General features: G+C 39.8%; 2 protein-coding genes across 3 annotated transcripts; one reads left to right on the top strand and one right to left on the bottom strand.

Moving 5' to 3' along the window:
- The first annotated feature begins 8,775 nt into the window (after window positions 1–8,775).
- On the top strand, window positions 8,776–97,384 carry AKAP7 (A-kinase anchoring protein 7). Of its 2 annotated transcripts, none has more exons than XM_035321433.1 (8): window positions 8,776–8,941; window positions 11,245–11,400; window positions 12,356–12,501; window positions 16,971–17,107; window positions 22,314–22,474; window positions 37,275–37,387; window positions 48,034–48,178; window positions 96,079–97,384. In XM_035321433.1, exons 1-8 carry the CDS (start codon window positions 8,815–8,817, stop codon window positions 96,276–96,278), a joined length of 1,185 nt encoding a protein of 394 aa, XP_035177324.1. In that variant the 5' UTR covers window positions 8,776–8,814; the 3' UTR covers window positions 96,279–97,384. The 2 variants fall into 2 exon arrangements, with proteins under 2 accessions (XP_035177324.1, XP_035177323.1); XM_035321432.1 differs by lacking the exon at window positions 96,079–97,384 and adding an exon at window positions 95,122–95,837 and having other exon boundaries at window positions 8,784–8,941.
- Window positions 41,125–44,252, bottom strand: MSH5 (mutS homolog 5). Its single transcript, XM_035321431.1, has one exon. The coding sequence runs from the start codon at window positions 44,248–44,250 to the stop codon at window positions 41,815–41,817; it is 2,436 nt and encodes an 811-aa protein (XP_035177322.1). The 5' UTR covers window positions 44,251–44,252; the 3' UTR covers window positions 41,125–41,814.
- Window positions 97,385–118,746: the final 21,362 nt, after the last annotated feature.

The raw sequence follows: 118,746 nt of genomic DNA, 5'->3' as shown, positions 1-118,746 counted from the left end.
AAAATTTTGCCCCCCCCCCCCCCCCCCCCCCCCATTCTTCTCTATTCCTGCTCCTCTTCAAATGCAGGAATGGGTCCTAGTGATATTATACTGCAGGAAAACATGAGTTCTTTCAATGAATGCCCCTCAAGTGAGGGATCCCACCATTGCCTTCCTAACTATCTCAAAAGAATGAAGCAACGTTTTTCCATGTCAGATTTCATTCTTTTTGGAAAGTCTCCATGGAGCTGACCTGCCTCAGCCAGCTACACGGTGAGGAATACTATTCTTAGGATTGTAGGTAACGTTTGCAGTGGTTTTGGCTGATAGATTTAATTTTTTCATAGTAGCTTGTATGGTACTATGTATTGGATTTGTGATGACAAACAGTGTTGATAACACACGGATGTTTTATTTGTTGCTTACACAGACCCAAGGCCTCTGCTGCTTCTCACTGCCCCACGAGCTGTGGGTGCACAGGAGGTGGGAAGGGGACACAGCCATGACAGTCACCCCTGACTGACCAAAGGGACACAGGACATCATGCCCAGCAAGAAAAGCTGGGGGAAAGAAGGAGGAGTGGGGGGACTTTCAGAGTGATGGCTGTTATCTTCCCAAATAACTAACTGTTAGGCCCGATGAGCCTGGCTGTCCTCGGAATGGCCTGCTGATGGGAAGTTGTGCCAAGACACAGCAGAAAGACAATTGCACCTCCCATAGTATTATTTGTTTGCTATTTTCAATCTTCCTGTTTCCAATTTTCCTATTTGCAATTTTGGTGCTTGATTGTTTGGCTCAAAATAATGACGAGGTTTTGAGGAACCAGTGCAAATTAGAAAGAGAGAGAGCAGTCACACTGTAATGCTGTGTCACATGGGAAGTCGTCATACCATTTGGTCAAAAACGAATGCAAGTGTATCTGACGAGGAAATCTGTTGCACTGAGTATGAATTATGTGTCATATGTCATTGTTTCTCTGGCTCTCCACCAAAGGTAAAGTTCTTGAGAGACTGCATTTCAGTGTACTCCTGCCTTTCCATATGCAAAACAGATGTATAAGCTATTTTTCATGATTTTTAAGGTGTAGGTTGATTTTTTTTTTCTTGTATAGAAGTGAAATCAGACTTTTTTTCTGTCCTTCGTGGGTACATGTTCTTGTGATAAGACCAAATAGCTGTTGAGATCAGACTACATGAATGACAGTTCTTCTGGAGCCCTGGGGAGACACTTTTCTTCACCTTCTCCTCACTTCATGTTGTTTTAAACAGCTGTTAACCCCCTTTCACAGATACACGCTGAAGGGCACAGCACTGGCTTATGGGGTGAGACTGTATGCCTGACAAAATGGCCTAAATCTGATCTTGGCCATAGGCCTGCTGAAAACACTGCTCTAATACGGACCAAACGTCAGATTTAACAGGAGAAATGTGATGGTTTCTTCCCTCAAAGAATATTTAGTGCTACTGTATAGCAAATGGGATTTCAAAGTTGCTCAGCAAAGGTTGCAGGATGGAACAAGAACTCTAAGAGGCATAGGAATGTGCAAGCCTGAAGAGTTAAAACCAATTTATTTTCCTATTAACCAGAATGCATTTGGGTGTTTTTGTTTAATTGTACTTGTTTTCTTAAATGTTTTTTCAGACTTTTGCATAATGCTAGACAAGTCTCTCAAGTAACGTAAGTTACAATAATGATTGTAAACAAGGCAGCTTTAAATCGCTTCACCTTTGTGGCTTGATACATTAAAACCTTGAGCCTCCAGAAGAGGATCAGGAAACTCCACTGTCAGCAAAGAGATGGTGATCACCCTCGGAGCAATACGTCCAGTAACTGCAAGGGAGGTCAGTGACAGAAACTGCATACCAGATCACATTGCTCCAAGTGTGAGTGGCAGCTAAAACAACATGAGAGCTGAGTCCTCCCATTTCTTCGTAGGTCAGGGACCCTCTTCTCTTTCCGACAGCAAGTTACTCTTTCCCTGAATAGCTCACAGGAAAGGTATTTTGAACATTACTGTTTTTGTTTTGTTTCGTGTTGTTTTTGTTTTATACTTCTGGTTAAATACAAACAGACATCTTAAGAGACTGCTGATGTGAAAGCAGTGGGTGACATTTTTTTGTGCAGCTAGGCCCAGCCGCACCAGGGGTAAATCAATTTCAAAATTCACATGAAACATAAAACAACACTACTCAATTATTTCTTCCTAGGTAGGCTCTGACTTGGCTGAGCCCCAAAGCCTACACTGTGTGAAGTTTTCTGAGCACTTCGGCTTCACAACATTAGCAATAGTTCTCATCAGGTTCTTCCAGATGGATGAGGGTTAGTGTCACATCTAAGAAACGTTGTTTTGACATGAGTGTTTCCAGTTAGAGAGTTGATGTTGAATTTAATTGTCTGGGCTCCAAGAGCTCTGGCTTTGCCAGAGGCTGAAATACTGGGCCAAAGCACAGAGCATTTTGCTTGTTCTAAAAGAGCCTATCGCAAAATTGGGGCCTGGATTCACTTCACCCAAACTGTGCCTTCCAACAGATGTGCCTCAGCAGGACGCAAGCCTAGATGTCCTGGCCATCTCTGCTATCCACAGAGAGAGAAGAGCATTTCTAGAAAAACTCTCACTTATTAAGTGAATTAAAATTTTCCTCTGGAGGAGCTTCTGTCTTTATTAGCCACTGTAGAGTCCTAGGGCAAGTACGTTCATATCTTAGACTAAGTGATGAACTGGCTGAAACGCTGGTAGTGCTCATGTATTAATGGCTCGGGCTGCTCCTAGGAAGACAGAAAGGCACACACCAGAAATGCCTGTGGGGTAAGAGTGATGATCTTCACGTCAGGAAGGACTGCACTATGTTCTGGCAATAAGAAGCTTAGATTTATTTATTTTTTACTGGGCTGTGTGTTCTGTGAACATATATGAAATATACTGCCCCTATTCCACAGAGATCCTAACCTTACAAAAAGCCCATAGATAAAGAGAGGAAAAAAATCCATCACCACACGCAAAGCCTGCACAGTGGTGACAAACACATGGGATGTTTGTGTAATGTCTGGAGCTTGGGAAGGCAAGGAAGACAGGGCTGCAAGAAAAATTTGTGGCTGAAGGGAGAGACAGACAGAAAAGCAAGAGGGAAGAAGAGAGCAAGAAACACAACAAATAGGCAGCTGAGAATCAAGATTTTTTTCAGTTTAGTCAGTAAATACGTATTTCCCCCACCCACATCTGGAATAATATGCATTTTGGATTCAGAACTGCATTCTTTACTTGCTTAAGGCTCCCAGTAAAGTATCTTTTGCCCAAGGAATGCAGGATCCAGTGTCTCAGCTGCATGACTTCCGCATGTAGTTGGCAATATTCACTGCATTTATTTTATTTTATTTTTTTAATTGCAGGCAGTGACTTGTTTTTTAAATAAACCACTTTCCCTCCACATACTTTTTAAACTTTCTATTTCAGTCAGAAAATAAGAGCAACTACATGAACCCGGAGATCTCAGATCAAACTTAACTTGACCTCTGGAGCTAAAAAGTCTAGTGGGTTTATTAAAGACTCTAAAAGAGAAATGTGTTTTTATTTCAATGTACAGTCTTTCATGTTGCATATCTCTGGAGGTTTCCTGTCACATTGAATGGTGTCTTCGTTTTGCAGACTGTCTTTGTTAATGGTCTCCAGAATACATTTTTTTTTTTTCTTAAATGTGAATGATACATGTCAAGAATAAGAGAAACAAGACTGTGTTTATCAAAATCATTTAAAGTTATTTTCTGTTTTATGGCTGTGTTTCTGAAAGTATATTTAATAAAAAGACAGCTATCTACTCACGGCATAAAATATGAACGAACAGAACATAATATTATTTGTGTTCTGGTTACCCCATATTTTGGAAGCTAAAGTTATGTATATCTAATTGTGTGATGGAATTTGTGCTTCTGAGACAAAGGTAAAGAAACTAATAACTTTTTTAACCTGATGCTGGAGCAATACAGGGAAGATTTGTTTTGTTAGCACTAGAAGGATGATAACTCAGCTGCAGAATGAAATTTTACTTATGATAATGACTTTTGGTGATTTTTTTTGTGAAGAGGAGTGAAAGAGTGATTAGATTAGGAAAGCATGTTCTGCTCCTGCTGCTTCAAGTATTTAAGGAAACATTAAAACTAGCCAACTAGATACAAATTGCAGGGCAAATGGATAAAGGAAATAGTTATAGTAATTCCTTTTTTTTTTTTTTTTTTTTTTTTTTTTTCCTTTTTCCAAGGAGCTATAGAAATCACAAGGACGACCAGGATTTCTTTTCCTTCTGTCTCACCAACTGGTAGCCCCTTAATGGGTGCTATTTGCTTTCCCTGCAAATCTCCACCTTTCTCCCCTATCCTTGAAAGAACACAACCTATAAATGAATAAAGAACAAAGTGGTAGAATCACACAGAAAGAGATCTGCAAGATATCTGTGTGCATGTGAGGTTAGGCATGTCCTGAGCCAGTCTCCCTGCACTCAGTATGACTAATATTGTAGTTAAATCTTAGCTCTTTCAAAGGTACATCTCCTCATCCATTTGCCTTCAGGGGTACATGTTTCACTGCAAATACGGCCCTGCATCATTTCAGTCTGCTTCAATGAAGCAAAATTTTAAAAAGTATTTTAGTCAGCTCCTAAAATGGCACATCTTATACAAATTTATTTTTGCTACTTGGAGATATTCTTCCTGCTGCTTTTGTTATTGCAAAGCCCTGAAGGATTTCAGAAGGATTTCCTCTTTTGGCTCTTTGGCGCTGTGCTGAAAGAAAGCTGGGAAGATGTGAAGGTGAGTCCAACACCTTAACTTTTATATTGAAAAAGAGTATGGTGGGAGTTGTAAAGCAATTTTGTTTAAAACTAAAGCCATAAAGCACGGCTACTTTCAGAAATTTACTACAGCAAGGCAATCTGGCTGAAAGAGTTCAAGCTAGAGATTACACCCAAATAGTAACACCCGTCATGGGGTCAAAGTTAGCAGAAAATGTCCTGGGCTGTAAGTTAGTGCAGAAGTGCACCCAGATGCTTTTGCCAAAATCATCTGTCCTTGATGCAGGATTTTACGCTTGTCCTTGTTTGCTTCAGGAAGCACCTGCTGTCCCACTTCTCCCGCCGGCTGAGGTCCCCCCAGTTGTTGGTCTGTCTGTGTGCCAGCACTCCAAGCACGCTGCTCTCCCAGGCAGGGGGGACAGCCACCGCTGCCGTGCTGTCCTACATGCGTTCTCCTACCATCCAACAATACCTCTCTGCCAGTGCATCTGGGACACCGTCTTCTAGCTGAGATCTCCATCCTTCACTAACCTAGTTTAAAGTCCTCCTTACAAGGCTAGCAAGCCTGTTGGCAAAGATATCCATGCCCCAGTTTGATAGGTGAATCCTCTCTCTGCCCAACAGTATCCTCAAAGAGAGTCCTGTCATAAAAGCCTAGAGGATCCTGGAAGGGTCTTAAATGATATTAATAGCACATGAGTGTCTAGACTGATCTTTAGCCATTGTCTCTCATAACTGGTCAAAATCCAAAGGGTAGCAACTGAGGAATTGCTGCTGTGCACAATCAGTTCATTTTTCAGCTGATTCCCTGTTGTGTTCCCTCCTGCTGCAATGTACATGAACTACCATGTCACCAGATCATGCCAGTATCCCTATATGTTAATATTCTCCACATTAATTTTCATATTGACATTAGATGTCAATCAAATGTAGTTTCTGTTCGTTAAGTAAAACTGATGGCATCTTTGTACTCTTCTTCCTTTTATACCACTTCTTGTAGCAACCAGAGCCTATTTGCTTCTTGATCTTTGTATTAGATTACTTTAACCCTGGCACTTTTTGTCTACCTCTCATTTCTCAGTATCTGTAGTTTTGTAACACATGCTTTTCATTGTTCCTGTAGCAAGTCTCTTATTACTATCAGATCATGGTCTATTTTTCTTTACTTGTGAGAAAACAAGTTGCTCTATCAGAAGTGGCTGTAATGAAGACTTGTTTCATATCAGTTACATCCTCCCTTCTTATCACAATAACCCAAGCTTCCCCTATAGTCTCCATGCCCTCCCATTACAATACCTTCAACTCCCTCCCACATCCTACACAATATCCCAATATCCTCTTTCAATATTTAGGCCTGCCTGTAGTATGTCCCGTTTCTGCTCCTCTATTTCCTAACCTCCCACAAGTGAGTCATGTTCTGAATTCTCATAGCTCCCCCATATCTCTTGCTTGACTAAGATAAGAGATAATATGTGTCGATAATACGTGCTGTAACCTATCATTTAATGAGCTGACCAGTATTCATGGCCAGCTGCCACCATTTCATGGAAAAGTATACACACAACACTATTTCTTCATTCCCTCCTTTGGGAGCTACATGAATCTCTCTTTTCCCCAAAACCACTAATTTTCAGGAAAGGCGTAGGAATATTGTACCTCTGAATCCTCCTACTTTGTACTAAATTTGACTGAAATTAGGTGGTGGACAAGAGGCAGTCAGGTGAGAGGCTAACAGGCATGGGCAGTGTGGTTGTACAGGCAAATCCATTTGTAGAGCTGCCTGTTCTTCCTCTTTCTGTTAATGTCACTCGGCTGCCATCACGTGAGAGCTCTGATTTTTTTCTCCTCAAAGGGGTAACTGTACCACTGAGAGGTTAATCAGAAACTCTACAGAAGACAAGGCCACAGGAAATTGATAATGCTTTGGCTTTAGCCCAAACCTAAGCATTTGCAAAGAAAAACCACATTGGCTTGCTTGAGACAGGCACCAGGTCAGTGACCACTACATAACTTGCACAGTATTTGGGCAAGCAGGAAACTCAGAACTTCTCAGCCTTCTAGTCCTCAGCTGAACCACTTTTTTTTTGCTTCCAACCACTTTTAGGACTTAAAAGTACAATTTGTCGTATCAGCTAATCTTATCAGATCTAGCTAATGTGCTTTTAATTTCTCACTTCCCTTTATCCTGTATATTCAGGCACCTCATGAACGCCAAGAATATATCCATATACCAGTATTAGGCTAGTGGCATTGGTTACATATAATTTTAGGTCCACCAAAAATGTGTTGGGTTTTCAAATGTTATAGAGACCATTAAATGCTCACTTATCTAGGATTACATTAGACTCCCCTGTCCACTGTACAAATAGAAATATTCTTTCTAGAGTTTGGTTGCTGAAGATTTCCACAAAACACCTCATGAATTGACTGGGAGCAGTTTCAGATTCAAAACTGTGTTTTACATTAAATTTTTACAGACTCTTAATAACAATAGATTTCCTCCCAGTATTTCATCGGTAATTCCATAGAATCAAACTTTTTGTATTTTTTTTATTTCTTTAAATGATGCTAACCAGCTAGGAAGAGTTGACCAGTTATGTATTTAGCCTCCTAACGACAGCTGATAGTTAGCTGAAACACATACAGTAAGAAAAACTGCCAACAGCCTTATCTGAAAGCTCCTCTGAGATTCCCCAAAACTTGGATTGCTGTGTCACATCCACTCTTTGGTTTCCACAGGTCTATACAGACTCCATGAAAACAATGTGAAAGACATTGAGGGCAAACACAGCATGAAATGGGTCAAAAAGGTTGTAAAGTATTTCCAAACAAACTTTATCTCCCAGAAAGTGCAGAAAGTGAAGGCACAGACAAGCCAAACACAGAAACTCAATTTTCAGTAGTCTCTCAGCCTTTAACATCCAGAATGCATGCAGCTTTGCAGCTTCCTCCCTACTACAGCATTTTTTTTTTTTTCCTCCTTCCCCTCCCCCGCCCCCCCCCCCTTTCAAAATGAAAGTAAGAATTTGTATATATGGATAAACAATCATCTCCTTCAGATCTGGTCTATATGCACAGGCTGATCTGCAAAAACAGAAGGCGAGATTTGGCTTGGCTTCGCCCACAGAACGTAGTGACAGCGTTTGGCTTCCAAAGGGCACAAAGTCTTTATTTAAGCAGGAAAACAGTGTCTTGCATTCCTGGCCTCAGAGAAACAGCCTCTCGTGTACACCCAAGAGGTTGATTCCCAAAAGGAATTGTACAGCCACAGTAGAAGCATTATTGCCAATGGTAAGGGTGGGCCAGAGCTATGTTAGGAGACCAGGTGACTGCATGAAGAATGGATGTTTCAAGGAAGATGATGTTTTTCCCTGGACTGCAGATAAAAGGATGAAAATTAGTGCTTTGGATGGTATAAAGTTCCAAGACAAAAACAGTTGTTTTGAGGAGTCTGAGGAGTAGTCAGGTCAAACATTCCTGTGGACTTATAGGCGTTCTGTTTAGCTGAGAAACGTTGGTAAAATGGAGTGAGAACAACAAATGGACCTAACATATATGAGATGTACATGACATATATGAGATGTACATGACATAGATGGGATGTACATGACATAGATGGGATGTACGAGACATATAACATATATGAGATGTATGTGACATGGATGAGATGTATGTGGTATATATGAGATGTAATACATACAAGATGTACACAGTAAATGTACACCTCGTGTCAGGACACGCTATCTGGGTGCCTTCACTGCGTACAGGGCAGCTGCACAACATCACAACGCAGCCTAGAAGCTGCAGGAAGACTACAGAGCAGGACACAGACACGAGTCCCGGCCGTGGAACCCTCCGGCCCCCCAGCGCCGCCATGAGGGCCGCCCCCTGGGCGGGACAGCGTTGAGGCGGGAGCACCGACATGGCGGCCCGCCCCCGCCGCTCCCGCCGTGCCGCACGCGGGGCTCCGTGCGCGGAGCACGCCGGGGGCTGTAGTCCCGGGGCAGCTCCGGGCCCCGTCCCGCAGCGGGGCGCCCCGCCGGCCCCGCCGGGCATGCAGCGGCTGCTGCGGCGCCTGCTCCCCGCGCTGCGCCCCCGCGCCCTCCTCGCCCCGCCGCGGCCCATGGCGCTGCGCCCGGCGGCGGCAGCGGGGGGCGGCGGGTCCCCCCCCCGGGAGCACGGTGAGGAGGCGGCCGGAGGGAGGCGGGGAGGGAGGGGAGGCGGCCGGGCTGGGCTCGGCACCCCCGCGCCGTCCCGGGGCTGTGGGCCGTGTAACGGGACCGAGTGGGCTCCAGGGGACCCCCGGGCCTGATCCCACCCGGCCTCGGGCGGGCAGGTGGAAAGTAAGGGGAGCTTTGCGGCTCCCCGCTTGGTGTGCTTCCCTTTGCGAGCTAGGTGTATCGTCCGTGTCGTTGTTTTCTGTTTCCTGCTGGAACAGATGGCTCGTGGAGATCAGGAACCACCTAAAGACAAATACGGGGATAACGTAGGTTCCTGCTCGTATATAAAATTCAGGCAATATAATGAAACGTGCAGTTAAAAAGAGTTTATCCTACGCTAGCTTGGTAATCAAGGAGCTCCTGTTTTTTGGGTTACCTAGCTCTCAGATTACCAGCATTATGTCAGGAATCTCGAAAAGTTTTGTTTTCAGGTTGTTGTAGTGACTGGAACACAATTCGTGGACTCTGTTGCTGCTTTCTTCGGTATTTTATGCCGGGAAAGGGGTGGGATGGGGCTTTCTGCCCGGGTCTCGGCACGTGTTCCGGAGCAGCGCCCGTTCAGATGAGCTGACCTCCCTGCGAAGGGGCACTGCTCGCGGCCGGCTGTGTCCCTGCCGTCCCTGTCAGCGGCAGAAGCGGGCGGGGTGGCTCCTCGTGCAGACGGGCATCATCTGCAATGTGCACCCCTCGGGGTGATGCGAGTCCTGGTCTGCCGCTGATGCTACCGTGACAGACCCCTCTTGCTCTCAGCTGGGCACGATCCCGCATTTCGGGGTCTCGTCGATAACCTCTCTGCCCCAGGCTGACCTACCTGGTTGTCAGCTTCATGGATTTTTGCCTTGTCCTTCAGTCTGCGATCTCTTTGAAGGAGAAAATGCTGTTTTCAACGTGCTGGTGGCTCACCAGCAACAATCTCTGTTGTGTACGCTTTATATGTTAAGTAATAAATGTATTATTGCTTTAACATCTCTTTGTTGCACATAGTTTTTAGTGTCTACCGGGGGAACAAGCAACCAGTCTAAATAGTTTGCTTCTTTTTACTTAGCCTCTGGCACAAAGTTAGGTGTCAGATCACAACCACGGGGTGATTTATGCCTCCCTACTCGAGGCTGGAGTGAATTAGCATTGAACCAGCTTGTTCTTTTATTTATCGTCCCTAGCATTAAGTGATAAACACACAAAAAAACACTTTATAGGGTGCTAATAGCCCAGACTGGGTCTGTACCATTGACTTTACACAGATAGTGCAGCTTTGCATGCCACAAGAAAATAATACGCACTTTTGCTGCCCAGTTTCCCCCTTGGGTCAGATTTGGACTATCTGCACTGGTCACAAGAGGAGCTTTGAAAGTGTGTTGTCTGTAGTAATGAGCTGTCCTGGGATAAACGGCAATTCTGACATAAAGCTTCTTCCACTACAGTAATCCCATTGTGGGCTTGTCCCAGAAGAATATTGCTGGATGTTTGGTTACATGCACATTTTCTGTTGCTAGAGGAGATTTTGATTTGTTATTTTTTAAGGTATAGCTTAGTACACAGCTATTAGCATTTACTGATGCAGAAATATGAAGCAAATACGGGGAAATGACTCTGCATAATTAGTACTCTTGGAGAACAAAAGGCCTTTCTGAAAACTTGTTAGTGGAGTTCATTCTGTCATTGTGGTCTTTTTCTGAGATTCATGTTTATACACGCAAGATGAATTTTGATTTGTATTGATTCCTTCTTAAATGCTATTAGTTTCTAGAACAGGTTGAAATTGTTGCTGTCCATAACATGTTAATACTGTGTGGGAGATGCGGGAATAGAATAATCATCTCATTCTTGCATGATGTAGTCAGCTGAGAATCCTTTGTTTTATGTGGAACTGTAGGATTCCCTTTGTGCTCCCCCATGCCTCATTTTCGGTGTGTTTACACTGCAAGTCATTTGCCAGTGTTTATCTGCATTGAATTTCATATGCCACTGCTGTTATCTAGAGTGAACTTTACGTGATATGGAAAGGCTTACTGTTTTATACTTGGTCGTAACTGTCCTCTTTGCACGTAATTGCATTTACTTCGAACTGAACAAGTTACTAAACACAGAAAGCTGAATGCGCTTTTTATGCTGTTCCACATCAAGTGTTGAAGTCCTTTTGCTGATATGTTGAGAAGGAAACGCTGGTAAATAAAGAAATTTATAAATTGTATATTGCTTGTGTATAATGCCACTTGGCTGTTTATATTGAAAACTCACACCCAGTGTCTTAAAATATATTACAGATGGGCTGGAAAATGTACAGCAAAAGAAAAAAATATTTGCTGAGATTAAAAAAATGACACAACAGAGAAAAAAGCCATGTCCATCTGCTGAATCAGTAGACTCTCTGATGGCAGAAATGCCGTTTGCCAACACAGATATTGAAGATGAATTTGCTAGTAAGTAAATTTAAATGGAAAGAGTGTTTGTGGTTCTGCCTGTTGGAGTGCACAGGTGGGCTGTGTGCGTGGGGTGGTGGAGCTCCTGCAAACAGTATCGAGTCTGGTGTATCCGTTGCTAGTAGGCAGTCCTGCAGGTACATGAGTGTATTAAAAAATTACTATTTTATAATACGTTGCAAGAAGGAGTTGCAGAATAAAGACATCTTGTATATCTATTCGCATTACTACATGCGGACTTTTCAATTGTTGGCTTCCAGCTGATGGCTGGAAGAGCTGTCTTCCAACACGTGTGTTACCAGCACGTAGCTATAAATTAGCACACCTGACATTGGACAGTGGATGGCTGCATTCTTGTCAGTTTATGGATGTGTATCACTCCATGTGGTGAGAGAGGGTCTGCAAAGTCTTGAGGAAATAAGCTGGGAGGAAAGTAATTTATGGTACAGAGAACTGAGGGCATGCACTCTTCTTCCTGTTGGAAAGAGTCTTTGGGAAAGGAGCCAGACAGTAGGTCTTGTTTGGATTAAATTTTTTTCAGGGCTGGGTTTGTTCCGTGAACTATAGGTTGGCCAGTCCTAGTCTACTGTAACTTTTTCCTTTAATGATCCTGCATATTTTGTTTTGAAGTCATGCCATTTTCATGTGTGGGCAGTTGCAGGCCAAGTTCACCGCAGTGAGTTGACAAAATGAAACATGGGAGTAGTTTGGAAGCTGTGTTAGCAGTTTATGAGCCCTGCTTGGAGATGCACGCTTTTATTTCAAGTGTGGTACTCCACCTGGGTGACTGTTAATTCAGGTTGGAGTAGGATCCCAGTCAGACAGTTCAGTGCATGGGCAGATCAGATGCTTCAGTCAGTTGACTGAAGGCAGCTCCTGTAGGCATGATATTACTTGTATCTTTGTTCTGATTTGTCTGTATGCTGATTTTTTTTTATTCACTTTTTCTTTTCAGTGCATGCAACCTCTGAAGTAAATAGAGAAAAGAAAAGAAAGAGGACTACAGGAAGGGAAATTCCAGAAGGCAGTGAGAGAAAGAAGACAAAGAAAAAACAGTATCAGCCAAATTATTTCATTTCTATTCCAATTACTAATCCAGAGGTGATGTTCTTTATGATTTGAATTTGGTATAACCAGAATTACTTCAACAGCTATATGTGTTTGTAAGAAGAGAGGTTTATATTTATCTTTTTATTCAGTTTTATGGATTTCATACTGTTTTGATTGAGGCTGGCTTAGATTTCCCCTCTGCACTTCTCCAGTATTGTATATTTTGTCCTTCATTTAGAATAAGGAAGAGAGACATTTCATTTAATAGGAAAAACTCTGCATTATTTTTAGCTCTCCTTATAGGTAGGAATCTAAATTAGGATCTGTTGTTGTTTTAACTAGGCATTTTGTAGTTTAAAAGGTTTCCAGTAAAATAGATCATCTTATTTAAAATTCAAACAAGCTGTTGTTTTAGTGACAAGCTGTTCACATGGATTCAAGAAGTGCAGTGGACTTTTAAAGAATATGTATTTTCCTATAGTTGGCATATGTTGTCTCATTTAACCTAACAGTGAACAAAGATGATGTTTTTATGTGCTGTGGGATGTGTCTGATACAGTTTTGGTATCTTTTGTGTCTTCAGCAAGGAAAATAGGAATATTATGTTTAAAAAGTTAAAAACAACAGTTTACCACCATTTCCAAGGTTAGATTTATATTTTAATGTCAGAAGCTATATCTTTCAGGTGATTTCTAACTCATTCTACATCTGTACTGTTTTCATAGAAAGGCAAAGATTGAGAGAATCTGAAATGAAAATGATGTAGTCTAGATTTGAAAGTTACGATGCAGTCCTTGATGCTTCAAAAAACTTGAAGAAGAGATTGCAGAGGCTCTCTTCTTTCTCTTCAGAATAGATCTGGGATAGCTTGACACAAATACCGTTTATGCCATCTTGATCTGAAATGGCTTTTCTTCCTGTCTCTTCCATGATTTAACAGCAAGAACTAATTGTAAGGGTTATGTAATCTGATCATTGAGAATTGCTGCTCATAACGATAACGTTGAATTGCTGTCTGAGTAGAAAAAATCTTAAAATTTTTATATGCCACGTACCTGTATTGTTTACAAAGGTAAAGGAACAACTCTAAATCTCAGAGCATTTGGGAATTCCAAGACTTTGCTAAAAAGTTTTGTTTATACTTGCCTCAGATGTAGAGTTGTTACGAAAGTAGAAAATACACGTTGGAATTTGTATAGGCAACATTAGCCAAAATGTAGACTTAAGACACCTGGCTTCTTGATAGCCAGAGGGGAATCTGGTAATTACTAGGAGCATTTCAGTTAGTAAGGAGAGGTCTTTCCTTTGTGAGGATCTAATTTTATTCCAGTGAAGTGTTTTAGGCATTACTACTCTTCCTTCCTATTTTATATAGGCTTTTAAACTTTACACAATCATTTTGTAGTAAGGAATATTCCTGGAACATTTAATGAACTGTTCCTGTTGGAAATGAAACGTTTTCCTTGCTTTCATTTTAATTATGTTTCAAATCTTCAAAAGTAAAATGAGGTATTCCATTAATTTGGGATTTATATTTAACATTTTATTGGTTCTGTAAGAATAATTAAATGGTATCACTTGGTAGGTTAGTCTTTCAGGTTCTTCCAGTCTTGATTATAATTTCAATTAATCTGTTAAATCTGTAAAGCTCACAGTATTCACTTCCCAGTAGTGTTCTTGTGCAGTAAGCAGAACCATTATTTTACTACTCTTCAGAATTAACATATCCCAGGGAATGGGAAAGGTTACCTTGAAGTCATTGTTTCAGTCCTTATTTGGGGGGAAATTTTAAAAATAATCTGAGAGGAGAATGGTTGAGTATGGACTGCCCTCAGACGTTTCTTTTTCGAAATGGAAGTTAGGAAATCACAGGTTAAATTAAGTTGTCAGCATGGCAGGAGATGAAATTCAACAGAAAATTTCATAAGGTAATGTAAATAGCAAGTTAAAGCAATTTAAAGTTTTCATTCGTGCATGGGCTATAACTGGGTATTGCGAAGGTTCAGGAAGAGTCCTGGTTAGCTTGATTAAAATTCAGTGCTCTCAGCTGTTAAATGCAACTTGGATTTATCAAAGAGAACAGAATCAGTCTGAAGATGTGACAGCACAGCTAAGCTCTAGCTGTTGTATTACATTTTGATCACGTAAATTCTGGGAAAACACACTAAGTAGAAATTCCTGAATTCACAAAAATGGATTTGAAAAGTTATTTTCTCCCTTCTCTCTGTACAATCTCGGTGTAGATCGTATAGGATGTTGTTGCTCCAGCCAGAGAACACGATCAGTCGTCTTTCTGTTTTGCTGTTATCAAGAAGACAGCTCATTTCTCCGCTGGGTTCAACAACAGCTTGTCTCTGGACCTGCTAACTGTCCATCTTTGGAATTAACCTTGTTCCAAAGGTGCGTTATTCATTAGGTTTTAGCTTGTCAGAGCTAATTTTACGGTGTTTTGTGGAATTTGTGGTGGTGAAAAGAGAGCCTTGAAAGAACGTGCTTGTGTTACAGGCTGCAGTGTGAGTATGGCAATTACCTGTTCTTTGCGATCTGACAGATGATGAATAAAAATATGCATATTTTTTAGGCAGTCAACCCCTGATAACTGAAAATCAGCCACAGCATGTGTTCTTTCTTGCCCGAGCTAGAACTGAGCTATCGGAGGGACCTGGGGGTAGTGCAGGGAGTTTAGGAAATGAGTAGGAAGAGATTTGGAAGTACTCCTGAAGGAAACTGTATGGGTGAGGGAAAGTGGAGTGTTGGCTGAATAACTGATTGCTGAGTAATACTGATCTTTTTCTGAGCTAGGATATGGTTTTATCACTGTGATAACACAGTCTCAGACCTGTTTAATGTATTCTGAAAGGTGTGTATCCTTACACACATTTTTTGTTTCCTTTGCCAGCTCTCAGGTTACAAATTAAATTTAGAAACAGTAGTCAAAAATAGTTGAAAATGGAATGAAACTGTAAATGTTATGATAGAGCATTTCATTTTTTCTTTTTCCCCAGGTTAACTGCATTTGCTTTAGTTTATAAACTTAAATAATTATGCAGTCAATACACTGTAGCTATAAGGGATTGTGTTTACCAGTTTCTTGTGTAAACATGGGTTAAATTTCTCCTGCATCTTAGACTACAGTAGAAGCATCACGTATTTGTGATAAGTTCTGACTATGAAGGAAATGGTCTTATTGCAACAGGAGTTATAATCAGAGCGTTGCTGCAGCTTTCTTTGTGTGTCTCACACTACCAAAGACATTTCTGATTTTGTAGATGCCATATTATATTTTTTTCTGGCAAGTGACTTTTCTTTCTTCCTCCCCTCCCTTCTTGGAGCTGGACCTCTTCAGCTGTAACTTGTTTTTATTTATGTGGTGCTTTACCTTAAATAAATAAATAAATAAAGTGCTACTAGATATATTAGGTAAAACTCCTGCATGGCAAAACTCATCATAAGAACGTGGGTCACAAAAGTACTGACCACTCTCATTATAGTGCACTTTTTCAGGAAATATGTGCGCTAATTATCATTAGCAGAGTAACTAAATTGTAGCTTTTTTTTAGCCTAACAGCTACTTGTGCTTGTTATAAAAATTAATATATACAGTATATTCATTAAGCATTCACCGATGAGTTTCAAATAAAAATCAGATTCAAGTTTTCTGCGTGTTTCTTTTAGATTATGTACCCCAAAGCTGTTTTGTCTGTAATATCTTTGCCTACCATTGTTTAGAAATAACTCATTGTGTCATGTGGTCCGGGTTACTGGACTGGATTTGATTTAATTTCTACTAACATATTCAAGCATTCTTGAAGTTTTTTTTTTTTTTTTTTTTTTTTTTCATTACTATAGTACAAGTATTATAAGTGCAAGCACAGTAAGCAATTTGGATACAATTTATAAAGCATGCATAACTATACAAATAATTTTAACTGAAGAAAAGTGTGAACCAAACACTTAAAGAAAAAGACAGGTGGTATTAGAACTGGATAGGAGTTGCAGAGATTCATTAAAACGTTCGAAGAGGGTATATAAATTATACTCTCTTTTGGACAGTATAATCAGAATTCTAAATCTCCACAAATAATTTACTGACTGTTTGCCTGTTTCATATGTGCCTGATACTGCAAAGACCTCTTTATCTTTTCGGACGCTTGTCTGCACATAGCAGTATACATGCTTAGCAGACAGTAGAGAAGCTCCCTAAAGAAGCCTCTGATCTGGACTACTGGCAGTGTAAAATTGGATGATTTTAATCTGTTCCGGGAATTTGTCATTTTATGGAACCTAACTCCTGTTAAGATGTGATGGGAAATGTCCTGCTACTTGTTAATCACTGCATTTGTACCCACTGTGAGTTTACTCAGGCCAATTAGCACAGCTTTATCAGAGGATAACACTTCCTTCTGCTAGGATGGTTTCTACATAAACGTTTGACTTCAGTTTGTGTGCTTTCTTGTTTGCTATCATTATGGGATGCAGTAATTGCTAACTGCTGTTTCTGTGCCTGTCTGTCTTTCCAGATTACTGACGGTATTCGGGCTGTCCAAGATGCAATAATACAAAAGGATCACAGGCTTTCCAAAGCAATGGTTCGCTGCGGCTCACTGCACGTCACCATGTTGGTGATGCATTTATCTGGTGAAGAAGAAATTGGCATGTAGGTATTTTGGTGTTAAATATATAAAGGTAGTTTTGTTGGAGGAGTTTGTAAAAAGACTAGAACGGGTAACTGATGCTTCTTTTTTTTGTCATCCCTAAATTACTAGGGCTACTGAACATTTAATTCATGTTGTTCTTAAGCTGCTAATCTTAATATCAGCCATTTTCCTAACTTAGGGTATGTCATAAGCTCTGCACAAAGTACTCTTTTTGTTTCCTTACATTTTTCATAACTGTGTGCTGAACTCGCATGCACAAATCTCATGTTTGCTAAAGTAGTTACTGCAAAACAAGGTTTTGTTGTAGGGGACGTTGAACAGATCAACAGAGGAGCTTTCCGAATTTCATAGCTCAGTGGATATTGTAGGCCAAATTAGTAACTGTCACTGAAAGACTTCCATGAAATAAGCCTTAGCTGCAAAGTAATGCCTCATGCAGTTAGTTTTTAATGCCTCTAAATGAATTTGTTATACTCAAAATTAAAGTACATTAAAGGACAGGTGTTCATTAGGCCTTATCAAAAGTACAATTTTTATATTGCTTCAGTGAAATAGCCAGGTGTTTGCTCATATTGAAGTTCTAACAGTCGTGGAAAGGGATATGTGTTATGTGATGATATCATGTATAAGTGTCAAATGTAAATACTTACTTTATAAAAAATGCAGTTCTTGTATGGCTTTTACTGTTTATCACATGCTGTATAGCGCTCTGACAAGCCTACTTTAAAGTACAAATTCCATGGTTAATAATAAAAAAATCATACTTTTAAGTCTATACAGCTCTAATTTATGAATCTTTAGAATAATAGGTTGTATGTCTAGCTGTACGTTTGACCTAAAAACATCCTCTGTGTTTCGTAGTCCTGCTTCACTCAGACTTTTCTGGCAGTTCCTATTGAGATGTGGTGCCCAGGAGCCTACATTTGTCATGTCTCTGTATGTGTGCGTTGTAATTGCAGGACTGAGATAACAAACACTTGGGTACCTGTAACGGTGTTAATTAAAATGCAGATAAGTGGCCTGCTGGCATTACACAAACATCTGGGAATCCTCTTAGGTATCAATTTTATAGAGAATTGGTAATGAATCAAAAGTCCTTATATTGTAGTTTTGTGAAAGAAAAACGTTACTTTTTCATCTCCCAAGATGAGTTATTTCAGGGGGCTTCCGTCATCTATATATCGTAGTGGTTTTCTCTACAGTATTAGAAGACGTGCAGTCCATATACTGAATTACCTAGATCAAATAATCAGCAAGTACAGTGAGACATTGGTTGGGTTTTGGTCACACAGCTACAAAATAATGTATATAATAAGTGTGTGCATTGAATCATTTTTATCCCCAAAGGTTTTGCTGTTAATGTACAGATTGCTCATAGGAAAGCCAGAATCCAAGGCAGAATGTGAAAACAATTAGTAGAAGGTATTTTGGCTGAAAATATTTGTTGCACCTAAAAATAATGAGGTATCAATGTATCCAAATCAGTTGCCCTACTTGTTTTTCACACTTTTCCTTTAATGTTGTAATATCGAATCATTGAGGCAGCTATTCTGTCACCTCTTTTGTGAGGTTACAAATCTGTCAGCTTCTTCCTCTGACACTCTGCTCTGAAGGGAGAGACACAGACAGCCAGGAGCAGGGAATTGAAAGGAGAGCAAAGGATTCTAGGTTTGCTGGGCTCCCTCTCCTCTCCACGTTCCTTTTGTCTCCTGGAGTTGGCACACAAGCTTCCTCCGTCTCTGGTTGATGAGTGAACTTTGGTAGTACCTGAAAATTGGAGAGAACAATCACCAACTGTGTGAGCACATTTTTAAGGGGTTTTAAGCATGAACTTTTGAAAAAGGCAGTGTGAGAGGATACCTCAAAGGCAAGTATGCCTCCACGTGATTGGAGTCCTGAATTGTGTATCAAAATGAATATTGCCAAGTTCAGTATCCTCGGCTACATCTTGAACTCCTTTGCAGCTCTCACTGTCCAGCTGCCACCTGGGCACTAACTTATGGAGTTCTTCTCTGCCTCTCCCAGCAGAACTCCACAGTCCAGGCACGCAGGAGCTGTCCTCTAGTCAGCAGCAGCTTCCCCAGGGATTCACCCCATTCCTGGCCAGATGCCTGCTACAGGTATCTAGCTCAGCTATCCTAAGGTATTCTAGGTTGCATTTCTATTATATGGAATTCTTATTTTTCTCATAACTGATGTTTTCTGCTTAATATTCTGTGATAACTTGAAGAGTTAAAAATTGGTTTTTCCTTGCCTTGCATCACCAATTTTTGATGCCACATTCATGGAATTAAATCAAGATCCAGACCAGCAAAAGAACCTGTGTGCAATGTCGGGTGACAGTGATCCCCAAAGAAAGGACAACTAGTCAACTAGACATCTGAGAGTTCACGGATCCAAAAGTTTGGATGTGTTAAGCTACTTAGATATCTACAGTTTTTCTACTGTATATGCAAAACAGTGCTTCTGTCTATATAGAAAGGAAATGTGTTGAACACTATTTGAAGTCCAAACGCATGATGAAAATGTTCTAAACATAATATTCAATTCAGCACAAAGCTCTTTGTATGATGTTTTAGTGCATACGGCTTTTGCCTTGGAAATAGAAGATCCGTACTTTAGGTTTCTCCTTCTAAGGGAATCCAAACCTGCAATTTGCTAGGCAATTTTCTAACTCATGGGCTGTAGTCTAGCTTTCATGGGTGCACGTTACATCTGTTTTTATAACATTGTATGAAATCAAGAATGTGAGGTTTAAAATAACATAAAACAAGCAAAAAAGAGTCATGACAGCACTCCCTTCAAGCAAAGCGGTTGTAGTCCATGTTAACAGCATGTGTCTTTTATCCATTTACTTTAATGTCAAATGCATTTGTAGCATAGTTGGGATCAGGTATTAGAAATTAAGATACCAGCCTTCCCAGTAGGTGCCTTCATTAACAGACTATAGCGTTAAGTTCCTTTTGCTTGTTACTTGTCAAAGACTGTGAATCTAACCTTTTTATTATAAATAGGAAAGGTATTGCATTCTAAAGTAACACTTCAGAAATTCCTGAAAAGAAGCTACACCAAACAAATGCTATAATGCTTACATTAGAACAACACAGAAAACAAGAAGCACTGCTTCTGTAACCCTTGTTTGTATACGCTTAGGATATACTGCCTTTTTTTTTTTTTTTTTTTTTTTTAAATTTTTCCTTTTCCAGTTTGGAGCAAAATGCATGTAAGCTCTTTTGTCATGTTTGTGGGGTAGTTGCACTGAGTGTAATTACTGTTTGGCATTGTAAGTACTATTTGGTATGGAATAAGAAGAAAATACTGCTGTTGTGTTCGTTGCTGTTGAATTCAGTGGAAACGTTTGTCCTTTGTGCTTTATTCTTAAAAAACAATTGTTGGTTGTTATAAAACGATTGATGGAAAAAGAAAAATACAAAATATTCTCAATAGAGATGACAGCAATTTTTAAAAAATAATATATTTAAAGATGATATTTTTAAAAAAGTAGAGCTTAATCTTCAGTGACAACAGTGCTAAACAACAGTGCTAAACTGAGAACACACTGCTCTGTTTGAGTTGACCTTTCAGAAACCTCATCAACTGGAGTTGTGCTGGTCAGTGAGTTCCGCAGCACACCCTGTAGTATGGAAATACAAATCTGTATTCAGCTGGGGACCAGAGCTTTCTGTGGTTGTCTGTGTACCAGTTCTCAGATGTAAAAAATCCAGAGAGGGGTATGAGGGCATGATTCAGTACTTAAAGGCCCACTGAAGTCTTTGATACTGTTTATTTGTAATATCTGTACTTGTTTTGGAATGATTTTTGGGTTCATGTCAGTAAATAAATACAGAAATAGTAATCTGTGAAATAATCTGACAGGTGTAATCAGTATTAGATGATGTTTTTGAAAAGTCTTGAAGTATAGCAGGCATGGAAGGCTCTCAGAACAATCTTGTCTTAAGGTGATAAAGGTGGCAGAGATAATGCTCAAAAAGAAATACCTTTGCCAAGGAACAAGTGATAGCATTGTTGCTTAAAGTGATCATACAGAGCTAAAATACTTCCAGTTTGTAGATAAAAGTAATAAAAAAACAACACAGGAGAACTGTATCAGTCAAAGATTTTTTTGTCATGTACTCAACATGCTTTCTGAACCTGGTCTTGATTTCAGTTACCTGCATGGTTCTCATAAAAGACTCTGTCTTGTTAAACATAACGGAAATGTGAGTAGAGTTGTTTGTATATGTACAGGCTTAAAAAATAGATATACTTCAGAAATCATGGTGATGGCTTTCATCCAGTTAGAGAGAGTAAAATAGAGAGAGTTTTTAACCTGTTACTGCCATCTAGTGTTTATAAAGTCAACATTGGTTTAGTGAACAGTTTTAAATTTGGTTTCACTGAGTAGAACTAAAAACTAGGAGCATGCAAGAGATTTGTAGAAGACATTAAGAATATATATATCTTTTTCCTCATGAATCATTTCAAAACAAGTACATGCACTTAATAGGGCTAATTAAAATGATTATTAAAAGATCGCCAGGCTTGCTACAGTTTCTTAAGTTACATGTAGATTATGTATGCATGCTACTTCTCTCTTAAAGAAAGTAAGCATCAATTTAGACGGTACCTCTTTTCCTGATAGCTCTCAATGGGCTTAATAGTAATTTCCCTATCTAATTCCATCTAATTTTATCATTATACATATATTACATATAAAATGTCACTAACCTCTGTTTACAGTATTAAGTAACGTTCTGTAGCAGGTTTGAATGAAGTAGAATCTTAAAGTGTCCCACTGAGATGTCAGAAGATGAACAAAAGTAGGCTACTTTCAGAATGGAAAACCAAATGCTTCTGAATTAGCATTTGCCTTAAATGGAATGCACAGAGCAATAGAAATACTGTCATCTTATTATCTAGTCACCTTGAGAATTGAGATAAATTCTGTCAAGGAGTTGTATCTGCTGCTAAGTCTGTCTTGTAGTTTCCATGGTTTTACAACAGGACGTATGAACCAGTTTGCCATTATAAAATGATGAGAATAGTACTGACTGCATTGATAGGAAGTAGTGCAAAAGTACCTGAGTAGCTAATAAACTGATACTAATAAAGCTTTCTGGGACTATTGTGTAGAGGGATTAATAGAAATGTGAGCATTATTAATAGATTTGACTTTCACACAGATATTTTATTTCTTCTTGACAGAGCAGTTGATGCTCTTTCAGACAGCAAGGATTTTGTAGAAGATCTCCTAAAAGGAAAAACTGTGGACTTGTCTTTTCAAGGAATTGATCACTTCAAAAATGAAGTTGGATTTGTGAAGTTGACAGAAAATGATGATACAGCTGTACTTACAGAAATAGCAGGTAAAAAAAGTTCTTTCTTACACCTTGTGAAGACAAGCTGAGAGAGTTGGGGTTGCTCAGCCTAGAGAAGACAAGACCCAGGGGAGACATTACAGTGGGCTTGCAGTGCCTAAAGGGGGCCTACAGGAAAGATCATGAGGGACTCTTTGTCAGGAAGTGTAATGATAGGACAAGGAGTAATGTCTTTAAACTAAAAAAGGGTAGATTTAGATTAGATATTAGGAAGAAATCCTTTACTCTGAGGGTGGTACAAAGTGTGAGAACAGGTTGTCCAGAGAAGCTGTGGCTGCCCCATCCCTGGAGGTGTTCAAGGTGCAACCTGGTCTGGTGGGTGGTGTACCTGCCCATGGCAGGGGAGATTGAACTGGGTAGTCTTTAAGGTCCCTTCCAACTCAAACCATTCTGTGTTTCTGTGATCCTGTGATTCTGTGATATATGTGCACCTGCATGTGCACTAACTCTCAGTTCTGTCTTAGCAGTGGAGCTAAGGCTGCTTCATTTGCCAGTCAGGTAAAATGCATCCAAAATACAGTTCTCAAGTCAGTAGGAATATGTAAGTTAAAAGGCATATAAATAACAGCTGAGTAACAGTAGACAGTATGTCTATCAAACCAAGGTACAGTAGTTTTTTTTATCTATTTACAAGACTGTACTTAAATTTTGTTGTTTACAGATATTAAAGAAAAATAATCAGTAAACAGTACTGTCTGTAATTCACCAGTGTCCTTTAAAACTATCCCAGCAATTCCAGCTATTCTTTGAAAAGATTCTTTTAAAGAGTTTTTCAGTATTGATGAATCATCTTTTGTGTTCTGTGGAATGTGAGGTCACACCATTTTTTAATAGTGCAATAAGCCATATCAGGCATTTTGCCGAACAGCAAAGGCTACTGTTGTCACGCTACATCTTGTGCAGTCCAGTACAGAGAAAAAATGGAGAAAGTCTTCATTAACACAGTGCTTTATCTAGCAGTTCATTTGGTTAATTTCTGAAGTGCATTTCCAAAATGTTTAGTATTTTTTAACTTATATTTTGAAGACAGGTTGAAGAGAAGAGTGTGAGAGAGCTTTCCAACTTACTAAATTGCTTATGCTGTTATTGGGCGATGCCTTTTTATTTTAAGCAATGTTTAATAGAGAAGTATTTTTAATATTCATTATGGTAGGAATTGAGCAGTACTTACAGTTCTAGAGAGGCTTTGGTTGTCAAATAATACCATAATTATTTTAGGGATTTAATGTACCAAGTATTTTTTCATTCATTTGGAAGATACGCTTCCTCATCCTTGTCTTTGAGTTTGTCTTTAGATTTCTTTTAAAGATGACAGAATACTGTGTGTACGCTGTTTATGAACAGTGAGAGTTTATGCGTAAGCTGAGTTCCCTTTCAGTACCTCTTAAGGAAGGAGATGAATGATTTCTGACTTTTTGATTTTAAGGAATTTATAGTAAATTATTAAGAACTCTAAAATAACTGAAGTTGCTAGACTCAGACAGCCAAACATCTTTTGGCTACAGGAAATAAGATGATGTTATAAGTGATTTACTATACATTTTAGTCTAGTTAAACAGATTTTTATCAGAACATTAGGTAAAAGCTGAGGTCAGATTTCAACTTTTGTTTTATGTTTGAAGGTCCTTCCCAGTGGATGAACTCATGGTACAGTCAAATTCAGCAAACAAGCAAACCTATGCTTTCTTAGAAAAGTATAACTACAGGTAGTCATTGGTGAACTTTCTTTGCTTATATTAGAACTACAGCTGTATATTACTGTTTTCATTTAACATTGCTCTTTAGTGAAAACGTTTCTTATTTCAGTGCTTACTTTTGCCAACTGAACGGAGTGTTTCTTGCCATAGGACTGTCTTTTAGTTTGTAGATTTATACAATGACGTTTGTTTCATCCAGATTTAATTCTGAAACAGGGTAGGGAGCTGAACATTACCAGAAGAAAATGGTAAAATGGCTGAAAGTGTTAAATGGATATGACTTAGGATATTCTTTCCTAACATCTCTTTACTGGCTGTCAGAACTGCAACTTCTCAATTGATGCTGATTTCAGAATATCTTTTGTTGCTTTTTTGGAAGTGCTGGTATTATTTCATAACAGGTAGCCTATATTTTGTGAAAGCAAATTCAGCTTTATGTTGATACTGAGCCAGGAAAAAGTTTTCAGGTTTTGAATCAGTGGATATCAAAGGTTAGACAAGTTTTTCAAAAGCTAGCTTAGTTGCATGTTAAATTAGTGGAAAGACCAGTGGGAGGAAAATGTTTTCACTAAATGTTTTCAGTTTTTGTCTTCATTAAGATTGAATTGCAAATACTTTAATATAAGTAACCTGATTAAATAGATAAATTGTTAATACACATATATCCTTCAAGGTAGTGCGATTTAGAACAGTAAATAATATTAAACAAAAGAATCTCTGTGAACTCTTCAAAACTGATGAGGCAAATGGGAGTCATTAGGGTCCCCTCATCTCCCAAATGTATCACATATATAGTTCCTTTAGCATAATGATGCACTTACAGGGCTAATTACAGCACATTTACTTTGCAAGCAGCTTTTACAAAGCATTAGCAGACAGTCCTCTAGTGGCCAAAACTCCTACTATGGGTAGTATATTTTGGAAAAGATGGAATTACAGCAGTGTTGATCTGAATGTTTTTAAAATCCTGCAAAATTTAAGTAATGATGTATACATTTTTTTCTATCATATCCACAAATTAGGAAAAAAGTGAAAATGTCATTGGAAATTAGGATCTTGTGGTAAGTGGAGGGTAGATGTATAATAGAAATGGTATTTTTCAATTTTGCAATTCAGTAGTAACCACCTCCTTTGTGTATAAATGAGAACTAGGTATGATAAGAAGGGAAATGCATTGTAATCATCCTTCCTCTGCCTTTATGAATGAAATGAAATCAGGGTCTATGGGTAGACTGCAGGGAATTTTAGGCTGGAAGACTGTGATTGTCTAAAATATTATCCCTGTTACTATGGAGAATCAGAGAACAAGATAGAAAGATGTAGTAGAAGCTGAATGAGAAGTCTGTGTCTTGTTACATGTAGAATTTTCCTGAACTGGAGAAAAGGCGATCCTGGTTTGCAGGTTCTTTGTTATATTTCATGGTTGAGTTCTATAACACACAATATAGTAGAACTACTTACTGTCAGAAAATAACTTCTTGAACTTTTCCTAACATTTACAGTGAACAGCAATTTGTATTGACGTTGTTGTAACAAAACAATAGGCTTGGATATGAGGCAAATCACAAGGCGTCTAATGTAATGAACATACTTCCTGTGCTGTCCAACCTTTTCTGTTTCACTATACAGACACTAAGCATACAGCTACTTAAAAAAAAAAAGTTCACAATTGCGCTAAATAACCGTTTTCTGAAAAAAAAAAAAGGCTAAATTCCTTGAGGCAGAGTGACATTTTACAAGATCCTTCACACGCAGCTAGAATCATCTTGCCTTTAAAAAAATAAAAATTAAAAAAATTGTGGAACTTTCAAAATGTAGTAACATACCATATGGATGCTAGAGCTGAGGCATCGTATTTTTTTGGCTGTCAGGAAGAGTTTTTAGTACTTGCACAGGAAGTTGCAAGTACATTAAACTAAATTATTATTTGTCTCCACAGTATTGCTTTGTAGATGGCATGAAAGGAAAATATTAATGGTTTTCTTTCAAATCTAATGAACCAGAGACCTGATGGTACACTTTTTCATACTTATGAAAGAATTTTTAGTGTATCATTTTTATAACACTTTGAAGATAAGTTGGCAGAGTTTTAAAAATTCTGGTAAGCTTTAATTCTCTTTCTACTTGGAAGCTCTTATTGTACTGACTGTTCATTTGTTCGTTTAGCTTCATGCTGCACATAGTATATGACTTTTTTGTATGAATTGTCTTATCACAGTTTGAGAGCTCTGCTTCTCTCCTTCTGAAGTGGAAACACCTTGGAAACACCTCGCACAGCCTTTCTTTATGACTATGGAAAATCTGAATTTTCTTGTCATTTTTCTCCTGGACATGATTATACGGCTTATAGAGGGCTTTAAGAAGCCCTGTGATTCTGCGTTCGATTCTGTGATATACCAGCTTCAATTCTTCTTCTCCTATATTAGTTCCTCTTTCGTTGTTTTCTCTGTATGTTTTTCATGTCACTTTTCTTAGCTTGGCATTCTTTATTTTTTTCTTACTTTTTTTAGCATTTTTATCTACTTGTGGCATGCATTTTGTTTGATCTGGATTGATTCTTCTTAGGCTCACCTGTGGGAACTTTTATCTACAAGTGATAAAATTGTGCTCTGTTATCATAGAACTGTACTCTGTTGTACTCTTGCATGTTTTTGAGTTCAGAATGTCTAGAACAAAATGTCTTGAATTAAATCTGAGTATGTTCCACATATTTTCTGAATTTCTGTTTAGTTGGAATTTTGTGATCTTAGCGTTGTTTTTCAAGTCTTAGCGAGGCTTTCAAGATCTGAATTATAAAGAGAAATACTGACACAGCTTATTGACAGAATTTATAATAGGAATGTTTTTTCTTTGATGTTTTTCTAAATTTTCTTGGCTTTGATTTCTTTTGTTTGAGCATGGCCTATTTTTGGAATATGCTCTTTCCCTCTCTAATACAGTCACTGTATTCCAGTCATAATTGTTGACCTTCAGCTTGTATCATAGCCATTGAAAAGAGTGGATGAGTATTTTTTTTATTATTATTATTTTAACTTCTGGGACTGATAATATCACCTTTCGTTGCTTTGGGTATATTGGATGCTTCATCTAGCAGGTTGCACAGGCCCAACAGTGGAGTTTTTTAATGTTTATGTTGTCAGCAAAATGAGTCCAATAGAAATGATCACATATTTCATCTGTAGTTGTTTGCCTTGTATAATGGAGCTTACATTTTTGTGCACTGCTCACAGAAGTAGTCGCACCATGTAGTACTTCCTAGACTGTACTTGAAATAATAAATGCATTCTAATGTAAAGAAGCACATCAGCAAAAATGTATCATTTAGTTTGTTTTCTGTAATACATTTCATATATTCATTCAAAAACAGGCCGTATGCCAAAAATATACCTAGCATTCCTGCTTTGTGAAAAGTATCCTGAATATTATCAGTGTTTTAGGGACACAGCTGCCAGAGAAAATACCAAACTTTTTTCTGCTGAGCTGCTGTTACCAGGATCTGTGTGACGCATGATGCTCACAGCCTGCTGCTGTGATGCTGTACTTGATTGACATAAATTAATTGCTGAAAATGTATTGTCTTCTAGTTCAGCTTGTCTGTGATATAACTTAAGTCCCTGGAAAACTGTATTTTTAAAACTGAAGCTTACAGAAATGAAAAAATATACAGTACAGCTTGTAGGTTGTTAATCATTTTGTTGTTGTCCATGAAGCAGTAAAGAGAGATCACTCCTGCAGTTGGTCTGATTTTTGGCAAGAACTAAGTGTAGTTTATTACAGAATTACTGTTCTGCTACCTTAAAGTTATACATGGTTTCTGCTGTACTCTGAAGTGAATTCTGACTTCACCTATTGGTTTGTGTTCTATGAGGATGTTGAAAGAAAAATATTGTTAACAACAGAAAATATATTCAGTTCAAATTAGCTTTCTGTAAGATACCACTTAGTTTCATAAATTACATGGAAATTTGATACTGGTAACATTTGGATTTGGTAAAATATTATAATGGTAAGTGCATGTCTGGTAATGCCAATGTAAATATAAGTTTGCCAGAGACAAAAGTTAAGGAAAAACAGGGTTAATATGGATCTTATGTTGTGATTTGCTATTTTATTCCTTAGCAATCATTAGCAGACATTAGCATCCTGTAATTATCTACCAGAAATAACGCAATTGGTTCTAAAGTGTTAAGTCAGAAGTTTGAGAAGTTTTAAAATCAATTTTCTATACTATGGAATATTTAAAATACTAAGTGAATTTGGGAAAAATAACAAATTCTTCAGCTTAAATCTTCATTTTGATAATTACACAAAGCATCCTCTTTGAAGTTGATAAAGTGATTAGGTGAATCCCGTTTTCTTAACCACAGGCTTCGGAATGTTCATTATATGAATGAACAATGGAGTTTATGCTCTGACCATTAGAGGGAGCTGGCATTCCATGAACAAGAAGTTACTCTTTTCTGTGGATAACTACTTCATTTGCTTTCGATCCTTTTTTTAAATAAATGTTGATTTGTTGCATTAAATATTTTATTTTAATTAGAATTGCACAAGGAGGACAAGTAGCCACCTCCTCTCACTGTAGTTTTCTAAAAATAACAATTAGTCTAATCTTGCTAAATTGGTTTTCTTAACAGTTGCTACTAGAGAGAGAAATGGAGAGGAGTCACACTGCCTATCAGTTGCCCTACATACGTTATAGCTTTATGCAAGTGTAAGTTGGCACTGCCACCGTACCAAAGCAGCCTTTATTCCTGTTGTGCTGGAATAAATGGAATAAATGTGTGCCACCACACAGTGAATTCAGCTGAATTCAACCATTTGTCCTTTGCCAGGCAATTTTGACCCATTCAGTTTCTCAGTGCAGTTTACTGAAAAGCTGCCTGACTCTCAGCACAAAGAACAGGAGTGGTGGCTGGCATGGGACTAGAGAGAAGCAGCCTGTTTTGGCAAGGATGGTGGTTTATGCACTTCTTTAAAGATTATGTAACCCCATATTTAGCATCGGTTCTAGGGTGAGAGCCTAGAGAAATAGTTAAATTTGGTTAATTTGGTTTGCTTTAGTTCCAGATGACTGAAGCTAAGATAAATGAATTTTGCCTCTTACGGTGTTTTCATGGAGGTACAGAGAGGGCAGTTAACAAGGGGATGGAGGAAGGTTTACTGGAAAGGAAGATGGGTAGGCAGGGATGAGTGGAGGATCTGTTTGTAAGGCAAGGAGAAAGTAAATCTCCCAGAGGTTTGTTGGCATTTACAGACCAGGTAATCTCTGATTTGCTATTGTGTAGGCAGGTGGGACTGACTGGCTGACTGGCCGAGCTCAGAGGGTGATGATCAGCAGAGCAGAGTCTGGCTGGAGGCCTGTGACTAGTGGTGTTCCCCAGGGGTTGGTGCTGGGTCCGGTCTTGTTCAACATCTTAATCGACAGCCTTGATGAGGGAATAGTGTCTGCCCTCAGCAAGTACGCCGACGACACAAAGCTGGAAGGAGTGGCTCGCACGCCAGAAGGCTGTGCTGCCATTCAGCGAGACCTGGACCGGTTGGAGAGATGGGCAGGAAGAAACCAAATGAGGTTTAACAAGAGCAAGTGTAGAGTCCTGCACCTGGGAAGGAACAACCAGAAGTATCAGTACAGGCTGGGGGATGACCTGCTGGAGAGGAGCTCTGCGGAGAAGGACCTGGGGGTCCTGGTGGACGACAGGTTGACCATGAGCCAGCAGTGTGCCCTGGTGGCCAAGAGGGCCAATGGGATCCTGGCGTGCATTAAAAGGAGCGTGTCCAGCAGGTCAAGGGAGGTGATCCTCCCCCTCTACTCTGCCCTGGTCAGGCCTCACCTGGAGTACTGTGTCCAGTTCTGGGCTCCCCGGTACAAAAAAGACAGGGATCTCCTGGAAAGAGTCCAGCAGAGGGCCACAAAGATGATACGGGGCCTGGAGCATCTTTCCTATGAGGACAGGCTGAGAGACCTGGGTCTCTTCAGCCTGGAGAAGAGGAGACTGAGGGGGGATCTTATCAGTGTGTATAAATACCTGAGGGGTGGGAGACAGAAGGATGTAGCCAACCTCCTCTCAGTGGTTTGTGGGGATAGGACAAGGGGCAGTGGCTGCAAAATAGAGCACAGGAAGTTCTGCACCGACATGCGAAAGAACTTCTTCATGGTGAGGGTGACGGAGCACTGGAACAGGCTGCCCAGGGGGGTTGTGGAGTCTCCTTCTCTGGAGATATTCAAGGCCCATCTGAATGTCTACCTGGGCAGCCTGCTCTAAGGATCCTGCTTTGCAGGGGGGTTGGACCCAATGATCTTTCGAGGTCCCTTCCAACCCCTACAGTTCTGTGATTCTGTGACTGGAAGCAAAGTTTTCAGTTGTTGCAAGTAATTTATTTAAGTACTAGTGAGACTGAAATATCAACTGTTTGTCATAGTTTCTTATCTTTGCACTTTAATGTCATTGTGACTTTTATTGTCCCTTTAACTGTGAAATATATGAAATTGGCACTCTCAATCTGCATATTAATTTCTCCTTGATGGTTTATTGTGAGGTGGTTTTGATTGTTAACATCCCTCTGATGTTGCCTGAACACAATTATCTGGGTAAAGGCTGCTGAGCGCTGCTGTATTGTTTAATACAACTGGATGTGTTGTTCACTATGTTCATTGCCTTCACTTCTCTAAAACACTTTTCAGTGATCTCCGCGTTGGTTGTTTAATGCTGAAAATGTTGAGTCCCATGGTCCTTTGAAAACAAGGGCAGCAAATGCTTTTGGGTTTTCATTTACATTATTTTGTGTACAGCACTGCCAAGCACAGAATAATGGTCACTGTGATAAATACCATATTAAAATGAAGCAATAAGTTACTTTTTTGTGGTTTAAAAGAAGGTGTGTTCACCTGCTTCTTTTGTGATGGTGACAGACATTTAGGAAGTAATGAGATGAATTAAAGCCCCTAGCAGCACTGAGTTTTATCAAGAAATCTGACATAAGTTTCTATTTCAGTCTAGCACTTTGAGCCTTCACACTATCACTGTCTTGTAAGGCGCAGCGTACATATTGACTTCTGTGCACAAGGTGGGGATTGCTTGCTCCAGGTGCTCCTTGGATCCTACTTTATGAAAGAGCACGTTTTTTGTCTGTGTTCCTGTGCAGCATTGGAGAGAGGGAGAACAACCTACACATACTGATGATACATGGTTGAAAGAACCATATAGCTGCTCGCTGATATATGATAGTGGTATGGTATGTATGGTGACAACTCACTATAGAAAAGCTTAAACAATATGTAACCAAGTAACTGTGAAGAACCATTGGGAAATCATATTGACTGCATTTTGGTTGCTGGCACAGTGTAAAGCTGAATATTTGCGGAGAAATTCTAGGGATGATGGGGAGTAAAAATAGCCACTTTTCATATGGAGAAAGGAGAAATAAGGTCCTTCCTTTTCTTATATTCTGGAGACAAAAGCACATCAGGTAGTGACTGACCGTGGTTTAACCACCATTTTTTTTCTATCAGAGATTGAGTATTGCTGAGCTGTTCATGAGTCAATGGCTCTTGTCTGACACTAGCTGGGGTCGCTCATCAGTCTGACAGTCCTTCCTGACCTTTTTAAGGGTCTTAGCAGTAAGGCGGTAGAGAGATTGGTGCTTGGTGCAGTGTTTGACTATATATTCCAAGGATAACGTGATTTCTGAAGTAATTTATTTTATCACTTGGTACTCACTTCTCATGATTTATAGATGAGGTTGTGAAAAATCTTACCATCTGAAGTGGTTAGCTTAGATTTCTTCATTGGCCTAGATATTGGGCCTTGGGAGGCTTTGTGTGTTATGCTCAGTACTATTACAAAAAGTAAGGATAACTAAAAAGCTTCATAAAAACTAAACTTCTGTCAATTGGTAGCCAACACTGTGTATACTCTTAAAATACTCTTAAATACAAACAAACAACTGAAGAACTTAACATTTTTAACGTGAGTTGACATACTAAAGTTATAATCATAAGTTACCTATGTTTAGCTTCCTCTGTGTCTTCAGCTTTGAGTGTATATTCAGAAATGTTTCAATAAAGAGACAAAATGCTGTTTCCAAATTCTAAATCTCTTAATAGAGGTACAAGCAAAAATTAATAGACTGGAAGAAAATGTGTGTACATAATAGTTTTTCATATTCAATGAAGTCTTGGACAAGAAGAGAGCTACTTGCTACTTATGGAATATTGCTCAATATGCGGCTCTTCTATGGATCATTCTGTATTGATCCAACTGTTTAAGTTTTGAGCCTTTCCAGTATAAAGCTGTTCTGAGCAAGCTTCATTCTGTAATATATCACATTTCAAGTCTAATTATGGGAAAACAGTTGTCTAATGGATTCAGCCACATCCCATGTAAGAGATGCAGATGACATTCAGTAATTTTGACATTATAAAAATAACGTACAAAGTGGTATTGCAGAGTACTTCAAATTGCATGAAAGATGCTCTGAAAGCTGTCCAAAAATTTGTTCCAGGAAGTCATTGAGCATGTAAAAATAGCCTTAATTTTTCAAGGGTATACTTTGAAGCTGCAAACATCGGTCAGCCTGAAATTTATAAGGGAAAACACAGATTCTAGTAAAGTTGAAATCTCGGCTAAAGATGGCTGATCCTTATTTGTTAAGACCAATCTATCATTCTTATAACTGGCCTCTCTCATTTACTCCAGTTTGGGCGATCTGCATCACGGAGTTTAACCTTCGTATACTTGCTCAGTCTTTGAATCAACTTTCATGCTGTCCCATGAACTTTCTCTTGCTCGCAGTATGCATTCAGCCTTTCCCTGTTCTTTTAAAACCCTCCTTGTAACCACCTCTTCAAAGAGCTGCGTGGATATTAATAGCATTGCATTATCTTTTACCCTTCCTGTATTCTCAGGATAATGTTTCCCTTTGTTTCTTCCCTGAGACGCGCGCGCACACATTGCCCATCTCCTCAGATTTCTTTCTGTTTTCATTATCTTTGAGGAGGGGAACACTTTGGTAGTTATGTCTGCAACTCACCTTAACCAGTAGAATGTCATGCTTTCATTAAGTGTCAAATACTACAAAACCGGAGCTATCTGTAGTGCCAGCAACTGTGGCCAATCTCTTGAGCCAGTCTGTGCCATCACAAAGCTGTGTTAGAAGGTTATGTTTGATGACCGTAGGAGCATGTGGACACACACACACGTGCAAATCAATCACATTTAAAACGTCAATCTCTCTGTAAATTCATGTTTTCTACTTTGTCTCAGTTTTTCATTATGTGTTTTCTTTACTAGAATTCCCAGGTAGGAAAAAGGATGAATTTAGGAAGATGAATAGAAGCAGATAGCAAATAAAGTTGGTTTATTTAGCACAAAGCGAAGGTACCCAGGCCATGTGGTGGTGGTTCAGCAATATAAAGTGTAGGTGCCCTACTGTCCAGCTGTAACACACATTATATGCCATTCTGCACTGTTGAAACTGCTGTGCTTAAAATCCCATGATCAGATGTGTTGGGGCAAACCACTGGTCTGACACTGAGCTCTTAAAGGAGCTAGGAGGAGACCGCTGGATGTGCCGATCTTCACTACAGATCTTAGTTGGAGTGGTGAGTGAGAAAATATGCTGGCCATAAGACGTGGTGGCAGAAAGAATTGAGCTTTTTAGGAGGAAAAAAACTACAATTCATGAGATCAAGAGTATCAGAGGGTAGCATTCACTTTTTTTTTTTTTTAATAAGACTAATCCTTTGCTGGAACATCAAAGCCGAGGAGTCCCCAAATGATGCTGTTAAGAGAATGAAAGAAAGGGACCAGAAAATGGGTTTGTTACAGATCATTTCAGTTTTAAATAAATGTAACACTTTATCCAGCACTTACTCAGCTACCAACATCAGAAAATAAGCAGGCCATCTGAAGCATAGAAATACATGCACAGCATTACTAAATGACTTGATTTGAACTTTTGTATCTCAATTTGAAGAAGCAGCAAACATTTATTTATAGTCTTCTCTTTTGATATGTTAATCTGTTGTTCAACAGCATTTGTGTGCACAGCTCCACAATAGTTTAGTGGGGTTTAGTGCAAATTTAGAAGTGTTTCCTGCAGACGCTAGATAAATAATTAGGTAAGCTGTATTTACATATAGACGCGTATCTATAGCTATAGATATATAGTGGATCTAGATGTCTGTGATCCATGGATCCATGGATCCATGGATCTACAGATGCCTGTGTGTTACAAGTATACATATATATGTACATACGGAGAAAGAGGGAGAGAGGGGGGAAAAATAAAGGGGAAGGAAGGAAATGGGCATAAATTGAAACACAGGAAGTTTGGTCTGAACATCAGGAAACACTTCTTTACTGAGCACTGGTGTAGGTTGCCCAGAGAGGCTGTGGAGTCTCCCTCCTAGGAGATCATCAGAAGCTGCCTGGATGTGGTCCTGGGCACCCTGCTCTGGGTGATTTGGACCAGATGGCCTCCAGAGGTCCCTTCCCACCTCAACCATTCTGTGATTCTCTATTATATGCATATGTATCTGTACACATACATATGCTCTTTTATATAACCCTATCTCGTAAATAGAGGAATAAAACCAGAAAAAAACAAAATGACATCCAACATAACAGGTTTATTTCATTTGTGCAAATGGAGTCTAGATCAGTTTTGTGCCTCGTCTCTTGGGCTGCATCACACCTCCACCCACAGAGAGCTGTGTTACATGCCATGTATACATTTGTCCTGCAGAGAGAGAGATCTTGCAGCTGAATTTGAAACCCTGCACTTAAAAAATAAATTTTGGTGCTCTTCTTCATCTCTATTTTCTCAGTTTTTATAATGAAGGTTGTAATCAAAAAATGTTTGTTTACTCCACTGACTCCTAGAGTGTTGCATGTTACTGGATAGTATAGTAATAATTTTAAGAAATAAAAGTAAATGATAAATGTGTGGAAAATAGAAACAAAAGACTGGAAACAAATCTAAATGCACTGACTACCTCAGAGGCAAGTGACTATTTATACCATGTGTTGTTACCTGTTTTGAACAGTGTATTGTGGATTTTCCTGGATTTACATGGCTGTGGAAGAAGGTGGTTTCAGTGCTGACAATTCATGTTGTCATACAACCAAATTCTCTTCTGTCCAGCTGTCCAGTTTTCCAGCAGAGACCTCACACTAGCTTCAATGAAGGACTGAAGGAGCTTAATGAGTTCTCTGTAACTCTTTCTCTCTGTTCAGTTGAAGTATATCAGCTTTACTGTTTTAAGACTTCTATTGTTTGGCAGAAGAGAGAGGCAAAATAGTTTTGATGCATTATATAGTCTGCTCTACTGGTAAAAGGCAAAATTTTATCTTCTAGGAGGTCACTTTCAGTGTTTGTGATGGTAACATGATCCTGTTACCATTGTTTAGATGCTTCATGGTTTTTAATCCTATTGACTTTCCAGCTTCCGTTGAGGTAGAAAAAGAAGGTATACTTTTTTTTTTTTTTTTTTTTTTTTCTTTTTAAAGTGCATCAGCATTTTTTAAGTGGAGAATGAAACTTGAAAAAGAATCTTCAATTGGGCTTCTCTAGGAAGCGGCGTTGCGTCTTTGATTTCCATGGCATCTTTCAAAATCCCAGCCTCAGCTGCATAGACTGTGGAGCCTAGGTTTATAAATCATACGCAGCAGAGAACAAGAAGTGAATTTTGATCTCCAGGCTTAAGGAGAATACTTTGAGATTCTTTTAGAACTTTTCTTTTGTGAGGTAATGCACAAGCTCGTAAAATCTCTTTTTATGTATGATTTCCAAGTACCTCACAAATACCTCACTGAAGCAATTAAACACAAGGTAAGAGTAAGGACTCTGGAATTACATGTTACATGAGCGCGAGCTGGCAGACTTAGGCTAACCAGCTTTATATGCCTGAATTCCTCTTCCTTGGGCCATCCCTATTTTTTTCACCCATCTTTGCTGTTCACTTCCCAGTGTAATGCATTTCCTTCCAGGCGAGAGAATAAGGCACTGTTCTTTCTGTTACAGCTGAAACACCTAGCCAAAAAGTAATACACTTTAATGCAAACACTTCATTATAGTAAGTGTTGATTAAATTCACGTGATAGGATTGATTTTTTTCCCTATTCTGAATTTAGCTCAAGGACAGTGTGAGTCAACTGGACTTAGAGCCAGAGAAACTGTGTAAGTTGTATTTACAAAGAAGGAAAAAAAATAGTTTTTCTGTTTTTCAGTAACAGAAATAGTCTACTTACCATTATTATTTTTTTTGCCACGGGTTTTATTAATTTTTAACTATAACATTTCTTTTCAAAATGACAGCAGATATTTTTCACGTAAAGTATTTCAGTTAAAAAATTAAACAGTTCAAAAATTACACTGAAATTTACTTCCAAGAAATGAAATATTGTATTGGGCAGATAAGCTGCAAAATAGTAAGCTAGGTCTGTGTCGTAGAGTTGCTTAGGCCTTTGCTGTAGATAGGTAAAAGCGTACTTTAAAAATAGGAAGTGAGCTTCAAAGGCAAGTGAAGCTTAAGAAAAGCCTAAGAAAAATCATCCAACTTCAGTATACTTGATGCGTCCTCAAACTCTGCCATGTAAATGGCAGCTCAGCACCAGATTTCATAGCTTCCAATTTTAGATTTGCTTTGGTCTAAGTGGGAGATTACCCAAATACGGAGAGCAGAGCTTGCCACAGAACAGGGTTTTTGAAGAGGGAAGTTTCCATTATATACTCAGAGTTTTCCTGAAGTTCGCAAATTTTTTTCAGTGAGAGTAACTCCTGAACCGTTTTATTGTGAAGTTCCTAATTTGATAGCAAAAGCAGAAAGTATGAAAAGCTTTTTAATTGCCATTATTTTAATAAAGCCAAGTTTGTGACCCATATTAACTACAAATGCAAGAATATTTTCATATGGAATAATATGCACCTTTGAAGCTAACTAGAAATCTCTCTGCCTAATAGTACTCTTGGTTGTTTTTTGTTACTGCTTTTAATGTGGTGTGGCTGTGACTCATGCTACAGTTGCACATTTTAAGCATTCTGTCATCTGGTATCTGAGTTCCTCTATATTTTTCTTCCCCCCTCAGAGACTATGAAGAAGATATTTCAAGAAAAAGGCATCTTGGCAGGAGAAGGAAGAGCTTTTAAACCCCATCTGACTTTCATGAAGTTGTCAAAATCAACACAGCTACGTAAGGAGGTGAGCTCACATTTCACATAGCTCAGCAGCAATCTAGAAAGTTTAATTTGGAGACAAACACAGGAGTTGCTTATGCTGTGGCATCGTAGTTATTACATCTTTGTAACCAGCTGAAGAGGTAAGACTTTAAAATACTGTTATTTTAGAAAAAAGAATTAATACATCTACCATGTAAACAGCAATCCTGTACTGTACTGCAGGTTAATAAACTTGACATTCTCAATACAGTAAGGTCATGGTCTGTTTTCTTCTGTGAAACTATGCAAACCGAAAGGATGTAAGTACTTGCTCAAAGTTACAGAATTAGTATTAGGGTGTAGATTATATATTTATAAATATATTTATAAATTTATAAATTTTTAGATTTATAAATGCTGTCACAGTATTTGTATGCAGTTTGTTTGAATAGTGTTGTAGTGTTGTTTTGTTACTGTATAAAAGTAAGAAAAGAGACAGTAGAATTTGTATTTAGATAATACATAATATGCAGACTGTCACTTCTCTCGATTGAATAAGCTTTGGTGAATTCCAGGGTAGAGATGAAACACAGCATTTATATTCTTTCTTGCAGGTATATATTTCTTGAGCATTTATTAGCTTTTTTGACAAGAAAAAATAGGCAAATACATATAAGTTACAGTAACTGTAATGAGAAGTACATAGACTCAATGCTAGTATATCTAGGGTTTTATTTCATACCAGTTTATCAGTAATACAGTATTTAACATAAGGTATATCTCCATAAAATTTCTTTGCTGCCATTGCATAGAATATTTCGTGTGACCCTTAAAAATATTGGCCAGGAAAATAATTTTCAGAATATATTTTTTTTCTTAAATAAGAACTAAAGTACGTAGTATAAATATTTTGAGTTAGCAACCATTGAAGAAAAATACTTTAAAATTTTAATTGAAAAAAAAAAACAAAACAAAAAATAATAAAGGTGCAAATTTTAATTAAGTAGTATTGTGAAATCATTTGGAAGAATGGAGTGAGTTCTCAGATACATCAAGAAACTTCAAGGACATAACACTCTGAAACAAAAATAAGAACTTGTTCACAGGTTGTAGGTGGTATGTTAAAGCTCTCAAAATTGTAAGTTCAAATAAGCTTTTGCTTGTATTAACAGTTGCTTTTAAAAGGATATCTCTTCTAGAATATTAATTTAACTGTTTTGTTAAAACCTCTCAGATAACCAGGGTGCTTTTTTCTCCTATTCTTTTTTTTTTTTTTTTTTTTTTTTTTTTCCTAAGCTGTTTTTTATTATTTTAATGTTTATCTGCCTTTCATGAACTATTGGCCAGGATACATATTTTCTGTGTTCTGATATTCATGGCTACTGACAGAACCAGGTCAGTGTCATTCCAAATCATCTTCCTTAGTCCTCCACAATACTGGATAATGCATATAGTATTCTAAAGATACACTGTTTGGAAAGATATTAAAAATCTGTAAATTATTTTAACAGGAGTGTTTCTCTGTCAATCCACTGTCTGTCATAAGCATCATAACCATTATTTCTAGTTGCATTGTGTCTATGCATTCAGTAAGACAGTTTCATGCATTTACTGAAAACAATAAATATAAACATGAAGCACAAAAGGAATAACTGTTTTGTAGAACAGCTTAATGTAATGTTTAATTGCATTCTCAGATCATTCAACAGTATGAAAAACAAGAAATGGGGATGGAGAAACAAGAAATGGTGGATGAAATTTACATAAAAACACATGTAAAAGAGCAAATAGAATGAAGCAGTTGAGTATGGTTCATAGCCACAGCTTCATAACTATTTTAATATTTTTAAAATGTGTGTTTTCTAATTTGAAGCAATACCTTGAGACACCCTCCTAATAACATCTGAGTTCCATGAACTTTTGGAAAAAAAATGAAAACTTTTTCAATGCTTAATATAGATAAACACATTTATGAACACACATGTTCTGAAAAAGATTTTAACTTTCTGTAGTTGATACTGGTATTTAGAAAGAGTGAGAGAATTCAGAATTAATAAAAGAAAACAGCTTTCCACTTTGAGGGTATGGCCCTAAATATGGACTAAATGATAAATGCAAAAAAAAAGTCATTGGAAATATAAATTAATACAGTGTAAAATTTTCAGATAATGTGGGTGAGCTTAGCTTAGCTTTTCAGGTTAAAGAACCTTCTTAACTGCTCAGAAGTGGGAGCAACTCACAACTCAGTTTGACAATTCCAGAATCTCATGTGCCACTGAAAACTTTCCTCACTTGCCACTGAAAATTAAGAAGGCACAGTATGCCTGTGGGTGTCCTTGTGGAAGGAGATAAAGGGAGATAATTTACTTGCATGTGCTTAGCTGTTTCCACGCTTGACTGGATGATAAGAATCTTGGATTGGTTCATTATCTTCTGTACAAAGAACCTAATGAAACAGTGAAAGAAGCAATTGGAGTTTTCCACTTGAAGAAAACATTCCTATTCCTGCTTCCCTCATGAGCCTACTGTGTTGCTGTAGGTCAGTCACAACCCCTTTGTTTTTCATGCATCCAGACTGCTGTTTATTTCAGGGAGTGGTGTGAGGCAGACTTGATAAATGCTGTATGATATTTTGAGATCCTTTGATACATAGTGCTGCCAGAGCTGCAGATAACGGTGAAATGGATTTTGTAAGTAGATGACTGACAGCTAAACTGCTCAGACGGCATCTACCTGGTTAATAAGCAGTGTCCTTAGCCTAGACGGAGGCTGACAAGGAAGTATTCAAAAAATATCATGTATGAATATTTAATATATTTAATATATAGTACATATTTAGAATGCTGCATGTATAATTAGTAAAATATATTTGTGAGAAAATCCTTTTTTATTTAAAACACTTGTAAGAATTGTGCTTGGCCTGTACACTGCTACTTCTACAGTGTGTTAGATATTATCTTGCAGACAGTATTACGATTGCACTGAAAATAGCAGCTGTATGATTCAGTCATTTATTCATCTATTTTTAATGTAAATTGTGTTAAACTTTTGTCACTATCCTAGTTTCGTTAGAGATAACAAAAGTTACTTATTTTGTAATACTAAAGCACATCATAAAGGAAGAAATTCTGCACTGAATCAAAACCAAAGCAGTGTTTCTGAATTCACATCTTTTGGTGGACACGTTCATCTTTTTGCTGTCTTCAGTGAGACATACCAAACAAGTAAGATGTTCAATACTGAGAGTATGTAGATAATTATTTTTTTCTCATATATTTTTGCTCTCACTGTATGTGACATTAATATTTTTGGTTCTTGAAATGAGATACAACTGAAGAGAGATGTAATATATCTGCTCATGTCTTTTATGAGCCATATTGTAAGCAGTTATAGCAAGTTTTGGCAGTTGGTTAGAAATCTAATGTCTCTTCTGTCTTAACTCTTAGATAAGGAATCTCAGGCGGTAACCCCATTGCAGGGAAGGTTATTACTTCTGTGGTACTTAGATATCACGTCTGCTGCTTTATTACTTTGTTCATGAATATTCTTGGCATACATCAAATGATGTATTCAGTAAAGATCGTTGCACTGACAGAAGTGAAAGGGAATGCTATGGCTCTGGTGTTATTCCCTTAACCATAACTTTTACTCAATAATTTAAAATAGACTATAAAATGTCCGTTTCTGTCGTACATCCCTAGTATAGTTTTCTGTTTCCTAGACTTGTAATTTTGTTTTTATTTATGCTCAGACAGTATAGATGTATGGTCTTACAATATAGGACCTGAAGAGAAGAGAGTGATTCTCAGTAAAACCAAAGCGCTTCCCCTGTAATCAGTCCCTGCTGATTCTGACTTCCAGCATTCTTTTTATAGCAACTCTTGGGATCTATGGCATTTTAGACAGAAATGCTGTTTTAAGAAAAGCCACAGAGCTCATTAAATCCCTCTCTCTATTTCCATTAATCAGCCTTTACTTCAGAGGTTTGTATTGCGACAACTGTTATTTGCTGATCTGGGAGTCTGAGGCACTTATTTGTAATCTTTTGATGCTGATCCTAAAATAGCTGAAACAATCACTTCGACACAAACACAAAACAAGAATCACTTTGCTTATACAGCCTCATGAAAACAGCAGAAATATTTTGTGATTTTTCTACAGTATTTTTTTCAGTCTGGGGATCTAACAGTAGGGGCTAAAAAAACACAAACTGTATAGTCCAACAAGTGGAAGAGGTTCTTGAATTCTCTTTGTTCAGCCTTCTTGTTTTCATATCATAGACCGTATTGCAGAGATGCCTATTTACAATACTTTTTTTTAAACAATAAGAAAGGACGTACCCTACAGACAGTTTTTTGCAAGTAAAATGTAGTGTGAGGTGTTAGTCATTGTCATTATTGCTTAAATTACTGAACTGTCCTACTAAACATGGTAGATACCATGTAATTCATGCTTTTACACATAGCCCTGTTACAGAACTGAGGCTGCAGAAGGCAGCACCTCTTTACGCATGAACTCTTCTAAGTCCAGATGGGGATCATCAAGGTCTAGGCAAAGAAACTTTTCCACAACAGACTTGCATTTTTCCATCTGGTCTCCTTTTGAAGGGTGATCGATACGTTTGATAGCTTTTCCATTGCGGATCAGTTCTGACACTTCCACTCCTCTTTCAATAATTTTGGCTGGCATTCCAGCTAATGCAGCGATGTTGGCAGCATGACTGACGGTGGACACGCCTTGTTTGATCTGATAGAAAAATACCAACTCGTCTCCATCTTGGTGGGTCTCCATGGTCAGGTACTCCAGAAGAGGTGTGGCAGGCAGGAGTTCTAGTTGCATCAAACTGTGAAAATTCGTGGAGACAAAGACCTGTGGGCAGCGGGTTCCTTGATTGATCCAGTACCTCAGCACAGCAGCCAGAAGAGACAGCCCATCTAGTGTGTTGGTCCCTTTACCAAACTCATCAATAAGTACCAGGGACCTCTCCGTAGCATTGTTTACTGCCTTGGCAACCTGGTTAAGATCAATCATGAAAGTGGAGAGCCCTACAGAAACAGATTCCCTACTGTGGATTCTTGTGTAAATCCCGTCAATTGCTCCAATCTCTGCCTCTGCTGCAGGGACATAACTGCCAATCAGAGCCATAAATATTATAAGACCTACTTGCTTTAAGTAGACGCTCTTTCCAGATGAGTTGGGCCCTGTGATGATCTTTATTCGTCTGGCAGCCTCACCACTGTTCACAGGATTGGCCACAAAAGTCTTTGCGCATAGTTCCATGAGCGGATGCCTCCCTTCCTTGATGTGGAAGCCGTGGCGGTGAGTAAAGCGCGGCCGGCAGTAGGAGTTCTCCCGGGCCATCACTGCCAAAGCCAGCAGCACATCTAGGTGTGCAGTGTACTCGATCACGCTGCTAAGCACTTCAGACTTCTCCAAGATCTTTGTCTGCAGCTGGTGCATAATTAGCGTTTCCTGGTCTCTTATCTCACAGTGCAAGTCACCCAGCAGGCTGTCCAGCTCCTTAGTCCTCGCGCTTCTGTAGTGCAGTTTGTCCTCTGACAAAAACATGAAGTCCAAGCCTTCAATTTCAAAGTCACTCTTATCCACCATAGTTGGTAGCCGTGGAATGGAGAGAAGGAACCCAATCAGAGGAATGTAGATCACACAACAGGAAGGAATGTGATCGTCCAAGCTTTCCAGTTCTTTTCGTGCCACTTCTGTAAGGAAGTCTGACAGTCCCATTAGCCTTCGTTTCTTTTCATCAATGGTGGGATCCACATTAGGTCTAACAGTGAAGCGGTTCTCTGAGATGCTGCCTTCAAAGTCCACTACTTTGCTGATGAGACTGGCGATGTAGTGCAGATCATCAGTGAAGACACGTGAAATAGTCTGAAAGAGTTCAATGTTACTGGGCAGAGAACGGCACGTGTCTCTAAGGCACACTGCGCTGTACAGTGTCTTATAGAGAGCTTGCCAATCACTAACTTTTGTATGGGAAAGGGTCATTCTTTTTAGAATAAGAGGCACGTTTTTTATATTCCTGAGACAGTCTTGAAGGGTGAGGACTGTTTCATGGTTCTGAGCCAGTAGGAAGAAGTGGATAACATCCAGCCGTTTGTTTAGCTCTGTCAAATTGCGAGTAGGTCGTGTAAGCCACAGCTTCAGCAGTTTTTCTCCCCATTTGCACCTGCAGCGGTTTAAAATCCCATATAAACTGAATCCTTCTTTTAATCCACTAGACAGCTTGTACACAGAAGGATGGATATCACTTTTAAATATCTGCAGGACACAGTAAGTATCTTGGTCCATATTCACAGTATCTGACAGCACAAACTTTTTAAAGGCCAAAATAGGAACCACAACACTGCTTTCTTCTAGCTCAATTCCAACCCTTCTCCTGTCTAGGAACTTCAGGAGCCCCCCTAGAGCTCTTATAACGAGTGGGCTCTCAAAAGGGATGACTGAGGACAAGTAGAGAATTTTCTCCGTTGCAGTCATATGGGATGGGATGAATGGAAATTGCCTGGATAGGATTCGTTGTTTGCTGACTTCTAGGCCAAAGTCTGTGTTAGGAAACAGGACAACTTCTGGTTTTCCCATATCTCTATCACTATCACTAGCTGTTAGGTCGGTCAGGAATTTGGCAATATTCTGGTCCTGTTTTGCACTTGTCACTATGCATTGAGGGTGAACTTCCTCAATTACTTTTTGCAGTAGGTCAAGGTCTTCATTATCAGGTGTGTCAGGCATGAAGTAAACTGAGCAGTCTTCTGTGTCATAGTAAGTAACTGCAAACTGCCCCGCGTACCACAACACAGACATATGCGTATCAGAACACTCCTGGTCCTCCTGTTCGGGCACAAGCAGTGACGGCAAGGGACAACTTGTGGTTGATGTGGAACTCATTCTGTTGGTGAACAAAATTTTTATTCACAACTTATCCTAACAGTCCTGGGAAGTGTAGTTGACAACAGCAAGTTAACACTTATTCTCCCAACCCTGGAGAAAGTAACATGCTACCAGCAATTCAAGACAGTTGTTAACAGTTCCAGTGAAAAGATGCAGCCAATACCTACAGATGCACTTGGTTCTAAGCAAGCTGTAAATGAGCTACAACCAGCAATGTTGGAACAGGTTTATAGTTTTTCTTCATATCTTTTAGTACTATCACACCCTTCAAACTCCTAATAATGCTCTTTGAACCCTTCTGATACTTACTTGGTGTTACAAGCCATAGCTGGAGAAACTCCAAAGCACCTTTAGGTACTGAGCTTGAAAGCTCAAACATATTAAGTCCTGTCTATCTTCAGGTTGTGTAGATTGTGATTAATCTAATCTCATATCTAATATGTATGTAATCCCAGAAGGTATCTAATAGCCTGCTGTATAACCCGTTTCCAAAATAAGCCATAGACATAACACTACAGAAGGTAAAAACTTGCTGCCAGCCACGTGCTGATGGTTAAAGGACTGGAGCAACTCACATGTGAGAGGCCAACAGATCTGGGATTGTTTAGCCTGGAGAGGACTCAAGGAAGGCTCGTACCACAGCATATAAATACCTGATGGGGGAGTGCAGAAGACAGAGCCAGATCCTCTTCAGTGGTACTCACTCAAGGGCAGGAGGCGTTAGACACAAAAAGTACAGAAAATTCCACTTAAACATGAAAAAGCGAACAAACAAACTTTCATTGTGAGGGTGATCAAACACTGCAACAGGTTTGTCACAGAGGTTGTGGGGTGTCCAGCTTTGGAGATGCTCAGACCCTGACTGGACACGGCCCAGCTGCTGCAGGCGATCCTGCTTCAAGCTGGGAGTGGACTGGGGGATTTCCACAGGTCCTGCCCAACCTCAGCAACTCTCTGATTTGTATCCAGTATTTCAGAGAGGCAGCTTTACTATATGTGTGCCCAAATATCCGTGATACTTGGGCTGCCCACTACTGCCCACTACTCACCCTCCTCACTCAGGCAGGCAGCTCCTCTCAGCTGCTGCTACTTCATGAAGTCCAAAACTTTGATTTCACCCCCTTTTCTCCCCTTCGTTCTCCAGACTGGAGCTTGGCTCCTGATCCTGTCAGGAGGGAGGTACGCTCTGGGCCGAGCCCCTTCCCCACAGCCTGCCCCTGCCGCTGCCAGTGACTGCCACAGAGGCAGCCTGGCCTTCTGCAGGCCCATGTGCACAGGCCTGTCCCTACATAGGCATCTTCCTCCTCCTCATCCAGCACCCAAGTACAGCATCTCTCTGTAAGCAGCATCTGCAGCTTTCCCAAGCGGGAATAACTCCTCTGTTTCTTCCCCACTGCTCCAGACACTTTCAAATAAATGAACCATCCCATGCAGCTGCGTTGTTTCAGCTTTTCTTTCACCATCTGCATCTCATTGCAACCATTGCAAGAAGTGCTCCATAAATTGCTCCAAATTCAGTTTTCCCTTGGCTGCTTTTCCAAATATCTTACTGTAGTGCATCTCAAACATAACTCACTTCTGACCATTGAATATTTGATTCACACATGACCAATCTGTTTTTGACAAGCAAGTTCCCTGCCTCGTGTGAATGCTATTATTCATTGTACCATGGATGGGTTATCTTAATCTTTTCTTCATTTTCTTTTATGAGTATTCAAGGCTTCACATTTTGACAAGTGTTCTCCTGTCTGAAAAGGTCTTTTTTTATTGCTAATTGATGTCTAAATGCATTTCAAAGAGCTGTCAGCCAGAGAGCACCAACTGATGATTTAATTTCAAAATAACCTTAGTACATGGGAACCAATCTAGCCACAGAATATCATATTTTAAATAAAAATGACTATGGAATACATGTAGTCTTCCAGGTGATTGTGTACCCTAAATGAAAAACATCCACCGCTAGATGTCATCATTTCAGAGGTTAAGGAACTGGAAAGATGGTTTTTGACCTCTACTAAATTAGACTTCAGGGGAAAGAGAACCAGATGTGCAGGTAGTTACTCAAGCATAGTGCTTCTGAATTTTATCAAAGTAGAAGGCTCAGTAGAAATACCACCACTGAGCACATATTGCATGTGACTAATTGTGAAGCATCACAAGAAATGATTATATGTAATGCTCAGATGAACTGAGATAGCATAAGGGTATGTGCAAGGGGAGAGCATCTGTCTACTTTAGGACGCCTGGTGGAGGACCTTTCCAGTGCAGAAGAGGATAATAAAAGAAGGGGGAAGCCACAGACAGCAACATACAGAGACACAAACCTCCCTACCATACAACTGGGAGATGTAGTGAGGGCGAAAACTGGTCAGTCACACTGATTGCTAGGGTTCTGTGGAGTGTAGGAATGCTTATTTCTGTAGGATCATCTAGTCGAGGACCTTGTCAAATGGGACAATAAGGAAAGATGTAAACAAAATGTATGGAGACAGAGAGCTGTCAGACAAACCAAAGAGAGACAAAACCGAGAAACCTTGTCTGTCTCACTAATTAATGATCTATCAGGAAACTATAGGCAAACTATAACTTTGCATCTGTTGGGAATATAAACATGACGGTCCAGGGTGTTAGCAATCCCACTGACCAGTTTGCAGGTCAGTGGGACTGCAAACTGACGGGGCAATGAACAGTGGACAGAGATCAAGGAGGAACAAAGGAGGAACAGACGGAAGGGGTTGTAAAGGGGGCCAGCTGTGTGTAAAATGGTGCTTGTCTGACTTTAGCCCTTTGGCTGACCACTGCAGTCTGTCCTGTCTTCTTATTAAAGCCTCTTAACCATCTCGCTTTCTGCGTAATCTCTCTCCCAATCCTGTGCACGTGCTACAATGACAAGGTACCAGATACTGGGGTCTGCTGTGGGTGGATTTGGAGTCAGACTGGCTGTGTGGGCACCCCGGGGCTGGAGTGTCAGTGGCTGGAGCCAGTGGGATGTCCGTGCCGGGCACTGGGCTGGGTCCAGCATCTGGGCTGGAGGGAGCCCTGGGTGAAGGTGCTGCAGGCTGCGGCCATTGCTAACACCCCTTAGCGCACCGTAACAGATTCTAAAAAGGAAATGACATCATGTTGAGGTACACTGAAGGAGAAAATATAGTTTCCACAGAGATCATCATTTTTATTGAAAACGTGATGGAATGAGGCGCCTAAACCACTAAAATACTATTATTACTGCTTATATTATAAATCATTAATATTTATCATTAGAATTTAGTCTTTTTGATAGGTAAAGTTCAGAAATATAAGTAAGTTTTTAGATATGCTGAGATAAAAAGCCTCGTGTTGGTTACACAGAAACATGTTTTCCTGTTCGGTGATTTTAAAAACACAGAAAACTTTCATTGACAAACATTTGAAATTCTTCTGTGTGGTAACATGCCTGGTGCTGACAGAGAGAATAATTTCCAGTTACGTGTTCCATGAAGACTCTTGCAAACCACTTAAACTTAAAGCAGTTGTAGTGTTGTACACAGCTGTACACAGCTACAGGATTGAAGAGGGATGAGTAGAAAAGAGGCGTAATTACACTTTTATTTCCATGTTTAAGTTTTGCACCAGATAACTGCAGAAGATTTGGCAGATGATTGTTTCAGTATTCTTTTTGCATTTTGAAGCAATTATCCGTTCTAATTATACCTCTGGTTAAAACAAAAACTATAGGAATTAAATGTGTAAATTCAGTCTCCTAGCAGAATGCCTGACTGAATTTTCTGTTGATATTTAAAGGTGAAAAAAATTGACTCAAGCCTATATGAAGATTTTAAAAGCCAGTATTTTGGAGATGAAGTCCTTCATCGCTTAGATCTTTGCTCCATGTTGAAAAAAAAGCAACCCAATGGCTACTACTACTGTGAGTCCTCTGTTTTTATTGGTAAGTACATCTTCATTTTCTTCCTGTATCAATGGTGCCTATAAATTATATGCCTGAGAAGTCATTTTTTCTGTGGTGTATGTTAGGCAATTCTCTCTGTTGATTATAAAGATAGCCTGTGTGACTAAACGAGATTAGATGCAGTAGTTTTAGATTATTAAAGCTAAGTGAAATGTGTGGTTTGGCAAAGATGTGACCTTACTCGGACTGTAATTCTATATAGAGAGAATTTCAATGGTACAACAGATTTCATGATAATTGTTCAGAGTACCATCAACACTTTAAACATTGTACAAAATACTTTGCCTAGATCATTGCAATGCTAGAAATTACACTTGTGTCCTCCTGCTTTATCTGAACAGAAGTTTCACATCTCGGTGATTATTCTAGGCTTGTCTTCCTGTTTTTGCCATTTGTATATAGATGGCACTCCAGTTGGTGTGCATGGAAAGTCTTTGCACTGAGAGACTATGGCATAATTGCTGTATAATTAATTAACCACCTCTCCGGGGTGGTTAGCTCTCACTAGATGATAGTGGAGCTTGGAGTTGGGGTTAGTTATATTAAGAACATGAGTTGCAAGATTCTTAAATGAAATAACTCAGGAATCTTGAGGATTTTTCTTAATGCAGTCAGCCCTTTAAACCTAGGAGGAATGTATTGTGTGATGTGTTGGGAATATCTTGAAAGATAACATTCGTGCACCTTGGAGATCTTCAAGAAACCAGATGACATGGGAAGACAGGCAAGTGGTAATACTGCAAAATAAGAACTTTTTAATATTAATTTTATTTTTACTTTCCTAATTTGTCTGTTTTTGTTATATGTGCCATGTTAGATGTTGAGTCTTAAAAGAGGTTTATAACAGGGAACAGGTCATGGTCTTGGGAGCTCAGTTGGTATTTTTTCATATTTGTACTGGTATATCATGATTTTTACGTTTTGGGGATTTTTTTCCTGCATTCGTGTCAAAGGTTTAATGTAGTAGTGTTGGAAGACATGGGATACTGACATTCATGCTGAAAGTTTATGTAAAGACTTAACTTTGCTTTTTTCCTTAGAAATAGAAATTTAGAACTCTGTTGTGCATGTTGTTGATGAGCAATAATTCTATTTCAACAAGAATATGGACAGTCTTAATAAGTCTGAATAAATCAAAGTCTTAACTCATACCCAGGGGAAAAGGGAACATCTGTACTTGTATGGATTCTCTACCAAGAAGAAAGAAATACAAAAAATCTTACAGGGAGCCTCAACAATAAAATACTTAAAGACTATGATACATTTCTTCTCATATAGTTTGCAACATTTTCCAGATTTCTGCTAATAAACAGAAATATTCATAACAGAAATTGATCATAAATCATTTCAACAAGCAATCATTCAGTGGATCTAACCTTTCCCACTCCAAAGCATACTAACCTTATTAATGAAAATATTCACGACCAAGGAATGATTGTATCCTCAGAAAGAAAGAACAAAGCATGCAACGTTAGGGAAGTCTTCCAAGACCGTTGCCACCCCAAGTAGTTGAATAGAAACATCTTCACTGGAGTCTTTTCTTGCGTAGACAATTTTAAAGGAAAAACATGTCTTCATCCTTGAAAACTAAGAAATCTTTGAAAAGATTAAAACAACAATTTGTTATGAAGATAACATCCTAAAGGACTGAAAAATCTTAAAAAGATGAAAACTTCTATTGGTTTTGAAGATGGATGTATCCTTAAGGACAAAGAAATCTGAAAAAGACGAAAACTTTACGCAAGTATTGTATCCATCCCCAAATTCTGCAAAACCTTTAAAGGCATGATGAGCATAAAATAAAAGGAAAACTGCTGATCCAGGCACTCTTTCTGGTAGAGGTAATTTTGATGGAAAGATCCAATTTTCTAAGTCTTGTAACTGACGGGATCAATGCATTATACTCCATTTTTGCTTAGCAAATACTGTTCTTTCATCATCCTAAAAACTGTACCGGGTTCATGTGCCTCATCTGCTGTTTCAGGCAGTCTTCAACACCTCAATTGTTTCATTCTTAATGCTGTGTCAAAACTAACACTGTAGTGGAGACAAAAAGTGTTTATGAGCAACTACTGCCAACTCTAAGTTTCTGTAGTTTGGACCAGCTTCAGGTAAGCACTGCTATTAAAAGGTAGTACTGCTTCCAGGCCTCCCTGTAGGGCTTTGGTGACAGCTTGCTTTGTGTCGGATGGTGCCTTGTTCCCCTACCCCACTGCATTACTGGTGGGGTATTACTGTTTTTGAGAGGACTGTTTTGAGGATTTATTATTAAATACTTATACAAGACTTTCAGCATTTCAGGCACTTTGTAAACGCTGAATATTATTTCCTGTTAATGTTTTTGTATGCACTTAGACCCCCTTTATTTAGAAGAGGTATACTCTTACAAAACAAACAGAAAGTAGTTGCCTGCAGTACAAAGGAAAAAAAAAAGTAGGATGGCTGTTTAAATTTGTGACAATATTGCAAAATCCAGATCAGTCAAAACCAAAAAGAGATTTATTTATACATCTCTCTCTCTCTGTATATAATATTTATTACCTTGTGTTATGTATGTATGTGTGTGTATATATATAATGTCTTCAGTACACATTTGTACATTCAGTTAGGTATTTGTGTGCATCCAGATGCTTAGAGAAATTACAAGGTTATTTAACATGCTATAATTTTTTTAATTTTGATGAAATTAAGGATCATCTATTCACAAATATACTTCAGAATGTCTTAGTATGTGTATCTGTGATTAAGGAATTTGGCAAATAACTCATTACAAATAAAGATGTTTAGTAGTATATTTGGTAGATATTGACAATGTGTTTTCGAAACATTTGTTTAAATTTCTCTTCTTGAACTTTTCTTGTTACTGACATTTCAGAATGCTAAAATGAGATAGTCAGTCTTTCAGCTGTCTTTTGAGTCCCATTAAATGGTTTATAACAACAGTCAATCATCTGGTATTCAAAGCAAGAGTCAGATGCTTCTGAGTGGTGGTGTGACAATGCCTGGAGAATTTATGGGAATTGTCATTTTCACAATCTGAGCAGAATTCTCTGAATTATTTTTACATTGGTACTACATCTGGCTTTCTCTAGCCAGAGTATTTGATTAGATGTTCTTCCTTGACACCACATTAAGAATGTGTAGCTTTATTATCCCCGCTTCCCTCAGCCCTGTATGAATGTAGATACATCTTGCTAAAATGGATGCATCTGGTTTTGAATACATTAATATATGCTTATCTAAAAGCCAAAAGGAGAGGGAAAACATCTATATGGGAACAGAGTTTAAATGACTTAAAGTTTAATTTCAGAGAAGCAGAAACTATATTTAATTGAATATTAAAAAAAACAATATTTAAAATATTTTAAAAAGTTACATGAACAGGGGTTTTAGTAACTATTGATAATTAGAGCATTAAAATAAACACGTGGAGAGTTAACGCAGTTTTATTAATACATCAGAAACAGTAACATTTGAAAATTTATACAGACAAGAGCTGTATCCAGCTCTGATTCTTTCTACATGCACGTGCACTAGAGCATTTCTCTTTTTTTTCTTTGAAGTGCAAAGAAAGTATTTACTTCTCGTTACCTAGAGTTTGGGACACACTTCAGGGTTATGCATCTAGTAAGATGAAAAGATCTAAAAAGGGATCAGATATAATGCTAGAAGAGAAACAGAAATCCATGCACAATGAAGAAACATTGGCAGTAAGTGCCACAACACATACCTGCTTGGTAGCTAGACATTTATAAAGCATGTTAAAAATATAGGAAGCACAAAAGTTGATAAAGACAGAGGTGAAACACCTGCTGAGCTGCAACAATACACACAGCAGGTAAATAAGATTTGACAGTATGTTACAGAGAAACATCCACTATCTTCAGCAGAGCCTACAGACATCTGCACCAGAAGTTTTCTCTCCATCTGCATGCCAGCCCCACAGGGTATGTATTCAGGAGATAAAATTTGACATGACAGTGACAATGGGGTAGAAGCTTCATTCTCAAAGCAGAGATCAGTTTATTCTTTAAAGCAAATAAATCAGCAAGCCGACAAAAAGTCCTTCAGACCACCCACCTCATTGCAGCTGTTGTATGTCACCTCGAATCCCAAATAGCAGTGAATGCTAGAATATGTTGAGCTTCTCAATATATACTCTTTCACCTAAATGATGAATCAGTTCTTTATGTCACGGTAAAGATGTTCAGTAGACCCTCAAAGGGAATGTTATGTACATCTTATGTTAAACATGCCTTTGACATTATGTATCCCACCTAAATATTTTTGGGATCCTTGTAATAAGATTTTTATAAACTTCTGTTTTAAAGAAAATATGTTTATAGTAATACAATGTAAAATCAAATTATATGCACATTAAGGAAAGTTGTTGCATGCCAAGCTGTATTCAGCCTGTAAACTGTGGTAAATTTCTTCTGCATGGCTGGTATGGAGAAGGTTAAATATGAGACTTCCCATATGCTATCTCTGAGGCAGGAAATCTTCAACAGAAGTCTGTTCCTTAGTGGAAAGCACCCAGCAGGACACTCTTACTTTCTCTCCAGTCAGAGGTCCTATCTCTGGACTGTGTGCCAGGTTGGAGGTTGAAGTGCTATTATGGTTCCCCTTAATCCTTGCAATCTAGCAGTAGCAATCTAGAAATCAAAATACCAGACCATAAACATCAAACTTACCTGAATAAAAGCATAAGAATATGGTAAAAATTAATGTTTCTTGCTCCTCAAATAATTCCTCATACAGATGGGTTTAAGTAGCAGAACATTGGTGTGTCAGTCTACATTTCCATGGAGCTACGTACAAGTTAGATCTAACTTCGTCATGCAGGAACATTCTGCAAGTCTCTTTGAAATGGGAGACACCTGCAGTCATTCATCCCATCCTAAAATATGCGTGTATGACAAGCAAGATCTAAGAAGCGTCTAAGATAGGCAAGATTAGAATCTCAGATATATTACTTGAACAGTTGTTAATATTTGTTAATTAGTTTGCTTGTTATTTTTTTATATAGAAATGCGTAGATTCTCAACGAAAGGATGCATTCATTATATTTGCAAGCTTCATGTTTCCGAGGAAGAGCAATAACCATATGAATGGAATGTGTTACAAGCAAAATGTATTTTTGCAGATCGCTGCTCTTAGGCCATCTGAATTAAGTAACTTTTTAATATCCTCGATTTAGGATTTAGTGTTGCAGTTTATGCTTCCACATTACATTTTATGGTTCTAGCCAGGCAGCTACTCAGCACTCCTGTCTCAAACAAGGAACAAGATGCTCCTGCTCTCCAGTTTGTGGATAAGCTTGCCAGCAGTAGATTTTGGGAATCCTGACCAAGAAGAAAGGAATTACAAAGGAGGAAACACATCTGTACTGGGTACAGAAAATAGATATGATAACACCGCTTTATGAACTCAAAGTAATACTGAAAAGAAATAGTAGACTGAAGATAAAAAAATTGGAGACCAATGGATAGTTGGGAGATATTGTCAACGTCCCTTGGTTTGCTGTTTTAAAAGAATGCACTTCAAGTGTCGTGCAAAAAGTATGATGATATCTCACCTTCATCATCAAGGAAGAAATAAATTCAAATACAGTGTGCAATATGAATTCTTTCCAATTTGTCTGACATCTTTTTAAAGCAGCACTGGCTTAAATGGAAAGAAAGACTGGCATTTGTCTGCTTTACATACTGTCCTACTTCTCTGTCTACAGATGGTTTGACCTGTGACTGATTATACTAATACAGCAAGTAAACATTTTATCACATAGGAAGCAACAGTAGTAATGAAGTAAATGCTGTTTTGTCATCCAGATTCTATTTCTTCCAAAAATATACTTACCTTGTGTTTCTTTTGCTATCTGTACCTGCGTTGCCTTGAATCACTTCTAAAATACTGAATCGTTCTCTGAATTTATCAGATATCTGTCCTTCTTTCTGCTTCTGTAAATTCAAAATATTTCTGTTAGTTTCACTTCTTAATTTTTCTCTTCTTGATAATCTGTTTGTAAGCTAGCTTCTAACTTCTCTGCTCTATTAGGTTGTGATTAACCACTCTTGTGTTTCTTGCATATCTGTGACACTCATCCTACATTTTAATTAAAAATGATAGTCACACTGCTTATGGATAAAAATGTCTTGGGCAGCTTCCCAGGGGCTATTTCTTAACATTTGTAATTAGCAATTCATTCACTGTGATGAGTTTTTCCCCAGCTGCTGCAATTTTGTGCATGCAATATGCTAAATAACTCTTTGCCTTACATAAAAAGCAACAGGTATTGTGGGTTAATCTGTAGTCTTTCCCCAAAGCACTAATTCTTAACAGCATCATGTGGTCTAATACTGATTTATAAAAGTGATTCCTTTAAACACGGCAGAGAAACACTCACATTTTAGTTTATAACGTAGAAGTCAGACTCTTTATGTAAAGTGGATAGAAAATGGTGATCCAGTGGTTTCATACACAAATCAAGTATCTTGTATTGACTTCTGAGAATAGAGTGGTCCCCTATTGCTTCCTTTTCTCTGGTCTTACATTAAAACGTGATGGATGTTCTCTTTAGCTCTAGTGATACAGCTCATCTTGTATCAGTACACTGGACAGTTTCTTCTGTACTTGGTAATTTTATGTTACTGAAACGTTAACCATCGGTACAGTATTTTTCTTCATGATAGAGCATTTTTATTTTAGCTTTTTAATACCAGTTTAATAATACCATTATAACTTAGAAGTTATAATGACAAATTCTGTGTGGATACAAAGGCGAACAAGTCGATTGAAGTTAAAATAACCAATGTAAATAGGACTTGAAAGTGGAAATTTTCATTTCATAGTAATATTCAGTTGTTTTGAGGGCAACTTCTAATATCCACGACTTTGAGCTTTAATGTTGGCAGATGTGTAAGAAACTTTTCATTCGAAAATGACAGTGAATTTTAAAGAAAGAAGCATGCTTTGTATTCAATCATGCATCTCCTAATACTGATGGTAAGGAAAACTTTCTCATCACCTTCCGTGATTGCAATTTGTGATTCAGTGATTATGGGGTATGTATTATTTGCTTTGTACAGGGTAGTTTTTGCATTTTTCTTTTAAGAATACCATATTATAATTATAGGGCTATTTAAAGGCTAAATGCTGATTTTTATCTTTTTATTTTTCAGCAAAAAGATGTTTGAAGTAGTGATGTGTTTTCATGCCAGTACTGTTATCAGTAGTTGAAACACAATGAAAATATTTTCCACAAATGACTTTCAAAAATAAATGCAGACAGTGGATAAAATTGGTGAAGTAAATCTGAAGGAAAACACAAAAGCATATTTCAGATCAGTAAGAATGTGACTCGTGACTGAAAATTTAGTCAACTATATAAAACAAACACTGATTTTTTTGCCCATGCTGTAAAGTACAATTTAATATCATCCAGCATCTTTTTTTGGTGTATTAAGTATTTCTGCTTGAAAGACATTTTTCCTCAAGCAGACTTTGGTTTCCAAACAAGTAATTTATTCCTAATTTTAGTATATTTAAAATACTTTGAAAATAAGTAATGCATTAATGTGAAGATATGTTAATTGCATGTATAAAATAAAAAGACTGCCGAAGCGGTGAGGAGTATATTAAATGTTTAGTATTCTTTCACAGAATAGATCAGTAGAACTTAATTATTTTTTATTATTAAAATTTTCCAAGCAAGGATGTTGCTCTTCTTGATACTTATTTTATAGTTATAACATCAAAAGGAGGCTATGTTTGATTTACCATAATTTAATTAAGCTCTTCTGCAGTACTTGTGAGAAGTGTTTTTCAGTAGTTCAAAGGACCGAAAGGAAAAACATTATTCCATTGTTATAATGTCAGTATTTTTCAATTGTTGATGGTTCATGTAGATCTGAAGAGTTTATACAGTGTGCTGCATGATTACATAGAGAGATTCTGCTATACTTGCTCTAAAATAAAACATGGTTGCAGATCAGTTGGTTGCAGATCAGTCCAGATCCGTACTTCAGGATAATACAAGCACTGACATAAAAGTGTAGTTGTTAAATAAAAGTGCTTTGTTTTGCTTAATACCACAATTCATATTCTTCTTTCAGAACACTACTTGGCAATGAATAGAAACAGATGATAGTTTCATTTCCAGCACTTTTCTTATTTTAGACTGTATGTAAAATATTTCTGGAGCCCCTGAAATTTGTAAAAAATTCCCAGTGGAGATAATTTCAAGATAAAATGTGACTGGTTTTAAAGAAGTATAGTTGATGTGGCATATAGTGTCATTTTTTAATTCCTAGAAAGCAGCAATGCACTGTTTCTTATGGAAGCAGTAAATTGTAACAGCACTTCCCATGGCAAGATCACAGCAATCACAAACTGAAACATATCACTATAGTCTGAAGAATAGTCTGCCAAATTACGTGAAGTTTTAATCTGTTCTCAAACCCATCAGAAAGAACAATCACAGACCCTGAAGAATGCATAGTACATTTGTATCAAACATTTAAGATGTGAGTAATGACAGGATTGAAATCTGAAACACCCCTCTATATAGGAGAGTTACACAGATCTGGTGGATATGAACGGCTGGAGGGTGTTAGTCATGCAGCATATAGAATTTCTGGGAAGGAGCAACATGCGTTTCATAAATACAGCTTTGTTATACATGTGACTCACATAATCACTGAATGGTTTGGGTTGGAAGGACCATTAAGGACCATCCAGTTCCAACCCCCTGCCATGGGCAGGGACACCTCCCACCAGACCAGGTCGCCCAAAGCCCCATCCAGCCTGGCTTTGAGCACCTCCAGGGATGGAGCACCCACAGCTTCTCTGGACAACCTGTGCCAGGGCCTCACCACCTTCTGAGTGAAGAATTTCCTCCTAACATCTAACCTAAATCTCTTCTCCTTTAGTTTAAAGCCATTACTCCTTGTCCTATCATTACACTCCCTGACAGAGTCCGTCCCCAGCTTTCCTGTAGGGGCACTCTAGGTAATGGAAGGCCACTGTAATGTCTCCCCTGGGCCTTTTCTTCTCTAGGCTAGCAACCCCAACTCTCTCAACCTGTCTTCGCAATGTGTAAGAAATAACTTTACATAGCCTTTCATGCTTTGTGAACTTCCCTCATCTGTACCACTGCAAGATTAAATGGGTTAACCACTCGACATAAGCTATCTGATTTCACTTGAGTGGTTTTAGGTGCTCTGCTTGCATTTGCTGTGCAACAGACAAAGAACAGTTGAGATCAGGAGGAGATGACAGTGCCTCAAGACGTCCTTCCTGCTTCTCAAGTGCTGGCTGTGGACTTTGGGCTGATGCTGTAGTGTTTAACTATGTACTATTCTCCCATGTGCCTGGTGACAGGACGAGGGGGAATGGGCTAAAATTGTGCCAGGGGAGGTTTAGGGTGGATACTAGGAAGAGCTTCTTTACTGAAAGGGTTGTTAGGCATTGGAATAGGCTGCCCAGGGAAGTGGTTCAGTCACCATCCCTAGAGGACTTGAATAAAAGACATTTAGATGTAGAGTTTAGGGATATGGTTTAGTGGAGGACTTGTTAGTGTTAGGTCAGAGGTTGGACTCGGTGATCTTGGAGGTCTCTTGCAACCTACATGATTCTGTAATTCTGTAGTTTTAACACAAGTATCCATAGCTCAAGAGACTTAAGTGACCAAAGCTGTGGTACCAGGCCTAGGTCAAATGTGCATACATACTTAGAGCCACCTAAAGTTAAGCCATCAATTTTTTATGTTCCTAACCATGTCTACATGGTATTTTCTGAGTCAGTGTGAATTCACACCGCTCGCATTGTGAGCAGGTCGTCTGGGTGAGCGAGGTCGGCACAGCGCTGAGCGCGATGGTGTGAGTTGACACCACAGGGTCTGTGCACCTGGGTCTGCCTCAGCTGTGAGTACGGGAAGGGTGAGCTCCTCCTGTCCTCTCTGAAGGGCATGGTTTTGTTTTATCTTAGGTAAACACCTTGATTTCTGAAGTGCTGAGGTACTCCAGCTGAGCCTTTGGCTCAGCAAGCTTTAATAATCTATGCTGTAACTTTGTGTTTTACAAAAAGCAGATTTGTTTTAAAGAGTTCAGACTAACCATCCACAGCCTACCAATTACAGCAAAAAGTAATTTCTGACCGAAGACTGTTTAAATAACCTTTTAAGTTTGAAATGACTTATTTAGGGAAACAGTGGAAATGCATTTTAATACGTAGTCACTGTTTCCATAGCTTGTTAATTTTTAAAAAATGTTTAAGTTATTTTGAATCAGAAACCCTAGATACTGAACTTCATAGCTTTAATCAAGAGAATAAACAAAAGGCTTCTTTACACATAAAACTGTTCCTGATTAAATACACTTGGAAAGTGGGTCAAGCTGAACAGGAACAAAGCACTCTTATTCCAAAGTAAGAGTGTTCACATATGGAATAATTCAGAAATGGCTCCTAGTACTTTAAAATTCGCAACCATTGTTAATCTGTTTTGTCTTTCAAATGCCAGCAAGCTTTATACTCTTCCTTCTCCATTACTATCTGTCATATTAGAAACACAAAACATTGCATGTTAAAATTTACATCACTTAATTAGGACATACGCAACCCTTGGCAGAAAAGGAGACTTGTTAGTGTATATTTAATATTAGAAATGCTATTTTTAGTACTGTATTGAAGTTGCATTGGATCATTGTGAAGATATTTTCAGGATGGAACCTTTGCTTTTTATAGCTTTTTTTTTTTTTTTTTTTTCAAGAGAGATATAACCATTCTTTAGTGAAAAAATATACTAGGAAGAGTTAATGTAAAATTAAAGAACAAAACAAAATGACACGATTGTTAAGATATGACAATATAAACACATGAAAGCAAGTGAAAGCAATGATTACTTTACATGGCAAATATAGCTATTTCTCATGGATATACTCTTTTAGAAGCATACATTGAATTCTTTGTGATCTTTATTACTGATGAATTCTGTTTTCTGTAGTTTGTAATTTCCTTTCCTGACGTTACCCAAGACGTATAGATGCTAATCTCCAAATCTCACAGTTACCATCCATAATCTGGATTAGCTATTTGCATCATGTTTTGCATCATTTGCATCATCCAATTGTTTTGCAGTTACCTAGTCAGAGCTTCTCATGTATATTTTTTCTTTGAGAAATACACAGAACACCTTGATAATCTTTCCTAATAATTCACTGTCTGTATTGGTTTAAGTGTACTTAGGCTAGATATATTCTCATGATAGTTTTATTAATTACGAAGATCGTACAGGTATACTGTTTCTCCAAATGGTGTTTAAAATATTATACTACAGTTCCTTCTATATAGGTACGACAAACATGTATTTCAGTGTAAACCTCACTTTGTAATTTGAAATACAGGTATGTAAATACTGATGCCTTACTATTTTTAAATTCGTAAATAATTTCCTGATAAAGAGCCATTTGTATTTTTACTGCTTCTATTATTGGGCTTTAATTTTTCACTTACATTACCAATTTACAGAATGATGCTGCAGTTATTGAAGTTGTTAATGAGGAGAAAGGGCTAAGAGTTTTTAAAACTTGAGTTATTTCTGATTTTTCATTTGTCCTTTCAATTCTAAACTCTCCAATCACTTTCAGTTCTTTTTTTCCACATCTTTCTCATTTTGGGACTTCAGGGCCAGCGGTGGTGAGACATACATAATGAAATTCTAAATAAAAAAATATTTTGGGAAGATACTTTTATTAGGGTAGATTTCAAGGCAACAGTTTAAGTGAAGTGCAATAATCAATTACAAAATATTTCTGAAAGGTAAGATTCTACTTAGTATCCCTTTTGTTTAGTGTTGAGATGAGTTGTAACTCTTAAAGTTGGAATTAATCAGCTGTTTATATTTAATAAGTTCACCTTTTGTAACTGTAGCTATTCTCTCTTTTTTTTTTTTTTAATTATTATTTGAACACTTGAGTCTTTATTGATTAATTTAATGGCAGAATTTGCAAGGATTTGCATTCTGTCACACACATACATTTTTCAATGTAAATTTACATAGAGACCGACAAATTCAAATGTAATGGTCTACCAGCACAATTATATTAAAAATGTTGTGCTGTTAGTGCAATTGTAGTAACAATTCTCTCTACAGACTCTCTCAAAAGGGTTGTTCTCCAAACAAATTTGTACTACTAGTCCAATCTTTCTTGTCATTTTATCTACCTGACTGAAAAGTGCATTTGATAGGTGTATCACGTTGAATAAATAACATTTTTGGACAGTCTTTGCCTGGGATTGTTACCACCTTGACATATAGCAAAGCTGCTTCCGACCAGTTGCAAAGTACAGATTCCCCACTACATACAGGCCTTGCACTGAGTACAGTCCAGATGTCCTTTTTCACATGTATTGTTAATACGTGATCCACTGAAATGTTCTTTTACTTGGAAACAGCTAGGAATGTCTCCTACACTGACGTGTCCATTTAAAGGAGCATCTTTTTTAATTATTGCATGTTACTATCTTTTGTACGTGATCTTATTTTTCCAGCTATGAAAATAGCTTTTCCAAGCTATTGCATTCTTACATAAAAGCTTCATTAGCACATAAATGAAAAGTTCATGTTCAGCATTATAAGTAAAATAAATATATAAATCCTGTTTTATCAACTTGGGTAGAACAGCAATTTAAAAATAAAAACAAATACCTAAGGTGGAACCACTGATTTCTGCTACATAATTTTTGTTGCCAAGGGTGAAAACAAATCTCTCTTTGCCTTCTCTAGGAGGTAAATGCAGTTTTAGTTTGTACAGTACACAAAAAATCCAGAACAAAAGAAACCGTTTTATTTCTTTTAATGGCTGTTTACACATGACTTCATTTTGTAAAAAAATATTTTCAATACATTGAGGAAGGGAGAAAGAGTTTGTTATTTCACATAACAAGTACTGTATCATCTCCTTCTTCTGACTGCAAATGCAGAATCCCATTCCTTTTTTAAAAATCTTTATAAACACCACCGTGCCATTGGAGTGAAGAAATACGTAGGAATGTCCACTCATTTACTTGTCTATACAGGGATCTCAGTCAGAAACCCCCAGTTTTTGAATTCTTTTTTTTTTAAGAATGAACATATTTTTCTCAAAATGATTTAATTTTTGTACAAATAGAACAGGTGTTTGTATATAAAACTAAAATTCTAGAATGCATTTTCCTCATAAATCTTAAAACCAGATTCAAAAACAATAATCATGTTTCTACATGAAGATACAAGGAACTTTTACAGATGTAGTGCCAGATGAGCTTTTTTTTGAGAACCTTCTAGTAAGTCACTCCTAGCTGGTGGCTTACTTTTGACTCTATAGATTCCTCTTTTCAAATTACAAACTTGCTGTATTACCAGCCTTATATTTAGTAGATAACACTTCTGCATCTTTTGGCGGAGATGTAATAGAAAATCTTAATGAACAAGTGCTGCTTAACTTGTTCTTTACTTTCCTTTTTACTTTCTCCAGGTATAAATAGCATTCAGATTAATTGTTGTCAACGTGCTTACATGTAATGACTTACAGAGTAACTTACAGGTTTGAATTTGTTTGAAAATATATGTATTTCAACTTGTAAGTAAGTTTCGTTAACACTTGAGTCTTTCGGGTAAGTAGTATAATTAGTTTTACATTATTTTAATGAACTCTAATGTTTTATCTCATCTCCAATGGAAAATAGAAAACAAAGTGGAACTATTTGTTTCATGCAGTATTAAACTGAAGCTGATGATCTGTAGCAAAGGAATGGCTGGATTCCAGCAGAAGTTTCTCTTAACATTGGAGCAGGGCATCATTGTTATTACATAAGTTTTTCTTTGAAGAGTATATGGGGGGAATAAACCAAAAAGAGTCCGAAGGAGGGCCACCGAGATGGTGAAGGGCCTGGAGCACCTCTCATGTGAGGAAAGGCTGAGAGAGGTGGGACTGTTCAGCCTGGAGAACAGGAGGCTTGGGAGGGGTCTTACCAATATCTATAAATACCTCAAGGGAGGGTGCAAAGAGGATGGGGCCAGGCTCTTTTCAGTGGTGCCCAGTGTCAGGACAAGAAGCCATGGACACTAACTGGAACACAGGGGGTTCAGTCTGAGCACCAGGCAGCACTTTACTGTGCAGATGACAGAGCACTGGCAGCGGTTGCCCAGAGAGGCTGTGGAACCTCCTTTCTTTGAGATCTTCCACTTGGATGTGGTCCTGGGCACCCTGCTGTGGGTGTCCCTGCTTGGCAGGGGTTGGACCGGATGGCCTCCTCCAGCCTCAGCCATTCTGGTGTAGATTTGGGCTTAACTTTGTACATGTTGCCTGAAGTTGCATTGTGCATCTCAGATGGGAGCTCCAGAACTGTACATAAATCAGATAAAACAATTCAGGAAGGCAGCCTGAAGGCTCCATACGTGATTTCTCTTCAAAAATCTACATGGAGACTGCTGAATTTCTGAAAAAACTGCTGAAGCTTTATGATATATAAAGCCAGAGATGGCTCCTTAATCCAGTCTCAGCTCAGTTACAGCATGGGCTATAAGCCTGCTTGGCTCTTTGTGGAACTGAATGAGTGAATTCAGGCAGTCTGAAAGGACAGTGCTCCCATGGAACCTCACATGTGCATGGTACCAGCATGGCATAAGGACATCTCACCTGCAGGCAGTGGTCAAAGCCCTGCCAGTGGTGGACTAAGCTGCTTTCTCATCTCATTGGAGTAGAGGACACTGGAATTCCTCTGGGCATCAATTTTTGTTGTCAGACTCACTTTCTGCAAGTTTTGCATGTGTGCACTAGCTAGGTACCTGAAACGGAGGATTTTCTGTACTGAATTCAGTCTCTGGTCGTAGCATCCCTCTTTCTTCACAGACCTTCATCCTGCTGTGTTTGACTGTTTTGAAGGCCTGTTGGCTGTGAAAAAAAGGGTATATATGTATTTAAGGATATACTCAGATCTTGAGATTTCTTTTCTGGAAAGTTATGAGGTGAAATGTGTTAGATATTTCAAAGGAAGGGGAGTCAAGGGTTAATCTCTTTCTTTCATATATGTTTTTCTTTACAATCTAAACAAACAGATTGGTTGAGGTGTGTTCCTTGCTTAGCAGTACAGGTTACTAAGTTAATTGACAGTGCACAGGTAGATTTCAGTGAACCATATTAAGGTGCAGCAGCATAGCAAGTGGTATCAGCTGACAACATCAAAACATTGTATGAACTGTGGTTTTTTTTTTTTCATACATTTTACATGGATTGCTTTGCTGACTTGGTGCTGCTTCCTTGTTTTTCCTCCCATGAATCATGAAAAGCCTTTGATACAATCGTAAAATCATAGCTCTTATCACAGTAACTATCATCGGTCTCTTCATTTCTGTTCTTTAGAGATAAGTATTATTAGTTGCACTGCACCAAATACCACATTTTCACTGACGTACAGGAAAAATATAGCAGAAGGTTGAAAAATGACCTAAAATGCTGGGTCTTTGTTCTCTCCAGAAAGTTGGCAGAAGTAACATATTAGTGATTTCTAGAACTTCTAAGAGCACAGTGCAGCTGTCTATCAACATTGACTTTTTCTTCTGACTGCAAAAATACACATTTAAGGCGTCTCTTCCTGTTGTACTGTCAAGTACCTTTTGAATTACCGAAAATTTTATGGACATTACATTACATTGTATTACATTAAATCTCAACTGCATGCTGACTTGCATTCTTATCAGCAGCTTTCACAAGGAAGAAGAAATGAGGTTTGTAATATTCTCAGAAAATTAACACATCTGTGCTTTGGAGCTTGAAATGTAGGAGACTGGGAAGAAGTTGCAATACACATGAGTGTTGCAACAGGAACGGAGTGGGAGCTGAAATTGTGGCCGTTCTGTGCAACCTTAGCAAGCCAGCTGAGTTTTGGGCATATTCAGTGAGCCTATTTAAGTGTGTTCCAAATCCCAGAAGAATTCTTCATACCCAGAAGAGAGAGCAGTAATGAGTAGCCAGCAATGCACCAGCAATAAAATGCTAGCACTGAACAGAATGACAAGGGTCAGAGGTACTAAGAGTGGACTGAATGCACGAAACTGTCATGCAATGTCAGCATTTTATTTTCTCCTTTCTTCACAAATTTTGAGGGGAAAAGGATTAGTACTCACTAGTTTTTTTTTTTTTTCAATTTGTGTGTTCTAGTGGAAAATGCATTCTGATTTTTTTTTTTTTAACAAGACTTTTTCTTCTAGACTGAGCACAGTGGTGTTCCAGAAGCCAACTTTTAACATTATGTGATTGATAATGTATATACATTGCAAAAAATGTCTCACTGTTCATGCTGCATTTTATTTTTAATGTAAGAAGTTGGCATGTTTGAATGGAGTTGAATGGAAGTAAGTACGCTAAGTACTGACAATTTGGTAGCCAGGTTTTCCTGTACATTAAAATAACCATTTTAAAAGGCTAAATGTAATCAGGAAAGTAAAGAATAATATTAGGGAAAAAAAGGAAGTCCTCTTAAAAAATGCAAGCAATGTAGAGATAATTTGTTGGAAATGAAAGTCTGCCAATTTAGATACCTGAAGAAGATCATTAGCATCTTTCTACTGATTTTTTTTCCTTGTTTAATTTCCATACACATAAGAAAAAAATCTGTTATTTTACTATAAAAGTTAAGTGTAAGGGAACAGTTTTTTTTTTATCCTTAGAACTTTTTTAGTATCCTCACAGTCATGTTAACTCTGAGTGAACCATTAGCGGACAGTGATAGCTGTCTCTAACTACTTACTGCATTGTGTGATTGCCATGCTAGGAACATAACTCTTTTCAAGCCTCATTATCCTCAACTGTTCAAATCACCTTTGACATTTTAGAAGGAAAAAGTATATAAGTACCAGCATTTTTGCCCTGAATTAAATTGCACTTGCTTCACGTGGCATTTAGTATTTTTTCTCGAGCTAATAGGTTCAGTTTCTTTTTGTGTTTTTGGAGAGTTTTTTTTCCCACAAAAACACAATAAGTAATATAAGACAATAATAAAGTAGCCTTCAGCTCCCCCTTCCTGCTTTTATATGTTCCTTAATTTTTGTCTTTTCCACAACAGCAGGAACAAAAATAAATAAATCTCATTATCAAGTTACTCTGCCATTTCTTAGTTATTATTTAAAGTGCTGCATGATCAAGATACAAACATAAGCATCTCAGCACCCAAGTGAAGCTAATGCGGATTTTGAATTAAGTGAACACTTGGTAGATCTCAGAGGCTTGGGCTTGTAAGGTGAGCCTTGGGAAGACCCTGAAGTGTGAGGTGTCCCTTGCCCCTACTTTTCACATGGTCGTACTCTTGGTGCTTACGTTCACATCTCCTGTGTCCAGGGGCTCACGTTCTTGTGTGCTGGCATTCTCTAGGAAGTCCATCTCATACGCCCACTCTCAGTCAGGCAAAATCACTGCCAAAGCAGGTAAAATACTTACCTAGACACCACTGCAAAGAAGGGTGCTGTGAGTACTCTGCAGAGCTTGAATGTATTGGGGTTTTCACCCAGAGGTGCTGTTTGACTTATACTAAATATGGCTCTGAATGCTTTCCTGAGGGTAAGCAATCTGGACAGTTGGCAGATTTGGTCTTGAGCCTCGCCTTGAGGTTGCACTTAAAATAGAAGGCAGGCATATCAGTGGCTGACTTCCCAGCCTCTGCTGAAAAGGTACAGTATGTTCAGTAGGTGCAAGTACAAGAAGTAGTAATTTACAGTGAAAAAGAGCAAGATTCTCTCTCTAGAAGGCAGTGTTGTAAAACACAAATTAGTGGTGAGACTCCCCTTAAGTATTTTAATGTGCTTTAAAAAGGCAAAGCTAAAATAGGCACATCTATTTTAAAATGTAAATGTCAACTCAGTATCTCTTTTTCCCTACTGTAGATGTATCTAGGGATGTTCTTAAACCATAGGAATAAGAAAATCAAATACTTTAAAGTGTTTTTAGTGTAGTCATTTAAGTTTTTTCTCCATGAAAAATCAATTGGAATTGTTTTCAGAAGGACACAATGGAAAATTTGATAGAATTAAACAATGCATTATAGACAAAGGATTGGAAGGAAACGAGAGCATAGTCTGCACCGTCAAGCACAGTAAGATGTTTGCATTTCAGGCAGTCCAACAGAAGGTATGTAGTTGCAAAGGCTTCCCTCATTTATTTCTGTTCTCTCTTCTTGACAGAGATTGTAATTCTGAATTGGTAGGTGCTCCCAAAACAACACTTAGAGTGATACACTGTTTTCTGCACTGTGGGGTGTGTGTGTGCATATATATTTATATACACACACATATATATAGATGCACAGGCTTGGGAACAGCTTAGGTTCTGAGTGCAAAAATAATTTTAAGTTCAAATGCAAATCAGCTTTTCTTCCTCGCCCACTTTTTCCATAATTTGCACCACAAGCATCGTCCAAGAAAAAGCTTCGCTAGGTTCCTTCTGGATCAACACAACAGTATTCTGGACTACAAAGAAGGACAAAATTCTCTCTGCTTACTTTTAAGTTTCTCTTAGTCTCTGTCTGCTCTGAAAAGAGACACTTCCCAAGATTTGAAACTGTATTTTCTGCTTGGTGAGGCCAGTCGTTCTGTTTGCTGGTTGTGTACAGGTTTAACTTGGTTAGTCTGGAAGCATCCTTGATTAAGGATGGTACCTTGCCATTCCTTACCTGGAAGAATGCCACACCTCAGCTACAGTCCCTAATGCCCTCGTGTTTCTCTGCCTCCCAGCAAAATACATACCAGCATGTCTTGGGGCTTGTTCGTTTTTAATAATGCTGTGGCTGTTGAGGCCTCATACAGCTTGGGTGGTTGTAATTATATATCCAGTCAGACTCATGTGCCTGTAACAGCTGAAAGCTTTGCCGCCGTGCTGTAACTTCTGTCAAAATGTACTTTATGTATCTCACCAAAATTTCAAGAGGTATCAAAAAGGAGTGAACTAGAGGCCTTGAGCCAGCAAAGCACTGAAAATGTGATCAGTCCCATTTTTGTCAGTGAATATATGTTCAAATACTTAAGGAGGACCATAGCCAGGTGTGAAGGTTTCAGCTGACTTCATGGTCCCTGCACATGGTCTCTTGCATGTTAGAGCACATACACTGATCTGCTGAGTGCCCTCCTTGAATCCTCTGTTTCTTCTCTGTATCTGCATTTGTGCATATGTGCTTTGTTAGGTTTGGCATCTTTTAAGATGGCTTGTGGATGTGTGACAGAGATCTCTCACTGGCTGTGACTGTTCCAAAATTGCTTAGTAGGATATTCTCAATATGTGAATTGCCAGCATTGCTTAGAAAGAGATGACTACAGAGAACTATGGTGGTTATATTTTAATAGAGGATGCTTGGTTTTGAGTACAGCAGGACTTCATGCTTCATACACTGCTTTGTATAAGATGTTTTCCAAATATGACAGCACTAGGAGTTTTTTTCTCATTTAGCTACTGCATAGATGCGATGTGTGGGGATTGTGCCTACATAAAACTGAAAAATGTATGTTATTGTTTTCTGTATTACTTGAACACTTCCAATTTTTTTAACTTTTGCTGATGGAGAACATTTATTTTCCCACATAAAATATTGCCTGTGTTCGTGTTTTCATCCAGAAAAGGATGGAAGATACCGCTGACTCTTAGAAATAGTCTCTCTATGCTTTGATGACTGGCTTCGTGTATGCCCTGTAGTATTCATGTTTAATTCACTCATCTAGTAGAATGTGGGTCATATTCCTTTCTTTTTGCTCTTGATTAGGCTGACAGTATCTCCTCAAATGAGGGAACTGCACAGCTGAAAAGAATTTCTGTGACTATAGAACTTAGTAATTTTTATAGTTATTAAAATTCGTAAACTGTCCTGATTTTTAGTTTCTACTACTGGAAGAGAATAATTCTTAAAGCACTAGATTATTTAATTATTACTAATAATGGAGTAGTGATGGAAAAGAATAAAAAAATGACAAGCTGGCAACCTTATTTTAATGCGTTTTAGTTTTGGAGTAGCAGTTAGCTTAAGGACAATCCATTTTTCATAAGGAACAATGCCCTACAAACATTTGCTTTAAATATGTCACACTTGTTCTCAAAGAAGCTGACTTACCTCTATAAGGAATATGAAATATTGATAGGATTCTCCAGTCTGAGATTCTTACGTCTGGGAAAATAAATATGTAAGTTCATGAATCAAATAGTGCTTTGAATATGAAGCACTAGACATTTTTGTGGGAGTTTCTGCCACTGATTAAATTACTGCTTTTCTGGGAAGTGTCTCATGCTAACTAGAACCCTTAAAAAGTGCTGGTTAGTAGTAGCAGAATTCATACTCTAATTTTGTGGCAAATGGGTTCTTTTTACAAGTGTAAATGTTAGTCTTCAGAATATAAATAATATAAAAAATGTCATTTAGTTCTTATAAATTGCTTTATTGGAGTGATAACAAACACAAGTGCATGCTTAATTCATCTTTCACATTAATATTAGATATTAAAAAACATTGGTGCTGTAGGTTTCTCTGTTATATTCAATGGGTACATAAATGTGTCAGTGACTGCAAGTATTAAGGGAGAATGTCTGCAAGATTAGGTCTTCTAATTGAAAATATTTGTGGACTTGGCTTCTTCTGGACTTTTGTTTTACATTCTGAATAGAGGAAAATTATACTGAAAAGCAAAGTGAGTGCGGTCATGTAAGAATGCTTTCCCAGTGCACTCAGATCATCTTTCAGTAGAACACCATCATTTTCCTGGATAACCAGGGCAGGAAACTGTGTGCGAATTTTCTAGACTTTAATTCCACGATTCCTATGTATACCTGCACTCCTTAATTATTAGCCAGGTTTCCTAATGATGGCTTGTGGGGTCATGCTTTGCTTCTGTATATGTGCTGATGTTAACTGATCGTTACAGTAACTTCTTTAGAAGTTGTTGGTAAATTTCGGGTAAATTAAACAGATGAAGAATTTTCAAAATTTTAAATACTTACATGATAGTGGAAATAAGCGTACAGATAGAAGAGAGATTTCTTTATTTTTAATTCCTACAGTGAAGGGAAAATTGCAGCATGAGCTGAACTTGTAAGAGATGTGGGGTATCCACAGTTGTCTGAAGGGCTCGCAATGGGTCAGTCGTCAGCATGATGATTTCACTGGTCACCAAAGAGTTACTTCGAAGCCACTTACCTCACCTGTAGTCTTTGCTGCCCGCAGAACTGTCTGTGATGACAGCCATTTCCAGTGAAAGCGGGGATATTTGCAATCTGTTTGTCCCGCAAGGATGCTGTGATAGCTAATAGCCTGTGAGCACCCCAGTGGTGTTTGTCTAATGCCATTAAAAATTCAGTGAACTACAAGATAGAACACGTAGGAGGCCAGGCATTTTTAATTCGGGTGAACACAAGAATACTTAAGCAAAATACACATCTTTACATTCGGTTTTATTTACATACTTTGCACAAGCAGGCTCTGTCGGGGCTATGCAGGCCGCTCTCATTTACCATCCTGTCCTCCTTGTATATGCCAAACTTCCAGTCGTACGTGTTTTATTACTTATGTTCCAGTGATTAATTAACATGTTGGTTCATGGTGGGACTAGTACTAATGCCCATAGGACTGTCTTTGATTATTTTTCATCTTTAATACCAGACTCAGTCTTTGCTGACATTGACTTTGCATTTTGACATTTTGCAACCCAAAATCTCGTGGGTTTTTTGTTACCATAGTAGAGTCCAACCTCCAGGTGTGCACCCGGTGGGTGCCCCGTCTCGGCCTCGCTGCCCTACACGCCGCACTGGGATAGGCACTGAAGCCTTGGCTTTGCAGGGCATGTGGGCAGCCGTCTCCAGCCCTACTGACATGGGTGTTTTGGGGCGGCTGCCTCTGGCACCTCAGCTCAAGAGGGGAGAAGCGGTGCCCCTCCGTTAAGTCCCTCAGCCACGTTTCGCCCCTTTCCCAGCACACCCGCTTGAGGTGGTGGAAGGGAGCTCTGGCCCGGGGGCACCGGGCCACCCTCCGGGCGACTCGCTGAAGGCAGCCAAGTTGTGCCAGGCTATTTTAAGTTCCTCAGCGCGGGACAAGGGCAGGCAGGGCAGTCGCCTGGGGGCTCAGCTGGCTGCCGGCGAGGACAGGCGCGGCGGGCAACGCTTCCCCCGAGCCGAGCCGAGCCAAACCGGGCTGGGCTGCAGCGCCGGGGCCGGTGTAACTGGGGCTGGTGTAACCGGGGCCGGTGTGTCTGGGGCCGGTGTGACCGGGGCTGGTGTGACCGGGGCCGGCGGTGCCGGGTCCGTCCCCGCTGGGAGCCGCCCGCGCCCCGCCTCGCCGCCCGCCCCGCTCCGCCCCGCCTCGCCGCGGCCGCCGGCTGCGGGAGCAGCGTGAGCGGGTCCCGGCTCGGTCCTCGCCGCTCTGTGCTCGGGGGCAGGCGGCGGGACGGGGCCACCGCGGGTGCCATGGGCCAGCTGTGCTGCTTCCCCTTCTCCAGAGGGGAGGAGAAGATCGGTGAGTGTGGCGGCGCGGCGCTGCCCTGCGCCTCCTCGGGGTGTGCCGCCGCGCCGGGGAGTTTGCGGCTGAGGAAGGCAGGCTGGCGTTCCCGGGGTTCGTTTCTGGGTGGTTGGTTTGTTTTGCCATCTTGAAAATTAACTGATGCTTTTAGAGAAAAGATGGGAATAGGTGGAGACGGATTGAACAGTATTTCCACCAAGTAGGTCAAGATTTCTTTGTAATACAGCTAATTATGCCTGCTTTCACTAGCATCCCGGCGGTGCCTTTCCATAAGCAACTGTAGCCAAAGTGAATACTGTAATCCTCCTTTTTCACAAGGTCTGGACAAGCCAGGTTCAGAGTAAGAGGTGAAAAGGTTTTGGGGCCGGTGGCATAGGCAGGGTGCTGGCAGTGCTGGCAAGCACCAGGTAGCAGGGAGGTGGCTGGCGGCAGCGGTGCTGACAGCTGGTGAAGGAGATCATCAGGTCCTCTTGCATTTGGGTGTTGTTCGGCTGTGGTGCTTTGAGCTGACAAGGTGAGGGAATAGTTGCATTTTTACGTATTCATTCACCTGGTAGTGTCTGGAGCAACTAGCAAGCGTATCTCCCTGGTTTTGCTTTTGGTTGAGTTGAATTAGAGGAAGCGCTTCTGAGTGCTCCGTCCTTCGCTGCTCCGAGTCGAAGTAGCTGCTTTGGCCGGGTTGTTGTTTCTGTTAAATACTGTGCTGAAACTGTGTGTCCGAAGTTGGGTTACACAATAAAATATTTACTCTCAACTTGCTACTAAGTGAAATATTTTCAACCTTTCTTCCAGAAAATGCTGCCAAATTTCTGTCACGTTGTTTCGGAAATCAATTTGAACTGAACTCTCGTAATTCATTAGTTATAGGCTAGCAAATCAAGTTTTATGGACCGGTTTATATTTTATTCTTGTTACTCAGGAAGCTGTCTAGGCATAAATAAAATCAGAGTTCATATCATTCATTAAAATAAATGTATACGCCAATAATGCCATAAATCTGGAAGACAGCCTGAAGAAAAGAGTTGGCTGGTTTAAAATGATTTTCCTCTACAGGTCATGATATGAGGATAAATGTTACAAATTTTTAGGGGAAAATGCCTAGGAATATATTTCCAAAGTTTGTTTTTTATCACATAGCCAGTACAGAGTGTCTTTTTGTGCACCTCATTTCTGATACGCAGCAGAGGCGGGGACAGACGGCAAACACAAATTGTTCTTTAATGCATCTCTGTTGACACTGAACAAAAGATACGAGGGTGATTGATCCTCCTGCATCCGGCTTCTCTCAGTCCTCTCCCTTTGCTGCCTTTTGACTTTTCCTCTGGCGTCACCTGTCACGTACCAGGATTCTTCCTCTGTGCTCCTGCGAGTGTGCGTAACAGACAGCGAATGTAGCATGTAGCGTAGCGTGACCTGACTCTGCTTGTAGTCGAACAAATCATTCAGGGGGTGTCACAAAGTTAGAAGGGCTTTGGGAAGGGGCAGGTTTCTCACATGCAGTGACTGAAGGATGCGGCACGAGCCCCTGGGAAGGAGGAGAGGACAAAGAGAATGGTTACAGGGTGGTGGGGATCTGAAGCAAGGAGTGATGGTTGAGGGAAGAGGGCGATGTCTGAAACAAGGAGAAGAAAATAGACGTGAGACTGTGCTGCCAGTCTCTGCAGAGGAAAAAGGTGTACCGAGACACCTTAAAAAGGGAATGTAAAGGAAATGTTTGGTGAGGATGGTGTGTGATTAGAGTTTTCCTCAGTCCAGCACAGTTGGGTGAAATGAGAGAAGAAAAGAGCAAGAGCCTTCCTTCCCTTCAGCTGCTGGTGCCAGCTCACTTGTCCCAGGGCTTCCTGGAGCCTGTAGTGCTACACGTGGCTCTTCCCTGGGCGAGTTGGACTCGATGATCCTGGTGGGTCCCTTCCTGTGATGCTGCGACTGCAAGCAGGCGCTGCACGTGGCAGCAGGTCTACCGCAGCCATGCCCCAGCTAAACAGGGTGTGAGGCTGGGCAGGCAGGAGGGAGTGAGTGACTTGTGTGTCCGTTTGTTGTCTTCCTGCCGTATTATCATGATGGCCTTTAAACTGACTGTGCTGGGAAATTAACCTGGGTATTTTATTGCCCCCGCTTTAAATAAAGGCAGGCATTTGCAGGAAACAGCAGCTCACCATGCTGCTCACTTCAGTCACGGTGAAGATGAAAGTGCCCAAACATTATTGTCTTTCCATAGGTTTGTTTCAGCTGACGTTCCTCAGGTTAAACAAGCTGACAAATGCCAGTCATTATTACATCGCTGTGAGTTCATTCCTTAGTAAGGCATTCACATTCACACGCAGCGTGTATTTCATATCCAGTCTCTTCAAATACGGATACTACCTTGGGAAAACACTTAGCCAGGCTTCATGGTTGTAGTAAGATTTTAAGAATGGCAGTTCTGGCCCAGATGAAAGACCCCTCTCCCCAGCATCACAAGCATGGGGTGCCTAATAAGACCACTAGAAAAGGCCAAGAACAAGGTTTTTTTTTTCCAGAAGTCCAGCTCAAGTGCTCCAGTGGCTGGAGGCCTCCTGAAGCAGGCTGGCATTCTAGCTTTTGAGAGTTCTTATTTTTTTTCCAGTCACCTCTTGAATGTATATAAACTTCTGGAAACTATACTATCTTCTGCTTTACAGCGTAAATGCGTATTTTGTGAATAACCTTATTAGTCACGCCAACAAACACATTTTGTTTTACCGAGTGCTAAATGGACAATTTTCCTGCCACACTTGAGAGAAATCAATTCACAGAATGTCCCTGGGGAGCAAAGAGCTAGGGTATTGTTCGGAGAAGGAAGGAAAGAAATACCTGTCCTCACCACCGGCTGTGGGACAAAGATACAAGTAAAGAGATACAGCTTCTACTGAGTAGAAGCTGTTGTAACTTACACGTTTAGGACCTTCACAGCCTATTCTTGGCTGCTGTCTCAGTGGACGATCTTTTAACCACCCTGAGACTGGTAGGCTCTCTGTAGGGATGCAGACACCTGATTCGGCACCTCCAAGTGCTGCTCTTCTGTTTATTCATCTGTGCATCCTATGTAGAGTCCTTTAACATGAGTGGTGACTTAGTTTTTATTAATATTTAGGTACATAAATTGAGTCATTTTTCATGTCACTATCCTGATCTTGTGCAAGAGGTCCCTCACATCTCTGTAAATTTGAAGTTATGCTTGTGAATGGATGTAATCATTTTAGAAATTACATACATTTTGATAAAATCTATGAAGTATTTTCTTTCAAATGAGAATTACTAGGGTAGAAATTAGTTGCTTTAAAAAACAAAGCAGAACTACAACCCATGTTATTTTTGCCCTCATTCAACAATATTACATCTCAATATTACATCTCAAAATTTGGCTTTTTATACTTTAGAAGAGACTTTCTGAAAGAGTGTGAATTCCAAAAAATATATTTTGAAATACATGTATAGTCTAACTGTTTTCATATTTCTGCGGCCATGGAGGAATTCGCTATATGATATATATCTTGGAGTTAGACCTGGTAATGATTTGATAGTGTCAATGCTAAATGTGTGAGGTTTTCTTCCTCACTTATTCCATGCTCTGATGTGCAATTAGAAATTAATTACAGTAAATGTGTGAAGCCGAAGGTGCCAATTCACTGTTTTTAATACATTTTTCCTTACTTACTTTGACTGAATTCTACTTGAAATCTTTGTACATGCTGAGAAGTTGCTTAATTATGTGTGTGTGTTTAATACACACTACATATTCATAAACACACATGACATATAGAGCAGCCAGCACTATGGTGGCTGTAAATATCATCAGGATTACGAATGTTACACAAAAGCATCTTTAACGTATACTTCTGTGTTTTGAAACAATCTTATTAGAAGCTTATTTTTGATCTGAAGTTTGTTTCTTTTTTTTTTTTTTTTCTAATTTCCTAGGGTGACATCCTTTAATGTGGCATGAAGGAAAACATTTTGCAAAATAATCATTGTTACGCTGCGTTTTATCTGTGTACATCTTAGCCCATTTTCTACCTGGCTCCAAACAGGAAATAAAGGATTTGGGTCTTGTACTGGCATGAAAATTTTGTTTGAAGAAGGCTGTTAAATATTGAACATATCACTAACTGTCTGAACAGTAATTTTGTATGTGAAATAAGGCTGGTCATATCAAAGTATCACGTAAAATGTGTTTGCACTCTAAAAGATGAACAATTTGAGAGCAGAGCAGAGCAATTTGAGCACTCTCGTGTGTTTTGATTCAACGAGATTAAGCACTTTATTTTTTTTAATAGCTACTGTACAGCATTGCTTGTGGTGCAGATCAAATATAATACATGCAAATTGTTGGGGAGATAAGTAAATGAATGCAGGGACTGGTACGTACCATATGGGCAGGAACCAGGGAGGCTCGAACACACAGCCAGGCAAGTGAAACTCAGTCCACATCTTGCTCTTGTGGCCTCACCAAAAATTGCCAAATTGCATCAAACTAGAGATCTTTTTTTCAGGCTAAATGAAAGGACAGTGAGCAAAATGCAACCATTTTATTTAGGTCTTGAACTAGTTCTGAAAATCCTGAAAGTTACATTTGTAAGTCAATGACTTGGTTAAACTTATAATTTGCTGGAGGTTAACATCAATTATTTTGTGTTTGTACAATATCCACATAAAAGAGCCATTGTCTGGCCTTCCGTCATGAGAGACAGGACAGGTTTGCCTACCACAAACAGTAAGTCAGTCCCTGTTGTTAAACAGTCCTTGTGTGCTTTCCAAGCTGTCTCACTAGTTCCCAATACTGATAGGTCCCTATCCAGCAGACTGTGTGTCGTTTTCACTTCTGTTTTCTGGGATTTTAATTCCTAGCTGCTCAAAGTGATACCCATTCTGGTAGCAGAAAAACACTATGCTTTTCCCATCTTCTCTGTATATGAAAACGCCCACTCATCAGCTGAGCTTGGTAAGCCCTACACGCGCTCCATTCTCCAGTGCCTCTGTTCTTTACAGTCTTGCTAATCTCCTGGGCAATACTGTTTCTTCACTCATACACAAGGTATGTGCAGACAAAGCAGTGCGTGATGTGGATGAAGAACCAAATAGCTTGAAGGAAAGGTGCATTCCTCAGAATGACAACTGGAATAATCGCTAGCTGTTGTTTGTCTTCTTCCCATCACAAAGCCCATGATGAGGCTGCTAACGTTGCTTCCATTTTCTGCTGGAATAAAAGGGGCATGAGAGACAGCAATCCCACGGACCTTGTTGCACTGTAAAGAAATATGGGGCTGAAAAATTGGGGGCATCAGTAATTCCTTTAGGATTTGGTGGTCCTCTCCAAAACTAAATGTTTGATACTTGTTGAAGTACCAAAATTCAAAGCTTCAGAAATCCTTCCTGCAACCAGTGATGTTCGGTTTAATGACTGAGGCAATAAGCCTAACCAGGGCTTGACGACAGCCAAGGCTGTCATTTGTGTGTGTGGAGCATCCGTATGTGTCTACTTGTTTGTCCATTCTTGGGACTGACATCGGCTTAGAAAACAATCCCTCATTCATTAATGCAGCCATTTTGTACCTTAATGCAAAATTAAGGCTGCTGTAGTGGGGGAGTTGTAGGTACCAGTGAAGATGAAGAGAAAGCAGAGATGTAGAGAAAATCTGCGTGATTAAATAGGGGAGTTAGCTGAACTGTTAAGTTCAACCTCATCACAAGGTGTCCTGGGGGGGATGAGAGAAGAACAGGCTTTCAAATAGGATGAAATAGATTTAGGAAAATAAATAAAAAGAAAATTGACCGCCCCCCTTCCCCCCCCCCCCCCCCCCAGTAATGGATGCCTATTTATGGCTTAAAAAATTGAAGGATGTAGTGTCTTGGAGTAAAAAGGATAAAAATAATGGTGACTGTGGAACTGGGGAGTTCTTACAATGATCTTAGATATACCCATATACCTTTATGTAAGTCTTCTTGAAATTGAAATGTCTCAACATGGTATTTAGTAAATTAAAATTACTTACTGCTTTTGTTAAATAGTCTACAAGGTGTTAGCACATTGCTGTATTTCCTCTGCTGTCAGATCTACAGTCATTTTGGGTGTATTTGACTTTTAACTGAAAAGAGAAAATACTTTTTCTTCCTTTATGTTTAATATAAAGACAAATAAGTCAAAACTTAAGTCCTATAAACATTTGTATCCCATGGAAAGACATGAAATTCTTTAATTTTTGTTCCAATTTTTATTTGGGGATAAGGAATTCTGAAGCACAGAAGTCTGTAATTTTTAAAACAAGGCTACATTTTCCTGTTCCACAAGGATACAGCAGCCTATCTTGTTCTATAATGTATTAGGCTGCAGATGTTGGGATCTCTGCCACCTTTCTGTCAGGACGTTTTATGTAAAATGAATTGCAACTGGAAATTCTGGAGATGAGTCAAGTCAAATGTGATTGCCTTGCTATTAAGTTATGTTACTGATGGGGGAAAGTAGCAGTGTTTATTATAGAATTTATTTAGAGACATGGCAGAACTGCTTTTTTCCTGAAAGGAAGCATGAACAAAGACAGGGAGTTCTCTGGTGCATAACCTAACAAAAATCCAAGCTAATTTGTAAGTGCTCTAGAATACACAAAATTGTAGAATCAGTTTAAAGTCTTACCTTCTATGTAGCACGTACTTATGTGCAAAATGAAGATGTATGGGGAGCCTAAGACCTTATGTGGAAATGCTTTGGACCACAGTGGTCTGTTTCTACTGAATACTGAGAAACTTCAGTGGTGCCTTTATCAAACCTGTTTGTATTAAAGGACGTGAAGAATTACCTGTGAGAAGATAGGAAGAGATTTCAGTTTGTTTTAGTTGAAGCAAGCGGAAGACCAGGACAAGCTAATTGGTGTAGGTGACTAGTTTCATGATGTACATTGATGGACAGGTCACACCAAGAAGAAAGTTCAGAAGAGCCTGATGAAAAGCTTTGAGATGGAGATGTGAGTGCTAAAATGAGATGTTGGTGGAGTTGGGACCTTTATAAACTTAAGGATCCCATTTTTAAGAAGTATGTTGGCAGAGAACCAGTCTCCAGTGATTTGTGACCCTGTAGCAAGGTGAGAAGTGCAGAGGTCCCTGAGTGCAGCACACTGTTACTGCAATATATTGGTTGTTTTCTTTCTTCCACTGACTCCACAGGGAGCCTGCTGCAGAAAATGTCACTGCTGCTGGTTTAGGCCCTTTTAAAATTTCCCTCCTGGCTTTACTTGTGGGCAATTTGTTCCTGTCTGGTGTTGTACCAGCACTGACCATTAGCTTAAGCATCTAAGGGTAAATAAATTGGTTAATGTCCATTTTATGATAAGTATAATTGCCAAACCAACACCTCGAGTAGGTGGAAAAAATGAGGACATTTTTGGCTTTCGGCTGATGCACAGTATTTTGCAGCTATGTTTGCATAGATTCCTCGTATGGTGTTGAAATCCTGTGTTTGATTTCCATATTGAGACCAAGCATTTGGCTATTTGCATGCTACAGTTAATTAACTGTGAGTACCTCCACAACTGTGATAGGTTCCAAAAATCTGCAGAGAGGGGTGTAAGAGAACTATGTCTTTGCTCTCTCCTTTATTATGACTTGGCCCCGTATATGGGAATTGTGTGATATTTGGCATGCCCACCTCTCTGATGAGACTATGAAGTTGAAAACTGGCCACACTTGTGATAACCCTGCCAGTGCTTTGAGGTGGGCTGGTGGGAAGGAAGAACCTTCCTTCTTTAATAGAGAACCCCAGTGAGAAATACGTGGTCATGCACGGTGCTAATTAACAACACAGTTTAATGTTGATATTGACAAAGTTGTTAGTCTGGCAATTGTTAGGTAAGCAAGACAAAAATGTCTCTAAGGCCATAAAACCCCATCCTCTTCTGGATTCAGAAGTACTGGCCTAAGTTTACTGATGCCACATGGTCATTGTTGCTACTGTCACTGGTCACATAGACCATACCCTGGTGACATGTGCTGTGTATACCAATCCTCAGCAGAGCAGGTTATGTGAGCTCTCCTTTAAGGCAGAATCACCTCAGTGAGGTTCAACACTTCTCCTTCATTAATCAAAACTAGCGCAGCTAATTTTGATTGAAGTGTATTAAGGAATTCTACAAAACCCATAGGACAGATGGTGGTAAGAAGCAGCTAGGCACCATAACTTTTTCCAGTGTAGGACTGGATCAAGTAAAAAGTATTTGTATATTGCTTCAGAAATATATGGGCTCAGTCTTGCAAAGTGCTGAGCAGCCTCGATCCCTTGTGTACGCATACAGACACGGTAATGCTGCCAGCAGACGATGTTGGGAGCATTGACCAGAACAGTTTGGTTATGCTGTCTTTCTCAACAGACTCTTAATAATATTTATATTGAGATAAGGTTTAAATAAAACTGTACTCCCTTGGCACAATTAAAGGGATTTTACTGTCTAAAATATTAAGCTATGCTTCTGTGCAGATTGATCCGGTGATGCTTGTGGATCAGACATTAAACTGAGTAGACGTGAAATGGGAATTGGACGGAGAGAACAACCCACCTGATGGTAGTCCTAATGCTTTTTGGGAACTGCAACAAGAATAGCTGGAGGGACAAATCTCTGTGAGAGGTGTATAGACTATGTATCTCCCTCTTGCCATCCCACCTAGCTGTATTGCCTCATGGCCGTTGCCCAGCAAGATGAAATGGAGTACTCTTCATTGTGTGGCTAACTTACAAAGTGCTGTAAGGTTTATCAAGCTTACATTGCACAGAAAGGTTATCTTCGTGTCTGTATGCTTCCCTATCCTCTTCTGATCTGCCAAACTGTAATTCTCTGAGAAATAAGTTTATTGAGAAAGAAATGATAGTTAATGCCCATCTGGGACTGCTAAGAGCCATGGAAGAAAATGAGATGGCTGATGCAAGTTTATACCTCATTTCTGCAGTGAAGGGCATTCTGTGAACTGTTGATGGATTTTTAGGTAAAATAATCTAATTATACAAGAGCAAATTCTTCACTGTTCTGTCATGTTAGTGCTGCAGTGGATAACTCAGTTACAGGTTTTTTCATTGAGTAAAGATGAGAGACAAGATTAAAATTGTTTTGTTTACAGCTGAAGGCTTCTTTGCAGATTATGGGAATTGAGCCTACGATCTCAGTCAGCCAATACAAAGGTCACCACTGCAGGAACTCGTCAGCACACTCGTCAGTCTAACAGTGATTGAGTGGGTTGAAAAAAATGTACTGTTTGTTATACTATGGCTGTACAACTCTTTCTGGGCAGAAACAAAACACAGTAAGAGGCCATGTTCCCTATCATTCAGTATTGCTCCCATTGTAGGTATGACACTATGAAGAACAGAAAAACAAATCCTCTGTCAAGGAGAAAGGCCTTCCTTAATATTTATTTTACTGCAGGTTTATGCCACAAAGTATTTCCGTCACTTGTTTTCTTGCATTTGATCACTATTTCAAAATTTATGACCAAGGAACTTATAGCACACTTCACTACAAGGTCAGGCAGCCCGTGTGGAGAGGTAACGCACTGGAAACTTGCTTATGTGGAGGTATTTCTAAGAGTGACATTAACCAGGTGTTTTATTTGTTGTTTCCAGTAGGTATTTCTTTCAAAGAACTGCAGAAATGAAAGAGCAGATTCCAAAAGAAAAGTATTATATTCTTGATCTCTTTACTGAGCACACTGGTGCTCCTTCCATTAAATCATTTTGGAAATCTTTGGTGCAGCACAAAACTTCCGTAGATGCAGAAGTGAGCCTTAAATTTATTTGGTTATATAGATAGCAGCTTAAATACCATCCATAATAGGTCACTTCCTTGCCCTGTTGGGCAGCAGGAGGGAAGGTCCAAGACTATATCCAAACTACTCTGTGTAGTCTTGGGAAAAGGAAGCTTTATGTTGACTTGCAGTATGAAGGAGTTCTGCTGCAATCGAATTCAAATGGCCCTGGGCATTTCTGTTGGCCAACAGCTGCAGTGGCAGATTTTAGCTGATAATTGCATTTAATATTCCAAATTATGCTGCTGCTTGCTTCAAAGGACCAAACCAGCACAGACCAAAGAATGGTGAATACCATCTCTCAAGGGGCAAAATCTTTTGACTGCAATTATTTTATGTGTTGTAAATCTCCAGCGTGAAGTTAGGACAAAAACCTGAATAGAGATATCTCTTTTTATTTATACTGTAATGGGCCTTTTCTATTTTGTAAATGGGAAATAACTGATTAACTATTATTGGTCAATTTGCAGTGTAAGATAAGTAAGAATTCACATTGCTTTGGCCCACAAATTTGCTCTGTATAATAAAAATGATTGCTTTCTACTAGCGATAAAATCTCAGATAATCTTGCAGTCTACATTAAAATTCCCAGTTAGTTAATAATGGTTATATTCATTTTAAAATAACAATTTTGATAACATACAGCTTAGGTACTGCAGTGCTTGGAAGCTCTCTGAAAGGATACTTCAGCTGGAGTATTTAATTAGAAGCAAGTTAAGTGTTTAAGGATATTTGCTAAACATGCAAGCAAAACCATGAAAGTGAGACAGATTATCTGGGGCGTGAATAAAGCGGTAGTGAAATGTCAAGTGAAATCCTTAGCAGCTGTAAGCAAGAATAGTGCTGATTTATACCAACCAAGGACCTGGCCTGCCAACTGTCATGGCTGTGACAGTCTGCTGGCAGTCCTGGAGTCAAGGACTGCAGCGAGATGGATGGGAATATCAGCAAGCCCATGTAAAAGTGACTTGCTATAAATAATACCAGGGAGCCTGGTTCATATGGCAAGCCAACAAATGGCCAGCTTCATCTGGAATCTACTTCATAAGTACATAGCAAGAAAAGGAGGACAGGTAAAATACTGTTCGTTCAGCCCTGGGCAGAAAAAATCAGGCTCCCTTTGAAGAAGCCTGGTCTTCTGCTCGCACGGCTGTTGCAAGAGATGTCCAATGTGATTTCTTCAAGGGAGTGGAGAGTGAACCTGTAAGGAGAATAACATCACTTTAATGTACTGCATTTACACCAGTTCCCTTAAGCAGCATGTTTACTGCCATCCCGTATCATCTTGGGTTTGAAACGGATAGCAAAGCAAATAAATACAAGTATATTTTAGATGAACTGGAGGGAGTAACTTCCCTAATTGTCCTATATGCAGATATGTCATTTATGCAGAGAGGCACTGTATCGGATTTCTCATACTTCTGTGCGTATGCTAGTCAATCCACATTGATTACTTGTGATAAGATGTATTCTGTATTTACCACGTACACACTTAGATATGAGATATTCTGTTTTTTAAGCAGTTAAGTTGGTTTAAAGATAATCTCAGTTAGACCATTGCTGCAGTAAAAGGAAGATAAGGTGAGACTAGCTTCTCAGAAGAACCATGCTCACTTCACACTAATGTACTATTGAATAAACCAAAGGCTACAACTTAATGCTTTTATTGATTTCCCGAAGTGTAAATTAGAGGCTGTTGCTCTCACAGATACTATTAAAAGATGTCTTATATTCCCTGTGAACGTATGAGAACAACATCCAAATATTATCCTTACTCTCTCTGAGGGAGGTCCCCCAGCTCAGTACTGTTTCTCATATTCATATTTATTCTCATACACTCCTTTCTCTGTTTACTGAGCTTTATGTATGCTCTGGCACGATGCCCCTAAACTCACTATGCAAATTGAAAAAAAGAGCTCGTGCGACTTGCTACTCGCCAAACAATAGAAGGAGCAGCATTTTTTTCCTTAGATCCTGTAAGACCTACCCTGAAAAGTAGAGTGTCAGAAAGTCTCAAGGGTTACAAATTTTACCTCCAATCTTCCTTACTTCTAAAGAGTAAATCAGAAGTACCGCAGGAGGATTTCATTGTGGTGGAAGAGGAAATTGGCTGTGTTGTTCCCACAGCTTTATTGGAGTCTCAAGCCAAATCCTGTCCCCTGTCACTTGTGTTACTCCAGCTGCCGCTGCACTGTGTTGTGAAACTGTTCTTGTTTAATATTCTTGGTTGCCTGTGCTCGTAAATTGTTACTGTGGACCCCGGTATAGTTCTTCCCTGGAGAAAATTGCTTTCTGAAATAGTTCCTGGACACTGTTCAGGAGCTAGCATCGACCCGAATCCAGTCCCCCAGGCAGCTGGGAGGCAGCTGTGCTGCTGCAGAGGTGAGCACAAGTGGGTGGTGTGGACCTGAGCTGTCTTCTGCTAACAGGCCTCATTGCCAGAGAGCAGACTCTGGCTCTGTGTAGCTTACCTGTATCGACATAGCCCCCTGTGTCTGAATGAAGCTCTGGGCTTCAGAAATTACTTTCACGTTACTTTACGACAGACAGTTTGCCAAATGACAAAAGGGAACCACCTAAGCTGAGTGCTCGTTCTTGGCTCTGAAGTGATGTGCGAGCAAACCCGTGTTACAGCCAGAGGAGCAGTGTGACACGCTGAGTGTCAAACACCGCTCTGGTCCCGACACAAACAGCCACCCCAATCTGGGTGCCCGTTTACTGCGACCTGTTGCATTGCTCTGTGGCAGGTCGTACCGGCACCTGGTCCCTGTGGGCTCAGAGCGGAGACAGTCACAGCACAGAAATCATAACATATGGAGAAAAACGTGTGTTATGGGAATAGAATAGCCTCGCTCGGGAGGGGGAAAGGGTTATATGCCCAATTTGTAGTAATTGTCTCCTCCTTTCTAACCTGATGTTTTAAATGTGCTTTTTTTCGCTCTCGTACTGTCTTGATTGTGATGCTTAATGCTAGCTAATTGTGTGCTTTGTTTTCCAGTGGAGAGTGGTATTCCTGGAAGCAGGCAGGCGTGCTTTAACCTTTCTTCTGGAAACTAAAGTATTACAATTAAAAAAAAAAAGCACAGCCTCTCTTAAAGATTACTTTTTTTCTTCTTACTTATATATGGTATTTTTGTTTTATTAAAGACCTCTAGGAACTGAAATCTGGACAAATAATTGGACTGTCACACTTGACATTTCCATACTGACCTGGAATGATCAGGAGGCTGTACCCTTTGAAAACAGGGAGAAAACAGGTTTCATCCATAAGAAAGGTTCACCTTTGGGAAGGAAAAATCCACCAAACACTCTCTCTTCTCCTTCCCCTCCCAGCAAGATAGCGCATCACCAGACCTACGTTTTAGCATAAACGATGTGCATGTGGTGCTAATTAAGTCTGTCCTGGAAAATCAGTGTAACTTTTGTCCTGGAAGTGCAAGAGGCACAACAGGAGCGGCGGAAGGTATGGCCAGTGTTGCACCACGAAGGCTGTGTTCAGCTGGGCCATCGGAGTTAGGGCTGGTAATGTGTAAGAAGTTTGGAGGAAGGGTTGCTTCTTCAGCTGAAGAAAATGCTCCAAAAGCATTGTAGGAGCCCAGGGTGCTCTTCCAGAAAATGGCTGAGGATCCATGGAGCTACAGCTGATGTGGTGTTTGAGTAGAAGTTTAGAAAATAGCTACAAAGCCAGAAGGCAGGAGGAGGAACTGGTTAACATGATTAAGCAACTGTTAAGATATCATGGGATTACTTCTATTACATCATGCAAAATAAGAACAAGAGAGAACATTTTGTATGTATTTCGGGAAAAGCTGCCTGACAGTGACAGATGCTGGACTGCAGAGCAGTCTCTACATCTTGCAGTATTGGGACTGAGATTTGCAGATGAAGACAGACAAATAAAGCAAAAGGAAATTATCCTGCATTAACAAAAGGAAAATTGGCTGGATGCCATAATTATTATTTAAAATTTAGTTACCTTCCACCAAAGGAAACATTTGAATATAGGCTAAGTCCCTGGGCCTTAAGAATCTAGAAGTGTAACATACTAGCATGCTTCTGGGGCTGCCAAACTTTTGCAACAGTTGGTGCTTTTAGGCTTGTAATTCTGCTGTTAGCACACACAGCTGAACTTTGTCAGGCTCATGCCCCTGCTTGGAGCCCTCGTGAACCTTAGGAATGGCCATTTTACATTGATAAAGAGAAAAATTGCACTTATTATGTATCTTTTCTGGATCCCAATCCACAAAGTCTCCAAATCCACCATTGGCTTTATCTTTCCTGCAGAGGATAGAACCTCTCTGAATATCTGCCAGTCTCAGGTGAAATTCACCTGGCCACTTGCTCAGTTTCCTGCGAGTTAAAACACTGAGGCACGGGTAATTCATTTACTCTCGCTAGAGATCTTGTATCCTCTTGCTAAGAAGAGAAATGTATTTTGCCATGGTCTATTACTGTGTTACTCATTCTGTTTCACATAATAGCAATAATTTTTTTAATGGCATTTTATTCAATTTTCCACTTTAGTACAAAGCACAAGGATTGAACAAAGCCATATTAAATATCAGGCATGTTTTTTTACAGCACTTACTGTGGCTGAAGAGAATCAGCAAACGCATAATATTTTTTGCTATCTTAAAAATCCATTACCACTCAGCACAGACTAATGCAATCAAAAAGGTTTCTTTCTTCCTCTCCTCTCTGCTCCTCTTTTACTTTTCACAGACACATCAGTGTGCAAAAGTTTTTTTTTAGCACAACATGAAAGTTTATTCTTGTAGTTCCTCTAAACATAATCTGAGGCTGAGGTGAGTTCCCATGATCAAACACCTTCCTGAAGTCTGGGATTATCTTCTTTTTGTTAATGTGAAATTAGATACAGTGTGTGCATATTTCAAACCACTCGATCCTCTAATTTAGTGAAGTAAATGTTGCTTTGTGTTGACCCCACTGTGTGTGTTCTCTCTCATAGTGGGGCTGGAAGATGTGGGATGAGGGCCGGGTGTGGTAAGGACGAAGGGCCTGATAAAACACAGCCCAGGCCACCAGGACAGTGCATGTCATGCTCACTTCAGTGCGAGTGAATAGCAGTAATACTAAATGTGTTCCAAATGAAGCTCAGCATTTTGCTTTGAAAGATGAATTTAATTCCCTTGATCCTTTTTTTAGCCATAATCTCTATACAAGGTGTAAAATAAGAAGAGATTACAGGATTAGACTCCGGATAAAAACCCGTTATGTGGTAAGACTCATCCAAGTGTGAGGTCCTACAGCAGGGGCAGAATAGCTGGCTCCAAGTGGTGCTGTACCCAGGCAATGGGCTAATTCTCAAGAGCTCTGGTTACTGCGATGTGGTCACTTCGCATAACCCCCTGAGGTATAGATATGCTTGCATTCTTGGAGTTAGCACCACATTGCATTGTGCCATTGTGCCATGGCACATTCAGTGCCATGACTGAAATGTGTGTTTACCCATCTCAGGAAATCTCGAAGCCATGAAAAATATGATCCGCTCTTACAGGGAACTGTTGCCCAACTCCTTCCTTCTCCAAATTCTACTGAACTTTTCTTGGCACTTCTAGCCAGAAGTAGAGTGGGGGAGCTTTTTCTGTGTGGAAATATAAAGGCAAAGGGAACTATGGAATCAAATGCATTGGTATTTAGGTGAAGAAAAATGCTACATTTGTTTTCAAGACTAGTTCTGAATGTAGTGAAGAGATATGCAAAAACTTTTTTAGCTTGAATATCAAACCTTTATTCCTTTACCTTGAGTTGAGAGAAGACTGAGGAAAAATATTACTTTAAAATAAGAGGGGAAGAAGAGGCAAGGATGAAACTCCAAGTGAGAGTTGTTTAACCTAATGGAAGTAAAAGACCAGAAGAATGGGACAGTTACAATTATTAGGTTGATAAGGATGAAAGAATAAAATACTATGTCAATAGAAAAAAATAAAATCTGAGAATGGAAGAAGGAGCAGAAAGAGAACAAAACAATCAGTTCTAAGGCAATGGTAATCAGCAATCAGTTGTACAGTGTAAGCTGGTAAAAGTTGTGATGGTTAGTCCAGTTTTTGGCATTGTAGATGTATTTTCCCGACTTGATTTCACTGAAGTGCTAGTACAATAGGCTTTGATTCACTGAGTTTGAGGAAGTAGGAATATGGGGGAAAGAGAGAGTTATTCTCTTGACAGAGTGCATTTTTGGAGCTGTAGGGAATCTTGTGAAAGAGGTAGTGCTGTTAGGTAGAGAAATATTGGCTATAATCTTAACAAGTTTTATGTTGTTTATGAAGAAAGTGATTTTACAGCTATTTGATTTTTCACATAGGAAAGATGTGAACAGTAATAAGGCCCACTGGTTTAAACAAATAATCAGGACTCAGTGATTCTTGATTTCTAACAGTGAAACAGACTGCGGAATAATGTTATGTTTGTTTAAGTGATTCTTGATCAACTTCAGATATATGTGTTATTCATGCATAAAATAGGAAAGAAAAAGAAGTGTTGTCTTCTAGTATCCTTATTCTATTTTTTGTGTGTGTGTGTCCCCTAATATGGTTATTTTATGTAAAGGACTGATTACATTAAATTTAGGTTTATGACACAGTAAATTGTAAAGCATTTTTTTTTCATCCATAGATTTAAGTGGTCTCTCTTTACTCTGTGCTCTAGCAATAATTTTTAGATTCCTGTGAATTAGATTAACTGTGGTTGCACCTTCATTATTATTAACAACTCTTTAACTAACAGCCACTCTGATACCATATGGCTAAGATGACCAAAAACCCCATGACAGAATAATTTGTTATGACCAAACATTTATCTGAAATCATTGCTTAAAATACCAGATTTTTTTTTATTTGACATCACAATTGTGTTCTTGCAAGTTAGTATATTTGGAGTTTGAGAGAAATTAAAGCTGAGGAAATGTTTGTGAGTAGTTTTGATTTCAGAACTGTAGCATGCAAATACAGGGCTAAACTTTTATTGACTAATCTTTCAAAAATGTGTCAAAAATGAATTTTGTATTTACAAGCCTTTCATAAACCTATACGTACGTGGTAGAGCAGAGAACACGTACACACACATATGTGGCATCCAAAGGGAAGTAAGAAAGAATCATGCCATATACTTTACTTAAGGCAAAATATAAATAAAGGGGATTGAGATACGAAATGCTGTGATGAGTACTTAATGATGTTTTTTGCAATGAGATTCAAATTGACTTAAGGGTATTATGTTAGTTTACCCAAAGATAGTAACAAATTTGGTCAGATTCTGGAGGCTTGATCCATGAAACAAAAGTCATCAACAATACTAGTCTTACATTCAAAAATGCATAACTTCATGGTTTGCCCAAGAAGCTGATGAAGTGGGTTCAGCTCCTTCATGCAAGATCCTGGGAAAGGGGTGAGACTCATCTGTTTAGACAGCTTCGGGTTCATAGAATCATAGAATCATTAAAGCTGGAAAAAAACCTCCAAGATCATCTGGTCCAACCATCCCCCTACCACCAATGTCACCCACTAACCCATGTCCCTAAGCACCATGTCCAACCTTAAACACCCCAAGGGACGGTGACTCCACCACCTCCCTGGGCAACCCATTCCCATGCCTGACTGCTCTTTCTGAGAAGAAATTCTTCCTAATCTCCAACCTGAAATTTGTAGTTGTAGTGGTAGTTACATTATAGTTGGGTTGTAGTTACTTTGCCAGTTCAAGCTTGTGTGAGATGCTCCTACCAAAAGAACTGCCTTTAGCCTTCTGTTAGATTTAGATCCTAATTAATTATGATTAAAGAGATGATAAAACTATCTTGCAAATTGCATTTTCCATAAAAATTGCAATTAATTAAAATATTTTATGGACACTATTGCACATTCTCTTTAATAGCAATTATATCTACAAAATGTTTTTTGGACAAGATTTCACCTTCCTTCTACAGTTCAAATAGTATGCAGCTGTTCCACAACTCATGTTGCTGTAATTGAAATAATGAAATGTTAATGCTTGTTGATTAAAATTTGACTTTTCTCTCCATAATTTACAAAATATATTCAAAATTCGTTTTTCTGAGGAAAGACACATACTATGTGAGAGACTGTTTGATAGCTTGAGTTTGTACGGAGTCTTGGTCTGAGCTCAGGAGCAGCAGCCCAGTGCTGAACAATGCAGGAACAGCTTGCTGACCTTCACTTGACACTTGGTAAGATCCATCTGTCATATTCGAAAAAACAGGTTGCTTTTTCTTTGATTTAAATCTACTTCATGCTAGCATTAAGAAGTCCCAGCCAAAACAGAGTCTTTAGGAATCACAACCTGTGTATGCCGTGTTAGTTGCTGCATGTGTTGGGCCTACACCCCACTCAGCCCGGTGACCTGGCTGAGGGATTTTTCTGCCTTTGAGACTGTCCAGCTCTGTCTGTGGTCACTGACAAACTTGGTTGATGGGGGACCAATATATGCTGTTTGCACAGTGCGTGGCATTTCTTGAGGGCTGCTGAAAACCTAACCTGTGCCACACTGAGCCTTGGACAAGCCATGCTTCCTGAGAGGACAGGAAGGCCTGGTCTCTCTCGACTTCTTTCATGTCTGGCATAAAGCCACTGGACCTGGCTACGGATGGTGAAGAGGGGTGAATAAATCCATCCCGGGGGGCTCAGTTCTCCTGTGGTCAGCATGCACAACGTGTGGTTGTGTAAAACCGCTTTTGTGACCATGTCCCGGGCTGTTTTCTCGACCTGCCTGTCAGCAAGAAAGTCGAGTAAAACTTAGAGCTGTTAAAAGCAATCTTTCCTTCAGCCATTAGTGTAATAGCAAACAATGGTAACATAGACTTGCTTAAAATTAATGAATTCATATGATTTTAAACTGCATTAGAGGAATCAGGAGATTTCGCTGTCAGCAGGTCTCATTTAATAGGAAATTAAGGAGAGGTAGAGACTTAGTTATCTTTAGTTACGATTTAGGTTTGTTGTTGTTCTGGAAGGCTCATGTCTGTGGCATCACATCCTTCAGTGCTCGTAGGAGGACGAGTAGGTTTAGCAGAGCATGTTCTGTGTTTCTCCATTTGTAGGTAGAGGTATTCATAAACCTTAGATCACTGAGCTTCAAAGGGTTTTGTCTGAAACAAAGCAAAAATTTTCCAAATGAGCCAAGCCTCCAAATCCAAGGCTGCCTGCAGGTATTGTTGCTCTCCTCTCTGAAACTGGCAAGGACATCATATTCCCTGAAGAGGTACAAGAATTTCCTCTTCACTAGAAATTCATGTTTTTGTTGGCTTTGTTCCGTGATGGGTCAAATCAAATTAAAAAATTAAAAATCCAGCAAACTAGAAACCCATTAATTCAGCACAAAGAGATAATTCACGTTCCCCCGTTAGGCAGTCCTGTATGTACAGAACAACATACTTAAAACCAAAAAAAAGTTTTTTCAGATGTCCAAGACAAGCTAAACTACACGTGCTGCTTAGCATCATTTATGGGAATATGCAGCAATGCAAATGTCCTTACCGTAATGTCATAACATCATTATAATTTCACCCTTCCTCTCAGTGCTTTATTTGTGCCAATTTCTTAAGTGACCGCCTGAGACATTTCGTGAAAGTCTTTCCTAATTAAGAAGGAATTGTTTAGGGTTGTGATTTTCCTGCTGTTGCTTATTGTGCTGATTAGATATGGGCACATGCTCATGTTTGCGTTCATTACATGTTCTTGACTGTGCTGGATGATTCACAGTCTGCTGCAATGGGGGAAGTATACGGTGTGCTGACTGGATGTAGCTTGTTATTCAGTTTATTACGGACTGTGGACTCTGTCTTGGCAGGATGAAGGTGATGGTATTCTTCTAATGCTAGAGTTTTGTTAATATATGTGGCCTCTCAAATTTATATGAAAGTCCTCGGTAACAAAATGTTGAACGCATTTAGACTGATGCCTAGGACACTGCAGTTCTGTGTGCAGATACGGGAACCTCATCAGATTCTGACTGACGTCACTGAGATTTAATTTAATTTTGAATCAGATTCTGCAGACACACAAGGTGTTTCCATGGGGTGAATCAGGGCATGGAAGCCTTGCAGTAGTCTACATCTGCCTGGATGTTATGAGTATAAATAATATCTTCAGTCTTAAGCTGTTTCCTGATAACATAGAGATAGTGAGCCATGGTAAAGGCACAAGCTACATGGATTCACATGGCTGAAATCTATCTGGCAATGGTTTTATTGGCCTTTCTCTGTTTTCTCCAACCCCATCATGGACAGAAATAACTGATAGACATCTGCTGAAGGTTTCTTAGTGTGTCAATAATTAGGGTAGTGTCTCTTTCCTTCCAGTCTCACCATACTACACACAGCTTCCCCAGGTGGAAAGCAGGACGGACTTACAAGGTACTACAGACTGCTGGTGAGCCACAGAAGTCTCAAATATTAGAAATAAATAAAAGCCACAGAACTATTTTTTAAATTTATAAACTGTACCTTTGGAAGGCTCATTTTAGATATTTCCGATTTTTTTTTTCATGCTTGAGAAATTAGTGAACCATCTACTTAATTTTTTAAATGCAGTTTGTGTATATATAAATATACGATATATATATGGACTTGCTCTATATGTGGAAAGACAACTGTTTTATAAGAATGCAGAAAATACTTGTGAAAGAAGAGCACTGTCCTTTCTTACAATGTAGGAATAATACATAATGTACTATCTGGGTGTCAGCAAGAGATACAGTGTAAGTAAAAAAATAAGTTTTCTACCATTTCTTCCTTTCAGAAGGAATTTCTTAATGTTTAGTTTTTTGAAAGATGGCTGAAGTCTCTTGTGGGCTTTTTATTTCTAGATTTTGCAAAGAGAACATTAGAAAATTGATTAACCAAATGGGAGATAGAGGCATGTCTATTACCACAGTAGTCCCCAGGGCACTGCCTGTAATCTCTGCTTTCAGAAAACAGACTTCCCAGCTGGTCTTATTCACCTATTTAAAATACCAGCAGTCTCCTTCATAATTTGCCGCATTTTTTGTGATGAAAGGTTGTTGGAAGCAAAAACAAAACCACCAAGTGTATTAATGCCATGAGACAAGGACTGCAGAAGTTTGTCTTGGAATGTAGCTGGTAAAAGGCTGTAAAACTGGCTTTTCTTGTAAAATGGAGGTACTGTTGACTCTCTCACAAAAGAGTCAAAGTCACAAAAGGTAAGTCTCACAAAAGCAGACTAGTAATATAAACAAGGATAAACTGTCCTGCCTCTCCAAACCACAAGGATACCTAAAACAGGCTGTATCGAGACCATGAAAGTCTGTACCAGGACCACCAAAGGTGATTTGTTCCAGTGCGTTATTTCAAAATCCAGATCACAGTCTTGTAAAAATGTAAGGGACTGTAGAATTGGGGAGTAAACCTAGTCCTGTAGGGAGATGCAACAGTGAATTTGGTTGCAATGTGAATTTGGTCTAAATGTGGATTTGGTTGCAGGGCTCCCATTCGTGTCCATAACTAACAACAGCACCTTGTGGAATCATAAATCCCCTTTCAAATAATTCCGTGCATTCTCTTATGAGAAAAAAAATAAAAAAAGTCATTTCAGAACAACAGGTGTGCTTTAGTTTCAATAAATAATAAAAAAGGATGTGTGAATTTAAATATATTCACAGAATATTAATTTATTTTCATCTTTTGAAAATTAGAGAATTCTGGGATAAACAAAATGGAAGCTTTATTTCATTTTTGTTCTGAGCCATATGCATGAGCAGGCAGTGGAAGGGTTTTTTATTTTCATTATTCACAGAAATATAGTAGTGGCATAGTCCATACTAATAGGCCTACTGTAGATGCAAATACAGTGCACATGATACATCTGTTCCCTTTTTCAGAACAGAGTTTACAAACAAAGTAATTCTGAATTGAATTTGTAAGCCTCCCCTTTAAATCCCAAACTTCCTTATCATCGATGACTTTATACTGATACTAGATAAGTCATGTAATATAAGATAATCTACACAAAGAAGCCTGTTGCAAAGTAATTATGCGTATAAGAAGTAGGCAAGCAACAGATGCAGCATGGAGAAAGATACATGAAGAGGACATATACATTAAATATTCACATAAAAATAGATGATCAATACCTGTTATTTTTACCTCACCTATTTCTTTTTGTTAATGGTCATGAATACAAAATGGTTAGTTGCCTTGCCAATTAAGTTTAGCATTGCACACATGCACACACACACGTAAGTGTAATTTAGGGAGCCTAAACATATAAAGAGATGATGAGTCAATCATATATTCCCATGTTCCAGGCCACAAAAGTGACGGGAAGATAAATCCAGGGTTACCCTTCATATAAGGATGTGCACGCAGTCACACGTCAGTCAGGTCCGGTGTAAGTCTTCCCAGCTGGAATGCAGGATGGACTTACAAGGTACTACAGACTGTTGGTGAGCCACAGGAGTCTCAAACATTAGAAATAAATAAAAGCCACAGAACTATTTTTTAAATTTATAAACTGTACTTTTGGGAAGGCTCATTTTAGATATTTCCGATTTTTTTCATGCTGGAGGAAATAGTGAACCATTTACTTAATATGAAGTTTTTAAATGCAGTTTGTGGATATATATACTATATATATACGGACTTGCTATGTATGTGGAAATGACAACTGTCTTGTAAGAATGCAGAAAATACTTGTGAAAGAAGAGCACTGTCCATCCTTACAATGTAGGAATAATACAGAATGTACTAAAGTAAAACAGCATTCTGAACAAATACAATCACAACTGTTTTGTGGTATCTGAAGGCCTCTGTGGCTGATTGCTCATATTCTGCATATTAAGTAGGGTCAGGTGTCGGAGTCACTGAGCACCAATTTCCCATTGATTTTGTTTGGAGTTGCTTGGACAGATCATTAGAGCTGCGTGAATAATAATTTCAGTGATTCACTGGCAATTCTGAGAAATCTGAAACTCTTAACTGGAAAGCACGGTGCTAGTCTGTTTATTTGCTAGGAAGAAAAAAAGTGTCAACCAAAACATTTTGTTTCAGTTCTGAGAATCTTTAACAAAAGCAGTTGAGATTTGGAATCCAAGGGTTGCATTCGAAGGAGCCTGTGGGGTCAGGTCAACTCATAAAAGCTTAGAGGATCTTTTCCCAGCTTTTTCCAAAACCTAATGAAATGCTACGCTCAGGTCTAGTCCGATCACTCTTCAGCTGGAGACCCTGGTTTTTCCTATCCCACAGTAACAGCTCTGCAGAAGCCCGGAACTGGAGGAGTTTGGTCTGTCCTCTGTTCCAGAGCAGGATGCTCTTGCTAATAGAGGCGCTCCCTCTGAAAACGAAGGCCTCTGCGTCCCTCTCCCTCTTGAGTTCCCATATGATCTATGTTTTATCAGTGAAATTGCTCACAAGTTCTCCAATCCCCTAGGAAGACTAATAAAAGTCTTTTATATCTATAATCTATATGTGCTGGCAAACTTGAATAAATTTACATATATGAAAAAGAACAAATTTAGATAATTGAAGAGTACCAAGCTTAGTGCTGAGAACATACAGTGGTATCTCTTTCACCAGATGTGTGTGACTAAGCAGCATCTGATTGCTGGTTACAGAACGCTAATTCCAGAAAGGGCCATTAAAGATACGGCCTTTAAATGTTCAGGGAGAGAAACGGTTATTTACCTAGGGCCAGAAATTGCAAAGTGGCAGGCACAAATTATATGGCCGGTGGAAATTCCACAGTGAAAGACGCTTTTCCTCAGTTACGTTGTTCATAAAAGGAGGATGCTGTAGTAGGCTGTGTAAGTCCATAGGAAGATGATTTGTGGAAAAGTACAGTTTAAAAATGTATGTAATGTTATATGGGACCCCTCATTATGTATTCAGTTATTTAGTTGTATGTGTTTACTCCTGTGAATTCTTAACAAAGCAGGGAAACGCCAGCTTCTTGCTTTTATCAGTAGATACCTATGAATAGACTCAGCCCTTGCATTCCTTCAGTGTCCGAACTTCAAATCAGAAGACTGAAGGGAAATTGGGAGTATGTTTTTTCCAACTCTTCTGCTTTGATCTGAAATTTCATTAATAATGTTTTTTAACCTGCTCTTAGGGTATTTTAACCATTTTTTTCCTCATGAAAAGCTCTTGAATGATAAGCAATGGTTAAGTAAGGTAGAAGCTTTCAGATTTATTAAGCAAACTCACAAAACAGGGCCAGCTAGACTTAAGAATTTTACTGAAATGTAAATTGTGTGTCATATCCTTCATCTTTGCCCAGATGGCATGGCTTATTGGTGACCAGAAGAAATGACGCCTCTTACTCTTCTAAGCTGACTCAGTGCTCCTGATGTTAGTCAGTGGCTTACAGGAGTGTTACAATAAAGATAAGAAGTGAAATATTTTTAGTCTGATATACCGTGTACAACATGAAATGCTTGATTTAGAGCTTGTGGAGGGGGAAATTATTTTTACAGTCAGGAAGAGGCAGTCTTAAATCCAGCTAATAACCTGAAATCTAGATGTCCAGCTCAGCCAGAGGCTTCTGGTACAATTACAGTTGGCTGCTGTCTTTCCGTGGCAATGAATTCCTTCTCTTGTCTGTTGTGACACATAGGTGAAAAACATGCAGCAGAGCCAGATGATGCAGAGCTGGTGAGCCTCAGCAAACGGCTGGTGGAGAATGCAGTGCTCAAGGCTGTACAGCAATATTTAGAAGAAACGCAAAACAAAACCAGACAGACTGATGGAAGCCCTGTGAAAACTGAGGAAGCAGCTAGTGGCACTAAGAATGAGAGCGACAATGACAACAGCAAGTGAGCACTGTGCAAAAGCCCAGGAGCAAATATCCCACCGAGAATAACCACAAAAACATGTCCCGGCTCCCTGCTGAAACTTGCTAAGTGGTGCTGGGTGACAGGCACTCTGCTTTGTGAGTCTCTTATCAAAAGTTTGTTCTGAACCGAAGGACACTGCCGATGAGCCTAACAAGTGCTTGCGTTGCTGAAAATCTGTTGAATGCTGAGAGGGATGGACTGTGGGAAAAAGACAAGAATGGTGGATCAGACAGCTCCAGTCTTCACTGGCTCTTCACCAAGAGCCCCTTCCATGCTTTTGGAGAGAAACTGAGCCCTCTGTGTTTGCCTTTCGGGTTGTAATGAATGGCCACGGAAGGGGCCTCGCCGTATGTGGAAACAATGCCCTCCGTGCTGCTTGGCGCTGCCACAGGGCTGCTCGCTGGATGTGAGAGCACATTCTGTTTCATGGCCAGCAGCAGTCATCCCAGGCTAAAAATTACCACTACAGATATTCCTCGCAGATACTATTACACAGTATGTAATATAGCAGGAGTTTCTCTTAAATGTGGCACTGTTCTGTTCTGTTCCTTTTGGTAACATTTGTTGATGCAAATTGCATTTTTTTTTTTGACAGAGTACCTTTTTATAAAAAATCAATACGGGAAAAAACACTTAATATTGTCCAAAACAGATGATATGGTCTCTTTTTCTCTGTACATTAATGATTCTAAGTGACATTAGTTATTATAAAACATTATATTGTTCTTCTCCTCTAGGAAAGAACCGTGAAGCAGACTTAGTAAAGGAAGCTTTGCACAGAGAAACACAGGCCCTGTTATCCAGACTGAATCAGATAAAGGAGCTGTTATCCAGTCCAGAGATCCGCATGAAAATTAGCAAAGAACTGTTTGAAGACAGGCACGACTCTAACAGTAAATGGAAAAGTTGTATCAGCTCTGGATGTCCAAATGCATGATTGTAAATTGCTGTGATGTGAGATCTCACCAGGTTATTAGAAGATGAAAAACATTTCTTCAAGAAATTTTCTTATCCCTGTTCATCTTTTTTTTTACTGAAAATACCATTAGTGTAAATGGCTCATGAGGAATATACTAAAGTACTTACTTGCACAGAAGAAGTATAGTTCATCATCAAATACAACTACTCCTCAGCACCGCTTTGAAACACACGTGAGTGTGGAGGTAGACAACATGATTCCAAAGTGGAAAACTACTGGCATCAAAGCTGAGCAAACACTGTGCCCTTCCTGTACCATTGTGAAAAATCCAGACTTTTCTCATAGATTCTTCCTCTAGCAGTGATATACGGATATTAAAAATATTAATGCTTTTAAATACTTTAAAATGTGTATTTGAAAAAAGCTCTTTTAATTATCTGCCTTTTGTATACATACTGGCATTTTGGGTTAGCACTGTCTATTTTTAATTTTTTTTTAAACAGCACTTGAATACATGTATAGATGCTGATATGCTGTTCCTGCTGATGTTTACACTAACACAAGAATGTTTTAAATTTCAGAATGAAATTCAGACTCCACTGATCTTGATGTCAAACTCTTGTTGGCTTTAATGGAGTCAGGATGCTGCAATTAAGATCTCATGAAAATAATAATATTCCTCGGAATGACATTTGCCTTTTCATTTTTGTAGAACAGTGTTTTTGTGTTCTGTTTTTGATGTCTCCTCCATCTCTACCTTTGGTTGCCTGGGGTGGGGTGTCAGTTTGCTCTGCGGGGTGTCATTATTCCCTCCATACACCCACAATATTCAGCGAAGCTTTGGATGTACAATGCAGGAATAGGTCCAATATTTGATCTTTTAATAAATATTGTTTTAAATTTCCTCTGATGATAAAAGTTATTTAATACATGTTGTGATTGGTATCAGTTCTGTGCTGTTAGAACAGCTGTGTGCATATTCTTCATTGGTCTCAAGCACTGGTCATTTATCTCATGCTTCATGGCTTATTTTTTCTCTCATTTGATAAGTAACAGTATATTCTGAAACGTCTCATAATACATTTCTCAATCCATGCTCACAATAAAGTATTTCTCCCTTTGCACTCTCTGTATGTTTTCACCCATCTCCAAATGGATTTTTATTAAAATGAGGTACTTTGCAAGTAACAATACTGACAGAACCATTGCTTGTATGAATCACCCCCACAACGCTGACTGCGGGTCTCAAGCCAAGACACTGAGCTAGAGCTTGGATGCTGAAATTATGTGAAGAAATTCATGCAGCTAAGTTAGTCCCAAGTCAGTATGGATTTTAAAAAGCCACCAGGAATCACATTCTCTTCTTTGAATCACAGAATCATCTAGGTTGGAAGAGACCTCCAAGATCACCGAGTCCAACCTCTGACCTAAGGCTAACAAGTCCTCCACTAAACCATATCCCTAAGCTCTACATCTAAACGTCTTTTAAAGAGGGACTCAACCACTTCCCTGAGCAGCCCATTCTAAGTGCTAATTTCATCAAAAAATTCCCAAGGCAAAATTTTAAATGGTAAAACTTCACCATTCTCTAGAAATTAACCTATTGTTTGGGCATTATGGGTTTAGAAGGAAGTACAGCTACAGCTTCCTTGAAGTACATATCCAATCTTCAGCCTCAAAGACTGAGTTTGAATTTAACAAATGGTCTAAAATTTTTTCTAGAATTAAAAAAAAAAAAAAAAAAGTAATAATAATAATCAGAATTTGTCATCCTGGCATGGGTCTGGGAAAAATGACAAAGAAGCCCTCCAGGAGCCATGCATTCTTCTCAGTCAAGATCTGCGGGTTCGAGGCTCCCCCAGAGCCTCTAGAAAGACACTAGATGTCCCTGTTTAAGCAATTGAATCCCACCCTTGATTTTCTGATGTTTTGACCTGTGAAAATCAACAGGGCTTTTGTTTCTAAAGCACTGTTTCTTTTAAAATGCAAGCCATAGCCTTTAATTCTGGGTTTGACAAGGTGCCTCTACTAATTTACTCAAAACCGAGCTCAAAATAGGGTAAACCAAACCAATCCTGCATCTAGATTCATGCTCTTACAACAGCCCTTCTTCCCCTCTCTTGTTTTGCTTTGGTTTTGATTTTGTTTGCGTGTTTTTGGCTTCTGGCAGCGGAGCCTGCTTGCCATACTACAGCAGAAATCTCTGGTACGGAGCTGCGAGGTGAGCACTGAAGAACACAGATACACAGAGACTGCACCTAATATAGAAAGGTGTGAAGCTCTGAGCAGCATATGACAGAACAAATATGTTGCCTTCCTCACACTCCTAAGTAATTTTCAGATAATTCTGATTTTTAATTAAGTTCTTCTTTTGGAGAATGTCTTGAGGTAGTGATGCACAGGTTATTCTGGGAAAGCGTTAGCAGATGGTGCTAGTTTGTCCATGTTCTGTTTTCAGTTCTACCTTCTAGCTCATGCTCGAGAGTATTTCTGTGCCATTGGTTGTGGAGATGTCTGTGACAGCTCCAAAGCAGCTCCCAGGACTACTCTAGCTGGAACTGCTGTGACCCACTGAGAACCTGTCTGATATCAACACTTGCTCTGGGTGAAGGCCACAAAATTTCCAGAAGCCGTGCTTTTGGTACCTAAGCAGCCCGTGCCATACATTGCCTGCACTGTTGAGCTGTGCAATCAGAGGTGTTAGGGGCTGACAGAGTAAACAGAGAGATCAGTAAATCAGAGGATCCCAAGTTGGAAGGGAACCACAAGTGTCATTGCTTCCAGCTCCTGCAATCTGTGTGAGTCCTGCCCAGTAAAGACACTACATCTCTGATGTGGGAAGAGAGACTCTTTTAGAAACCGATGTCCGTAAGCATCGGTAAACATGGCACAAGGATGCTTGGTCTGCAAGCTAGGCAGTAACAAAAGATGAATGTCCAACAAGCTCTTTGTAAAAAGGAGACTAACTGGTGTTTCTATGCTGACTGAAGGCGATATAAATCTAAAGGGATTATTAGGTCAGATTCAGGCACTGCGTATCCACATACACAGATACTGGGATCCACTTCGGATAATACCCTGTATGTACCAATAGGGTTACTGAAATAACTATGATGCTTTCAATGGTAAAAATGCACCTTAATGTCAAAGTTATACAATCTGGAAGTTAGGATTGAAGAGACCTCATGTTCTGTATTTATGGAAAGCACCTCTACCTGTGCTTTTTTAACCTAAAGGCCGTGTGAGCCTGTGAGGGCTCAAGGGGTGTCAGGCCTACTTCGTTCCAGTGACAAGAACAATACCATTTCATTTTTATGTCCGTCTAGACATGTGACTTGTGTCTTCTTGTTAGAATTATAATTTTGTAAAGGTCTTGATGGATGTCCTACATGTTTATATAACCAGCCAGCAGGACAAATAGAAGAGAAACAGCGAAGTCACCACACTCAGCTGAGCCCATGAGTTGAACTTCAATAGAAACACACACTTGCGTTTTAATTTCAGTTATGTCTGAGAATATGCTGGTGTAATTAAGTGTAAACCAGAATTTTTTCAGTGCAGATGAGATATCACCTGCAAAGGCAGAGCCAGTCCTGTGGAAACCGGGAGCGAGTCCTGTGGCCGCAGAGGGAGCCCAGCCGCCGGACACCTGGGGCTTCACTCTGCTCCTAACCTGGGATTTTGTTTTGCAGTCTTTTTCAAAACAGCCTTATATCGATGAATTCCCCTGCCTCTGTCCAACTTAATGACATGTTATCTTAACCTTAGCAAATGAGTGTCTGAACTGGCAGTGTGACTTTCAGCAGTTGTGCTCCCTGCTGAAGGAAGGGAAAAGCTGCCACCGAAATCCCAAAGAAGTTGTATTTGCAGAGCCACTCCTGATACTGTGAGGGCAGAGGAGGCTGTCTGTTGAAGTCTTGACCTACAGGTGACTGCTGTCTGATCCTGAAGCAGCAGGCACAGCCTAAAGCCACCAGGCGAAAGCAGCTCTTGAGGGATGCACCCTCCCAGAAGCCAGCTGGCCGGTGGTTCAGCCATGCGGCCAGCGGCCAGTCGGATGAAGTAAGCGGTGTTCTAGCCTTGTGAAAATTGTTTCCAGCAGGGCTCACCCCGTAACTTAACACGTGAGCACTTTTTGGACTTTCAGTTCCTCCGTAAGGTTTCACATAATGATAAAGCATGCTGTCTGATATTGGCGAAGACTGCGTTTGCTTGCAAAGAACTCCTTGGAGCCATACAACAATGGTCTATAATAATCACAGGAAACAATTTGCACCTTCTATTTCAGTTAAGCAAAACCGTCAAGTTGACCTGCTTTCAGAGGCGAGGAGTCACGCCACTCCTATGGGAAAGGAAACTATTTGAACGCTGCAAATGGGAGAGCATTAATGCTGGCATGTGTTTTACCCCGCCGCTCCTTTGATCAGTGCAATTTCTGTATAAGCAAGTTCTTAGTGTGCACTCATCCTCTCATTTATATTCTCCTCATGTTAAGTCTTTATAATGAGAACATTTGTACAGAATGAAAATCAGTCCTGAGAGACAGCAAGGCTGAGAAGTAAAACACATTCGTAGTGGAGCAATAATTAGAACTGTACTTAGGAAAACAAAAAGTGTTACGGCTGCCATTCCTGGCATAGCAAAGGGGGCACGCTGGCATTGATAAGCAAGTAACTGATACAGCAAGAGGCTGGAGTTCGACTGCTGGGGTCTGCTCTCTGCTCCCACTGCTGTTTCAGCTTGTTTAGTGACTTTTGGACGCAAAATGCATTAGCAGAGACTGGGACGTGGAACTATTTCTTCCAAGGCCTGTCCTCATTACTGGAAAATAAAGTTCCCTTTTGCTCTTGGTGATTAAGGATTATCCCAAGCAAACATGGAGAATTAGGGTAGTTAAAAGAGTTGATTAAGGAACGACACATGAAGATTTCAGCAGAAGCTTATTTGAAATAAAAGGAGTTTTTCGTTCAGATAAGAAAGGCAGAGATGTTTTGAGGTCAGGATAGACTCTAGAGATTCTGTTTTTTCAGGAAAATTACTATCTGAATTAAAAGTCATGGAAAGCACTTTCAGAATCCATCTTTTAAATTATTTTATTTCCCCAGCCATACAGAGAACTTCAGATGCAGAAACATTCAGAAGAGAAGAAGAAAAAAAACAGATGCTGGTATGATTTTACTTCAGTCATAACTCAGACAACCAGAATGTAACAGAAAAACAAAGTCAAGAAAAAATACCGTCAGCTACTGGTAAAATCAGAATGTAGGTGCCAGAGTAAGAAAGGTTTGATAAGTCAAAATGTTTGAAAGAATAACTGATGAAAGGAAGTGTTCTCTGCATCTGGCCAGTCAAAGGGTGCACACCTGCGTTTGTCACTCAGAGGCACTCTATAGGCAAATGTCACAATTTCCAGTCACATTTTCCAATCAAATACATCAGAGAGGAAAGGCTGAATGATCATGTTGCTGTGAAACACTACTCTGGCAGAGTGCTGGAGTGAAGTGATATATGAAATATTGCAGGATAGCGGCTAAATCAAGACAAAGCAGTCTGAGATTGAATCTGCAAGCTCAAGGCAGTGATCTCTGGGGAAGCAAAAAACAGATTTTACATTTGAAACTCCTTTTACTAATAAATTTTGCCGTTGTGCAGGTCCACTGAAGTTCTGTGTCTAGAAATCAAAGGGGACCAAGTAGTCAAATCCCTATATGTGCACACACAGAGAGCTACAGAAATTAATTGTGAATGATCTTATAGTCCTGGGCTGCCCATGCTCCCAGCCAGCAGAGCAATGGCACAGAGCAGAGTGGGAAACAAATCTCCCTTCTCTAGGAGCACATTTATGACTGAATGCTTCTAAGTGGCTGGGTGTGATGACTGCAGCGTCAAGCTCCTAGTTGTGTCATGTTATGCTTGTAAAGCACAGAATACAAGAGGAAATGAAATGTCTGTTCTTTGTATAGGTAACATCAGCAAACCTATTTAGGTTGATTACCAGTTGCTGCACAACCAGGCAGAATCATCAAGCAAATAGGATAACTAGATAAATTAAAAGACTCCTTACCATTATGCTGTAAAATGGGCTACATCACTGCACCTGGGTACAGTGAACGATTGCTAACAAAGGGACAATGTAGAGAATGGCTAAACGACTGTACTAAATGAATAATACTGCAAAGATAAGGAAGAAATTTCAAAAGTAAATGTGCAAAAAGGAAAAAGCAGTTTAATTTTAAGTAAATATATTTTATTATATTAATAACTTCACCCTTCCTGTCAAAACTTCAAGTGCAGGAGAGCTCTCGAAAAGCTATTGCTCCATTAGGCTAAAGCCATAAAAAATCTCTAATGTGTTAATGAAGGAAACACAACTGAAACTGCTTTCATAATTAAATCTAGCATACCTGTAGAAATAGATCAACAGCTCATCAAGCCAGCATTTATTGTAAATTATCTAACATTTTCTTTACATATATATTCTAGAATTTCCTGAGTAGAGACAGTAATGATCTTTCTCGAAATATGGAAAAGGGATTGAAACACAGAGGACAGTCAACTTGTAACTTAAAAAGAGATTAAAAGGAGGAAATGAAGTTATGCGCTTTTTTGAGAGACTGGAAATGAACTTATTCAGTTATGTACTAGACACTTTTCAATTTTCAGTATATGAGGATTTATTACTTTCAAAATAACAGAGGTTAAACATATTACTGGACATTACTGGATTTACTGAGTCACAGAAAAATGCATGGAGAACCCACAGATCAATTTGTGTCATTTTGTCTTGTTGCTCCCATGTAATTTCAGACTGTTGGAAGACCACTTTCATCTGTGGTAACTATGGGGATTCTCCTTCATAATTATCTGCTGACCTTCTGGCTCTTTTCCTAGTGTAGCATTTGTGGACCACCGATATGAATTAATAATTTATATAAATTAATAATTTACACTAGAGGGGTCTGATGAAATAACGGCGCCTAGAGGCCATGGGATCAAAGTGAAGATATTCACTGTAGTCATTGAACTCATCTGGGTCATGAAGAGGAAATAAAAGACCTTGTGTGGGAGTTTCCCATCTTTGTGGAGAAAAGCAACGATGTGCTTTAACAGGCTGGATGAACAACCTACCCTACCAGCACAGGATGACCTGGGCTGGGAAGGTGAACATGAGTAGAACATAACTCAAAACATGTTATGGCCTCCCTTTTGGGTCAGTTTGGGCATCTTCAACCTGGTGCAGAGAGACTCTGTGAACAGGACATGCACAACTCAGAAGCACAGCACTATAATTTATCACATAACACACTCACAAATGAGGGTTTGACAGACTGCTGTGCCTAGAACTGGCATGCTCCTTGGCCAACCGGGCATGGGACAGGAAGCGAGAGGTTGGTCTCCACAGTGGCCTTCACGATTCTCTATCTCCCCTCACTGGCGTGTCGTACAGCAGCACAGGCGGCCTCTGTCAGGCCGGGGAGCCACATACTGGCCAGACATCCACTTCAGGTCTCAGCTGCACAAGTGGGGCCCAGCCAGGGGCTCAGCACCAGCACCCAGGCTGGCTGGGCCTTGCTGTGCTGCCACATGGGTCGGGGGAGATCCACAGCCTGTGCGTTGGGGCCTTCATCCCATTGTTCCCACCCTACAGGACACCCATGGCCACAGCAGCTGGCGGTGTAGCCAGGTCTGCAGATGTAACGAAAGTCGCTCTGACAACCAACAGATATTTCCACCCAAATACTGTGTTAGCTTATGCATGACTGCATTAATGTTACTATTAATATTCCAGGCTCAAGCTGGTCTTCTCAAGATTTAGGAAAAGGAGGTTTCAGAGCAGTGCTAGCTAACATTTGTTAATCATTATTCCTTGAAGAAATCCCTTAGCGCTTCGCGCTGCCAAAACTTTAGGCAGTCTTAACCCATCTCCTTTGCCAACGGGAAGATTCCTTTTGTCGTGGCTGGCCCCAGGAGGTTAGTCACGATGGCACAGGAGGCCTGTGGCCAAAATCAACCAGAAACCCCGAGGAATGGGTGTTGATCACATACATAAAACCTCCATATTGCATGTAGCCTTCTTTGTGCCTTCTTTTGTCCAGGAGTCACTTTGCAGGGTCTCTGGTGGGGGCTACACGCTGTCACAGAAATGCTCACGTTCAGCTGCTTTATGTAATTCATCCCTGACTGTAATATTTGCATTTCTGGATTTGCATAAGACCAGTTTAAAAATAAACACCTGGCGCAGAGACCTGGCACAGGCCAGGGTGAACATGAATACGTTGTTGCGGCTGACTTGCACTGCCCCAGTACTAAAGAAGCTTAGTATCTTACCAGCACTCTCCCCAGAAACCATACAAGTAAATTAAGAAGCTTTTAGACAAAACCATTTCTTAAGCAAGAGAGAGAAAGGCTTACCAATGGGCTAGCTGCTATCCAGACATTTCATTAATTGTGTGAGTGGGTGCATTAGAATAGTTCAAAAGGCATGGGCCACAGAGTCTCACTTCATGGCTTCTGTTGAGATTCAACACGTGGCCACACGTGAAACCATGTTCATGTCATCACTTGTGTCCCTTTCACTTTCCAGCGCAGTAGCAGAAGGCCATATCACATTATCTGTGTGACAAATGGGTTTTGCCCGTACATGTGAACACCATGAGGTTCTTCCTTCCCCCGCTTTATTGCCCTGCTAGAAAGAAAAATATACTCATATTGGCATCACAACCAAAAGACAAAAAAAATCTGGGCTAGGAGACACCAAAGTTAGCAAAACTTTATTAAAATCAAAGTAATATTCAAAAGGGTCCTTTATCACTTGGGTTTCTGCATTGAGAGGATGTAGGAGCAGAATCACAAACCTGAACCAGTAAATTTTAATTAGACAGTTGTTTATAAGATGGGCTGCTGACATGAAGAATAGAGCAACATTTTTCTTTCTTTCCTTTTTTTCTTTTTTTTTTTTCTTTTTTTTTTTTTTTAAATTAGACTACTTCAGAGTTGTATTTAAAAACTGAAAAATTGTCACCCAGTTGAGGTAAATTCATCCAACAGTCTACAGGAAAGATGTCCCAGGATGGGACATTTATATTAACAAAAATGAAAGTAGGCTTAGACCAACAGTGTAATTGTAATTTTTTAAATTGTCATTCTGAAACTCTGGGTTAAGCACAGTTAAATAGTGGAAAAGTAAACCCATGAACATTTTAATAAATGCTTTCCACAAGTCACATTGCTGTTTTAAGGGCTCAAAGATCATTAGGTACAAAATTATGCATGAATAGTCAGCCCAGCTCCTATGACAAACATAACATTAGAGAAGTGTAACATTATGAGTCTGTTCAAGGAAATATTTTTTTGAGTATTTTTGATAGATTCCCTACCGATAGCCTTTCAGAGCCAAATGAGAATACGAAATCTATCCCCTGCCCTAGCAGGTATTCCCCATAGCAAACTGTATTTTACATGAGAAACGCATTATTTCACACCAGAAGTTTCCCCTGTATTCTTTACTCATGCAAATGTAAGAACCAAGTTAAAGCAAAAATCCACCTTTAACAGTAGCCAGGAGCAGCTGCTTAAGTAGTGGCAGCTGAGCGTTTCTTCCCCTGGCAGATCCTCCCATTTTCCAGCAATCAACTTTTCAGGGATTTTGTGAGTGGGAGCTTGCGTCTGGAACTGGAGGCTTTGATTACAAGCCTGATTACCAAAAGTGAAAATGATTTCCAAAGAGCAGTGAAGAAATATAAGAAGAGAATAACAAAAGACAGTTGGAGGTATAAGTGAATTAATGGGCTAGAAAGAAACCAAGTTCTATTTAACAACAATTAAATGAGTGTTATTTGGTATTGTCTCAGCTCTCACTGCAGGTAGGCTGCCAAATGCTGAGATGCCTGGTTTGTGAATATATACTGCTATATATGCATACTGTAGATGTGTACCTACAGCATGCACAGGGAGTAGCAAAGCACATACTGTATCACAGTCCTTAGTACCATGTAGCAAGCCTTGCCCAAAGTATTTAAATACTTAGATTGAAGGCTGTCTTTTTATTGCTATGCAGAATCAGAAATGTTCAGCTGTTGGGGTACAAAGGATGTTCTAGCAGCAAACTAGTGAACTGTTTCTCATACAGGACAGTGCAAATCCTCACCTCCTGGATGAGAGGCCACTGATACCAGCTGAGGAGCACTCATGTAATTCTGCCTGGAATGGATGTGGTGCCATTTTCACAGGTGAGCAGTTTAGGTAATTTACACTCTCTCAGGTCAAATGGATTTCAACTAGACCCTCGGGTCAAATGCAGTATATTAGGCAAAATAGCTAACACAGGATAGCTTTTTGGCTGCGGAAAATACAGATGTACTTTGAAAGAAAATGTTCTTACTGCACTATTAGGTCAGGAGAAATGTCACATGAAAAATAATTGTAATTGAAATTCAGGCCTAATACACTTTTGTTTTTCAGCTTGGTTTGAGGGTGGAATGGCATTTATATTATTATTTTTTATTCTTATTTTTTACTATGTCTTTCTTTCTTTCTCAGAATTGTAGGGGTAGGAAGGGACCTTGAGAGATCATTGTGTCCAACCCCCAGCATCATCACAGCTAGCAGAAGAGCCTGATTCTTCTTAATGTACCAAATCTACTAACTGGACAGAAACTATTATTCATAGTCTTTTTCTCTTATGTGCCTTTCCTATTCATGTTCTTTTAAATTAGAGTCCTTTTCAAACACATGGCAACAGGCTGGGGCCATAGGGCCATATTATTCTTTGGTGCTTCAACAGACTGTTTCTGTACACCGTGTTGTAGTGAGGGGCATCAAAAGAACCTGGCAGGAAACAGTCTCAAAACAAAGTTAGAAGGAGTTTGTCATGCAGCAGATAATTGACCTATGGAATCTATTGCAAAAGGCTCTTGTTAATGGAAAATCTTTACATGCCTCAAGGGAACAACTGGATGAGTACTTGGAAGGGAAATCCATCATGGATTGATATGGAAACCATATCCTATTCAATAAAATTCCAACAGTAAAACTAGTCGGAAGTTGAGAGAATATTGGTGGAAGACAGTTATCTCACGTTTTTGTCCCTTTTCTACTCCTTTCTGGGCATCTGCCTGCCTCAGAGACATGATGTTAACTCACTAGCTCATTGGTCTGACTGTTCTTAAAATCTTAGTCATTTGAAATGTTGAAAGTGGCAATACTGAAGAACAAATTATGGAGGTTCTATTTCCATCTTTCAAAATATTTGATTATTTAGTACTTTTTTTTTTTTTAAATAATAATAATAATAAAAAATAGGCTTTTAATTCAGCCACTCTGTAAGTGCTGTGAGCTTTGATACCCTGACTTCTTAGATTTTGGAAAGTTGTCGTACTACGAATTTGAACATCTATGGGAAAAACATTGTTGCCAAGCTGCAAATAAATTACCTGTAAAAATGCAATCATAGACTTGGTAAATTCAGGACAGTCCATTGAAGGTGTGAGATCCCTCTTCTATAGCCCCAGGGGATTTTCATGTTTCAATGGTATCTGGCACACCACTGGCACAGGGAATTATCCTCCTCCATCTCTTTCCGCTTAGTCCAATTTAGAGCTCTTTACTAACACAAGTAACCTACCTGCTATTTCTCTCTAGGAGCATACCCAAGTACGTCAATGATGAGGGCTCCATGCCCAGAGAAGACTTCTCATTCCTCTATTCCCTCCCTTTGTACTTTCAGTTTGTGCAACAAATCGGACGAGAAGGGCCTGCCATCCCTGCTGCCATGTGAGAGCTATGATGAGCTACAGAATCACAGAACATTTGAGGCTGGAAGGGCCCTCTGGAGGCCCTCTGCTCCAACCCCCTGCCAAGCACAGACACCCAGAGCAGGGTGCCCAGGACCATGTCCAGACACCTTTTGTAGATTTCCAAGGAGGAGACTCCACAGCCTCTCTGGGCAGCCTGTGACAGTGCTCTGTCACCTGCACAGTAAAGAAGTGCTGCCTGGTGCTCAGCCTGAACCTCCTGTATTCCAGTTTGTGTCCATGGCCGCGTGTCCTGGCACTGAGCACCACTGAAAAGAGTCTCACCTCATCCTATTTGCACCTCATGTATTTACAGATATTGATAAGATATCCCCTGAGCTTCCTCTTCTCCAGGCTTAATAGTCCCAGCTCTCTCAGCCTCTCCTCATAGGAGACCTTCTCCAGGTCCTAAATCATCTCGATGGCCCTTTGCTGGACTCTCTCCATGTCTCTCTCTCTCTCTTATGGGGGAGCCCACTACTGGACTCCATCTGTGGCCTCACCACTGCTGAGTAGAGGAAATATTCATAGTGATACCAATATGTTTTTCCTGGGTAGTAATAGCTAACTTATTTTGCCATTATTGTGAAAGTTCATTTAGCGTTGTTTTTTCTTCATGCATTAATTTATATTTACCAGGATTTAATTTCATCAGCCACTGCATTATCACTGACATTTTCACAAAATCCTTTTACAACTCTTTATGGACTTAACTTTGGCTACTGTGAATAATTCAATATCATCAGCAAAAAAATCTCCAAATTGCTCATGTTCTTATGTTCACTTACAAACATTTGTGGAATTATACAGCTATTCCGTTTTCTATTTACTAATTTTATACTCATAATTGTTTAGTTTCCTTAAGGCCCTTTGAGGAGACACATTGTTAAAGTGATTTAGTGATTAGCTCATCCTTAACTGTATGTTTTTTGATATCTACAAATAACTCCAACAGATTTTACTCTAAAAGTCATGTTGATTCATTCCCTTTATAACATATTTATCTACAAAAGCATTAATTCTAATTTTTAATATTGTTTCCACTATTCTGCTCCTCATAGAAGGCAGATTTATCTCTCTCTAAATTTCCCTGGGGGTCTTATTAAATATTGATATGACATTTACTGTTTTCCAGTTCTTGGGATCTGAGGTAATTTTAAGCAAGAGGGTGCAGATGGCATTTGACAGCTTGGTCATTTCAAACCATTCTAGGATTGAGTCAAGCAGAAATTATTCATGGTCGGGTAGCTGGGCTTCACAGTGTCTGTTTTACTGCATTGCTGTGGGAAATTTCAGAGGAAAAGCTGTGCCACGCTGGAAATTTCACCACCTGTAGATGAGCACCACCTCATCCACCTGCAGATGAGCATACCTTTCATTTATATTAATTACTTATAATGGCTCAACAGGAAATACAGAACTCACCTGTTGCCAGTGGCCTTAACCAAGTATAAGATGTACTTCTAATTGAAAGATTTTAGTGATCTTGGTGTCAAAATATGCTGTGAAGTCTGGGTTAGATCCTGTATCAACACAACTTTTACAAAATTATCACGGATTAGTTAATTTTGCTGCATGAGAAGCTGAAAAGTTGAGGAGTACATGTCTTTGGAAAAAAAAAAAAAAAAAAAAAAAAGTATTTCTTCTCTTTTAGTTGAATAGTTTGATTAATAAGAGCTCCAAGCAAAGTGAGCCCATGCTCACCCTGTGAGAGAAGAGAGATATGAGTGGAGGCCAAATGGGGTGGGCCTCCCCTTTCATCCCTCAGCAAAGGCTCATGCATGTAAAAGTTAGGGTAAAAAACTCAGAGAGCACTTCATTGTGTGAGAGAGAAGATAAGGGATCATCCAAGTATTTACAATAGCTTTGGTCCAGAGTCACTTTCCCCTGACTGTATTTAGACTTAGGCAATTTGAGGGGTGGCCAATAAGGATGAGAGAAATAGAATTTAACAAAAAGAAAACCCCCAAATACTGAAGGTACATATTTAATAATGTTTCATAAAAGAAAGATTATTTTGAGGCTTCAGAAAGAAAGCTGCATTCAATTTTCTGTCATACTCAAGCCATTTTTGTACCATCTGGACCTTCAATCCACTTTTCTGGCAGGAAATGTTTTTGATGCTGTGTAAGCATTGTGTCATATTTGCAGTGATCTCTAGAATACAGTTACAAAAATACTATAGCTAATATAGAATAAATACTGAGCTTCAAATATTAGATTGTCTCTCCAGATATTCCATTTCCTTAATATGCAACTCGTTACATCTTTGTGAGGAGCCTGTTACAGTGCTTTGCCTTCTGGCAACACCAGAAACAGAACCAGGATTCCCCCTACGGCTCGAACCCACTAAGTGGAGTGCAACGCTGCCTGACATTTTGACAGGAGAAAAAGCAAAGTTGAAAGATCCTGTCCTGCTTCCAGCTGTGATAGATCTAATTTTCTTATAGTGGCTGGTATGGTGCTGTGTTTTGCTAGAGCACAGTGCTGATACCAGAGGGATGTTTCAGTCGCTGCAGAGCAGTGCTCGCACAGAGCTGAGACCTTTCCTTCTCCTGGTGCTGCCCAGCCAGCGAGGAGGCTGGGGGTGCCCCAGGAGCTGGGAGGGGACACGGCCAGGACAGCTGGCCCAGGCTGCCCAAAGGGATGTCCCACTCCAGGGTGGCATTGTGCCTGCCAGGTTAAACCACAACAGACCCAAGGTCACACCATCTTTCTGAGGGATATGACAAGAGTAACAGGTGCAAGAATGCAATTTAAGATTTATTTTCAAATAAAAAACTTAGCACTAGAGCAGATCTTTATCATATATCAATGTAATTTTATTAACTGGAGTTTATTCTACATCCGTACAAACCCACCTGAAAATGTATTTTTAGGATTACACTTTCCACACTTAGAGAGAAACAGATCTATGTGGGCAAAACTTTTCTTGTATGTTCAGACACAGCCCACAGTGTACTGCACCTCATTTGCAGGAGTAAAAATGTTTCAACTGGTTCACAGGGTGTGGTTGTCTTAATGTTCAAAGCGAAGTAATTCTGGAAAATCTGCCTAGAGTTAACAACAGGTGATTAGATAAACAACTAACCAAGGACCTAAATCTTGTGGCAAGATTGAGAAAAAGCTTTTCGTATCGTCGCTTGGGTTTTCTGTTTCTGTGTGGGCTGAAAATACTTTGGGAATAATTTAAAACAACTATGCCGTACTTCCAGTCCCAGCAGCATCTGAGAATAGAGGACCAAACTTTAAAAGTAACAATTAACAAAAGTCTAAGCATTTCTATAAAGTCTGTTTTGCATCAGTTATTTTTTTGAAATGAACATCTGAGGCAGAAAGCTCTCTTTTGGGAAAGCCTGCTCTCACATTTCTTTTCTTGGAATGATCTGACTTCCCCCAGAGAAATGATAAAAATATCCATAAACAAACATAAAGTTTTCATAAGTTTTTCTAGCTGTGTGTCTTTGTTTGGTTAAAATATTCTTAATCTCTTAACTGTGATCTTGTGTCGCTTTGTATGCTGCACAAGTACTCTTCCGACCTTGTAAATTGAGTTTTAGATGTACGCTTATCTACAACCCTCATTTGTAATGCCAGAGGCAATTTAATTGTTCAATACTTCCATTAGTCTGCTATTGACCAGTTCCTTTTCTTCCCCGCTGTGTGGAGAAAGGTATATTTCCTTTTGCTATTTACTATTTAACAAAACTCTCTCACTGTTTCTTTGGCATTTTGATGATATTTGATTCTAATCTTGCCTAGTGGCACTTCAAGCAACACTTTTCTTTAACATTTTATTTAAAGCAACCTTCCAAGCAGTTTTACCTGGCCTGGCAAGTTCTTTTACTCTGGTCCCTCAGTAACCCACTTCTCCTTGCCTCCCTCCCAGCACCTATTAAACTGAATGCTGGGCTGGGCCGGGGGAAGCTTTCCTCAGGTAGCTGAAGGCATTCATTAGCTGATATTAGTTAATGAGCAATGGCATGCCCTCTGTGGCTGATCTCCAGCCTATACTGGGAAGCAGAGCACCCTAACAGACTGCGGGTGTCGGTAGCCACGACTTTGGGATCCCCAAACTCTCAGAGCAAAGTCTGCCGCGGCTGTGCACCGAAGCAGGGCCATCAGAGCCAGGTAAGAGAGCAGCTGTGGGAAGGCCCTGACCTGCCTTATCCCAGCCAGCGGCTGTTACACAAGATCCCTACCATACACTAATTTAAAATACAGTTGATAAATTTTTATACAGGCCTAAGGTTGTTTTCATGGCATAATGCCCCCCTGGAGCAGGTGCTCCCCACAGGCTGGGCATTTCAGGTGCCTGTCCCCTTCCCTCTGTGTGCTCTCTCTGGTGACAGTGGCAAGGGGCAGAGGTGTCCCTGAGGACCTGGTATCTCCCAAGGGAGGAGACATGCTTCTGGCTGAGGGCTCTGGCAGGACTGGGCAGGCTGAAAGGAGTGCTATGATTTAGGGAGAAGGGAGAGCTGAGCTCGCTAGCAAGGCTCGCTAGTGGGCTTACTGCCGTGTTCTGTGTTTTCTCACTTCCCCCAGCCTGCGCAGAACTGGACCAAAAGTCACTGGAAGTGGCAACAAACCACTTGGAAATGCTGTTGATCTATGCTTAGTTTCTGGCTTTTGTCCATGCTTCCCTGCAATTAACATCTGCCCATGAGGTTTGTTTGCATGGATTTCTTCTCTTTCCTCCTGTGCTTCATGGTTCAGCATAAGAAAGGCAGGCAGACACACAGAGCTGTGGTTCACCAACCCACAAATGTGTTCTGGGGTGCTGAGCATCCCTTCTGCCAGCGTCTGTCACGTGCCAGCTAACAGAAGAAACAACAACTTCTCCTGCTGCCATTACTGACCAAGCTACTGCCTGGTGCCCCTCATCAGGAAAAAAACCTTTGCAACCAGGGTCCACGTCATGCTACAACAGCTTTGGTGGAAGTCATGGGGTAGACATCTGGAAAGAGCCCTGCCGCATCTCATTTGTGTACCAGCCATGGCTGGCAGTAACAGGGACTGAGCATTTAGCAGGAAAAGGGGAAATTGGAGAGCAAGGTCTAAAGCAGCAGGAGGCTCAGAGAAGAGACACCAGCACACGGCCCTTTTGCCACGGCTCTGCCTGCAGTGACACAAGCAAGTTTTGGGACAAGTTCTTCTTTGTTCAGGGAAGCTGTGTGTCCTGTGTGAGACACGGCCATTCCCTGCCCCAAGTCACAGGACTGATACTGCCACCCCTCCACCTCTCTGCAGAGCCCCATTGCAGCAAAGTGACATTGGAATAGTCTCCAAGAAACTGAGTGCTTGGTGGTCACTGGAGCCCCAGGGGGGTGGGACTGGAAATACTTCTATGCCCCAGGCACTTTGCAGCTGATGGCAGCCAGCTGGATGGGTTACAGCCATGCAGTCCTCAGCATTTCCAGTCCCTAAAGCAAGTGACCTTCTCCCAGCAGCAGCTTGCGTGAATGGGGAGGTTTTAATGGTACCCAGAGCAAAAGTGGGATGTCCTTCACTTCTCGTGTTTTTCAGTGCCTCAGCCCCTCTGCCATGTCATGGGATTGCTCAGGGCTCCTCTCGTTTCTATCATCCTGAGCTGAGGAATTTCTCCCCTTGTCCTGGGCAGAGCACGTTTGGCTGGATGTGATGTAGAGGGAGGGGTGCTATGGGGCTAAGGCAGTGAAACATTCATGCACCCAAGCAAAAAATAAAAATAAAAATCATCTGAGGTTGTTCTTGGGATGCTGCAGAGTCCTGAGCAGTCTGGGGGCACTGCCCAGCACCCTAACTTTGTCCCTGTCCACCCTAGGTCCCTTTGACCTTACTATAGCAATATCAGTGATTTACCCACGAGGGCTGCATCACCACTGATAGGACAGGGCTATTCCCAGCTCCAGAATACCTATCTACTTTTTGCTTACCTAACTGGGCTTTCTTTTAGCTCTCCAGATCCAGTGTCTTCCCTGGCACTTCAAACTGGACCCTTCTCCTTTCTCCCAGTCTGCTGGGGTCTGCTGACCAGCAGCTTTTCCTGGACACTGCAGCCGTGTGCTGCAAAGTTGCAGTCATTCAATAACCCTGGTGTTAAATGGATTTTGAAGATTTAATTGTGAGGAGCATTTGGTCTTAAAACCTTAAATTTTGAAGGTAAAAATGATACCTTTAGACTGAACAAATCTCAACCGCATTTCCTGAAATCAATACCAAGATCAATGTCTGTAACCTGCTGTGGGACAGCAATGATAGCTCAGAAGTGTAATGTACTCTGAAATATTTATCTAAATAATTGTGGATGAGTAAACAACTTGCTGATCACCTTCTAAGCTTTTCAAGCACTGAAGAGAATTTACAAGTACCGCTTTTTGAAGATTTGCCATTAAACTGCAGATTTGAGCTCTGACCTTGGGATTATGACTTATTAATGCTTTCCATCAGTCACAACACCTCAGGAATACTTTGTGTGGGTTAGCTACGATTATGATAATTTACAAAACTAAATGAAACTCTTAAATTCTGAATACAGCATTTATTTGCATCAAATACATACCTCTCTTAAAGCATGCTAGTTTTTACATGAAGCCTGCAGAGTGGGTGTATCTTTTTTTCCTAATGCCTGAAAATGGTGAAATCCACAAAATAAAAATAAAAAACAATAAAAATCGGATGAAGTCATTAGCAGCATTACATGGCTGACCCCCTAAACAAAATTGGTGGCAAGAGACCCCCTGTAAAAGGGTGGCTGCCACTGCCAGGGGAGGTCTGGGTTTGGCACAGGCAGGACTTCCTATCCCTGGCTAACTCCACCTGATGCCCTGCTGGCTCATTGATGCAGCACAAGAAAGCTCTGCTGCACAAAACTGTCCATCCTGCCTGAAATTAAGAATCAACAGGAAGATTATGTGAGGAAGAAATCACAGCTGCAACTGAGATAGGGAATTCTTACCTATGGGACAAAAGTAATAAGCACAGGATAAAACCCAGGTGTGAAAATAGCAAAATAATAAATATCAGATTGGCAAATACAAAAGAATACTGTGTAGAGCCTTCCCTGCAGGGTCATTTGACTACTCCTTTGCTGCAAGATTCAAGTGATCTGCTCCGAACTGAGCATCCATGGCAGAACAAAAAAGAGGAGTTGTTCACGCAGATGCCACCCAGCTGTCAGGCAACATGGAGTACTTTATAAAGGAGGGACTTGGGACTGACTTGGGACTTCCATTTTGCAGCTTTTTTAATGCATTCCGTGCATTTCAGGAGCAGAGCTTCACAGTGCTGACTGGGGGCATAGTGCAGAGCAAAGTGTCACTGGGCTGTCTCTTCTCTCAGTTACTGCACTGTAAATAGCATCCACTTACTCCTTCCCAGACATCTCTCACCACTCAGGTGGGAGCTGGTGGTGAGAGACACTGCCCTTTCAATCCCTTGCCCCCTCTCTTTTGGAAACATGAATTTTTATCCTCTTTAGAAGACACATCTCGGTGCTTTCACCGGTGACACCAGCCCCTTCCCTCCCTCACCAACCTCCTACAGCGTGACCACATTTTCAGAGCAAGCAACCAAGAAAACAAATGCATTAATGGCTCTCAGCTCAAAGGAAAGCTCTGCAGGAGGAGCGATGCTATGAAAGGGCAGGTTGCAGAAGGTGGCCTGCAGGGTTATGCAGGCTGAACATGAGGCTCATTTCTGGAGCCTCTCCTCGCTCTCCCTTGTGGCGGTGCCTGCCCAGTCCATGCCAGAGAGCTCTGTATGGGGTGTGAGGTGGGGCAGGGGCGAAGGTCCCACTCTGTACAAACCCTGCAAGGAAGGTTTCCCCCTCACTGAGGTATTTCCCCTTCACTTGTTCAGGTCAGGCTGCTTGGCTTGACAACCTACTTTTTAGCTAAGTACCACGTTTTAACTGCAAGGTTCCCAAATCTGCAGATGGAGTGTATTCTTAGTTCTCACCAGACCTTCCCACGTAGAAAGTAATTTGTATTTCAATCAGGGTAGCAAATGTAGCGTATGTGCAACAAAGCTACTGGAGGCAGGGCTGAGGAAACATAAATGAGCTTCATTTCTGCTGCTTTCAAGTCGCTTCTGTACAATCTCTTCAGTTCTTATTTACTGTAATCAACATCCATCTGATAGCAATTTGTAGGTAATTGTGCGCTACAGTTTGTTCAATATTCACAGCAAAACTGCATCTCTGAAACCTGGAGTAAAACCCTGCAAGGGCTAGAGCTCCGGACAGGAGATGAAAAGGTCTCAGCACAGGACGCTCATTGTTCTGCTCTAGAGAAAGGCACGGAGGCAGAACACACGGGCACCAGGGGCTCAAAGCAGCTTTTTACGCCAAGATTACTCCAAAGACAAAGCAGATCAAGTGCTGGTGCTCTTCCCTCCATGAGGGCTGTCTCAGGCTGAGTCATAGGGTTTCAGCATGGCTGCATACAGCTGGAGAATGTTGCAGAGTTTTTCTGCTGAAAGATTTTATTCCTGGTGGCAGCACCTGAGCGTGGCAGAGTTTGAGCTCCACAGCGATAAAGTCAACAAAGTCACCTGTGTCCTTCCACATGTGGCTTCTCTCTGATTGTGCTTCAATAGCTCATTAACCTTGGTTCAACTGTTCTCATGGCACAGCCCTTTCTGAACTGATAGGGGCCTTCCTTGGAACAGGAATGCTGTATTTATGTTTGTAAAGTGCCGTGTAAATTTATAGCACTGCCTAAGTGATGACCCATAATAAACATACCAAAGGTCGGCCCAGCTGCCAGCCTCAGCATGGCTGCAAGCGATAAGCCTGGCATGAAAAAGCTGTTTGTGTTGCACAGAGATAACATAATCCTCTCAGGTAAACCCACTGAGATGCTATCCTCGGAAGAAGATGGAGCAGGCAGCATGAAGCACAGCCACGGATAGGCACTAAGCAGCACGGGCACATTTTAGGTAGTAGCTGCAATTCAAAAGGACCTTTTCCCTGCAGCGGTTGTCATTGCTGAAAATGGTAATGGACTGAACTGGTTTAAGATCTCGGGGCAGGCTGTGATCCAATTGTCCTCTACCTCCATATAAAAGGTACTTAATTTCTGTGCAGAGTCTTTATCCTGGAGCACAGGCCTTCCTTTGCATTTAGATGACTGGGGAGAGCGCTCTTTGTGATAAGCCTGGAGCAAGTCTGATTTAATTTTGAACAAACCTTTATTATCAGACAGATCAGCTACTGCCTCTGCCCCGGTCTGGTGAAAGGGCTCTTTTGCTTTGCAGCCAGTAATATTTTAAAGCTTCTTTAGCACCCCAAATACCTAGATCCTTGCATAAACAAACCAACAAAGCTGGCTTGTGTGAAGTCAAATTCTCCACGGAGATCTGCACACTCTGCAGCTGAGAAGTGTGTGTGAAAGCTGCTTTGGAATAGCTAAACCCATTTAAATCCATTAAAAGGCTTCACAATTAAATTTGCATGCAGCCAGAGCCTGTTCTGTCTCTCCCGGGTAGCAGTGGGCTCAGCAGCCTGGAGAAAACCAGGCCCAAGTCTCACTGCCTTGATCTCTGTCATCTTGGCCTCCACCACCTGGCTTGGTGAGAAAAACCTGGTTGTTCCAAGGGCCATTTTCCCACAAAAACAGCCTCCCCATGCTGAAGGCAGGGTGCAGATGGATGCCAGGGCTGCCTCAGAGGAGGCTCGCTGGCCACCCAGCAAGGGGAACCCGCAGGGTCTCTGGCTGCTCAAGATGAGCCCCCGGAAGCTGCAGGTTTGGGCTTGGTTGTGTCCTCCCTCTAGAGGTGGCAGGACCTGGGCGCCTTCAGTGAAGGGGGTCTTTTCCAGACAGGCTTTGGGAAGTGGGCACTGTTGCTGAAGCAGCTTGGTGACAGGGAAAATGCAAAGCAGGCAAAGTGCAAAGGAGAGAACAGGCCAGATGCTGGCTGTCACAGCACCTTCGGCAACCACTGCTCCTCATTAAAGGGCTAATGATGCCAGGGGGTCATGTGGCAGCTCTGCTGTAACAGGCAGAGCAGAAACATTTGCTCTGCTGTGCAGATTTAGGGTGTCATCTCTCTATGGGTGCAGGGAACCCTTAGAGAAATGGATGGATAAATTGCTGAGGGTTTGTGTGTCAGGGTTAGGAAAAGCACATCTTCCCGCAGCCACACAGAAATCCTGGGGATGGTTAAGCGGGCGTTTCTGTCTGCTTTCATATACAGGCCAGTGCCGTGTGTAACAGCAGCTGTGTGTTCCCAAAACATTTCCTTGCAATTAGGTTGCAGGGAGACAAAATCAGCCAGCCCAGCTCGCTTCTCCCTTCCTCTGCTGCAGCCTCGGGGAGCTGCGATGTGCTGACACCAGCCGCAGCAGAGATGAGCGCCTGAGGCTTTAATCGGTTTCTAATTGAACCTTGCTGCCTAACTCCTGGAGCAGGGCAGGGACACCCTCCTTTCCTGAAAGTCATTCAGGGGGATGCTATTTTTATTTTAATCTTTTTCCTGGCTGTTAGGAGCATATTCATAGTACGTTATTCTGGGTTTCATTCAGGAAGGAAACGTTAAACACTTTTAGTCTGAACAAGGCTAATGAGTAAGGAAAGCTCATTGACACAGTCTGCATTCAACAAAATCCGTGAATTTTAAAAGCTTTTTTCACAAGATCAAAATGCAACTATGCTTTCTTTCTTTTCCTTCCTTCCTTCCTTCCTTCCTTCCTTCCTTCCTTCCTTCCTTCCTTC

The sequence above is a fragment of the Oxyura jamaicensis genome, chromosome 3, assembly GCF_011077185.1.
Source record: "Oxyura jamaicensis isolate SHBP4307 breed ruddy duck chromosome 3, BPBGC_Ojam_1.0, whole genome shotgun sequence".
Taxonomy (NCBI): Eukaryota; Metazoa; Chordata; class Aves; order Anseriformes; family Anatidae; genus Oxyura; species Oxyura jamaicensis.
The sequence above is the reverse complement of the archived record's forward strand: the minus strand, read 5'-3'. Positions and strand labels throughout refer to the sequence as shown.

Coding starts and splice junctions, on each gene's coding strand:
- AKAP7 (XM_035321432.1), top strand. CDS start 8,815: ATGCAGCGGCTGCTGCGGCGCCTGCTCCCCGCGCTGCGCCCCCGCGCC. Junction 11,401..12,355: donor TATTGAAGATGAATTTGCTA/GTAAGTAAATTT, acceptor TTTTCTTTTCAG/TGCATGCAACCTCTGAAGTA. Junction 48,179..95,121: donor TGAGTCCTCTGTTTTTATTG/GTAAGTACATCT, acceptor TGTGACACATAG/GTGAAAAACATGCAGCAGAG.
- MSH5 (XM_035321431.1), bottom strand. CDS start 44,250: ATGAGTTCCACATCAACCACAAGTTGTCCCTTGCCGTCACTGCTTGTG.